Genomic DNA, 109566 nt, shown 5'->3' with positions numbered 1-109566 from the left:
TCTGAGCAAGCCAGTAAGGAGCACTCCTCCATGGCCTCTGCGTCAGCTCCTGCATTTGTTTCTTCCCTGCTTGAGTTCGTACACTGATTTTCTTTGATGATGAACTGTGATGTGAAAGCATAAGCCAAATAAATCCTTTCCTTCCCAAGTTGCTTTTGGTCATGGTGTCTCATCACAGCAATAGTAACCTTAACTAAGGCAGAAATTGGTACCAGGAGTAGGGTACCGCTGTGACAGACCTCACATTTTTGGGAGAATTGTGGAAGAACTTTAGGATTCTAGGGGCAGAAAATGTTCAGTGTTGGTGAACTGTTCTGTGTGAGCTTCGAAGATAAGATTATTGAGAGAAATGCAGATGATGGAGCCTGGCTTTCGAAGTTCCAGAGGGAAGTTCTAGAGTTACTTAAACTATGTGTCGTTGCATTTCTTTTCCTCCTGAGACCTTTGCATATTTGAAATTACTCTGTGGTTCTGGCTAACTGGGGCTTAAGAATGTTTTTGATTACGAGATACAAGAATCAATAAAGCAAAACCTTTGCTGGGATACTTGATGCTGGTTAGCTGGAATAGATAAATTAGCAGTGATTAAGAAGAGATCAGTATCACTGAAGTGAAATCTGGGAAGTGTTTCATCAGTCAGCACACAAAATCTTCATTCCAGAGGTGGCCAAGATTGTACTTCTCAGCCAGGTGGCACATGCCTTTAAAATCAGCACTTGGGGAGGCAGAGGCAGGTTAATCTCTGAGTTGAAAGTCAACCTTGTCTACAGAGTCCTGGCACAGCCAAGGATGTTACACAAAGAAACCCTGTCTTGAAAAAAAAAAAAAAAGCAAAAACATGCAGCTCAGTTGCAAGGGCATTTTGGAGATCCAGTGCCATGGGACCACCATCAGCAGATAGATGGACAAGAACAGCGAACAGCGGCAGCAGTGGAGATAAGAGATGTGACCCAGGCCTTTTGGAGGAGCCCAGAAGTTTGTGAGTGGATCCTAGGCAATGGACATGGAGTTATTTACAAAGTTGGGGTTTGGGTTTACTTTGTTCATCCTTTGTGACCATGCCCTGGTTCTTCCTTCTTGAGTTGCCATTTTGATTTTATAGGAGCCCACAGTTGTAGGCTTTAAATTTCTTTCGTTCTTTTTTTTTTTTTTCATTTTTTAAGGAGACTGAACTTTGTAAGTAAATTTTTAAGACGACTGTTGGACTTATAAGTTTGTAAAACGCTTTATATTTCTAGTTCTCAACCTGTGGATCATGACTCTTTTGAGATCACATGCCAGATATTCTGCATATCAGATACTTATATTATGATTTATTGTAGTTATGAAGTAAAAATGATTTTATGGTTGGGATTCACCACATTATAAGGAACTGTATTAAAGGGTCACAGCATTAGGAAGGTTGAGACCACTGTTGTGATATCAAAATTAATATGTGACCTTGGCAATGAACAAGAAAGGAAAAGATATAGCTTAATAGTGATGTTTGTGTGTCAAATTGACAAGAGATTAATTGTACTGGCTAGGGGTACATAGGGAAATCCTACCTTCAAAAGCCAAACAACACACACAAGAAAAAATGACGGTAGTTTCATGAAAATGTTTTAAGAGGGAAAAATACAGTGTATACTTACTATAGGGATTAGTAAATATCTGCATTTATAAGAACATTTATGCTTATGCTCCAACTCAGCAATACCATTCTTACAAATTAAGAAAGTAACGATATGAAAAGTATATAGGAGGGTTTTAACCAGCTGATTAAGCATTTATTGGTGGCACTTGATTAGAAAGTACAAAGAAATTCTGCATAGGAGGGAAGGAGAGGGAAATGGGATCGATATGTAAAATAAGAGTGTGTGTGTATATATATATATATATATATATATATATATATATATAAATATAAATTCTGTGCAGCTGAGAAGGGCTGGAGAAATGGCTTATGGTGTACCTTAGTTTTTTCTATTGTGACACAACACTATGACCAAAGCAACTCATGAAAGCATTTAATTGATATTATGCTTTCAGAAGGTTCGAGTCTGTGATGGTGGCAGGTGGCTGGAGCAGCAGTTGAGTGCTCATAGATCACAAGCAGGAGGCAGAAAGAGAGAACTCTATGCTTTTGAAACTTCAAAGCCTGCCCTCAGCCAATGACACTTCTCCAACAAGGCCACACCTCCTAACCCTTTCCAAACAGTTCCATTAACTTGGGACCTCTGAGGGTCATTCTCATTCAAACCACAAGTTAAGGTACATCACCAAGCCTTATGATCTAATCCCTGGGACCTACATGGTGTAAGGAGAGACTCAACTTCCGTAAATTGTCCTTTGACCTCTATACATATGCTGTAGCCCAGGTACACACATGTACAAACACACCAACACACACACACACACACACACACACACAGCATAACAAAAAAATTGCAGTATATAAACACACATTTGAGTAGTTAGTGTCAATGAACACCAATGCTCCAGGCATGAAAATTACAAATACATTGTGAAGTAGTTCTCTAAAGCTTTTGACATTTAGCCTTCCTTTATATTTTGTGGGTGTCTAAGTCAGTGTTCTACTGCTGTGAAGACACCATGATTATAGCAACTCTTAGAAAAGAAAGAATTCAACTGGGGCTTGCTAGCAGTCAGAGTATAGTCCATTATCATCAAGGTGGGAAGCTTGGCGGCAGGCAGAGATGGTGCTGTAGAAAGCACCCAGAGTAATGGGCAGGCAGCAGGAAGAGATACTGGGACTGGCTTGGGCCTTTGAAACCCCAAAGCCAACCCCCAGTGACATACCTCCTCTAAGGCCACATCTCTTAATGCTACTCCCTAAACATTAAAGTATGTAAGCCGATGGGAGCCATTTATATTCAAACCACCACAGTGGGTTATTAATGACCTCCAAAACAAAACCATTTCTGTTGTGAGAAGCTAGGAGCTGGATGAGGTTGGGGACAATTCTAGAGTCCCGAAGAAATGCATGGGGTTATTGTGCAAAGGTCTTATGGTTTAAAATGTTCATTTCTAAAGGGAAGTCTCCAGCACCCAAAATATCCTTATGCTAAATTAAATCAATTTTGTTCACTTAATTAAATCACTTAATCTCACTTTTGTTCACAATCCTCTAGTAAACCAGGTCTGGTGGCTCATGACTGTAACTACAATATTTAGGAAACTGAGGCACAGATTCACACAAGTTTGAGGCCATCTTGGGCTACATAGTGACTTCTAGGTCAGGCTGGATTATGGAATAACATCCTGTCTTAGCAACAATACCAATCCTGTAGTTTGTTAGTAGAAAGGAACTGTATTAAGGTAATAGTTTATACCTCTTATCCATTGCATAAGCAAAACTGCTTTGTAAACATTACCCCACTCAGGAATTTTACTGTGAGTAGTACATATAACTTTATGCTACTAGCTATGGAAATTAAACTGTAACTGACACTTCATCTTGTACCATATCAGCATCTACCTATCCAAAACAAATAAAAACAATGTGAAGCTTTAAATCCAGCCATGGTACATGTTCCTGTTTTTAGACTTTATACAGATTTATTTATTTTTAATGTATAGAAGTGTTTTACCTCTATGTATACTAGTGTGCATGCCTGGCATCTGGATGGTGGAGAGGTATAAGGCATACTTTACACCTGGATGGTATAAGATCTTATGTATCTGTGCTGGAGAGATGGCTCAGTGGTTAGGAGCACTGGCTGCTCTTTCAGAGGTTCTGAGTTCAATTCCTAGCACCCACACGGTGGTTCGCAAACATCCGTAATGAGATCTGGTGTCCTCTTCTGGCCTGTAGGCATACATGTGGGTAGAATACTGTACATATAATAAATAAGTAAATCTTAAAGAAAAAAAGATCCTATGGAACTGATGTCACAGATGGTTGACAGCTGCTATGTAGGTTCTAAAATGAACCCAAGTCCTCTGCAAGAGCAGCAAGTTCTCTTAACCACTGATCCATCTCCAGTTCTCCCCAACTCCCTTTTTGAGGTAGTAACTTATTATGGAGCCCAAATTGGCTTAGAACCTCCAAATGCTGGGATTACAAGCTGTACCATGCATAGCTTACTAGGACATTACTGAAAATGCTTTGCTAGAAAAAGATTTGGTGGTACAATTAAATGATTGGGTTTAAACCTGGACATTGGTTAGTTTTGTTGACTATGATCACATTCACCATTTCATCTATATGAACTGTAACTCCAAGGACATCATCAATTGTCTTTTATTTTGTTCAAGAGTCAAATGAAATTTGAGTAGTCAAAACACATTTCAACATAAATATGTATGTATACTTGTAAACAAACAATGAAACAGCACCAGGGACTTGTATAAAATTTCCTGTTTTTATGCAAGCTGCTTAAGTAATAAGTCACACTTGGTCTATTTTCAGTGCACATGACTAAAGAAACCATTGCACCTGTTCATCAGATACCCCGTGGGCTTTTCCTTAGCTATTTCAGATACTCAAACCAATACTGTCTATATTCTGAATATCAACTTGAGCTGCAGATTAAGAAGAAACACTTCACATAGTGTTGAAGAAGCGATGAACTCTGTCCTCAAATTGGCATTATGCTTCCTCAGACTTAGGCTGCCTTCCAAGAACTACTTTCCATCCCCAGGAGATAGGCTCTATCAAGATGGCTCATCAGCTAAATCACGCTGGTCAAAATACCTATTAAGAAAAAAGAATTCAGTGTGTGCATTCATATCAAGTACAGTACTACCTATAACAGTAAAAGCTCAAAACTCAATAAAGAGACTAAAGTACAGCCTTTCTACCAGATGTGAAAAATACCCATACACATTTAAAAAATGGGAGGAGGGGATGTTGCCTTCTTCAGGAAAGCTGCCTGGGTTTGGATCCTATCTCTACCATATACTACCCCTGTGATGTTCAGGAAGTAGGGATGTTACTTCCCATCTTTCTGCCATCTCTAAGCCTATCTATTATGACACACTAAGAAAATGCTCCCTATAAAGTAGCCAGTATAATTAAATATATTAAATATCATAATTATTAATAGATCAAGAAACAAGATGAGCCGGGCAGTGGTGGCACATGTCTTTAACCCTAGCATTTGGGAGGCAGAAGCAGGTGGATTTCAGTTTGAGGCCAGCATGGACAGAGAAACCCTGTCTCAAAAAACCAACAAAAACCCCCTAGATGTGTGTGTTTTCAAAACATATCTTGTTTTGGGGGGGAGGGATGACTCCTGGGTATTTAATTAAATGTATTACAAAGTTTTAGAAAGGTGCTAGCAAAAACAAGACAAAGCAAACAATAACAACAAACCACTGATCAATGAGTAAAAACCCTTCCAGGAAAGGACCTAAAATAAATGTGTGCCTTTCGTTTAGATTTAGACTATATTTTCAAATAAATTCAGAGGACACTCTGATACAAGGTATTAAATCAAACAAAGAATGCAGCTGCAGCTTAGTTGGTAGACCTTTGCCTTACACACACAAGGCACCAGGTTCTATCCCCAGTACTGATAAAAAAAGAAAAGGAAATGAAATTAAACATACTAGACAAAAATACACAGCAACTGAAAACGAATGAAGCATTGGCACCTTCTGCCTGCTACTGATAATGAACAGGGTATCGGATTTCTTAATTTACCTGCTAACTAAGCAGATCAGCAGATTCAAAGCAGGAACTCTTTCATCATCTTTACTGCCCTGAAAAACAGAAAAAGTACAGTTTTCCTTCCCTCAAATATTTTCATAATAAACTTTTTAAGGTGAAAACCTGGAAGTCTTATTAGATGTTAGTCATCACCACATGGAATAAGCTGTCCAGATGGACTGACCTGATATTCAGAGACCTGCCTGCTTTGCTTCTTGAGTGTTGGGGTTAAAGGCATGTGATGACACTATGCCTGGCCCATCTTTTATTTATAAAATTAAAATATAAACACATTATTTTCCCTGTTCCCAAATTTCCTCCCTCCAATCATTTCCATGTACCCCCATCTTGCTCTTTCTCAAATTCATGACCTCTTTTTCTTGTTTTACAGCCCCCCCCCCAAATCTGCTTAGACCACATACTGTTACTTATGAACACAACTCACAATTTCAGGGCTGACCAGTTGGATGTTGGATAACCAATCTGGGGGTCTCCAACTATCAGCATTCTTTACTTACAAGAGGCCCCTTATTTTATTCTGAGGCTTAGGTTTCATATAGCCCAGTGGGACCTAAAATTCCTATGTAGTATCCAGGCTCCCCTTAATCCTCCTGCCTCTGCCTCCCCAGTGCTGACAGGCTTGGACTATCACATTTGAAATAAGCAGTGCTGTGGCTAGAACCCTGTGCACGCTAAAAGAGCATTGTAATAAACAGGTTTTTAGCTCCAGCTATAATCTCTTATTTTACTATTTAGTGCATGTTTCCCAGGATATCAAGCTCAGGTCACCAGCCCAAGATCATTTGAAGCAAAATGCTATTCAGGAGGATTAATAATTAATGCTGGGCAGTGCTGGTGCACACTTTTAATTCCCAGCACTTAGGAAGGCAGGTGGATCTTTTGAGTTTCGCCACCCTTGTCTACAGAATGAGTTCTAGGACAGCCAGGGCTACACAGGGAGACCCTGTCACAGGGTGAAAAAAAAAATTGATGCTGTTTGCAAGGCTTCCAGTTTTACAGGCACTACAACAGGGGTCGTTACAAGTGCACATGGCACGGGGATTGCTGTGGACACAGTCCTGTTAGGTGATCTTCCCCACCATACCATGATGTAGTTGGGAGGTATAACAACAAGTGGGGCCTTTGGGCTTCCAAGACCAAACCAATATGGCGGGGGGGGGGGGGGAGCGCTTGCCCAGCATACTCAAGGACCTGGATTCAGTTCCTCCATACTTAATAAACACCAGCCTCGGGTATTTTGCTACAGTAACACAAAACTGACGAAGGGAAGGGTGGAAGTCATGAGCTCAGAACCAAAGTTCTGGGGTCTAGTCATTTTAGATCTTATCTGTACCTTCAGACTTTCTTTACCCGAGGGAGAAAAAAAACTCTTTTACCATATTCATTTTTCTTTTCTTTTCTTTTTTTTTTTTTTTTTTTTTTTTTTGAGGAAGGTCTTACTATGTTGTTGTGGCTCGCCTGAAGCTCACTATGTAGACCAAGTTGGCCTTACAGAAATCTACCCACCTCTGCCTTCTAAATGGTGGGATTAAAGGTGCACAGTGCTATGTTTGCCCCCCACCCCCTTTGTATAGATCAGGCTGGACTTAAACTGCAGTCCTCTCCACGCTATCTGGTTTTATGTTATTTAATCTACTATATTTTTTGGTTTTGTGCTTCTTTAGTCTCAACTAATAACATATCCCACATTTTTCTATGTTACATAACATAGCACTGGAATCTTCTTTTCCACCATATACATGAGTTGACAATTAGTATCTAAAATATACGTTATAACTCACCACCAGGAGCCTAACTTCAGAGCATCTTCTTGCAAGCTGTCGAATTAATGAATGAGCCTCAGGTAGTAAAGGCTTTTCAAGACAAGCCAACAAAGCATAAAACCATCTTCCCTAAGTAAAAATTTAAGGAACAATAAATAGACAAATAATGAAGCACCCATTTAACTTGCTTTTCAAAATGGCCAATGATGTTTCCTGCTTACACGCTATGAATAAATCAAATGATAGCTCCTCCATCTCCTAACCACAGACCTACGCTACTAGATACTTCAAAATAGCTCCTGATTCCCAGCAAACTGATTTCTGATATTTGTACTGCAGTTTAGGTCCCCCCCACCCCCACTCCCAGGGCCTTTGAGACAGGGTCTCATTATGTATCCCTGACTGCTGTCTATTTTAGATTTCTGCTTGGCTCTGTGTCTATAATGCTGTGAATAAAGGTATGCATTACCACACTGGAGTACAAGAAAAACTCTTCAATTTCTGTTTGGTGGGGTTGTAGTGTAATCACTTCACAGAGTGAAACAGAGATTTTGAGTTCAAGGCCAACCTGACCAACTTAATGAGACTGTGTCTCAAAATGAAATAGTAAAATGAGGGCTAAGGGCACAGCTCATTGTAAAGCACTTGTCTAGCATGCATAAAGCTGAGGTTCAATCCTTAGTACTACTAAAGGGGAAATCTTCATTAAAGATGTATATAAAAGTTTGCTCTTTATCCAGTAGTGCAAACCATTTCAGTATTAAAACCTGTCTCCTGGATCCACACAAAGGAATGGGACTGCAAACAAAACAGTCTGGGTTCCCTTAGCTGAGTGGTCCCATCAGCAGCTGTGTGTGCCTCACTATTCCCTAGCATCATGGCGTTCTGCCTTACAGAAGCCAGGGACAATGGGAAGGCAGCACAGGAGTGAGGACTCTGAAGCCGTGAGCCCAGATGAATCCCTAAAGAAGCACAAAGTTCTGGGGCTTCATGGAGCTAGATTCTTGAAATGGTATTTCATTCATAAAATACAAAAGTAGGACGATGGAGACATGGCTTGGTGATTAAGAGCACTAGCTGCTCTTCTGGAGGTCCTGGGTTCAATTCCCAGCAGAACACTAGCTACATAATAAATAAATAAATCTAAAAAAAAAAAAAAAAAAAAGCAACAGTTTACACAGAAAAATGTTAAGAATATTAAGGGAACAGAAGAAAATATATCTTCAGTCTTATTCAGATAGAATTTCTGACTTTTGAATTGTTTAGAATTCAGACTTCTTACAGTGTATAGGATGGTTAAAATTATGTGGAAGTCAGATATGATCCTAGGGTGGGGGAAATCAGTACATGTGATTTTAATATGTATTATCTCATGAAAATACATGCTGACACAGAGCCTACTTTGTAGCCCTTGCTGGTCTCAGACTTACTATGTAGTCCAGGCAGGCCTTTTCCCCTGCCTACCCTGTGTTAGCATTTCAGGTATATACCTGACTGATAGGAATGACTGTCAGAGAAGACCACATCCATGTTCCTGGTTTGCCCTTTATTTACAAAGTTTTCTTTCCCCTCTTAACTCCCATCCTTTAAAATCTGTATTAAAAATGTCTTCAATAAACTCTTACTTCATTGAAAAACATGGCTTAACCATTTTGGAGATCAGTTCCTCAGGAAAATGGGAATTAGTTTACCACAGGACTGGGCAATCCCCCTCTTAGGCATATACCCAAATGATCCACATCCATGCAACAAAGACATCTGCTCAACTATGTTCATAGCAGCATTATTTGTAATAGCAAGAACCTGGAAGCAACCTAGATGCCCCTCAACTGAAGAATGGATAAAGAAGATGTGGCACATCTACACAATGGAATACTACTCTGCAGAAAAAAATAATGGTATCTTGAAATTTGCAGGCAAGTGGATGGTACTTGAAGAAACCATCCTGAATGGTAACCAGTCACAAAAAGAGGAACATGGTATGTACTCGCTCATATATGGATTTTAAACCTAGAGCAAAGGAACACCAGCCTATAATTCACACCACCAGAGGAACTAGGATACAAGGGGTATTCTAAGAGATTCATATAAAGTCCTTCACAGAAGGGGGAAGGGACAAGTCCCCCCAGAGCACAGGGGAAGTGGGAGGGGGCAGTGACTGGAGAGAGAAGTAGGAGAAAGAGAGGGGGAGGAGAGGAAAGCATGTGTGACTAGGAAGATTGAGTCAGGGTAGGGATAGAAGACAGAAGAGAGAGAGAGAGAGAGAGAGAGAGAGAGAGAGAGAGAGAGAGAGAGAGAGAGAGAGAACATAAAAGAGGGAGCCATTATTGGTTTGAAGAGAAAATTGAACCTAAAGAAAGGTCTAGAGACCTACAAGACTGCTGCCAACTAACAATTTGAGCCACTGTGGAAAGGCTACCATAAATGCCCTTCCCGGATAGTGAGATCAACAACTAACTTATCCATGGAACCCTCATCTCATACCTGTTGGAAACAGAAGGAAACACCCATACCTAAACACTGAGTCGAACTAGAATCCAGATGCAGAGAGAGAGGACAAGACTGGGTTGTGGAAACACATAGAGACAGCTGACCTGAACAAGGAGGAGCTGATGGGCCCCCCTGAATATGGGTCTCAGCCAGAAGGACTGACCAGTCTAAGGGACCTCAGACAGTGGAACCAGGATGTATCCCTGGTGCACAAAAGGACCTTGCGGACACATCCCCCATGGAGGGATACTCCCTTAACCTAGAGGCATAAGTCCTAGTCCCTACTTCAAATGACCTGACAGATCTACATGACTCCACCTGGATGGCATTGACCTACATGTGGAATTGGGGTGGGGGATGGGAGGGGAGGGTGGTCAGGGTGCATGTGAGAGGCCAGAGAGGGTAAAAGGGAGGGAGGGGGAACTGGGATCGACATGTAAAATAATAAATAAAAAAAGAATTAAAAAAAAAAGAAAGAAAAACATGGCTTAAAAGAACAAAAAGGCCCCAAGTGAAGAAGTACTGTTAAAAGTGTGCGCTCCACCTCTGATTTTTTTCTTTTTGGTTTTTCAAGACAGGTTTTCTCTGTGCCCAGGATGTCCTGGCATTCCCTGTGTAGACCAGACTGGTCTCAACCCCATAGAGATCCGCTTGCCTCTGTCTCCCTTGTGCTAGGATTAAAGGCATGAGCCACTACCACCTGCCTCCTTTTTTGTATTTTTGAGACAAAGTCTTATTCTGTAGCCTAGGCTGACCTACCATTCGCTATGTAGCTGAGACTGTCCTCAAACTCTTGTACCTGCCTCCTAAGTACTACAATTCACTGTATTCCTAGTCCCGGTGACTTTTTTCATGAGGAAAATATATTCATTTTTCTTATAAGATCCTTATTTATAAACAAGATTTGGACTTTAAGTTGCAGGACACATAAATACATATATATGCATACACATATGTAAGTATAAATACTGCAGCCACATCTCACATAAGTAAACATAATTTTGTCTGCATAATGAAAAGAAAAAGATGCGATATTACCAATTCTGGAGTAAAATCTCTTTCTCCAAACCAATTAATCAGATATTCCAAGACACTAGTAACTGTTGCCTAAAAAAACAAAACAAAAAGAGGTGGGGTGGGGACAGGAAACAGTGACATTAGAGATAAACTCTGTCAAGTTCAACATGAGTACCATTAACTGAAGTTAAAAAGCGGCTGTAAGGGTTAAAATGGCTTTGTTCTTTAGGCTTCCAGAGAAAACTGCAAGGAGTGTGGCTCACACCTAGCAATTGGTTTTTTCTTTTGTTTCTTGAGACAGAGTCTCACTATGAGGCCCTGACTGGCCTGGATTCACAATGCAGAGCAGACTGGTCTCAAACTTGTGGCCATCCTCCTGCCTCTGTCTGACTGAAAAGGAGTCCTTTAAGAGAAATAGTTTTATACTCTCAAGTACCAACATAGGTTTTAAATTTAGTTTGTAACTAATGAAAAATTTCAAACATTCCTACAAAAAGAGCCTTTAATTTACTTACCAATTCAAATCAAGTTGAAAACCAAATCTAAAGAGAAACAAACTTAGCTAGAGAAGGCTGTTTTAAAACTATACAGAAGAAATTATCAATGCTTGAGAATATTCTCTTACTTAAACGTAAGTGGGTACTTAAAAAAAACAAAAACAAAGAACCCAAATAATAGTCTTTAGCTATGACTACTTAAATTCTTTCCTTTCTGAGTCAGGGTGTCTCTACAGAGCCCTAGCTGTCCTGATCTTGAACTCAGAGATCCACCTGCTTCTGCCTCCTGAGTTCTGGGATTAAATGCATGTGCTGACTGGCTTCATTTGTTTTTAAATTGACAATAAAAATCTCTACTAAAGAATGAAATCCCATCTGTTTTCCTCCTTAGATTCAATAAGTTATCTATTTCAATCTTCACGAACTATGCTGAGACAGTCCCTTTACAACTAGAACTGTGTCTTGGCCTCAAGTACTGAATTCCAGATATAGACTTTAACATTCATAATTAAAGGTACACAAATAAATGTGCCACCTGTCACAGATCCTTTTACTTGATGAAATTTTGTTTTCTCAGCTAAAAACAGCCATTAACATTATTTTCCCACACTGAAATGTAATCAGAATCACTGCAGGGCCTAGACAAAACCCTGCCTACTGGAAATACTAAGTAAATAGATCCAAACCCTTTCACATACACTGCAAGCAAAGAACCTTATGCATTGTTTGATGGACAGTGCTTACCTGATTCATTCTGCTCACGATACTAAGCAAGGGGGGGAAACCAATCTGAAAGAAAAAGGAGAGACTGAGGTCTGCTAAATGACAGCACAAGTGGGGCTTCATCTACTTCTGTTCAGACTCAAAGTTTCTGGCCAGACAAAGGACAGGAAATTCCAAGGGCTGGGGATGTAGTTCTGTGATAGAGCACTTGGTTAGTGTGTGTTACATGCTGGGCTTAGGTCTCAGTTATGTGAGGGAAAGGAAAATGAACAGAGAGAGAGAGAGGGAAGGAGAGAGAGAAGATGAAGAGGAGAAGGTAGAGGAGGAAGATGAGGAGGAGGGACAAAGTGGCTGAAGAAATGGCTCAGTGGTGGAGGGTATTTCCTGCCCTTGCTGAGGACCCATATGTTGGCTCATAGCTGTCTGTAACTCTAGTTCCAGGAGATCCTTTCCCCTCTTCTGGCTTCCTGGGACACCAGGCACACATATACAGGCAGGCAAACACTCATATACATGAAATTAAAAGAATCTTAAAAATCAAACCAAACCAAACTTCCTTCTAAAAAAGAAAGAAGTCTTTGAGGCTGGGGAGATGGCTCAATTGGTAGAGTGCTTGCCATGTAAGAATGAGGACCTGAGTTTGAGTCCAGAACCTATGTGGCACACAGGTTGTGGTGGTGCATGCCCGTACTCCTAGTGCTGAGGAAATAAATGGATCCCTGAACTCACTAGCCCACCAGCCTAGAGGAAGCGGTAAGCTAGGCTAGTGAATTTGGATGGACAGCACCTGAGGAATAAGAGCTGAGGCCGGCCTTTGGCTCCCATATGCACCTTCACATACATGTGCACCCACACATACACAAACAGAAGAAAATTTCTTCACTGTGAGACATTCTGAGCAAATGGCCTCTAAAAATATATTTATTTTTGAGCCAGGGTCTGTCTCACTACACAGCACCAGACGTCACAGAGATCTGATGGCCTCTGACTTCTGAATACTGGGATTAAAGGCATGCACCCCCACTGCCTGGTGGCTTAATTGTTTTTAAGTCAGTGTCTCATTATGCAGACCAAGCTGGCCTCAAATGCCAGAGATCTGCCTGCTTCTGTCTTCTGAATGCTAGGATTAAAGACACACATCACCATACTTGGCTTTTATTTTAATTTTTGGTTTATTTTGAAACAGGACCTTGCCACATAGCCCGAGCTATCTTGAACTGACCATATAACCCAACTGAACTCAGTGATCCTCTTGATCCGTCTCAGAAATACTGAGTGCTAACATTACAAATACGCCCCACAATGTGTGGCTAAGAATAGCATTTTAATAGGTGAAATATTAAAGTAAGCAATCTAAAAAACAATGCTATTTGAACAGATTAACTTTTTTTGTTTGAGACAGTCTTATACATCTCTTACATACCTTATAGTTATAAGCCAAATCAGTAACAGTTCCGTGAGAAGTGTGGTTGGGCACATTCTATAAAAAGTTAGTATTTCCTTTTTGTGAGATGTCTATTTGTAACTTTTGTTTTTTCTAGGTGTGTGTGTGTGTGTGTGTGTGTGTGTGTGTGTGTGAGTTTTGGAGTGCTTTACATTCTGAGAACAAGGTTTTTATTGTTTATGTTGTAATCGAGACTGAACATACACCACTAGGCCTGGCTTGGGAAGTAGTTTTAAACAGGATAAACAAAAATATGGTACTGCATACCAAAAATGTATCTGTTAAATAGAAATATAACATGGAGAGTCTAGGGGTGGGGGCACACATATTTGATCCCCTCAGTCATAAAGTAGATGTAGACATCTTAGAATACAGGCTAGAGAAGTTAAGAGAATTGGCCACTCTTTCAGAGAATCCGGGTTCAATTCCCAGCAACCACATGGTAGCTCACAACTATCTGTAACTCCAGTTCCAGGGGATCTGACACCTGCACACAGACATACATGCAAACAAAACACCAATACACATAAAAACAAAAGGAATCCTCAAAACAAAACAATCTAACAAGCAAACTATTTTATATTTTATATATATGCAGTAATGCAGATGTACACAGTGGGTCTTAAGAAATGAAAAGTGTGCATGTGTTTTCCTTGAGTGTATGTGGGTGGGTAAACATGTACCATGGGGTGTGTCAATGGGAAAACAGGAGTTGATGTTCCCCCTCCACCATGTGGGTTCTGGGGATTGAGCTCAAGCTGTCAGACTTGGTTGCAAATGACTTTACCCACAGAGCCATCTGCTGGCCCTCACAATGGGTTTCATGGGAATATCTACAAACTTAAGAAGCAGGTCAATTACGAAGAGCAAGGAGTTAAGACACAAAATTTATGATTGTAGCCAAATACTAGTTTGGGTGTTGTGTCATGATGATTATAAGATCAAGGCTGTCACAGGCTACACAGTGACTTCCAGGACAGCCCTGGGAAAGACTCTGTCTTCAATATTCTCCACAAACTCGTGAAAAATTTAAACATACTCTCAACACTTCTTCTGCAGAATAAGTTTATTAATAACTTGAAAGAATTTCTAATTAAGCTGGGTGGTGGTAGCACAAGCCTTTAATCCCAGCACTTGGGAGGCAGAGACAGGCAGATCTCTGTGAGTTCCAGGCCAGACTGGTCTACAAATTGAGTTCCAGAACAGCCAAGGCTACATAGTGAGTTCCTATCTGAAAAAACAAAAAGCCATCCAAAGCAAGTGTTTTCTAATTATCATGTTTTCTGGTGTTTCTTACTACTTATAACTTAATGTTTAATCCATGCCCAATCATTAAAAGCTTGTCTTAGTCATATCCAGCTTTGTTTTTAACAACCTGTGAAAAAAGAGCAAGAAGCTCTTAGGTCATGAGGTGTACACAAACAGTTTGTGTTTTGAATGTGGCAGAAGCTGTGAACTGATACCTATATACTAATATATTAATCGATGTCTGTATTTCTTTCTTTCATTTCTTGTGTTTATCTAGATCATCACCTACTTGTACATAGTCAATCCCAGGACTTTCATTTGTAGACGGCCCAATAGCCCCTTCAGCACATAACCTTTCACCCAGACAAAACTTTTTCCAGCCTTCTTCATCTTCAGATTTTGGCTGGAAAAAAAAAAAATTTACTTATTTCTATTTATTTTTAAACTGAACAGAAAAAAAAAAAAAAAAAAAAAAAAAAAAAGGCCAAATATGTCTCTGATGGGAACTTCAAATGCAAGAAATGACAAATGAAAAATTTTGGCTCATTTTCTTCTGCTTTTCCTTTTTTTGAGATAGGGTTTCTTTGTGTACCTTTGGAGGCTGTCCTGCCTGGCACTTGTTCTGTAGACCAGGCTGGCCTTGAACTCACAGAGACCAGCCTACCTCTGCCTCCTAAGTGCTATGATTAAAGGTGTGTGCCACCATTGCTCAAACTGGCTCATTTTCTTCAACAAACAAAACAAACAAACTAAAAAAGGTGAGGATTACCTATATCTTGATCACTCCAATTTGAAGACATAGTGCTAGTTAAGGACATAATTATCTTCGCTCTCTAAATTCCTCTTTTGAAGTATAACTGCCAGAAGTGTAGACTATGACTGCTGTTGGAACCTTGACCTTTAAAACTGCAAGAGTGAACGCTAATTCAACTTGACAGTCTCTTTTCCAGAAACCCAAACCAGTTCCTTTATTCATTTGTGTGTGTACATATGAGAATGAAGAAGTGAGTTCTTTCCTTCCACTATGTGGGTCCTGAAGATCAAACTCATGTCATTAATTGCCTTCAAAGGCTGAGTCATCTTACTGCCCCCTGACTGGTCTAGTTATAAGGGGGAATTTGGATCATAAAGATACATTTTCCTCTCTTTCAGAAGATAGAGAGCTTTCGTCACTTTCTTAGATGTGTGATTCCCTAGAAAGTTTAAGAAAATTGCCAGCTGGGTAATGGTAGCGCAGGTTTTTAATCTCAGCACTGGGAGGCAGAGGCAGGTGGATCTCTGAGCTCGAGGCCAGCCTGGTCTACAGAATGAGTTCCAGGACATACAGGACTGTTACACAGAGAAACCCTGTCTCAAAAAAAAAAAAAAAAAAAAAAAAAAAAAAAAAAAACCCAAAAAAACCAAAAAACAACAACAAAAAAACCCCCAGAAAATTTCTCTTTCCCAATTCCAATCTTTAACTGCTAATATTTGAGGGGTTTAATTGATTATACCTAAGCTGCTATGATATAGAGAGCAGTATCTCCCAGGACAGATTACAGGCTTCACTATGCATGTTACTGTCAAGCAGTATAAATGTGTTCACTGCATGACAACAATATCTCACTAAGAAAATCTAGTAATTCCCTTTCAGTGTTTTTAGATCCTGAAAATATTTTTATATTCTAAAAAAGCAACAGTTGAGAAGAATCCTTAAAAGCCTGGATAGGTCACAGTCACCATTTGTCAACCTAAATGAGAGAGATGCCTACATGGCAGCACATGCCTGTCCCAGTACTCAGGAGGTAGAGGCTTGAGGATTCCAAGTTTAAGGCTAGGCAGAACTACACAGTAGACCTTGTTTAAGATACCAAGGCCAGGGGTAAGAACTACATAGCATATGCAAAGCCCTAAGTTCAATACCCAGCACTTCCAGGGAAAATACACACCACAGGAAACTCTTGGATACTTATAGAGGGTGAGGTAAGGACCACAGCAAACATTCTGGAAAATCAGTCTGAGGGTGAGACAGCGGCCAGGCAGATGTTCTTGTATGAGTATTTTGTTTACTTGACTTTTGAGATAAGATTATCCCATAGCCTAGGCTGACCTTTAAATCACTCTTATTGACCTCAAATTTATGATCCTCCAGCTTCAGCCTACAGAGTGCTGGGATTACAGGAGAGAGCCACCACTCCTGACTTGGAAGAACTTTTGTGTAAGGTGTGGTCTTGGGCAAGATTGTAGTTTGACAGTCTGTTATGGCTATAATTAGGCAATAATCCACAAGAACATGTCCTAACTTCTCAGCCTTACTTATTATTTTGTTAGAACTGACAGAACATTTATATTCTATTTTGATCTTGACAACTTTCACATATTATAAGTCTCTCAAGAGTCATGGGCCAGCCTTGGTGGTACATGCCTTTAGTTCCAGCACTCCAGAGGGAAAAGCAGGCAAATGTCGTGTGTTTAAGTTTAGCCTGGTTTACATAATGAGTTCCATACCAGCTAGGGCAATACAGTGAGACTCTGTCTCAAAAACAAACAAAAGACCCCCACAGAAACAAAACAGGCTACTAATATAACAAACTGATATACATACATATTACCATATGAAGGAAAACAGAAATAATATAGACTAAGCAAATTAACTTTTTAAAGACTAGAATATGGATTATTTCATGCAGGCACACACTGGACAACTTAAGCCAAGAAATTTACATACCATTGTCACATTACTATCCAACTGCTGAGATTTCCAGTGACTTCTATGCTTGTTCACACTCTAAAGGGAGAAAAGTTAATAGTCTTCAGAGAGTGAAAAACTAAAAAGAAACAAGTTTTTGTACAAAATTCCAATGACCCTAAAATTTAGAAAGCACATACATACCAAATATATCTAATGATTAGAATAATTTGGTAACTGATCCATAAATGCTTGTATGTTGATAATTTTCCCAATTACAGACTAAGAACTATAACAGCTGAAGGAGGTTTAATGTGATGGAAAGGGACACTTGCCTGCCGAACAGCTGAAAAGTGTGCCACTTGTTGCTGCTGCCACTGAAGCGTTGGAGAATAACCTTCAGGGGCAGGCTGGCATCCTGAAAGCTGGAGATCAGAGCACAAATGTTAGAATCAATTTTCATGCTGCAACTAGAGTTTATGCTTACGCAGAGTAAGAGGAAAACCAAGATGGAGAGTAAATGTTTTTTAGTACATGACAAGACTATTTAAGAATATAAAGGTAGTTCACTTTACAATCCTTGGACAAGTTAATAAAAGATATCTTTGGAGCTAGAGAGATGGCTAAGTGGTTAAGAGCACTGACTGCTCTACCAAAGGATCCGGGTTCAATTCCCAGCAACCCCATGGCAGCTGACAACTGTCCGCAGCTCCAGTTCCAGGGGATCTGAGGCCCTCATACAGACATACACACAGGCAAAACACCAACGCACAGAAATAAAAATAAATAAATCATTAAAAATAAAGAGATCCTTCATCATTTTACTTGGAGAAATGTGGACTGAATTGTGGGTGAAGTTTCTATGAAATATGAATGATATGAACCTGTAGGATATAATTTAACTCTATTTTTCTATAATAGTGACAAGAAACAAAAAAGAGATAAACCCCAAATAAAGAATTTTAGGATGGTCAAAATATAGCTATAACTCAAAGAACTTGACATGAAAAGATCTACTTTTTTTTTTTAAACTTTTTGGGGGATGGGGTGGGCATGGTGATGGCACTGCAACCCCAGGGGTTCTCATACAGGGCGGACAGATACTACCCTTACTATTGTTTTCCAAAACAGCATACAGTTAATAAATGATCAGGTATTGCCTTCTAATAAAACTCAGTGGGGTAAATTTGAAAAAAACTATGTTTACATGAAATGTGACATCAAGTAAAAACTTGTGAAGTTATATAAAACCTTATAGTATCTAAATTAAAATATCTTAATTGTAAACATTAAAGGCATTACTTGAAACATAAAAAAAATTATCAAAAACCTTCCAAAACAAGACAAAAACCTCTCCCTCCTTTATCCCCCCCCCCCCAAGATAGGTTTCCCTATATGACCTTGGCTGTCTGGAAATCACTATGTAGACTGAGCTAGCCTTGAACTTAACAGACATCTGCCAGCCCCTGCTTCCCAACTGCTGGCATTAAAGCCATGTGCCACCATAATTGACTGATTTCTGACTAAAAAAGTTTCATTTATTTTTTGGTGTGTATTTTGTTTGCATACATGTCTGTGTACTACATGCATGCCTGGTACCTAAAGAGGTGAAAAGAGAGCACTGGATCCCCTTAAACTAGAACTAGAGATGGTTGTGAGCATGGTTGTAGGTGCTAGGAATTGAACCTGCATCCTCTGGAAGAACATCCAGTGCTTTTAACTACTGAGACATTCCCCCGCCAACCAGTCCTGTAGTTATTTTATTTATTGAGTGCTGTTTATTTTTTTTCATGCAACAACAAAAAACAACAAGATGATATAATTATTTGGTTATTTTTGTGTTACTTAGGAGACTGTTACTTGTACAAGCACAGGAAACTTTCCTCTTTTTTTTTTTTTTCTTTCTGAGATGAGGCTCTCATATATTCCAGGCTAGCCTAGAATTCTCAATGAAGAAGAGAATGACCTGGACCTCCCAACCTTCTTGTCTCTACCTCCAAGTGTTAGGATTACAAAGAGTGCTTACCAACATGCCTGGCCTGTAGGGACCTTTTCTCTATTATCTTCTACAGTGTTCCTAGTGCCCAGTGCAGTCTAATTGCTAACTAAAGAGTGTGCTGGTTAAGCAAATGAATAAAGACCAGCATATGCATGGAAAGAATAGAAAGATGGTAAACATTTGTGTTTCCATTCTGAGAAAATACCAGGTAAAATGCAGAATGTGCACCCCACACCATTTGATAGTAACTAAAAAGACATAGAAAAAAATTCCTTCATAATTTATTTATAAAGGTCAGCATTAGTAAGCAATTGAAGTACATTTTTGGGGTGTGTGTGTAATTTTTTAAATAATGCAGGCTGGCCTCCAAGTGGTGCCTAACTTTGTAGGGAGCAATCTAATCTTACCCTATACATCATAACTGATACCCCCCCCCCCATGGTTTCTGTGTGTAACAGTTCTGGTTGTCTTGGAACTCGCTTTGTAGATCAGGCAGTCCTGGAATTCACAGAGATCAGCCTGCCACTGCCTCCTGAGTGCTGGGATTAAAGGCATGAGCCACCACCACCGCCCAACTCAGCTCATATTATTGATAAAACAGGAAAAGCTTTAGTCATTTGTGTGTGGTTAGAATATTCCCAGTTGGCTAGTAAAACTCACAGAAATATTCACACTCTGCTTCCTCTTCAACTTCTTCGGATCAATTTGGGCTACCACAACGTCTGGACACTGAGCCGCTTCGATTCTACAAGTAATACGTATGCGAAATTTATTATTGTGCTTTGTTCGTGTCTCGTGTGTAGTACAATAGCTGCATCTTCACTATGAAATCGCGAATAAAATTCAGACTGCCAATTAAACAACAAAACGCCTGACACTATCTAGATTAAAAGCCGAGAGATTTAAGAGCGCACCTTTTAACGTGCAATCAAGTTCAAAGGATATTTGCCAACCGTAGGTTGTAATCCAGGGATCTTAAATTGCCCAGACCTCCCGAGAGATAGGAACCCAAACAGAGCAGGGACTGTCGCATACGGAGGGTCAAGCGCGGCACCCGGTCTATGCCCAGTCCACTCGCACAGAGTAAAATCACTCACTGCACCCTCCTCAGGTATTCCTGAGGCGTCCTGGGGGGCACCGAGGGATCGAAGCCTTCCGTCAAGTCACAGGGCTCCACAGGTAACAACCGTGGCATCAACTCTTCCACCGCAGACTCTGCAGGGACCCACGCCATGGTATTCAAACCCGCCAATCCCTATTGCGCCTGCGCCCAGTGAAAGTACGGCGCAGGAGCCTAAGCGACCTCCGGTGGTGCCGACCGCCTTAAGGGGGCGGAGCCGCGCAAACTTGCGGATTGCATCAAGTTTACGGCTCCGGTGGCGGAATGAATAGTGCGTGTTTAATTCCTCATGGCATTGGTTCCTAAGGAATTTCTAGGTCTTCTTACCTAATTCCATTTTCTCTTCTGAAGCTTGGGTAGGGAGCAGGGACTGAGGATGACCTTTATAGTCTTGAATATTTTCTAAATTAATGAGCAATATTGCTGTAATGATCATTTTTAGAGTTCTAAAGAATTCAACCTCTGCTAAGTCTTACAACCCCTTCAAGAGGGTGGTGTCTTTCTGGGATTCGCAGGGAACAAAACTGACACAAGGTGGACGGATGGAGAGCTTATTACCCTCCCTCCCCCCCCCCCCCGCCTTTTCGAATAGCATCTTAGTGGCGTGTAGCTCAGGCTATCCTGGAACCCATTTAATAGCTCAGTTTGTCCTCAAACCTGCAGTGATCCTCTGGCCTCAACTTCCTTAGTCCTGGGATTACAGTTGAACCAAGTATCATACATAGATAATTTTTAGGGGTTTGAGACTGTCTCTTCTGTGGCCCAGAAGGATCTACAGTTTGCAATGTCATTTAAGCTGGACTCCCTCCCCCCCACTATTAGGATTACAGGAATGAGCAGCCATCACCAGCCTAGAAGAAAATTACGGTTCTTTTGTGTTTGTATGTGTGTGGATGCCTGCATGTCATATCAGGTGTGGAGGTCAGAGGACAAGTACAGTTTTGGGAAACAGGCTCTCTCCTTCCACCCTGTGATTTCTGCGGCAAGTGGGTTTACTGGCTGAGCCATTTCATTGGTTCTTAACGCACTTGCAAAAATTCAAAAGTAGAAGAACTTGGGCACCTTTTTCGAGTAAATACTTCAAGTATTGTTAGCTAGTCCCTTGTTCTTTCTCCATTTGAACACACGGATAACATCTATCAAAAAACAAAACCCAAAAAAACTTCTGCAAGAGCTTTTTCTATATACTAGAAAGCCGAAAAACATTCAAACAAACAGTAGACACGAAAGCTCCATCTGGTGGTTGACAGAAAGATTTTCTTCCCGTAACTAGCAGTGTCCCAGTCGGATATTTTAACGTGAATATCAAGCCGAGGCTCCCGACCCCCGTAACTTGGTCGCAGCACCTTTCTGCCCAGTCCCACCTTTTATCACCCGGGTTACATCTTTTCTGCCGCCCGCCCCGCCTATTGCCTTCTGATCGCCCCGCCCCTTCCTGAATTATCCCCGCCCTCTGCCTGCTCTAGTAGGACTTCTTCGCTCGCCCCACCCTCTTTATTACTCCTCTTCCATCTCTTCCGCCACTCATCCCGCCCATTACCACTTTAGGGCCACGCCCCTTCCGGGACTGTCCCCGCCCCTTGGCTTTCTCTCGCCCCGCCCCTCCCTTGCTCGCCCCTCCTCGCCTCCTCCCTTTGACGTGGCAGAGGCCGCACCTGCCATGTTGTCCAGGCCGAGGCCCTCCTGGAGGTCGGGGGCGGGGCGGTGCCGCCCCTGATTGCGGTGCCACGGCTGCTTGGGGCGGCGGAGGGGACTGTGCAAGGCGGAGGCTGCGACCGGCGCGGAGCTCGTAGGAAGATCCTGTGGTAAGGACTGGCGTCGCTGCCACCTCTTCAGCTTCACCCGGGCTGGGAGGCGGGCAGCGAGCGGGCCGGGGTCTCAGGACGAACCGGGTTGTCTCTGTCCTCGCTGTGCCCTAGCCTAAGCGGCGAGGCGCGCCGGACGGAGGCTGTGGCCCAGCGCTTGATCCGAGAGCGCTGAGCACTGAGCCTGTCACGGCGATCAAGCGCCCTCATCTCCAGTCCTCCTACTTTAGGTGGAAGCATGGGAGCCGGGTGGGGAAGGGCGGTCTGAGCAGCTGGCCCCGCACCTCTGGATGACAGGCTTTCCCATCCCTGCCCAGGGCTCCTGGGCCCTGGGGCCTCTAGGTTCGTTTCTTGACTTGATCAGCAGTGCCCTAGACTTTGAACCCAGGTGACTACATCACCCGTAATTCGGCCCTGGGCCTTATAAAGGTTAAGGAGAAAAGTACCTGGTAAAGCTAATGCCTTGGGCCCATTGCTAATGATCTCAGAACTGAGCGATACCGCCCGCATTCGGGCATCCATTCTGCCGGTACAGCTTTACCGTTTGTGGAAAAGGAAGAGTAAGAGCTGCATGGGTAGACTAAAGAAGGGGTTTTTAATTCACCTTCTCACTTACACTTCTGTCATGTTATGTCTTAACATACTCCCATCATAAGCCTCAGATAATTAGGCATATTCGCTTAAGGACACTTAAATATAAATACATATAAAACCTTCCTTTCAGTATCTTCAAAAGTTCACAGGTTTTTTTGTTCCCTAGACCTGTAGTATTATTGCCCAAATTTCTCATCTAACCGATGTGAAAATTGAAGGCCAGAGTACTTTATTGCCCAAGAGCATAACATTTGTTACTCAGTTTATTTCATTGAAAATTTTACAACTGGGGCTGGGAAGATGGCTCAGAAGTTAAGAGCAAGCAGTGGGTTGCTCTCTTCCAGAGGACCTGTGTTCAATCCTTGCTCAGTACTCATGTGCGCGTGCGCACACCCTCACATAGCACCACCCCCTCCCCCCCATGTCTCACAACCATCTGTAAATCCATTCCTAGCGCATCCACTGCCCTCTTCTGGCCTCCACATGCCAGATATACAAACACACATGCAGGCAAAAAAATGAAAAAAAGAAAATAATGTATATAATCTTACAACTGAAATGTAGAGGGGTACAATGATAGCAGATAACTAAGGGACTTAAATTTATTTACAAGTTGTTATGTTTTTCAATTAGGAATGAATAAGGAGGCTAAAATTGGACTAGAGAAAAACAAACCAGGGAAAGACTTTCAAGGTGCTATAGGAAAATATTTGCTGTGCTGCATTAAAGTGACATGATGCTTTTGTTCTACCAGGAGAAATTATTAAAATAGCTTTCACTGCTATAAATTACTGAAAAAAACGTGACATTTCTTTAGAATGGCCTTTTGTGTCTTATATCATCTTTTTATAAAAAGATGAGTTTGTTAGATCTGCATTCTGTGTGTGTGTGTGTGTGTGTGTGTGTGTGTGTGCACTGTAGTGTGTGCTTTAAACAGGGTCTCCCTATAGCAGCCCGGAACAGACAAGAGATCCACCTTCTGCCTCCCAAGTGTTAGATTAAAGTTGTGTGCCAACATTTTATATTTTTAGGTTAATGTTAATACTAAGTAATAAAGTGCTTGCCTAGTAATATCACCACATTAAAGAAGTTTGTGACAGGACTTTTATGCTGGGATTTGTGATTTTAAGCTTGAGCAGTTACTACTTTTGAAAGTTAGGAAGAGTTGTATGTGACCATGTAACTGGTCCAAGTGAGGACAGATACAACTTGCTTCAGAAGATTGCTGGAAAGTGAAAAAATCTTAAGAAATACAGTGGATATCAGTGAGTGAATATGATTTTAGAGCTGAGAGGTTGAGAGAATAAAACGAGGAAAAGGGAAATTGGACTTAAATATCACTCAGGTGACATTTCATATGTCCTAATAAAATACAAGCATGTGGAGTTAAGACTCCAGTCCATAGGCTGGAGAGATGGCTCAGCCATTAAGAGCATTGGCTGCTCTTCCAGAGGACCAGGCTTTGATCCCCAGCACCCATGTGGCAGCTCACAACTGTTTATAACTCAGTTCTAAGGTATCTGACACCTTCACACAGACATATATTTAGGCAAAACAATGCACAGAAAATAAAAACAAGTAAATATTTTTTTTTTTAAAAGTCTCTAGATAGAACATGCTTAAAAAAATCCAGTCCTCAACCTCTTGTGTAGAAACTTAAACCCGGCTCTTTCCTAAGTGTGAATGCCTTTGAATCTTTTAATCTTTCTCCTTGAGAAGGAGCTAAGTCAGTTGTTCTCAGAACCTCCTTATACTTTTAAACATTATTGAGGATCCAAAGAAAAAGGTGTTTACTTTTATAGCCCTTAAACAAACAAAAAGACTACTATGTGTAGTCTCCATTCTAATCGAGGGGAGGGGGAAGGGGAAGCAATTGAAGATTTTTATTTATGTAACCATTGTCTTATGGTCTCTGCTCAGTTTCTTTCCTTCCATTACTTTTAGTTTAGTTAGTTTGTTTGTTTTTGAGATGGGGTCTCACTCTGTCAAACTGTAGACCAGGTTACAGCAATCCTTCTGTCTCAGCCTCCCCTAGTTCTGGGGTTGCATGCATGTACCATCATGCCTCTCTTTGCTAGTTATACCAGATGGGTTTGTTGCTTCTCTTTCCAAGGAGACAACACATAGGACAGCAACAGATGGAAAGACCTTCAAACTTGGTGGTTTCCAGCAACTTCATCCATCAGTGAGGGATAGTTCACAGAATTAATCTGAGGTATGGCAGCATCTAAAACCTTTCTCAACTTGGTCTTATCAACATTTTTTATTGACTAGAAACTGATTTCTCAGTTCAGTTTTAGAAGAAACTGCAAATGAAGATGCTATATTGGGTGGGTGCCTGGTGAAGGCCTGCTTTCTGGTGCATATGTGGTACTTTGTAGTGTGTTCTCACATAGCAGAAAAGGCAGTATAATTTTCGTGAGTCTTAAAAACGAGGCTAACAATCTCATTCATGTAAAAATCAGTTTCTTTTCCCACCATCCTTTTCAGTACTTTAACATCCATATTCTCTTTTCTGACAGTGTAGGTCCATAATTTTCAATTCTGTTTTTAAACTTAATTGAAAACCATTTTGTTTTATGTGTATGGGGGTGTTACCTGTGTGAATTTCTGTGCACCACTTGTGTGCCTGCTGTCCTCACATGCCAGAAGTGGGTGTTAGATCCTCAGAGATGGGAGGTACAGACTCTGGTTATAACTGCCATGTGGGCACTAGGAATTGGACCCAACAGCCAGCGCTCTTAACCACTGAACCACCCCCTGCCCCTTTACGTTTTTTCTTTTTTTTAAACGTATGTGGGTACTTTGCCTGCTTGTATGTTTATGAGTTTTTACTTGTGTGCCTGGTATCTTTGGGAGCCAGAAGAAAGAATCAGAGTCCCTGGAACTGGAGTTATAGATGTTTGTGAACTGCCATGTGGGTGCTGAAAACTAAACCAAGGTCCTCTGCAAAGGGCAGTGAATGTTCTTAATTATTGCCATCTCTCCAGCCTCAGTTCTTTCAGCCTGATTTCCTTCATTATTGTTGAATTAATAATTGGAATTCTATATTTTTGTGCATTTAAATTCTTTGGCTTCCATTCATGACTAACCAGTCTTTGCAGTTTAAGAGTCTGAGGCAGTACTCTTTATGGGGAAGCCAGCATCTAAGCCAGCCAGTGAAAAAGTGATAAGATACCTGGTTGTGGTGACACACGCTTATGATCCCAGCACTTGGGAGACTGCAACTGGAAGATGGATGTTTTCTGGATAACCTGGATTATATAGTGAGACTCTTTCAAAACAATGCCAGTGACAGACAATAGCCAGGAAGTCTAAACCTAGCTGTGATCTTAAAATATTACATTAAAATGCTTTCACAAGTTGGGATTCAGTTTCTATGAGGGGCTCTGTGATATGTAAATCTTGAGGCATTTTGTTAGTCATGCCACTAGTATTCTCTACCTAGTTTCAGGACAAGCTTTCTTTAGCAGAAATACTATTAAATCCCCTCCTCTAGAAAGTCAGATGAGAGCTTGTCATTTTTGAATTAAAAAGTATGTATGTTTTAGAGTTTTGTATGTTTATGAGTGTTATATAGTTTATAAAGATGATGGCAGGAATCAGGGTCTGGGTACCTACTCCCTTTTTGTCCTTTTCCTTCTATACACATTTAAATAAATAATAAGGTTGATTACTATGTATTTGTTATAGTTTTTTTTAAAATTTATTTCTTTTGTGTGTGACTAAGAGCATGTGGTTCATTGTGTGCACAGTGCATGCATGTGCATAACACATATTTGGAGGTCAGAGGACAACTTGGTTCTCTTGTACCATGTGGGTCCATCCCAAGGATCAAACTTTGGTCGTCAGACTTGGCACCAAGTGCAGATACCCCACTGAACCATCTTACCTTGTCAATAGTTTTAAGAGCGAAAGTTCCTCTTACTAAACCTCACGAGCATTGGGCTCTGTAGAGCCTGATGACTATGAGTGGTGTTACTCTATTTTCATTTGGTCATACTTTTTAATGTGTCAGTATTGCTGAAGGTAGGAAAACATATTACTTTGAGTTTCTTATGAGGCTTCTGGATTTTTAAATGTCTTTTAATTTATGTTTCAGACAGAAATAAGAATCAAGCGCTACAATGACCACCTATTTGGAATTTATCCAACAAAACGAAGAACGAGATGGGGTCCGGTTCAGTTGGAATGTTTGGCCATCTAGTCGGCTGGAAGCTACACGAATGGTTGTTCCAGTGGCAGCCCTGTTTACACCTCTAAAGGAGAGACCCGACTTACCACCCATTCAATATGAGCCTGTCCTGTGCAGTAGGACGACTTGCCGAGCAGTTTTGAATCCTTTATGGTAATTAAAATCATGGAAAGAAATACTTTAATTTCTGCTAGGGGATTTAGCTCAGTTGATAGAGTACTTATCTAGAACACACAAAATTCTGTATTCAGTCCCCTGTTTCACATTAAACAGCATACATTTGTGGTCTTAGTGCTCAGAGAGTGGAGGCAGGAGAATCAGAAGTTCAAGATTATTTTCAGCTACATAGCTACATGAGATCATCTCAACAAAAAGGAAAGGATAATAGATTGTTTCTTATTCATCTATGTAAAGAATTCCGTTTTTTCCTGTTTAGAGTCATAGTCAAAGAAGTCCCAAGAGCTTAAATTTTAGTATTCTAGTTATAATGAATTAATACTGTGAAGAGATGAAACATAAACATCATTATAAAAACTATTGTATCCTGTTAGTGGTACTGGTGGCTATGTATGAACTCATAACTTGGAAAAGTCATAAATGAGTTAGTGTAATATTCAGAAGGTGCTATTATTATTTTTTTTTTTTTCCTTCCTTTTTTTTTTCCCCAGACAGGGTTTCTCTGTGTTACAGTCCTGGCTGTCCTGGATTTGCTTTGTAGACCAGGCTGGCCTCGAACTCCTGAGTGGTGGGATTACAGGTGTGACCCACCACTGCCTGGCTGGTGCTATTATTTCTAAGGCAAAATCTCAGGGAACATTTTTAAAATTCTCTTCTGTCTTTTCTCCCATCTAGTTTGCTAGTGAGTGTAGTCAGTTCTACCTCCAGAACACTGTGGATTCTTGGTTTTTTCACTTGGTGTTTGCTAGTGCTGGGATTATAGGCTTACCCAGGCTGTCTGATTGATGTAACATCTTATCGTCTTTTCTCTTTCTGAGCCTCGAGTATACCAGCTTTACTTATAGCTTGGAACTTGCAAGCATTTGATAATTCTTTATATATCATTCTGCCTCCAGCTTTCCTGTCACTGGCTACTTTTCCTTCAGGCTGCTCTTCAAGTTTTGAAGGATCTCCTTTGCTCTGATTTGTTATTATCTTTGTTGTTGTTGATTTGTATTTTGTTAGACAATCTCACTATGTAGCCTCAGCTGGCCTGGAACTTGTTTTGTGGCCAGACTAGTCTGGAACTTGCTGCATGCAGTTCTCCTGCATCTGTGCTCCTAAGTGCTGGGTTTGCAAGTATGCACTACCATGCTTATCAAGAAAGCTCTGCTTTAAAGTCACTGCTCCAAACACATTCTCTAGAAATCTCAACTTGTGTATGTGCACGTGTATGGTGCTGTTGTGTGGTGGTCAGAGGACAACTTTTGGGAGTTGCTTCTCTCCTACCATGGCTTTGGGTATTGAACTGAGGTTGTTAGGCTTTCTTGGCAAGCACTTTGACCCATGAGCCATCTCGATGGCCCTTTAATCTCTATTATTGCTATTTAAGTAGTGTTTTCAGCTGGGTGTGGTAGTAGAGGCCTTTAATTCTAAAGACTTGAGGGCTGTGAGTTTTTAGGTCAGCCTGGATGGTTTAGCAAAAATAAAACCCAAAAATCTGTTCTTAGGGTACAGTTTGATTTAGTGGCAAATGTTTGCCTAATGTATGAGACCCTGGGTTCAACCCCTCATATCCCCAATAAAAAGCAATTCACTTTGATCATCAATTTTAATCCTACTCATATCTTTGAATGAAATTAATTTTATTACTTAAATAAAAGGTCCTTGTAAATTTGAACTGGAACATTGACTAACTAATCTATCTTTTTTTAAAATAGTCAAGTGGATTATCGAGCAAAACTCTGGGCTTGCAACTTTTGTTACCAAAGGAATCAGGTAAGGACATCTCTTACAGTTGCTAATGTTATAGTACTTAACTGGTCACATAGGGGATGCTTATGTCAAAATGGATAAAATTGTTATAACAAAAAAACCAAACTGGTCACATAAGGGAATGCTGATGTAAAAAGGATAAAATAGTTATACCAAAAAAAAAAATATTTCTTTTCATTACATTTATTGGTTGTGTGTGGGTGGGTATGTATGTACAAATGTAAGGGCAGAGGGCAACTTGAGGAATTTGGTTCTTTCCTTATACTGTGTGGGCTCCAATGATCAAACTCAGGTAGTTAGGGTTAGAAGCAAGAGCCCTTAGCCACTAAGTCATCTCACCAGCCTGAAGTACCTTTTTAAAGAAAGGTGTCAGGTACCTGTAACTGGAGTTATGAAGGAGGTTAATCATCATGTGGGTTCTGGAAATTGAACCAAGGTCCTCTGGAAGAGCAGCCAGTGCTCTTAACCAATGAGCCATCTCTCAATACCTTTTTAATAATTAAATTTAAATTTAATACCTTTTTAATAATTAAATGAGACCAACCTGGTCTATGTGGTGAGTTCCAGGACATCTAGGGCCTTATAAAACTAAAACAAACAATGACAACAAAAGCCCAGACAAAAATTTAAATGATGTGGAAATAATTTCAAGTTTAAAACAAACAACAGTAATAACAATAACAAAAACCCAGACAAAAATTTAAATAATGGGGAAATAAGTTTACAACCTTATTTCTGGCAATAATTTAGTAACATTTTGTTTGTTTTTCTGTTTGCAGTTTCCACCTACATATGCTGGGATATCTGAACTGAATCAGCCTGCTGAGCTTTTACCCCAGTTTTCAAGCATTGAATATGTAGTTCTGGTAAGAACATAAGAGTGGGTATTGAAGAAGACAGTTTTCAGAAGTCACTACTCCTCCACTGTGGGTTCTAGGGATGGACTGAGGTTGTCATGCTTGTGCCACAAGTGCTTTTACCTGCCAAGTCACCTTGTCAGCCCTTTCAACTTAATTTTTCACTCAGTGCTGTGTCTTAAATCTCTCTCCAAGGCCACATGTATAATGTGTTTCATTTCTATAATGACTTTATTAAAATTGCATTGTAGTACATATTAATATTTCACTATTTGCATTTTAATTAGTTCTTGATTGATAGATGGGGGATGTCCTTCTGTAAGCTGTGAATATATGTTTCTCTTATTTGTTGATGGATAAAGCTGTTTCAGCCAATGGACATGCAGGATCTGTCCAGGCAGGAAATCAAATAGGGATAAAGAAAGGTAGTAGGTAGGAGGATCTTTGTTAGTTTGAGCCCAGCCTGGTCTAGAGAGCTAGTTCCGGGACACCCAGGGCTATACAAGAAACCCTGTTTCAAAACACACACACACACACACACACACACACACACACACACACACAAAACCAAAAACAACAACAAAAAAGGTAGTAAGTAGGTAGAGTCAGGGAGATGCCATGTAGCTGCCAAGGAAGTAAGCCATCCAGGCATCACTGGTAATCCAAGACCATGTGGAGATATACAGATGAATAGAAATGGGTTAATAATTAGGAGAGAGATAGCCAATAAGAAGCCTGAGCTATCAGCCAAACAATTTATAATTAATATAAGCCTCAATGTGTTTATTTGGGACTAAATGGCTGTGGGACTGGGTGGGACAGAAACTTCTGTCTGCAATTGACTGTTTTGAATATTGTGCTAACATGTTAATACCTTTACAAATCTTTTTTTTTTTTTTTTTTAAGCGTGGCCCCCAGATGCCTTTGATATTTCTTTATGTGGTTGATACTTGCATAGAAGATGAAGATTTACAAGCTCTGAAGGAATCCATGCAGATGTCATTGAGTCTTTTGCCACCTACAGCTTTGGTTGGACTTATTACCTTTGGGAGAATGGTCCAGGTTCATGAACTTGGATGTGAAGGCATTTCAAAAAGTTATGTCTTCAGGGGAACAAAGGATTTATCTGCCAAACAACTGCAGGTGAGTGAGAACAGGAGTGCTCAACCTATCTTTTGTGTACTATATATGTTAATAAATACTTTCTAGATGCATGTATTTTTAAAAAACATCATGAATTCATCTTAGTATAATTGCATTATGACAAGGTTTTAACTTTAGTGTTGACGTTATTTTGTTTCTTGAGTAATTTAGCTGTCATACAAATTGAAGACTTTCTACTTTTCATAGTGTGTCTTTGATATCTCTTCATGACACATATTTAACCTGGTTTATTTCTGTAATGGTTTTATTAGAATTTCATTGTATAGTCTTATTAGGATTTCACCATGTGTATTGTTTAGTGACTGTGTAGATGCAGGCCTTCATGTGTGTATATGCCTTACCACAACCTAAGGCATTGTTATTCATCAGGCACCCTCTTGTTATTGTCTTTTGTTTATTTTTGAGCCAGGCTCTCTTGTTGGCCTGGAGCTTGATGATTAGGGGAAGCTACCTGGCTATTAAACCTCAGATACCCATCCACCAGTCTCTATTACTTAAGTAGTAGATTACAGGTTTGCACCACTATACCCAGTTTTTGTTTGTTTGTTTGTTTGTTTGTTTGTTTTTTCGAGACAGGGTTCTCTGTGGCTTTGGAGGCTGGCCTTGTAGACCAGGATGGTCTTGAACTCACAGAGATCTGCCTGCCTCTGCCTCCTGAGGGCTGGGATTAAAGGGGTGTGTCACCACTGCTTGGCGAAAAAAGTTAATTTAAAAAAAGAGAAAAAAATTGTAAGAGTTAACTAGCAAAAAAACAAAAACAAAAAAGTGTGTGTGTGTGTGTTTATGTATGCATGTACACATGTATGCACATGAGTATATGTGCTTGCAGAGGTAGAAGAGGGCATTGGATTCCCTAGAGCTGAGGTTACTTGACAGGTACTGGATCAAACCCTGGTCTTCTGCAAGAGCTGCAAGGCTCCTAACTGCTGAGCCATGTCTCCAGTTCTTTGTTTCTTACTCATAATGCTGCAGTTGTGATTTTACACTACTTGATTAGATAATTCCATTCCCCTTTTCTCCTTATGATTCTACACTACTTTAGTAGATAATTTCATTTCTTCTAGGTTTTAATTGCCACGAGAGCAGAGAGTAGTTTTTTTTTTTTTTTTAAACCACTGTATTCCTGCCACAGACTAGGTGTTTAAGATAATGGTTGCTGAAAAGGATGAGTGCATATAAGAAGAAAGATACTTAAGTTAATCATTAATGTATTTTGACTGCATTAGATTAGAAATACTTCTAAATTAACATCCTTTTCACTCCATCATACCTTGTGTTTACTCTGTCCTGGTGAGTTGCTACTGAGAGAGCTTAGTCTCCACAGCTAGATGGTTTACCTTTTGGCGAAAGAGAACTTATGCTTACTTTGTGTTTCTAATTTGTAGCATAGCACCTTGAACATCTTAAGAAGTTGACAAATATTGTGGAAGTAAATAAACAGATCTCACTGAAATCATCTCTTTACAGGAAATGCTGGGGCTCTCTAAAGTACCTGTTACTCAAGCCACACGTGGTCCTCAGGTCCAGCAGCCACCTCCTTCTAATAGGTAATTAATATGGCAAACAGAATTCTTTTATTCAAGCAGGTACTTAAATATATCATGCACTCAACTTGGTAAAGGCACTAGGTAATACTATAATTTTAGTATTGTTAGGGATATAGATAGATTGTGGTAGTATATAGTTTTAAAAAACAAACTACTTTTTTGAGGCACTTTCTTTTTTACTGAAATAGTTCATTTTTTAATCATTATGATGTTATAACTTTAGTTTTGATGTTTCTTTTTATTTTTAAGTTCATAAAATCTTTATGTGGTTTGAGGGCAGCTATGCAAAAATAGGATCTTAAAAGCTTCTAAGTTTATCTTTACAGGTAGCTTTTTCTTTAACTTTCCAATCAGAGGTGCTGTTACAAAAGTTGATTGATATATTGCTGTATCTTCTAACTATGTTGGTAACCTTAAAGCTTTAAACAAAATTGGTAGCAATTGTATTGATTCCTTGGTTGCTAGTAACAATATGATTGGGAGTGATAAACATACTGTAATATGGGGCCTAGTAATAGCCCCCCCCTTTTATTTTTCTGGAGGCACAGTCTCCTATAGCCAGGTTGGACCTTGACTGGGTATGCAGTTGATGACCTTGATCTCTTGATCCCCCTGCCTCCACCTTCTTAGTGCTGGGATTACAGGCATGCACCAGCATGCCTGATTGATTTCTTTCCCCCTCCTCCTCTTGCCTCCTTCTCTTGCCCAGTCCCCTCTCTTTTCCCCATCCCTTGGAGTGTGTATTTGTGTGTGTGTTTCTGGGGATCTAGCCTAGGGTGTCACACCTGCTAGATAAGCTCTCTCCTGACTGAACTATATCTCCTGTACTTTCTGCTGCACACCGAAAATTGTGAATTGTTGGTATGCTGTGTATCACATATTTCCTCTGCTTTTAAGAAAAGCTCTTAAAATATCACATTTATAAATGGTGTTTGGTTTACTGTTGTTTTGCAGATTCTTACAGCCAGTACAGAAAATAGATATGAATCTCACAGATCTTCTGGGAGAGCTTCAGCGAGACCCTTGGCCTGTACCACAAGGAAAGAGACCTTTGCGTTCCTCAGGAGTGGCACTTTCTATAGCTGTAGGACTACTTGAGGTAGTAATGATGAAAATTTAGTTTTGAAATGTAGGAGTCTCTCTCTGTGTGTATGTGTGTGAGTGCACGTAGGAATAGTAAAGATGTGGTTGGTGTAAGTGTCCCTTCAGTTCTCTTCTGTCCTCCTTTTCATCTTTTTCTTTCTTGCTCAGCCTTCATCTTTGTTATCTGTTTATTCTGTCTTACTATGTAGTTTAGTTAGTAATGAATGTGAACTAATGGCAGTCTCCTTTCTTAGACTTCTGCATGTAGGACTAAAGCTATGCATCACCATGCATGGCTCTTATCTCATTCAGTAATCAGTGAATACACAGGCAATTCTGTGGCAGAAACTAGCTGCATGTTCTATCAATTCAATTTTGACACTATTTACTAGAAGTAGCATTTAGTTCTCACAGATTAAGGGTTCAGTTCCATGGATTGGCTGTTTACTTCAGCAAGTAGTAGGTTGTTAACTTGTACTCCTATCTATAAGTTGGTTATTTCTTCAGGTTTGATTAATTTGCTATCGTGGCTGGCTCAGAGAACTCAGGGGGGCCCTTTACTTATGTATCACTTGTAAAGACTGTTATAAAAACCACACCCTGATAGAAGAAATGCATACTGTTGAGATATGAGAGAAAGGGCATGTCCCCTCTACACACCACACACTAGAAAGCAGCATGGGTTCAGCTATCCAGAAACTCCCCAAATCCAGTTCATATGACTTTAAAAAAGTGATTTATTTTTATTATTTTAACCATCTGTGTGAGTCTGTGTGCATTTGAGTACAAGTGCCCTTAACTCAGAGGCAGAGCTGGAGTTATGGGTGTTTTTGAGCCATCTGACATAGATGCTGGGAACTGAACTTGGTTCTTTTAGTAAATCATCTCGCCAACCCAATTTTTTTTTTTTAAGATTTATTTCTTTTCATTTGATAAAACAAAAATAGATGAGTGTTTTGCCTGCATATATGTTTGTACACCATGTGCGTGCCTGGTTGCCCATGGAGGCCAGAAGAAAGCATTGGTTCCCATGGAACTGGAGTTACAGATGATTGTGAACTGCTGTGTGGGTGCTGGGAACCAAGTGTGGGTCTTCTGCAAGAACACCAAGTGCTTTTATCACTGAGCCATCTCTCCAGTGCCCCCACACCTATGATTGGTTATGGAAGCTTCACTACAGAGGGGTGTTTGTATCACTGGTGATGTGCAACTTGTAATCTTTATTTATTCTTGAAATCTGTTAGTAGGATGATTGATGTAGCTGATTTATTCTAGTACCTGGTGTTCCCATGTGATTTCTTCCTGTAGCACTTTCTTGGATTATATTTATTAGTTTTCTTTCATTTCTTCCTTTTTTTCTTGAGACAAGGTTTCACTGTGTAGTGCTGTTTGGAATTGAAAAATAAGTCACAGAGGTATTCCTGCCTCTGTCTCCTGAATTCTGGTATTAAAGATGTGCACTACTATCCTAGTTAGGGTTACTTACTATTGCTGTAATGAAATACCATGACCAAAAGCAACTTGGGGAGGAAAGGGCTTATTTCACTCACAATTCCATATAACAGTTCACCATGAAAAGCAGTGAGGGCAGGAACTCAAACAGGGTGAGAACCTGGCAGCAGGAGCCAATGCAAAGGCCCAGGAGGGGTGCCTATTACTGGCTTGCTCCTCATGGCTTGCTCAACCCATTTTCTGATAGAACCCAGAACCACCAGCCCCGGGATGTCCCTACCCTCAGTGGGCTGGGTCCTGTCACATTAGTCACTCATTAAGAAAATTCTCTACAGGTTTGCCTACAGCCGGATCTTTTTCTTCCTTCTTTCCTTCTTTCCTTCTTTCCTTCCTTCCTGCCTTCCTGCCTTCCTTCCCTCCCTCTCCTCTCCCCTTCCCTCCTTCCTTTCTTCCTTCCTTTCTTTTTATTTTTTCAAGACAGGGTTTCTTTAACAGCTTTGGTTGTCCTGGAACTCATTTTTTTAGACCAGGCTGGCCTCGAGCTCACGAAGATCAGCCTGTCTCTGCCTCCTGAGTGCTAGGATTAAAGGCGTGAGCCACCACCACGCAGCCTACAGCCAGATTTTATGGAGGCACTTCTCAAAGGAGTCATCAAGAGGAGCTCTGCTGACTGTAGCTTGTGTAAAGTTGACATAAAATCTAGCCAGCACAACTACCATGTCTGGCTCTTTCTCTCTTTTTAATAGAAGAGTTTGTTTTGTTTTATTTTGAGAGAGAAAGAGAGAGAGAGAGGGAGAGTCAGAGTCCATAATGATCAGCAGCAGGCAGTCCTGGAACTCACTTTGTAAACCAGGCTGGCCTCAAATTCACAGAGATATGCCTGCTTCCGCCTCCCAAGTGCTGGGACTAAAGGAGTGTCCCACCCTCTCCTCCCTCCAAACCCTCCCAGTACCCCCTAGTTTTCTTCCAAATTGAAGCCTATCTTTTTTTCATATGTATATGTTTTCAGAACTGACCATTCATTATTGGATAACCAATTGGTGCCTAGGGAAGACTATTTTTTCTTACTCTCAGCATTCCTTGGCTGTTTGTAGTTCTTTGTTTGTGGCTGAGGCCATATGGGCTTTCCCCCTTCTATGTTAGCATGACTATTGGTGTCATCCTTGTTCAGAACATGTTTAGGTAGCCATGTTGATGAGAGACTTCATTGAATGTAGCTTCTCTGACATTTCTAGGAGACACAATCTTACAGCAAACTTCCTGTTCCTCTGGCTCATTAAATCTTTCTTCTCCCACCTCCACAATGATCCCTGAGTCTCAGGTACAGGAGTTGTGTTGTAGATGTATCAGTTGGGACTGGACTTTACCACTCTGTACTTTGATTGGTTGTGGTTTTCTGTAATGGTATCTCTGATGCAAAGAGAAGTTTTCTTGATAAGTGTGTGAGGACTACGCTTACCTGGTTAGACCCTGGAGAAGGATGCCGTCCGTCCGTCTGTCTGTCTGTCTGTCTATTTTTGTCTCTGTAAAAGGGGTTCTGAGGGAGGGAGGAAAGGAAGGAGGGAAAGAGTTCTTGTGTACAATGTGTGTGCGTCAGCCCTTGGAGGACAGAAGAGGGTAGGGTGTTATCTATTCTGGAGTTGCAGGCAGTTGTGAGCTGCCGTGTGGGTGGTGGGAATTTCTTTATTTCAGACAGAAGTTTATCTACCTGCTCTTTGTTGTTATATTTTACACTTTTAAATGAATTCCTTTTCTCCAATAGTGTACTTTCCCCAACACTGGGGCTCGGATCATGATGTTCATTGGTGGTCCTGCTACCCAGGGGCCTGGAATGGTGGTTGGAGATGAGTTAAAGACACCAATAAGATCCTGGCATGACATTGAAAAGGATAATGCTAAATATGTTAAAAAGGGAACTAAGGTAATGTTTTTATTCAGTTTTTTTCTTGTGAGTTATTTTCTGTTTGTGTAGCTTTACATTTTTAGGAGTTATTTGCAAATGTATATTTCCCTAAATGGTGATTCTTGAATCTTTGGTATTGTTTCTGATTGTTGATGCCTTTGTTATTATTATTATTGTTATTTTTTTTTTTTTTAGTTCAAGCTTTTAGTTTAATTTTGCTGTACTGTTTGATATTTTTTTGGTAGTCACTGTTACTTTGATTTTTCAAGACAGGGTTTCTCTGTGTAGCTTTGTAGACAAGTCTGATCTCGAACTCAACAGATCCACCTGCCTCTGACTCCTGAGTGCAGGGATTAAAGGCATGTGCCACCACCATCTGGCTCATAGTTATATTTTTAACAATAATTGCTGTCATAATTTTTGGTACTGTGAGTGCTTTTGTTTGTTAGCGAGTTTCTCATTTGAGCTCAGAATTTTTTTTTTTTTTTTTGTTAAAGCTGCAAAAAATGCTTAGGTTTGCTTATCTTCCTCCCTACCCTTTTTGGATATATTTATTACTTGCCTGTGGATTTAGCTAGGAAAAAGAGTTTTGTTTTTTTATGTTTGTGTTGAAGAATAGAATGTATACCTTTCTTTAGTTTTGCTGAGGAACATATGTAAAAATAATGGATTTTAAGTTAAAGAATGTTAAAATATCAGATTTTATTTATTTATTAATTTGAGACAAAAATCTTTCTTTATATTGCAACCCATGATCCTCCTGTTGTAACCTCCCCAGTGCTGGGATTTCAGATGTCTGTCACATGTCTGGCTGGAAAGTCAGAGTTCTAGAAGTCACTTTTATCATTTTTATGAAACTATTGGAAATTAAAAAAGACTAGATCATATGTAAATTATGATCTTTTACTCTTAAATTGTTTTGATTTGCTAGTTGGAAAAAGATTTATAGTAAAGTTAGGTTATATATTTGATTTAATCAAAATCTTTTGTAGCATTTTGAAGCGTTGGCTAATCGGGCTGCTACGACTGGGCATGTTATTGACATCTACGCATGTGCATTAGATCAGACAGGTCTCCTGGAGATGAAGTGCTGCCCTAACCTTACTGGGTATGTATGTGCATATCTAGTAATGACTGCTTACAAATGAGAACCAACACTGACAGCTCAAGAAATGAAAAGCTCACTCTTCCTCTTGCACCTTTCTGGCAACATTTGCTGACACTTTGCTGTGTCTTCTTTAGATCTCATGTTACATTTTCTTTTTCTGAACAAACTGGTTGTTTTAGTAGTGTTTTTGAGATAGCATGTTGTAGGCTTTTATTTTGTGCCACCAACCGTCTCCCAAGTTATGGCATGGAGACTTTTAGTTTATGAATGTTCAGCCTAATTTAGGCTCATTTCTGGCTAGCTCTTTTAACTTAAGTTTTTTGTTTTTGTTTTTTTTAAATTTACTTTTGGCCTCAGGGATTTCTACCTTTTCTTTCTGTATGTCTTACTTTCCCTACTTCTTCTGTGTCTGTCTTGGTTGGTGGCTGCCTGGCTGGCTGGCCCCAGGCATGCTCCTCTTTTTCTTCCTTGTTCTCTCCTTGTTCTCTTTTCTTCTTCTGAGTCTAAATTTCTCCTCTTATTTATTCTTTCTGTCCACTGGCTCTGCTTATCCTTTCTTTGCCTAGTTATTGGCTGTTCAGCTTTTTATGAGACCAATCAGGTGCCTTAGGTAGGCAAGATGAAACAACAGCGCATATCTTTTCATAAGTAAACAAATGCAGCATAAACAATTGTAACATGTCTTTGCCTAGTTAAAATAATATTCCACAACAGCACATCATGAAATTATCTGTTTACAATTTTTGGATGAGGTTTAGTATGCTCACTAAAGTTATATCCATTACTGTGATTGAATTTAGAACATTTATCTGACCCTGGAGAGACTGCCTGTCACCTGTCACTCTCCATTCCTCTTTCCTTTCTCACCCCATCCTCCTGCCCTAGGCAATGCTACTTACCTCTTCTGGATGTTTCATATGTGGGGAATAATAAGTGGTGTTTGGCCATTGGCTTCTTTTAAAAAAAATATGTGTATTGTGTATATGCCTGGTGCCCAAGGAGTTTAGAACAGGGAGTTGGATCCTCTGGAATTGGAGTTAAAGGTGGTTTTGAGCCACCTTGTAGGTGCTGGGAACTGAACTGGGATCCTCTGCAGGAGACATCAGTGCCTGCTGGGTGGTGGTGGTGCACACCTTTAATCCCAGCACTTGGGAGGCATAGGTAAACAGATGCCTGTGAGTTTGAGGTCAGCCTGGCTTACAAAGAGAGTTCCAGAACAGACACCAAAGCTACTGACAAACCCTGTCTTGAACCCCCCCCCCCAAAAAAAAAATAAGAGAGAGAAATCAGTGCTCTTGACCTCTGAACTATTTCTCCAGCTCACCATGAACTTCTTTTATTTGGCATGCTTTTTTAAGTTTATTCACATCTAGGATGTGCCAGTATTTCTTTTTATTGCTGAAAAAAAAAAGTGAAGTAGGGGTCCATCTTCATTCAGTATTCTCTTAGATATATTCCTAGGGAAATGCAAACAACTAGGAACTCAGTAGGGAAAGTACTAGAAGGTAAAGGCCATGATCATCTGTGGGAAACTTTACAGATGCAAAATAATGCTGGAGGTTAAGTAATTCAACATTGTAAAGGTCATTGAAAATCTTACTAAAAACAGTGAAAGTTGACCTAGAGTGAATTAGAAAGACAACAAAAGGAGAGACTTGGAAGCAGCTGATGTGGGCAAGAGATTCTCAGATATTTACTTGTAAAAAATAACTTGAGCTTCTTGTTAAAAACCAATGCTCTTTAGTATGTGAGTTGGGGCTTGAAATTCCCTTTTGAGGGTTGCTGGTGGTGTTAATGTTGCTGGACCAAGGACCACACTTCAAGAAGTAGAAGTATAGACAACTTTTATAGATACTCAATATGAAAAGGAACAGCCATTAATGCATGATCAAGTATTTTATAACATGGGTAATCTTTTATGATGCACATGAAAGGAGAAAATGTGGGCCAGTTAGATGGCTTTGTGGGTAAAGACTCTGATGGCAAGCCTGATGTCCTGAGCTGGATTCTTGGGACCCTCATAGTGGAAGGAGAGAACTGATACCTGAAAGTAGTTCTCAGACCTTCACATGCACACTGTGTACCCATATACACAATGTAAATAAATGTAATTAAGAATTATTAATAGAAATGGTGTTAATTACATTTGTTTTTGGGGAATGTCTTTGCTGTTTGTTCATAGTCTAAGTAATTATTTTTTTCTGGTAACACATGAACCCAGTTAATTATGTTGTGATGTTGTGTTTGCCTTTTTCTGTGCAGAGGATACATGGTAATGGGTGACTCTTTCAACACTTCATTATTCAAGCAAACTTTTCAAAGAGTCTTTACCAAAGATATACACGGACAGTTTAAAATGGGCTTTGGTGGCACATTAGAAATAAAGGTAAGAACCCAAACTTGGCATGTGTGATATGTTTATCAAATAAGAACCCTGTAGGCTTAATGGTAACTTTAAAATGTTAGTCAACTTCAGATGTAATAATGTATACTTTAGAACCTTGAATTAGGGATTTTGTTTTCCAGAAAAAGCTGCTGTCATTAAAAGTATATGAGACTGTGAGACTGGGGTCATTCCTAATAATGATTAGAAAAGTAAAGTTTCTTACTTTGGTTTTTTTAGAGATAAGGTCACATCCAGTTTGTCTTCTATCTCCCGATCCTACTGCCCCAGCTTTCCACATGCTGTGATATAGATGTGTTTTACTGTGCGGGGCACTAGACATTATATATTTATATACTAAATTTATATGATTTTATTTATTTATTTATTTATTTATTTGAGACAGGGCTTCTCTGTAAAGCCCTGGCTGTCCTGGAACTTAACTATGTAAACCTGACTGGCCTTGAACTCAAAGATTTGATCCACCTGCCCCTGCCTCCCAAGTTCTGGGATTAAAGGCATGCACCATCACTACCTAGCCATGTTAGTTTTTATAATGGCAGAAATGATCTAACTTGAGAGGAACTTATTCTTTAGTTTTGAGGTTAGTGCTGGTTGTACATGAAATTCCATCATGAATTTCAAATTTTGATTTAAAACACTTGGAAGGCTTTGTGTTAATTACATGGATATTACAGAAACACTGATTTTGAATCTTCATTTTAAATATTTCTTATTGATATTATTTTATTGAATGCTTACCATGTAATCAGCATGATGGTAGGAAATTGTAGCAATGTGACTGGATTTTTAAGGTGGAGGTCTTGTTATTAGGGAAACTTCATCTTGAGAGAGAGAGATTAAGCTAATGTATATGATCAAATGAAGTAACAGTAGAAAGCAAAGTGGTGTAAAACTTTAAGAAGAACAGAGGCAGGTGGATATCAGAGTTTGAGGCCAGACTGGTCTACAAAGGACAGCCAAGATTACACAGAGAAACCCTGTGTCTCGAAACACAAAACAAAACACCAGGAGAGTGTGGTTTATATTATTTTCTGTAAGATGATAGGAAAATGAATTTTATTTAGTAGCCCATTGTGAGGAGAGTCATGGAGGGAAGCATCAACATGAGATTTTTTTTTTTTTATTTGATCCCAGTTCCCTCTCCCTCCCTCCTTCCCTTCCTCCAGCGTTTCCTCTCTCCCCTCTCACATGCACCCCAACCACCCTCCCCTCCCATCCCCCCCACTCCACATGTAGGAATAACTGATCAGAGTGGATGGTTTGTGTTGAAATATAAGAACCATAGTATTAATTATGTGAGCTACTTGTAGATTGGAGATGTATGTTTCTGTCATTGGAGTGTTAATGAAGAACCACTTTTTACTGTATAACCTGGCTGACCTGGAACTCTCTTTGTTTGCCAGGTTGGCCTGAAAGTCCTAGAGATCCACCAGATTCTATGCCCCCAAGTTAGAATTCATAGCATGTGCCACCTTGGCCAGCAAAGTAGAATATTTTCCAGTGCTGGGAATTGAATCTAAGGGCCTTTTCAATTCTAAGCTAGTGCTCTATCACTGAGCCACAGTCCCAGCCTTTCCTAATTTTTTAGTGTAAGACAGTGTAATAGTTTAAATTTGATAGTAGGAAAAATGGAAAGAGACCAGTCTTGGGGCTGGGGAGATAGTTTGATGGTTAAGACTACTAGCTGCTTTTTCTGAGGACTCAGATTTGATTCTCAGCATAGCTCATGTCTGCCTGTAACTCTAGTTTCCAGCCATCCAGAGCTTCTTCTTGTCTCTGTGACACTAAGCATATACATGGTGCATAGACATACATTCAGGTCAACGATTCCCACACAGAACTTTTGTGGAAAAACATAGTTAAAGGGTTTTTGATGTATGTAATTTAGGGCATGGTGTGACTTTGAAATCAGGGTCAGATTCCCATATGGAGTCCTCCTACAGCTGGTGGACATTGAAGACTAGAATTAAATTAGAGCTTAATGGTTAATTATTTTTAATTTTTAGCATATTTTCATTATCTTCTTTTTCTATGTAGCCCTGGCTGTCCTGGAACTTGCTACATAGATCAGGCTTGCCTCAACCTTACATAGATTCATCTGTCTTTGCCTCCAGATGCTAGAATTAAAGGGGTGTACCACCATGCCTGGCTCTTCAATGACTTTTGAGCTTTAAATATGGAAAAATTTCTATATTCTTTGTTTGTTTGTTTTTGTTTTTCAAGACAGGGTTTCTTTGTGTACCTTTGGCTGTCTGGGAACTCACTCTGTAGACCAGGATGGCTTCGAACTCACAGAGATCCATCTGCCTCTGCCTCCCCGAGTGCTGGGATTAAAGGCATGCACCACCACTGCCTGGGTGAAGAATGTCAACACTTATAAAATCTGAACTTATTAAAAATTTCTATTATATTTATTAATGATATGATGCTTGTATGGAGGTCTGAGAGTAGCTTAGAGCAGTTGATTCTTCTTCCTACCATGTAGTTCCTAGGATTCAAATTCCGGTGGTCAGGGTTGGTGGCGAGTATCTTTATCCGCTCAGCCATCTTTGCGGCTCTGACTTTGTCTTTGAGGGAACCAAATGTACCGTATTCTTATTTACAGACCTCCAGGGAAATAAAGATTTCAGGAGCTATTGGACCCTGTGTGTCTCTTAACTCGAAAGGACCTTGCGTGTCTGAAAATGTAAGTAATGTTGTTCTAAAAAATACAGCCAATTTCCATGCTAGCACAAAGACAGACCCATCACAGAAGCCTTTGAAATTGTTGTATGTAGTTGAGCTTCCATTGTACATTTCCATGTGTAGTTCTTTTCATATACATGGCCACCAATGTTCTATTTGATATAGCTAAGCTATTCCTTGTCTTAGTGTGGTCTTAAATAAATTGTTATGATTTGGAAAGTTTTAAGTTTCTGAAAGCCAAAATTAATTTCAAGTGATTTTTGTCACCAGACTTAGCAACAAAACACCAAATCAGAGAGATTTAAGTTTCTTTACCTGTAGTCAGGCTGTACTGCATTCCAAAATTACAGTCATGTAGTTGTAGATAGGATGATGAGACAACACTAAATAGTAATTAGCTTTCAAAAAATGACAAAACTACAAAATTAGTTTATATGCAGTTTTTATGATAAAGATCCGCGTCTAAATTTTCTTGGCATTAGAATGCTTATAATTCTGTGCAGGGAACTTAATCATATGTGCATATACATAGGATTCCTATGTACAGATAGGAAAGTTGGGTGGAAAGGTAATGTTACTGGTTAATCCTTTGTTAAGTAGTGCATATTTTAAAATACCTTGTATCATTTTAATTTACTTAACAAACCTTTTAATAATCTTAATGTTTTGTCTTGTAAAAATTGATTGTATTTAATTATGTGTTTGTGATATGGTGTTAAAATTTTTAAAGCTTTTAACCTTTATTGAATAAATCTGAAAGCTGAGTGTTTTTTTCTTACTAGAGGCTTACTCCTGCTTCTCTTCTTCTTATAAATTAATAAATTATGTTTTTTAGCTTTCAAGCACCCTGTCCTTTATTTTTATAGGAGATTGGAACAGGTGGTACTTGTCAATGGAAGATATGCGGACTAAGTCCCACTACAACCTTAGCCATGTATTTTGAAGTTGTTAATCAGGTATGACTGCCTACATTAAGAAAAATATCTTTTTGGTATTTGAGACAGAATACTGGTCACTATGTAGAGCAGGCCAGCCTTAATTCACAGAGATCTGCCTGTCTCTGCCTCCCAAGTGCTAGGATTAAAGGCATGTGCTACCACATCTGTCTGACTGCCTGCTTTTTAATACCGGAAGGTAAACAAATACTAAACTTAGACATTGACTCTTTCATATGAATTGAAGGATTTATTTTCTAGTTCTGTAGATTGAATTAGATAGTGTGGATGTTTCAACAATACTGATTTTTCCTGTCTGTGAACAAAAATAGCTTTCCATTTGTTTATGCCTTACTTTAATTTCTTTCATCTTTGTTTGGATTTATTTATAAGTATTTTTTCACTATTGTAAATGGGATTATTTCTTTCCCACCCCCTCCCTCCTCTCTCCCTCTTCCCATCCTTCTTCCCTCACTCCCTCAGCAGTGCTGGGGATTGAAACAAGTCTTTACTCTTGCTAGGTAGATGTTTCACCATTGAACATTATGTCTAGCCCTTGATTTCCATTTTAGAGAATTTGGTTTAGGTGTATGACAGTGTTAGTGATTTTTATTTTAGAGAGAGTCTTATGTAGGCAGGCTGCCCTGAATTCCCTGCGTAGGTGATGATGGCCTTGAACTTCTGATTTTGTGCCTCTCAAGTGTTAGGATTACAGGCATGTACCAACATGCCTGTTTTTAAAAAATACTTGTTTAAAAATTATGTGTATTTGTAGGGGTTATGTGCCTATTTGTGCAAGTGCCCACAGAAGCCAGAGACATCAGATTCCCTGGAGCGAAGTTACAGGTGGTTGTAAGCCATCTAGTGTGGGTTCCGAAGTAAAACTTGAGTCCTCTGCAAGAGCAGTATTCCCTCCATTGTTTTGTTTTTCCAGACAGTGTTTCACTGTGTAACATTCTTGGCTGTTCTGGAACTCTCTTTGTAGACCAACCTGACCTTGAACTCACAGAGATATGTCTGCTTGGCTAGTAGTCACTCATTTTTCCCCCCCATCAAAGTAAAATTTATTAACTCCTCATGCTAGCCTCCTGTAACAAGGTGATCCTTTTTTAAAATTAAATTAATTTATTTTACATCCTGACCAAAGCCTCCCCTCCCTCCTCTCTTACTCCCTCTTCCCTCCCCTCTCCGTACCCACCCCTCCTCCATATTTGCTCAGAAAGGGCCAGGACTCCCATGGGTATGAGCAAAGAGTGGCATATTGAGCTGTGATTAAAGGCATGTGCCACCACCCATCGATTTTTTTTTTTTTTTTTTTTTTTTTTTAGTGCTAGAGAATATGTAGTCTTTGATACTGTGACATCGACATAGTAGATTTTGCTTTGTTCTTTCTTCTTTATTTTTATACAGCATAATGCTCCAATTCCTCAGGGAGGTCGAGGTGCAGTCCAATTTGTGACCCAGTATCAGCACTCAAGTGGGCAGAGACGTATCCGAGTGACCACAATTGCTAGGAAGTAAGTTTTTTATTTTATTTTTTTATTAGAGGTTTAAATACATAAAACACTTAATAATCCTAGCTTGGGAGGTAGAGGCTGGAGGATCAGGAGAGTTTGAGGCCAGCCTGGCAAACATGAAACTGTCTCAAAAAACAAAGGTCCTTTAGGAATGGCTCAGTAGGTAAGAACACTTGGTGCTGTTGGAGAAGACCCAAATTCAGTTTCCAGTACCCAGTCTGGTAGCTAACAAGTGCCTGTAACTCTGGTTTCAGGGGATCTAGTGCCCTCTTCTGACCTCTGTAGGCACTTGCCCACACATACAGACACATTTACATATATACACTCCTGAATGAAAATTAATAGCAACAACAAAAAAATAAATAAACAAATTTTGTTTACCTTATCCTCATGGGGAGAATCAAACACTGTATTTAGTAGTCACACACACACACACATATATATATATATATACACACATACATACATATATACTTTTATACCTGCATACACACATACACACACACACACACATATTAATATAGTGCTATGCTTAAGATATTTCTTTTCAGATGATGATTTGGTTCATAGCTATACTTTTTCCATGTGTTATTAATGCTCTAATTCATTTATTATGCTGTCATGCAGCTTCTGCCTTGTGGACCAGGTACTGTAGATGCTTGATCCACTATGATATGGTATAGACTGCTCTTCAGCTGTCTACATTGAAGGGTTAGTTGTGGTTTTTCTTCCCATACTTTGGAATGAATGCTTTTACTAAGTACAATAAAAGTGAGTTACTATGAAAAAAAAATTTAAAGATCACTCAAAACACATGTTCTTATTTTTATTATTTGGCTGTGATGAGACAATATGAGCATGGCAACTCTTGTAATGGAAAACATTTCATTGGAGCTGGCTTACAGTTTCAGAGGTGTAGGCCATTATCAGCATGGCAGAGAACATGGGAGCACACAGGCAGACATGGTGCTAGAAAAGTAGCTGAGAGTTCTGTATCCAGATCCATAGGCTATATGAGCAAAAGCCACTGGGACTGTCTTTGGCCTTTGAAATCTCAATGCCCATCCCCAGTGACTCATCCTCCAACAAAGTCACACCTACTTCAACAAGGCCACACGTCCTACTCCCTGATACCAGTCCCTGATGAACAAACTTTCAAATATATGAACCTATGCGGGCCATTCTTATTCAAACCACCACAGGGCTGAAGTCATGACTCAGCTTAAGAGTGCTTGCTGCCCTTCCAGAGGACTGTCATTTGGTTCCCAGTGGGACAAGTCACAACCATTTATAACTCAAGCTCCAGGGGACCTGACACTCCATCTGGCCACTATAGACATCTGCACTCAATGTGTACATACATACCTACAGATACACACTCATACACATAAATAAAAGGCAGAAAAAAAATGTCACTATAAAACAAATTACATGTGAAATAAATGTAATGTATGGACTAGGGAATAGGTCAGTGGTTATAATTCTTGTCCATACATGAATTTTATCACCAGAGCCCATATAAAAATGCTAGACATGGTCCTGTGTGGGAGCAGAGACAGGAATATCCTTAAAGCTTGGAGCTAGACAGTCTAGTCTAATTGGTGAGCTTCAGGCCAAAGAAATACTGTCTCAAAAGAGATGACTGGTGTCCTTGAACATGGAGTCTGGAGTTATCCTCTGGTCTCCACAGGCATCTGGACACTGTGCGTGTACTCTACTGCACATGATCATGTACAAGTATGATAACTTGCACACATAAGTACACAAAGGATGGCCAGTCTTGTTTAAAGTAAGATACTTTACAACTAGGATCAGTAGAAGTATTTAACAAAAACAACAAAAACCAACAATAATTTTGAAATAATGCAAATAAAGACTAATACTGGTTCTACCCAGAGAAAGTCTGACTGGATTATGTTTCTTGAACATGTGACCTGGGAAGCAGAGGTCTATTTCTGTGTCTTTGAGGCCACCTTGGGCTATGTGGTGGCTTGAAAGAATATGACCCCAAAGGGAGTGGCACTATTAGGAGGTGTGGCCTTGTTGGAGGAAGTGTGTCACTGAGGGGGTGGGTTTTGTGGTCTCTTTTGCTCAAGCTTCCCTCAGTGTGACAGTTGACTCCTGTTGCCTGCAAGATGTGGCACTCTCAGCTCCAGCACCACATCTGCCTGAAAGCCACCATACTCCCCATCATGATGATAATGGACTGACCCTCTGATACTGTAAGCAAGCCCCCTCAATGAAAGTTTTCCTTATAAGAGTTGTTGTGGTCATTTGTCTCATCACAGCAGTGAAAACATTAACTAAGACAGGCTACATAGCAAGCTCCAGGCTAGCCAGGCCTACACAGAAATATATTATTTATAATATCAACCCCTCAGATGGAAATTCTCACTATTTTTTTTAAATCTTTTTTCCCTGTATATATGTATATATGTGTTTGTGTGTGCATGTGTGCACTCACCTACATGTGATCTTTGGAAACCATAGGTCAAAGACCATCGATTGTCATTTTCTGTCACTTTCCATCTTAGTGTTTGATACAAGACATCCCTTACTGCACCCTGAGCTTGCTGTTTGCTCTAGACTGATGACCAGCAGGTCTCTGGGATCTGATGTCTGTGCTTTCCTAGCATTAGGTTACAGGCATGCCTCCACATCAAGCTTTTTACATGGGTGCTAGAGATTGGTACTCAGATCCTTATGATTACGTAGCAAACACGTTATCTGCTGAACCATTTCCCAGCTCACTGCATCACTTCATCAGCATATGTTATTTGTGCAGTGTACTGGGTTTCTTTATGACCAATGTACTTTGGTCATGTCCTTCTTGTTTCTCTTTCTTGTTCTCCCTTCCCCCAGTCCTTTCCATATCTGTGGCAGTCCTGCTTTTACTGTCATGTGTTGTTCCTTACCCCTCTAAATTCCATGTATGGAAGGAAATGCAATGCTTGGCTCTATCAGATTGACTTATTTTGATTAACATGATGGTTCTCTAGTTACCCATTTTCCTGGTGTATTTTCATTCTCCTTTATAGAGGGATAAATCTTTGTAGTGTATCTAAGGCCACATTTTCTACCCCTTCCTTCCTTTTCCCTTTTCCTATGTAGCTCAGGCTGGTCTGGAATTTACAGTGGTTTCTCCCTCACCCCCACCCCCCACCATGTAGCTCTGACTGTCCTGGAATTCACTATGTAGATCAGGCTAGGATTAAAGGCATGTACCACTAAGCCCAGCCTATCTTAGCTGCTTGTGTCCTGGGATCATAGGTATTCACCACTGTGCTCAGTGTGATGTTTTTTTGTCCATCTATTCATTAATGGGTGCCTAAGTTGGTTGTGTAATGTGAGTATTAAGAATACATAGTAGATATAGGTGGGTGGATTTCTTTTCTAGGAGCTGACTGTGATTCTTAGAGAGTAGTTTACCTAGATCATATAGAAGTTTTTTAAAAAATATTTTTATTTTTGAATTATGTGTGTACTTGTGTGTCTGGGGTGGGTATATGCCTTTGAGTGTATGTACCTGCAGAGGTAAGAAGAGGTGGGTACTGGGTATTGGGAACTAAGCTCAAGTTCTCTGAAAGGGAAGCAAGCTCTTTTAACTGCTAAGTCATCTCTCTAGCCCCAGAAATTCTAGTTTTAATTTTTTGAGGAACCTTACTACTGCTTTTTTTTAATTGGGCTATTTTTAAAATTAGAAATAGTCTTATTTTACATATCAATCTCAGTTCTGTCTCCCTTATCTTTCTGTCTCTAACTCCCAGGTATAAGGATCATAGGCTTGAACTCTCATGTTGGACTCCTTTACTTAACTTTTGACCTGTCTTGGCCAGTGTATTAATAGGGAAGGAAAGAGTACAAAGCAGTTTTAGTTATGTGATTTTTATCACTGATGATTGAACATTCACCTGTGCTATTTCTTGTTGATTTGTGTATGTATGTGCGCACATGTGCAAGTCACTGCATGCAGGTAGAGGTCAGAGGATAGCTCTTAGGAGTCAGTTTTCTCCTGCCACATTGTGGGATCTGGTACTTGAACTCAGGCTGTAGGTCTTTGTGCTAGTGTGTCTGAACCATCCTCCTGACCCATATTCTATTATCTTTGCTTATAAAAATCTTGATGTCTTAAGAATATGTTTGGAGATATACCTTTTGAGTTATTTTACAAAATATTTCAGGGTTTGGTTTTGCTTTTAGGAAAATCAATGTAATGAATAGCTATTTGTAATGTTTTAATAATGCTAACTAATCTATGTACTATCAGAATTTTGAAATGTCGAGGAGGGATTCTATATTCTCTAAGTGTAGCTCTGTGTGGTAGCCAACTGTGGTATTATGATACAATTCAATTATATTTCTGTGCTTTTATTTTTTTTTTAGCTGGGCAGATGCTCAAACTCAAATCCAAAACATTGCTGCATCTTTTGACCAAGAAGCAGCTGCCATTCTCATGGCCCGGCTGGCAATTTACAGAGCAGAAACAGAGGAAGGACCAGATGTGCTTCGATGGCTGGACAGACAGCTCATTCGACTGGTAAGACGTGGGCTTTGTGCTTTTCTCAGCTTGTCAGCTTTCATTTGTAGTACATGTCCTTTAAAGTGCTTCAAATGGGGGGGGGGGGGGAAGGAGACCTGTAAGAAGAACTGTTCAAAGTACTGAACTAGTAATAAAGAGCAGTGTTTACTCCCTTCCTTAAAAATGGATGGCAAGTATGCTACCTCTTTATTATTTTGGCTGGTGTGAAGTTAGGTTGGAAATTAATCTTATATTGTTCTATGAATTTTGTTTTTGTTTTGAGACAGGGTCTCTGTGTAGCCTTGGCTGATCTGGGGCTTGCTGTCACTGTGATTAGTCTTTACTCTGACTTTTATTTTCTGTTTTAATTTCAGTGGAATATCACTATGCAGGCTGGCCTTAAATATACTCTTGCATCCTGGGATTATAGGCATAAGCAGTTCTTAATATTTAATTTTTACTTTGTAAACTTTGTCCTGCACTTTTTCATTCTCTCTTCAACTTAAGCACATGGTTGAGAATTGTCTGTTAGCTACTGAGAGAGGTGTCTTTAACTTGTCTGTCAAGGTCACTGGTGAGCTTGTTCAGAGTTAGCTACTTTTGCAGTATTGTCTAGATTTCTCCAACCTCTTTGTGGAGAAGACAGTCTTGCGCTATTAAAAATGAGTGTTAACTTTGTATAGCCCACCATTGATGGAACACTTAAGAGCACTTTCCTGCCAGCCTGGTCCCACAGTTGTGTCAGCCCCAAAATACACAGGGATGCTGTATTAGATATAAAGCTGTTTGTTGCCCCATTACTAGTGTTTCTTATTGGTTAGCTCTGTCTTAAATATTAACCCATAATCACTAATATATGTATTTCTAATGGTCTTATCTGACCAGAGAGAGGGTCTAGACCTTGTCTCTTACATCCTACATCTTGACTCCTCCTTTCTACAGCTCCCAGAATCCTCCTTGTCTCCTAGCCCACCTATTTTGCCTTCCTATTTGCCAACAGTGCTTTATTCATTAACCAATAAGAAAAACATATTTACAGGATGACATTTACATCAGGACACTGTCAATACTAATGTTGGCACAGGTTCTCCATGGGCCTTTTATTCTAGATGGGGATAAATTGTTAAGAATCTCACTTGTGCTTCTTTAAAACGTCAGAATATATTTGCCTTCAACTGGGTTAAAAAAAAAACAAAAACAAAAACAAAAAACTATTTCCAGTTTATTGCATAGACCTCCTGTGCATTGTGTGGTATGGAGCCAGTGCTTTGACTCCATGTGCTGTTTTAAATGGAACTTATTTTAAAACCTTTTTTGTGTTGGTGATGATACTCAAGGCCTTGTCTAGCATGCTGACTCCATAGATCTAGCACTGTGTTCTAAAATAGAAATGTTTCTATTTCCTGGGTTGCATTTTGCCCTAGTATTTTACTGACTGTAATTTTACATGTTGGTGTGAACTTTCCATTTGTGAATAATAAGTTGTGCTCTGGAATAGTTTGATTTATATATATATATATATATATATATATATCAAACCATATATATATATATATATATATATATATATATATATATATATATGTATGGGGTTTTCCTGTGTAACAGCCTTGGCTGTTCTGGAACTAGCTCTGTAGACCAGGCTGCCTCTACCTCTAGGCGTGCACCACCACCCTCTGCCCTTGACTTTGTCTTAATAAATGCGCTATTGTTTTGAGAACAGCTGAAGTATCTGGTGTGTGCATGTGGTGACTGATTTGTGTAGTAAAGTGTTTTTTCCATCTTGCTGGACTTATTGTATTCATAGGCTCTCACATATGACACTAAAAATTTTATTGTATGCTCTGTGTTATCAACAAAACCCATTAAGCACTTTCTTTCTTTTCTTTTTTTGTGGAAAAAATGACTTTTTCCTTTGTCCTTTGCTGCACAAAAGACCCAGGATTGTAGTTTTTTTTGAAGAGTTTTTAGCAGGTTTAGGCTTCTTTTATAGCTCACCTCTCACCTTCATAAACTGCTACAATTGTCTGATGTATTTTAAAATGAGAAACACTAATAAAAAGCAAAAGGTCCTAGTGAATACCAAATGGGACAGTTGCACAGTTGCACTAGGCACAGCAGCAAGGCATCTTTTTTTTTTTTTACATATTGATCCCAGTTCCCTCCCTCCCTTTCTCCCTCCCTCCCTCTCCCATTCTCCTTCCATCTCTCCCTCCCTACAGGAGGGAGGGTGATGCCTTCCATACCACCCTGAATGCACCTGATCTTATCTGATCTTGGAAGCTAAATAGGGTCTGGCCTGGTTAGTACTTGGATGGGAGCAGCAAGGTATCTTAACCAGAGGACAGGTTATACTGTATTGGGGACCTCTGGGTTCAGGCAGGACACTGAATAGCAAGTGTGGGGGCTGGATAATACATACTCTTTTCATGTCTCTTTATTCTTCAAAAGTTGTTGTTCCCCAACCCCACAAGGGTTCCAGTTTATATACCTATACAGACAAAATTAGCAATTCTGGCAATAGCGAAGGATAACAGGCATGTGTTTCTGAGGGCCAAGAAAATAGATAAGGCTGACAAAGTGGGTACCTGTTATCTTCTGTCTCAGAGGGGGTGTGGCTGTGAAGTGCCTGGGCATACCTGAAAAGGGTAAATTGAGGAAGGGACTATGATTTCTAAGAGGGGAAATGGAATTTGTGTGTTAATTACGTTTGTGTGGTTAGTTAAGCTACAAGTTTGAGATTGATAAATGTAGAAAAAGGGAAAAAATGTGGGAGTGCTGTGCACTCTCTGAGCACTTTCTTCTGCTTCCATCCAAGGTGGCTGGGAACATAGCATTGGAGTAACCATGGCAACCAGCATAAGCCAAGGCATTTGATCTGCATTAGCATTTTCAGCATTTAGCTGATTAACAGGAACTTCTCAGGGCTAGATCAAAGGAAAAAACTATGGCTATGTAGTGTAAGATGTGGAAGTTGCTGCCTCTGGGTGCTTTTATTTGTGATGCTCTGTGAGAAGGAATTCAAGTATTCTATATATCAAGATTACACAGCCAAAAGAAAAGTTATCCTCCTAACTTCCCACAGATATATGTGCCCAGGAGATGGAATATTTTCATGAGATAAACACACACAAGCAATGGGAAACACCCAAAGCTATTCTTAGGGAAGAGATAAAATGACTTATGACAGAAGGTACAGACAGTAACAACTGATTTCCACAGCCAATGACTCCACAGACTTGCCTGGTGAGCTCCCTATCACTCATGTGGTAGGGCCTGTTGAATATTAGTTATCCTGCTGTATTTCTCATGGCCATTGACAATATAGATGGAGAGTCACATCAAGAGGAGACTAGTGGAGGTAATTTCGGAAAAAGGCTGATACAATTGTGAAGCATCTGTTTTTGTGCCTTATGCTTTTGTGCCTTCATGCTTTTGTGCCTTAGCTGTATGGTGTTCAAAACTGAGAATGGCATTCTCCAACTATTAGTCACATTTCCTTTACCACAACACAGAAAGGGTTTATTTTGGCTCATTGTTTTAGAGTTTTTAGTTTATGATCCTTGGCTCTGTTGCTTTAGGCCTGTAATGATGCTGCAGTGAGAAAGGGAGACTGATTATATAGTTCCCTTCAAAGTATGCCCCAAGGGATCAAAATACCTCCCATTAGGCTCTTCCTCCCACTGGTGCTATGAACTGGTAACCAAGTCTCCAACTTAGGGGCCTGTAGGTCAGAGACTTTCTGCTTGACAAAGTGAGGCTGGTGGTTAAGGTTCATTGCCTATTGTAGTAATAGCTTATCATTGTGCAAGGCAGCTGGATGCCCCTTGCCATATTCTCATATGTGGCTGGCTTCCTGTTGCCTGTGCAAGTGACCTTATTGCATTCTAGTTTTTGCTTCTGTAAATCATTTTCTTTACTAGACTTCTTCTTCTTCTTTTTTTTTTTTTTTTTCTTTTGGGCACTTTTTGTATGGCAAACTTGGTACCAGCAGTTTACTTTTATAGCTGCTGTGGTGTGTTGATTGTGTATCTTTCTGTCCTTGGCTAGTGTTGAAAAAGATACTCTGATAATCTTAGGAAGCTTCTGTTGCCCATACCCCCCACTGGCATGTATTACATATTTTTTATTTGCTACAAAAGACTCTTGATTAAAACAAATCTATACATTTTAGAATGTATTGTTGCATTTCTGAAATTTAATTTTTTTTTTTTTGGTTGTGATTAGTCAATTGCTGAGCCATTACATAATATTCCAACTTTACCCTATGTTAAATATATGTCTGCTAAAAAGTAGTAACTTTGTAAATAAAATATTTATGGGCAGAATTTTAGTTGTTATATCAGGAACAAATTACTACTATTTTATTTTATTTAGTGTCAGAAATTTGGAGAATATCACAAGGATGACCCCAGTTCCTTCCGGTTTTCAGAAACATTTTCCCTTTATCCACAGGTAAGGAGGTCAAAGAACATGCTCTTTTCTCTTGTTGCCGATAGCACTGAGTTTCATCTTTTTTTGTTGTTGATCTTTTAAGAATCATCTATGAATGCATTTTGTTTGGGTTATTCTTTTAGATTGGTAAATTTCGGGATAACTCAGAAATTAATTTGAGGTTCTGTGGTTAATGAAAAAAGAATATAGTATCCCCATATGGGCCTTACAGGTAGTCACTGTTTGTGGTTCCTGAAGACTTAACTGAAGCTTACTGTGGGTGCAAGCAGTACTAAAGCCCATTAGTGTACCATCTGAGGTACAAGGTTCTGACTATACCAATGCTAAAAGAACGTATGTGCAGAAATTTTACCAATGAGGTATAGTGGTAGCACATATTCACCACCTGAGAACAATTTATAGTGCCATACATACCAGGTAAGAGACATGAGCTTAACTTGCCTTACTGTACCTTTACCATCTGTTTTGTTTTTTTTCCTCCTGTTTTTGAGGCAGGGTCTTGTTTTATAGCTAGGGTTCATTTTGAACTTGTCACATTCTCACCTTAGTTTTATAAGTGCTGGGATTATACACTCTTACCTTTAGTGCTTCAGTGAAATTCATTTTTGCCTATAAAAGCTTTGTCCTGAAATTTCAACTTTTAGTGTTTTCCTTTTTTTTTTTTTTTTTTTTTTTTTTTGAAGCAGGGTTTCTCTGTGTAGCTCTGGCTGTCTTGGAACTCACTGTATAGATTAGTCTGGCCTCAAACTCAGAGATCCACCTGCCTCTGTCTCCTAAATTCTGGGATTAAAAGCATGCATCATTACCGCCCAGCCTTTTTTTTTTTTTTTTTTTTTCCTCTTGAGGCAAGGTCCTCAGCCTAGGCATGTCTTGACCTTCCTGTACATCTTGTTATTTGGGTGCCGGAGTAGAACTCTAACCCCATGCTTGCCTAACAAGCTCTCTTAACTTTGGAGCTATTTCACCAGCCCAGACATAGCTCATGAATACCAGGGCAAGCTTTCTTGGGATATACTTAAAATATTTTTTTTTATAAAAAACATTTTATATGTCTGTGTATGTGCCTGTTTGGGTGTATATGCACCATGTATATGCAAGTGCTTGCAGAGGCCAGGGCTTCTGATACTCTGAAATGAAGTTGCAGGGAGTGGTGAACCACTCAGTGTGGGTTCTGATAACTGAAACCCCTTTACCCTTGAGCCCCTTAGGAAATGCTCTTAACTGCCAACCCATTTCTCCAGGCCTACTTTTGTGTTGCTAATGTGACACAATAATGTAAGCAAATGTTTTATTAGAGAATTGCTATTGCCATATTGAAAACAGTAAAAGCTGTCTCATCTGTTTTATCTTGTAGTTTATGTTTCATTTAAGAAGATCTCCATTCTTGCAAGTTTTTAACAATAGTCCCGATGAAAGTTCGTATTATCGTCACCATTTCATGCGACAAGATCTGACACAGTCTCTAATCATGATTCAGCCCATTCTGTATGCCTATTCCTTTAGTGGCCCACCAGAGGTAAGAGGGAAAAGAAAGAATTGATTGGTCTTGTTACTGTGATGTAAAGCATTAAGAAAATGAAAACAAATGGTTGTTTTGAAATGAAGTAGAATTTGTTAAATTTTTATATGATATTAATTTAAAAATATTTATGAGTATTCCCTATATAGTAGCTGGTGTGGTAGGTTTTATCATTAAATAATACAAAAGTATTACAGAAGATACTCTTGGTTGACTGTGTTTAGTATTTGGTTGACAAAGCTCCCTAGAGTTTATGATTAGTCTTTGAAGGCTCAGAAATGATCATGGCTCTGGAGGAGATGTCCAACTTCATAGCTTAATGTCTGGCAGGGCAGTCTGTCACAGTCAAGTCTCTTGTTTTCACATATCTTATTTTCCTTTGGTCCTTTGAGAATATAAGACACAATTGATCTTAAAGATATGGATTTGGAAGAGTGATAAAGTTACCCTCTGAGTTAGTTTGGGAAACTGTTCCACAAACATTTATCTGTTATGAAATGAGTAGCTTTTCCTTATGAAAATTATTTTTTGTTTGCTTTTTGAGACAGGATTGCTCTATAGCATTGGAGCCTGTCCTGGAACTCGTAGACAAGGCTGGTTTTGAACTCAGAGATCTGCCTGTCTCTGCCTCCCAATTGCTGGGATTAAAGACATGCACCACTACCACCTGGCCCCTTATAATAATTTTAAAAGTTCATTTTATCATTTAAAACTACATAACTGCCTTTAATCCCATTCAGATGGGATTAATGCCACTTCAGAGGCAGAGTCAGGCAGATCTTTGTGAGCTTGAGGCCATTCTGGTCTACAAAGTGAGTTCCAGGATAGCCAGAGCTGTTATACAGGGAAACCCTGTCTCCAAAAGCCAAAAGCCAAAACCAAACCAAACAAACAAAACCTAAAAAAAAATCTATGTAATGGGTATATTTGGAAATAGTACTTTAGGAAAGGTCAGTATAACTGGGTGTTTATTATATCTATTGATTAGTTATATCTCAAGTCTCATAAAATAATGAGTAAAATGATGCCCCCTTTTGTTACCTTTTTTTTTTTTTTTTGGTCTTTTTGAGACAATATTTTTTTTTTTCTGTAGTTCTGGCTGTCTTGGAATTCACTGTGTAGAACAGGCTGGCCTTGAACTCACAGAGATCCTCTTGCTTCTGCCTCCCAAGTGCTGGGATTAAAAGTGCCACCATGCCTGGCTTGTTACTACTTGTTACTCCTGAGAATTGAAGATTAGCTTAGAAGAAAACTGGAGTCCTTCATCTTGAGCACCTGTCCTTGTTCAATTCTAGCTATTGTGAAACTGCATTTGCCCAATGTCTTGCTTTTAGTTAGTTCTCTTTCCCATTTTTTTTTTCTTCTTTTATCTGGGCCATTTTTATTAATGTAACTTTAATAGCACTCAATCATCAAAAACTCACTTTGTCTCCTTTATTTTCTCTATCACTTAATTTCTCTGTTCCCTGATAGAGTTAAACTCAAAGTTATTTGTTGCCCATACTAAAAAAATATTTTCTTTTGAATTTGATTTTTTTTTCTTTCTACCATATGTATGCTTGGTGTCTGAGGGGGCTAGAAGAGGGTGTCAGAGCCCCTGGAAGTAGAGTTACAGTCACTGTGCCATTTTTCTAGCCCCCATACTTTAAACTTATTTTTTTATACAGTGTATGTGTGTGTGCCAGTATGTGCACATGTATTCTGGTAGCCATGGAGGACAGGGGAGGCTGTTGTGACCCCTGCAGCCATAGTTGCCTAGAGTTGTGAGCTCTCAGTTGTGAGTTCTGGGAACTGAACTCAGGAGCTCTGAAAGAGTAGCAAGTACTGTTAACTTCTGTGTTCTCTCTCAAATCCTGTTGTCTATACTTTCTGACTTCATATTCTCTTCTCAACTTTAATGCAGCATACTTGTTGGTATCCTTCAACAAATTCTCAACAACATTTCTCTGGAGAGGGCTCTTTCCTTCAAACCTTTTGTTACCTACTATTCCTTCCAAGTTTTCTTTCTGCCCACAAAGAGCTTTTTAGTCTCATTTTGCTGGTTCCACAGTTTTAGACTTCTAAGTCCTTAAAAAGAGATTAAGAGGTTAATCTTTTTTGTTATTGTTTTGAGATAGCATCATACTCTGTAACCCAGGCTGGCCTTGAACTCACTGATGCTCCTGCCTCAGCCTCCCAAGTGCTGAGATTACAGGCATAGGCCTCTCTAGTTGACAGGGGTTCAGACTTTTTATTTTCTTTATCTTCAGCTCCTCTAAAGATGTTGTCTAAATCCATAGCTTTGGTTGCTCTTTGTGTATGTGTTACTCAAAATCAATTCAGGGTGCTTCATTTTCATATTCAGAGCTATTTTCTCATGCACCCTAGATTTCTTATATCCCAAGCCTTTCATCTTTCCCTTAATGTTACATTCATCAGGCTTAGGAGCTGTCTTTGATTTCTCCTTAATTTTTCTTTTCTTTTTGAGACAGAGTCTCTGTATATAGCCTTCACTGATCTGGAACTTGCTGCATAGACTAGAATGGCTTGGAACTCAGAGATTCCTGCCCTGGTATCCCAAGTGGTGGGATTAAAGTTGTGCACCATTATGCCTGGCACATTGACTTTTAAAATTGTGACTTTAGTGTTAGAGAGAGTCCTTAGAAAATTAAAATACATTGAGATTTTACAATGTCAGATAATGTTTGATAAATTTAAAGTTTAAGAAATAAGATGAGTGGGGGGGCAGTGAATGGAGAGAAGTAGGAGAAAGAGAAGGGGAGGAGAGGAAAGCACGTGCGACTAGGGAGATTGAGCCAGGGTAGGGGAGAGAGAGAGAGAGAGAGAGAGAGAGAGAGAGAGAGAGAGAGAGAGAGAGAGAGAGAACATAAAAGAGGGAGACAATATTGGTTTGAAGAGAAAACTGAACCTAAAGAAAGGTCTAGAGACCTACAAGACTGCCGCCAACTAACAATTTGAGCAACCGTGGAAAGGCTACCATAAATGCCCTTCCCGGATAGTGAGATCAACAACTAACTTATCCACCATCATGGAGCCCTCATCTAGTACCTGTTGGAAACAGAAGCAAACACCCATACCTAAACACTGAGTCGAACTAGAATCCAGATGCAGAGGGAGAGGACAAGACCAGGTTGCAGAAACACATAGAGACAGCTGACACATAGAGGAGCTAATGGGCCTTCAGACTGATAGCTGGGAATCCAGCATGGGGCTGACTCAGACCCCCTGAATATGGGTCTCAACTAGAAGGACTGACCAGTCTAAGGGACCTCAGACAGTGGAACCAGGATATATTCCTGGTACACAAAAGGACCTTGTGGACACATCCCCCATGGAGGAATACTGCCTTATCCTAGAGACAGGAGAGAAGTCCTAGTCCCTACTTCAAATGACTTGACAGATTTACATGACCCCACCTGGATGACATTGCCCTACATGTGGAATTGGGGTGGGGGGATGGGAGGGGAGGGTGGTCAGGGTGCATGTGAGGGGGCAGAGAGGGTAAGAGGCAGGGAGGGAGGGAGGGAGGGAGGGAGAGAGAGGGAACTGGGATCGACATGTAAAATAAAAAAAAAAAAAGAAATAAGATGAAGGGGAGAAGGAGCTATTGTGCTATAATATCTAATACCTCGTATGCAAATTTGAAATAAGACTTAACCTCTGTCATTGTTCTTTCAGCCAGTTCTTCTGGATAGCAGCAGCATTCTTGCGGATCGCATTCTTCTCATGGACACCTTTTTCCAGATTTTGATTTATCATGGTGAGGTAAGACTCAGCATTTAAAGCTCAGTATAGAAAATCATTTTACTTTACATAAAAAGCTTTCCCTGACTAATATTTGGTTCATATTTAGTCTGTGATAAGTCTTGATTTATAGTAAGATTCAGGTTGACTGTCTAATTCAAATATTAAAAATTCAATGTACTCCAAAAAGGCAGACATTTTGAGTTCCAAAATGTACAGATGGAAAATCCTGTTATTTCCTGTTCATACTTATTATTTAAATTTTAAAATAAAATTAGTTTTGTTTGTTTATTTTATGTGTATTTGCTTTATCACCTTCGTGTGAGCTCTGTTTCTCTTGTGTAGCCCAGGGTGTTCTTGAACTCACAGAAATCTGTCTGCCTCTGTCTCCCAAGTGCTGGGATTAAGGGTGTGTGCCACCACTGCCTGCCCTCTGTGGCTAACTAGTATGGCTAGCTTTGCTCTCTAATCCTCAGGCAAGCGTTACTTTTTAGGTCTTAGACAAAATATCACCACAGTGATTCTTCATGGTATAGGATTTTAGGTGTCAATCATACTTAGCCTACTTGTGCTATTTTGTTGTTTTGTTCAAACACTGGTGGGCACAAAGCATAGTATTATGAAAGTATAAACATGGACATATCACACTCTTGGGTTTCACCTAAAGAAATGGAGGGAAAAATTCAGCTCTTGTCAATGGGCAAACTTGCCTTTTCATTACTATATGCAATCTAAAGGTTTTTCTACATGTTCTATAACCTGAAAACTTATTTAAGGCATAAATGGAAATTTATAACCTTTTGAAGTGATGAGTAGTTGGAGGAACAGAGTGGATAGCTGTTGAGCTTTGATTTGGTTATTTAGCAATCATTCCTGCATTTATTCATTTAGTTAATAGTTTAATATACCCACCACGTATGAAAATACTGCTATGGGCAGTTTGGAAGGCACATCCATTTTTCCTAGATCTGTGCTTAAGCTTGTAGTGTAGTGTATTATAATTTATTAGGGATTTATTTTCTAGTTCCCTTATTTGTAAATTATTTTAGATTTTATTTATTGGCTAGGATGGCTGAGTTTTGAAACAGTCTGTTATGATTGTCTAGCCTTTCCTTGGACTTATAATTCTCCTGCTCAACCTTCTATGCTGGCATTACTAGTGTTAGCTACCACACCTGACCTTCTACTGTTCTTTTAAATAATACTGTCCAGTGTCTTAAAATGGATTTATTCACTGGGCTTGGTGACATATATCTTTGATCCAGCACTAGGAAGTCAACTCTGTGAGTTTGAGGCCAGTCTGGTTACATAGCAAGTTCCAGGTCACACAGGGTACATGGTAAGACATTGTCTCAAAAGTTTTTAAACTTATTTTTTTGTTTGTTATTTTTTAAGATTTATTTTTAAATGTGTGTGTTTATTCGTGGGCACCCATGCACACATGAATGCATGTGCTAACAAGTTAGAAGAGTTGGAGTTCCAGGCAATTGTGAACTGCCTGATGTGGGTGCTAGGAACTGAATTTGCACCCTCTGGAAAGTTCTTAACCACTGAACCCCTTCTCCAGCCACTACTTTTTGTTTTCTGTTTATTTTTAATTGATACCAGCTTCTAATGCACCTTATATTTGAAGAATAATAATAGACACAGGGCTTTTCTTTTTCTTTTCCTTTAATGGTAATTTTTGCTTTAACTTTGTTAATATGAAAAGTCCAAAGTACTTTAGTTTTTGATATACAGAATATAAACTTATATAGATTATACGTTGACTGACTGAGATAACTTGGATTCCAAAGCAGCTTTAAAATTCTGAATTAATATGGCTCTAGACTCATTTATTTAATATAAAAGTGGATACAGTTGCCTTTTTACAATGCATTGTCTATAACATTATTGCTATCATTAGTAAAGTTTGTAGTTTATGTCTCTTATCAGAATGTAACTCTGATCATGGTGGCATATGCTTTTCATCCCAGCACTCAAGAGGCAGAGGCAGGTGGATCTCTGTGACTTAGAGGCCAGCCTGGTCTCAAAGTCCAATTCCAGGACTATATAGAGAGAAAAAAAAAAAAAAAAAAAAAAAAAACAGAATGAAACTAAGAAAAGAATATAATTCCACTGGTAAAGACTTCTTGAAAGTCATTATTTTGATGTCTCTGGGACACCTCAATAGAAACCCCCTCACAGAAAAGAAAAGATTTATTTTAGTAAATACTAATTTGGCATTATTACAGTGTTTTAATTTTTTCTGGCATTTCTATTTCTTTTGTTTTAAGTTTTAAAAACAGTATAGTTTTACTTTATATTTCTGTTTGTTCCTTTTGTTTTCTGTTTTTGAAACATAGTCATACTTTGTAGCCCTGGTTGGTCTGGGACTTGGTAGGTTGGCTAGCCTGGCTTCAAGCATGTGTCGATCCTCCTGCCTCTGTCTCTTCAGGGCTATCATGGCTGTTCTGTCTTTACTTTCTTTAAGCTTGTTTTTATATTAGACTCTTTCCTCCTTCCCTCCCTTCCTTTCTTCCTTCCTATCTCCCTCCCTCCCTCTTGCCCTCCCTTCCTCCCTCTCTCCTTCCCTCTCCACCCTCCCTTGCTCCTTTTTTCCTTTCTTTGGGGGCTTACCTGTAGTCTACATTGGTTTTAATCTCTGAGCTTAAGTAACTCCACCTCAGCTTTCTGAGCAGCTGACACTACAAGGTGAGTTTATTGTACCTGCTTTTGTTTTACTCTTAAATTGGGCAAGAAATATGCTAATTTTATATTTAGTAATATATTCTTTTACTTATTTTTTTCTCTACTGAAAAAGTACTTGTACATTAGAAATTGAGGTAGTGGGAATGTTTTCGCTTATCCTCTTGTTTTCTGAAGATAGTTTCCTTTGAAGAAAATTCTACTCAAGAATTTTAGGTCACTAAAAATTTAAAATAATTCCTAATACTGTTTTAGACTATAGCACAGTGGCGGAAGTCAGGATACCAGGACATGCCAGAATATGAAAACTTCCGGCACCTTCTGCAAGCCCCCGTAGATGATGCACAAGAGATTCTTCACTCCAGATTTCCAATGCCAAGATACATTGACACTGAGCATGGTGGCAGCCAGGTGAGGAGGTGTTGTGTGCAGGCTGCAGTGAGTGCTCCTGCTTGTGTTCTGATTGTAATGTGAACAGCCTGGCATACAAGGCCAAGGGCAAGGGAAGGAGGCAGGAAGGGAAGGCAGCTTTGTTTAGTGTTCTGAGGACAAAACGTTACAGATATTGCCTAGAATAGCCAGCATTCTCTCGTTCCGTTTCCACCTTAGCTCTTATAGCAGCCATGATACACTATCCTGATAGTGTACCACCTGTAGTTTAGCAAGCATAAGAACAGCTTGGAAAATAATTTAGTGTACTTTTCTTAAAGCTGTTTACTGGCAAGGCCTATGAATATGAAATTTTGATAATTTGTTCAGTTTTGTAGAAAGTAACTTGTCAGCTTAAAGGAAAGTATTGTGGTATTAAAAAGGGCTTTATAAGCTGGCATGGTAGAGCACACCCTTAATCCCAGTACTCAAGGAGGCAGAGTCAGGTGGATCTCTGTGAGTTAGAGGCTAGTCTGGACTACAAAGTGAATTCTAGGACAGCAAAAACACAGAGAAACCCTGTCTGGAAACAACAATAATGACAACAAACCAAAGTGGGCTTTATGGGTGTTAGAGTTCAGCACGATTGGGTTAAGGCTGCTTAGCATGTATTCATGAAACTTTCCAGTGATGTTCTGGCCAGAGGTATAACAGTACTTTAAGTTGTTATACATTTTACTTGCTCCATAAATAAGGCAGAGACATAGTTTGCTTATTGTTGTGTCCCTAGTATCTAGCACAGTGATATTCAACAACTTTAGATAGAATTTATTTATTTTTAAAGTTTTTTTTATGTGCATTTGTGTTTTACTTGCATGTGTATCTGTGTGAGTGAGTCAGATCCCCTGGAACTGTAGTTATAGACAGTTGTGAGCTGGCATGTAGATGCTGGGAATTGAACTCAGGTCCTCTGGAAGAGTAGCCAGTGCTCTTAACTATTGAGCCATCTCTCCAGCCCCAGTTTTACTGTATTTATAATATGATCTATCATGAATTGAGACTTTGCAAACGTTTTTTCCTGCCTCCTTCATTTGAGCCTCATGCCTATTCTGTTCCCATTTCTACTTTATATGTAATAGAGCTAAGGCATCATTTGTAGTCAAGGAAGTACATTAAATGATGGAGCTAAGATTTTTTTTTTTTTCTTTTAAAGAAACAGTATCTTACTGTGTAGCTCAGTGTGACCTTGAACATTCTTTTTGCCTCAGCCTCCTGGATTCATTTGTAAGCTAGCCAACCCAACTAGTAGTTAGTAATTGAATCCTATGTTTCTTATCCTAGGACTAGTGCTACTTAAGAACAGGAAAAGATTTTGTATGATTCTAAATTTCCAAAGATTACTTTCGTTCTTCTAAAATGAATTAAAATTTTTGATGAATTCACTCATCAATATCTTAATATTCTTATTTTCCTTATTTACTTATTGACTGCTTGATTTCATGGTGATTAGCTGTAGTAGAGGATAGACAAGATTTTGCCTAAGTTATGGCTTAAAAAGTTTGAGGTTCATTAAAGTAAAAGGATGTAGATTTTCATGTCTTTTTTTGTTTGCATCATTTTATGAGGTTTCAGACTTCTGTTGTTTCAGACTAGTTGGTAAAAACTGTATTTCCAGACTTACTTTAAAATACTTTTTATATTTACAATTAAAACATTTTTTAAAACTTATTTTTATTTCATATATTTGGGTATTTGTGCACCACATTCAGGCAGTGCCAAAGGAAGTGACTAGAGGGATTTGGATCTCCTAGGATTGTATTACTGATGGTTGTCAATCACATGTGGGTGCTGGGAATCCAACCCAAGTCCTCTGGAAGAGAAGCCAGTACTCTTAACTGCTCAGTCATCTCTCCAGTCCCATCCTACAATTTTTATATGCTGTTTGTGATTCAGTGGTTTATTATTTTATGACTGTTACAAATATGTAATGTTGAAAGAGTACATTATTTATATTGTAGCCTGTGCATTTTAAAATGGAGTTTTTTAAATCTTAAATTTTAATAAGGTTAATTTTGTCAGTATATTCAGTTAAGTTGGTGTTAGATGGTATGTAGTATGTGGCTTATCTTACTAAGTCTGTTTCTGATTGATACTATTATTTATTATTTCTTTATGTTTGCTTTTAAGGCACGTTTTCTCCTTTCCAAAGTCAACCCTTCACAGACTCATAATAACATGTATGCCTGGGGGCAGGTAAGTGTGAATAATTTCTTTTTTGCATTCTTAGTTATTTTAGTAAAAGCTACATTTTCCCTGTGTATCTAATGATGATTTCTGTGGGAAGACGTAAGAAAAGAATAGAAAACATAATTAGTATTTGGTTCTACCTTAGATAATAAAAAATCAGTCTTGTCATATAGAACCTCTTCAGATTCCAATATACTGGAGACAAAAAGCAATAAAGTCTATAAGACAGGCGTATGATAATTCAAGTGTAATGTGAAGCAATGAACTACAGAAGATCACAGTAAGCCAAGAGAGCTCAAGGATTGTGGTTAAGCAGGAGAAGCAAGAAGCCTGGAAATTATTGTCTCCGTGTTTTAGATTGGTTAAGTGCTACCGCTTGATGCAGCATGCCAACATTTAAGGACTACCAGTCTGCATGGGTTCCAGCCTCTGCTGGAACTTCAGGGTGTATGAGATAGCTTCCCCCACCTTTGGATAGCTTGTGGTGTAGTACTAGAGATAAGCTACATCAGTGAAGTACAAGACAGAATATGCAAAGTATGGCTACAGAGAACTAGACTGAATCGGTCCTGTGGTGGTACGAGGTGGAAAGAGATCAGTGAAAGGACTGTTCAGTTTAAGGAAGGCTTTCATCTCCATAGGTGAGATTTCATGAGCAGGGAATTCATGTAGAAGAAAGTAAGGGCTAAGGTGTTAGGCTGTATGTAGAGAAGAGTTGTAGAACTTAAAACTGTGGAGTGAATTGAGGAGGACCTTGAATGCCCCAGTGAAGAGTGAGTTGTCTTTACTTGGCAGTTATGGAAAGCTATTAGACATGTGCAGGTTGAAACTGTATTACTTGAAGTAATGCAAGCTAGGTGGAATGAAGGCAAGGTGGCAAAGAGAATAGATTCAGGAGGTCTTTCCAAAGTAGGCCAAATGTACGTCAGTGGAAGTTGCAGGAAATTACGTTACTCCAAGGTAGGACAGCTTCATACATAGTCTTGATCCTGACTGCGTCCTGGATTAGATGGAGGGGATGGCTATAATGAAGGTGAATGGGGTGTTTTGTGAAATTTGAACATACATTGTCAGATAACTAATGCAGTACCTTGAGTTTGATTATAGTGTTGGGGTTATATTCAATTTGTCATTAATTTTAGAAGATGCATCTGGATACATTTGGTGGCAAAATGTCTTGACATCTTCATACTTATAGAAATGATTCAGCAGAAAAAAAAAAAAAAAGAGAAATTTAAAAAACATAAAGCCAGCATGGCTCAGTGTTGGAGTTAACTATCTAAATATTTTGCTCAAGATTAATGGAATCTGATTTCTTAGGTTTTTCTTTTTGCTAAAAATCAAGAACCCAGTAAGAGCTGCACATGGTAACATATACCTGTAACCCCAGTCTCAACAGTTGAGACAGGAGGATTAGGAATTCAAGGTCAGCTTTAGGCACAATGAGTTTGGGGATAGCCTTGGGTACATGTCCTTGTCCCTCCTGAGTCCACCCTCCCCAAAAGGGAAACAAAAATCTGAAAATCTTTTCTGCCTTTTGTGCTATGAGGCCTTTCTCAGCACTCAGATGTCAGCATTCTAGAAAACGTCAACACTACTGTGAAGGGGCACATAGTTATTGTGGGCTCCCGAGGAAGTCTCTGGAGGAACTTTAGTCACATCTGTGTTGAATTCAGTTTCCTTGGGAAGAATAAGATGTGGTTGTGGACTGATGGATGGTAGGTATTGAAAGGAACGGCTGCTGTGTATATTGTTTGTAGTCAGTGCACACCATGATGGAGGTGTCACACTGGGCTTAAAGTACAGGATGAGATCTCTTGTGCTCCCTTTTTCATCAGTGTAATATATCCAGAGTTCATAGGAGACACATGTTGTCTGTTTAGTATCTCAATCCCAGAAAGTTGAGTTAATCCTGGAGGGGAATGATAGTGAACTTGTTTCAAATTCAGCTGCTTTGATTCAGCCAGTACCAAGTTAGAAGTAAGGATATCAGAAATATTTTGAATGTTATCTATGCTTCGAAAAAAAGAAACAGGTTGATGAATAATAAAATATAGAAACAAGATCCTGGCTTGTAAGACAGACTTGCGGGGAAAAAGACTTTTAATGATGACTTTTAATAATAATAAAAAGAACACACACACTAAAAACCCAAAATACCTCCAATGGTAAGTCTTATTTCTACATGGCCTGAAGAGGGCATCACTGTAGCACTGTTAGGCAGTACTTCATATCCTGGGTGATGTAAAGCTTGAACCTCAATGTCTGATCTTGGATGTATTTAATTTGTTTTAGATTTTAAACTTTATTACTGGGATGTGCATGTGTGCACATATGCACACATGCCACAGTGCATGTGAAGGTCAGAGGACAACCCTGAAGTTGGCTGTCAGCTTCTTTCTACCTTTATGTGGGTGTAGGGATTGAATACAGGTTGGGTCTTCAGGCTGCATGGCATGCACCTTTACCTGCTGAGCCCTGGATATATTTTGTTTTTTCCCTTTTATTGAAAATAGACTTTTTGAGGAGCTGGAGAGAGAGCTCAGCAGTTAAGAGCACAGGCTGTTCTTTCAGAGGACCTCGGTTCAACTCTCAGCGCCTACATGGCAGCTCACAACTGTCTGTAACTCTAGTTCCAGGGAATCCAACACCCTCTTCATGTCTATGAGCTCTCTATGTAGACCAAGCTACCCTTAAATTTACAGAGATTAATCTACCTTTGCCTCTCAAGTGCTGGAATTAAAGATGTTTGCCACTACTCCTGGCAAGATTTTATATTATTTTTTTTTGTTTTTTGAGACAGCGTTTCCTCTGTGTAACTGCCCTAGCTATCAGGGACTTGCTCTGTAGATCAGTCTGGCCTTGAATTCTCAGAGATCTGCCTGCCTCAACCTTCTGAGTGCTAGGAGTAAAGTTGTGCGCCACCACTGCCTGGCTTTATTGTTGCTTTTTTTTTTTTTTTTTTTTTTTTTTTTAAAAAGATTTTATTTTTAATTATATGTGTAAGTCTCTATGTGTATGTGTGCATCTGAAGGCAGTGCTTGTGAAGGCCAGAAAATGGTAACAGATTCACCAGGGCTGAAGTTAGAGGCAATTGTGTACCAGCTGATATGGGTCCCTCCTTGCTATGTAACTTTGGTCCTTTGCAAAAGTAGCAAGCTCCCATAACAGTTGGTGCCATCCCACCAGCCCTCACATTTTATTCTAATTTGTCTCCTCTGCCTTTTTCAGTCTCCCATGTCTTTTCTTGCCCTAAGTACCTCTTTCTTCTTTCATGTCAATGTATCGTACTGTAACACCCTCTTTTCCATTAAAATTACTTCTTCTTCTCTCACTGTCTCTTTCCTATTATTCTCTCTCTCTCTCTCTCTCTCTCTCTCTCTCTCTCTCTCTCTCTCTCACACACACACACACACACACACACACACACAGACTCTATCTCCCTCTCAAGACTGGGTTCTGTATGTGAGAGAAAATATGTTTGTTTGTTTGTTTTTTAAGTCTGGTTTACTTTTCTTAATAGTTTCAAGTTCATCAATTTTTTTGTGCAAATGTCTTGATTTCTTTGCATCTAAATAATGTTCATTGTGCATGTGTACCACATTTTTTTTGGTAACTGTTCAACTGTTCATAGGAATCTTGGCTGGTTCCATAGCCTAGCTATTGTGAATAGCTCAGTAATAAATATAAGTGTGCATGCCCAGAGGTGGTACAGTGGGGTTATATGGCAGCTCTGGTTTTGCTGTATTGTTTGAATGAATTGCTAACATTTTCATTGGGTCACACATAAGTGAAAATACTAAGCAGTGTTTTTGAAGAACATCTTTCATGTTCTGTGGTGGCTGCATGTTTCCACCAGCAGTGGTGGTCTAACCAGGTCAGGCCATCTTTAAGCCCCTCTCCTCCACTCTTACACTATTGGTCCTTTAATAACTAGCCTCATCCTGAGATAGTTCATTTCCTAGCTTAAGTTCCGGGAGCAGCTCTGTTCCACGATTACAGCTCTGCTGCTCAGGACTGCCTGAGACTTTAGATGAGTTCCCCTTAGGAACCAGGCCCTCTACTATCCATTTCTCTATTTAAAACAAGTTCCTTGTCTGTTTCAGAGATTTACATGTATATTCTTTGGTACCACCCTGTGTTTTAATCACAAACCCTTCTCTTTTCCCCCAGGAGTCTGGAGCACCTATTCTCACAGATGACGTTAGTTTGCAAGTGTTTATGGATCATTTGAAGAAACTTGCTGTATCAAGTGCTGCTTGATATGCCAGACGTGTTAGACACTTAAGATGAAATACTACTCCAGTTTCCTTGCTTTTTCCATTTATCTGTGGAAACAACAGAGATCTCTCTCTCTCTCTCTAAATCTGTTTTGTGTCAGTATGATTTGAGGCAACATATGAAAAAATGTTGATGATTGTAGATTAAGCTGAAATATAAGAGCAATGAGAACAAGTTTGTTTGCTTGGTACAGTATTATAACTGGTTTTATAAATTTGAGGTCTTTATGATTTAATTATGTTTAAAGAGTTAGAATGGTCTGCTATGTATTGCAGATACCATTTATTTGCATACTGCAGACAGATCCAAAGTGGCACTGGTATCCTCAATGACCTGTTAGGGAGTATTTAATAGCAGCCAGAAAGGAACAGATTTGTAGTAATGATATATGAACAATTTGCTTCTTTGTTAAATAATTTTTTTTTGCACACACATATACCCTAGTCTGTATTTTGTTAAAGTGAATTTATTTTTATGATTTATTTAGGAATTATTTGACTCTATTATAGTAATTCTTATGAAGGGAATTTAATGTTTTTGGTTATTTGCAAAAAATTATTTAGAGCTAAAAAAATTGAGTGAGGTAACAACTTCATAGCTAACATTAAATGTGAAATTCCCACAAAGTACCCAAGTCATGTGACTAGAGTAATTTTTTTAAGGGAGCTAGAAAAATAAAACACATTGTCAGGGTGATTAAAGAAAACTTTGCAGTAAAGACATTATTGTAACTATTATCATTTTGTTGTTTTCCATTCTTAGATAAAGTTTCATTGTATTCTTCAGTATTTTAACACTATTTTAGGAGTTTCACTTCACTTTTTGTTTCTGTTTTCTTGTGAGATTTATTAATTTGTGGTTCTTATTGAGACAGTATTATATAATGTTTAATTATGTCATGTGGAGATAGTTCTGTTTGATTTATTGATTAGTATCATTCACTTTTTCCTTTAAAGTTTACTTGTAGCAAATGTTTACATTGCTAAAGCAGATAAGTTTGACAATGAACTTTATGTATCAAGTGCTGCAAATGCAAGGTGGTGCTCTGATAGTTGCTAAGGACAGTGTGACTGTGATTGTACTTGCATGAACACAATCAGACGATGGCAAAACACAAACATCTAATTGTTATACTCAACTGTTTAAATAAATTGCTTTGTTCTGTTTTATTTGAATTGAACTGTGCTAGCCAAAATGGCAATAAAGTCTTCTTTTCTCTGTTTTCTTGGTTATTTTAAGATCTTGCAAAGCCTGGGAAGCTTAATGTAAAATTAGACTTTACTTTTTTTTTTTTTTTTTTGGGAGACAGGGTTTCACTATGTATCTCTGGCTGTTCTGAAACACATTATGTAGAGCAGGCTGGCCTTAAACACATACAGATCTGCCTCCCTCTGCTTGGATTAAAGGCTTGTGCTACCATACAAGGCCTAAATTTTTTGATTGATTGACACACAATTGTACAAATTTATGGGTACAGGGTGATAATTCAATACCTATGTATAGTCATGATCAGATTATCTTAAAAAGTATTTTCATTTCTTCTAAATAACATTTCTTTGTGTTGAGAACCTTCAGACTTTTCTTTCCTAATCCTTATAAAATATGCAATAAATTGTTGTAAACTGTTGTTACTCAACTGGAACTCAATACTGGAACTTTGTTCAACTATATTTTGGTACCTGTTTTATGATCTTCCTCTCTATTTCTTCTTCCTAGTCTCCAGTGACTACTATGCTACTTGAGTACGAGTGTGTGTGTGATACATATATGTGAATTCTGGTGCATAAGAGCCACAGTGCACCTGTAGAAAGTCTGAGGATGACCCCCCACTTTTCTTTTTCTTGAGACAAGGTTTCTCTGTATAGCCTTTGCTGTCCTGGAACTTACTCTGTACTCCAGGCTTCCCTGTGCGTTACCATGCCCTGCCTGAGGACAACTCTTTTACTTTTTATGTTTTTAAAAATGTTTATTATTATTATTATTATTATCATTTCTTATTTTACATATTGATCCCAGTTCCCTCTCTCCCTCCCTCCCATTCCCACCCCCCCCCCAACTCCTCAGGGAGGGTGATGCCTTCCAGGAGGGATCATCAAAACCTGTCAAGTCTTTTGGAGTAGGGTCTAGGCCCTCTCTCCTGCTTCTAGGCTAAGGGAGTATCCCTCCATGGGGAGTGCTCCCAAAGTCCTTTAGGGATACATCCTTATTTCACTGTCAGAGGTCCCTTAGACTGCCAAGGCCTTCTGACTGAGCCCTCTCCTGGAATCCAGTTGCAGAGAGGGAGGAGTGATAAGAAAATGGGGTCAAGACCAGGCTACAAAACTCCACAGAGACAGCTGACTTAAACAAGGGGTCGCTCATGGACCCCAGATTGATAGCTGGGAAACCAGCACTGGACCAACTGAGGACAACTTCTAAGAGTGGGTTTTCACCTTTGTACCTTGAGGCACAGTCTAGTTTCTGCCATGCTGCTACTCTAGGGTAGTTGACCTTTGAGCCTCCAGGGGATTGTCCTGTCTCTACCTTTCTACCTTGGATCTCTCTGTAGAAGTGCTGGGGTAAAGACATGTGCTACTGTATCCAGCTTTGTCCCTGGGTGTGGGGATTGCATCAGATGCTTTTATCCACTGACATTTTCATGGCCAAGAGTGCTGTTTCTGAAACTCAATCTGAACTATTTCCCTTGGCCCTTAAAACAAAGTCCAAACATTTCAACCTAGTCACCTCATATAACACACACCAGCACCTAGCCCTTCCTCTAGAAAGACTGTACAAAAGACACAGCTGAAAAGTAGTATGGAGGGCTGGAGCCCTCAGCAGTTAAGAACACTGGATGCTCTTCCAGAGGACCTGAATTCAATTCCCAGCAACCATCTGTAATGAGATCTGGTGCCTTCTTCTGGTCTGCAGGCATACATGCAGACAGAATGCTGTATATGTAATAATTAATTTGACCCGAGTATGTTATTTTAGGGATGTTATTTGGGATCTGTATAGTAACAAAACCAAATATATATGTTCTTTTGTTTACTTTTCCTTTTAAAAGCAAATTATACACACTTAGGCTCACAATGTAATCCAGAACATGCAGGTAACATGCAATGGTCAGGGTTATCAGCCTTTGTTTGCTCATTTCCTTTTGAGCTCCTGTCTTCTGGTTGTTATAAAATGCATGGATGATTATTTTAAACCATAGTTGCTCCAGAATCTAGAACTTCCATCTGTATATTGGTCCCTGCAACCACTGACCTCCAGCAATTACTGTTCTCTTCCATTCTGAAATTAACTTTTGTTTTGAGATGGTTTCTCCATGTAGTTCTGGCTGTTCTGGAACTTGCCCTGTGTACCAGGCTGCCTTGAACTCATATCTATGTGCCTCAGCCCCCCGAGTACTGAGATTAAAGGTGTGCTTTACCACGCCTGGCTAACTTAAAAAAGTTTTCACATAAGAGAGCACGTATTTGTTTTTCTAAGTTTTGTTTACTTAATGACTTCCCGTTCTATGCATTTTGCCATAAATAGCAAGATTTAAAACTTCCTATGGTTCAATAGTACTCCAGTGTGTGTGTGTATACATTAAAAGTTTATTATCAAGTCAGTATACAAAATAATGTGTTTCATTATGGCATTGTCACACATATATGCCTTTACACTTTATTTCTATTCTCCTTTCCTATTGCCCTCTCCCACTCCCCTGCTCCTCTCTTGCTTATACCTGATTTTCTCTATACCTTTATCTGAGTCCTTATCTTGACTATTATGAGTTAGTGCTGTAATTAACAGTTCAGGTAAATCTTTGATATAGTGATTTCATACCCAGAAGTGATAGCCAAATCCTGTGGTGGGTCCATTTTTAGTTTTTTTGAGAGCCCCATAACTATCTTCATTAAGAGGTATATGAATTTGCCTTCCCACTAAACCCTAGACGCTAGTGTTGCAGAATATTTGTTTATACTGTGTGAAGATGTGTCACTGTGATTTGTTTAGTAAAGAGCTGATGGCCAATAGCTAGGCAGGAGAGGCTAGGTGGGACTTCTGGGGAGAGAGGAAGAACTCTGGGAAGAAGAGTGGTGGGAGACACCAGTGAGAACTCTGAGGAAGTCAGACATGCGGTACAGATTAGAGGTAAACGAGCCATGTGGCAGAATGTAGGTTAATAGAGACAGGTTAATTTGAGTTATAAGAGCTAGTTAGGAAAGAGCCTAAGCTAAGGCCAAGCTTTCATAATTAGTAATAAGTCTCTGTGTCATTATTTGTGGGCTAGCAGTCCCAATGAGAAAGTACTACTACATGCTAGTGACTAGAGGTTTGCAAAAGTTCCATGTTCTCTGTGTCCTCACTAGCATGAGTGAGCTTTCACTTCTTTGATAATGGCTGCTTTGCCCGGGGTGAGGTATCTTGGTGTGATTTTATGTTCTCCGATGACTAGTGATACGGAGTAAGCAATTTTCATCTACTTGGCCGCTAACCATATTCTTTGTTGACTGCATTAAATTAAATGCTGTGGTGTATTAGACTTGGTTTTATTTATTTATTTATTGCTCTTTTTGAGACAGGGTTTCTCTCTGTAGTCTTGGCTGTCCTAGAATTCACTCTTTAGACCATGCTGGCCTTCAATTCAGAATTTTCTGCCTGCCTCTGCCCCCTGAGTGCTGGGATTAAAGGTGTGTACCACCATCACCAGGCTCTTATTTGGAGACAGGGTCTTGCTATGTATTTCAAACTGGCCTTGAACTCCTGATCCTCCTGCCTCAACCTTCTGAGGCAGGGATTACAGGCATTGGATACAACATCTGTAGTTTTTCAGTTATTTTAAAAATACTATTGAAAATAAAGATGTATTCATCTTTCTAATGTTCTTGGAACTAAAAAATTATTACTTAGGTTTTCTATGTGTATGAGTGTTGTCTGCATGCATGTCTATGCAGCACATTTGTGTCTGGATCAGAAGAGGGTGTTGGATTCCTAGAAACTGGAGTTATGGATGCTTGTGGGTGCTGGGAATTGAACCTGGTCCTCTGAAAGAGCAACCAGTGCCTTTAACCTGTAAGCCACCTTCCCAGCCCATTTTTGGAATTATTTTCATCTTCCATGTGTGCAGTTCACCTGTGTGTGTTCTTGTACTCGGTTGTGTTCTGGATCACTAATATGTCCTTTTTATATTATGTCTTGCCATGCTTTTTTTTTTTTGATTTTACCGTTTTTCCCTAACAGCATATATTAGCAGTTGGGTAGTGATGGCTCTGCCCTCTATAATGCTCTATGTCACTTTGTATCATTAATACAACCATACCAGCCTGTTTTCTGTTGAACACATGTTGTCTTTTATTTGTTTACTTCCAAACATTTTATATCATTCTGCCTTGGTCATGACACTTTTAGAGGTAGCAAATAACAGTTTAAAAGCAGCCCATTTTGATCATATTGACTTAAATTGTTTTCTTTTGTACTTGTTTTAGCCATCTAATTTTAAAAATTCAACTTATTCTCCATCTTTACATTTTTATTTCTATATAATTTCTCTAACAACTTGTAATAATTTTAGTATTGTGATCGTTAATATTAACTGTTAATCTGCCTGAGCTTAGAATCACACAAGAGACACCCTTGGGTATGTCTACAGGTTGTTTCCAGGGAGGACTGACTAGGAGGAAAAATCCCTCTGAATGTGGGAAACCAGAAAGATTGCCATCCCCCCTTCTCTGCTTTCTGATCTGCCCAGATGGGGGCAGCCTCGTTCCTGTAGGCAAAGGGATGTAAGGGCAACTCCCACAAAACCTACGGCATCCTTAAGGAATGTGTCACCAAACAGAGAACCAGAGTCCGGTCCTTCCATGCTTAAACTGCTCTTTGTCAGGTTGTTGTCACAAAAGTGAGCAAAGAGCTACTGTAAACATACAATACATTAAAAGGAAAGATGCCAGAGATATACCCAAACCCAGACATGCAACTTCCAAACCAGAAGAGGAAAGTGTGATTTTATCAAAATGAAGAAAACAGCAACCAAAGAGTGTGGTCAATAAATAACAAAATGACAGGCTAATACTTTTTTTTGGTCTGTCACAGTGATGAGTTAATAGCATTATAGATGCTTGTTACTCAGTTTTTTTGCAAATGTCACAAGCATATTGATGGCAACACAGCCATCTTCTACAGAACTTACCAAGTTTGTTACTCTGGCCTTGTTCACACTTTTTCTTTATTTTTTCTTCAGTTTAATACAAATAAATCCAAGTTGCTGAGCTCTTTTAGACCCATAAACAATGTATTGGGTAGAAGTTAAATACTGCGTACTCAAGTGCTTTGAGCAGGATTTTTACTGGACAATATTTAAATCTCTTACAAAACCAGCACATTTTTAAGGGTGATGACTGTCGACCTATGAAGCTGTCTGGCCCCTTCTGATACTGTCATCTAAGGAATTTAGGGCATCCAGTTCAGTTGTTGACTAGTTGGAAAAGTGTTTTGAGTCAGTCCATCAGACTGTCTAACCCTTTCCTAACTGCAGTAACCTGGGTGTTTTGGCAGAGAAGGGAACTTTGTTAAGCCTGGTGTTATGGATCTGTTCCTTTGGGAACATGGCCTGGTGTGCTGGGGAAGCTGCTGTTTTCTTCTGTGGCTTTTTTGAGATCAGGTCTCTCCATGTAGCCCTGGCTGTCCTGGAACTCCCTATATATAGACTAGAGATCCATTGCCTGTCTTCAGAGTGCTGGGATTAAATGCTGCATGGCCTTAAAAAAGAAAGAAAGATTTATGTATATGAATCCACATCGAATGAGTGCCTTGGAGTTATGGATGGTTGCGAGCCCACTGTGTGTGGATGCTGGGAATTGAACCCAGATCCTCTGCAAGAGCCACAAGTATTTTTAACCACTGAGCCAACTCCCCAGCCCCATTCAGGACACACATTCACACACTGCTCCTTACCTGTTCTGGGGACCACACTGTTTGTTTCAGATAAATTGAGAAATCCATAAAATCAATTGTCATAGGTATTAGAACCATTTCTTAAGAATAACAAATTTAGAGATTAATTATGGATAAAGATCTCTCTGAAGTGGCACATCAACTAAAAGCCTCCAAAAAGGAGGGATCACATTTCACATTTTCAGTGGCTTAGAGCCCTTTCTTCAAGGTGGTTTAAAAATAACTTAATCTCTAGAGATTTAAAAATTAATCTTCGTGAAATCTTCATGGGATGCTGATAGGTTAAATGTTTGGAAACATTTGTGAGGAGATAAAATTCAACAGAAACAAGAGCATTCAACTCAGCGCTGCTTTAGCCTGAATGTGCACAGAAACACTGTGTGTGTGTGTTGTGTGTGTGTGTGTGTGTGGTGATAAAATACCAACATCCATTCTGTTGGAGAGTTTTTGCTTTTAACAGCTCCGAGGAGATGTCAGCACTGCCATTGTGGGAGTCTAATGTGTCTTTGATGTTTCAGGACTTTCATGGGAGGACAGACAGTGGATAATGTGCATTTTGAAATTTTGGGGACCATGGACATGGATCTGATAGCTTACTTTATGGAACTAAATGAGATGGCCCTTCCTTAATTATTTATTAGGAACTAACAAGGTATGTAGGGAGCAAAGTGTCAGACACAGTTTTCCTCCCTTGGGCATGGATTATGCTGTCATGCATGGGCTCTTACGATTTTTAATTCTAAAACTCTATTTTTAATGAGAACATTAAGCCTACTGATATATCAAATATATATTTTCAGCAAGGAAGTATTTCTATTAAAAAAGCTATCAAGTTGCTGAAATATTAATGATGGTACAATATCATTTAACTGAAGAGAATATTTTTATTAAATCCTGGGTTATAATACCCAGAACTATGTTCTGTATTTTAATAGGGATGTTAAGAAAATAAGGTCCCGAGTAATAAATTGTGAAATGGCTCAATTAATAGTTGTCCTTAATTATGAAAGATCTCCTTTTTTAGGGATTTGTAGAAGAATGCCAAAGCATATTATGAAATACTCCTACTCAGGTATGCTTAGTAATTGGTTAGCTAACTACTACAGCGTGCATAGACATGGCTCTACCTGAAACTACAAAAATAAATTTCACTGCAATCTGACTTTGGACCAGAGACTTCTGCTTTATGTTTGCTGTACAGTACTTTTCTCATTTAAAAGGGAATTTCAATTACATTTGTTTGTTGAGTGCCATGTACACTCCTCATATGCTTACAGTAAATGACTGATGATTAGTTCCCGTTTGGAGGCAACAGTTCAGCTTGGTTTCAGGGAGCTATTGTTTTATTATTTCAGGCTCTTTGGCAAGCAAGGCGAGCACAATTGGTGTGCTTACTCAGCTTGCATAGTGACAGCTACACCTGTGTCTCCTTGTGGATCTAAGTCTATATCATTAGCTGTCTGTAACACTGAAGAATCTTCCTGAATCTGGTGAAGGAAACTGACTCTCTTCTGCAAGCTCTTCCACAAAACAGTAACGTTGTGGAGTGATTCCTTCCTTCCTTCCTTCCTTCCTTCTTTCCTTCCTTCCTTCTCCTGTCCTTCCTTCCTGTCTCATTCTGTAGCCTTGGCTGTCCTGGAACTCACCATGTAGAACCAGCTGGCCTCAAACTCATTAAGATTCTGCCTTCCTAGTGCTGGGACTAAATGGATGTGCCACCATACTCAGGTTGATGCATTTCTTATGGTTAAATTATTTAAGTGGAGACTGTCAAATGGGGGACATGTTAAATTTGCAAAGCTAATCATCAAAATAGATTTGATAATGATGTAGCCAGTGTTGTATGTTATGTTCTGATCTGTCCCTATACTAAATAAAACCTGTTAATAATTACCCATCCAGAGTAAAATATACAAATCCTCAACACAGGGAATTAGACCTGTCCTTGATAACATTCACATCCTCTCATTTGCTGCTCTGCAGAACTAAGCAACCAGTGCCAGTCTCTTCCTTAAGCAAAGGGATGTGACCCAGTTTTCTCTACAGCCGAGTCTGAAGACTGGCTGCTGCTCTATGGAATAGTTTGGTATTGAAAAGTTACCATTTGCATAATGGTGGTTAATGAGCAGTTATATTCTAGAAAGATAGAATAGGAACATTCAGAAGACACCATGCATTCCATGACGAGAGGAAAGAAGGTAGCCAGAGGAGCAACACTATTTAGATGCAGTAATGTTGAGTGAAGATTTGCCAATGGCTTCTGCTGCAAAATGGTTCCCAGATTGTTCAAAAGCTTGATGCATGGCGGTGAGTTCCTTTGACCATTGCTCCTAAGTGCATTCAGCTGTTGAAATAAATCCTCATTACTTGAGACAAATTAAACTTACCTGTGGAACAAAGGTCCTGGTGACTAATGATTTACCTTTGGCCTTACTTGGTTATAATGAATAGGGACCAGTTATTTCCCAACCAATTCACAAGTGAAATCAGTGGTACACTGAGACAGAGTTCCAGGAGATGCCTTCTTATACTTTATTTTCTTTGCTCTCTCTTTGAGACAGGATTTCTCTGTATAACTACTCTGATAGCCCTGGAACTTGGTTTGTAGAACAGGCTGGCCTCGAACTCAGAGATCTGCCTACCTCTGCCTCCTGAGTGGTGGTATTAGAGATGTGCACCCCACCGCCTAGCATCTATTTTCTTAGATAAGATAAATTTCACCCAGTTGAGGTGTCTTGTTTAACAATATCCAGCAGAATTAATATTTACAACTTTCTGAGTAGACTAGGACTTTAAACATTTTAAAGTTACTTTTATTTCTTTATTTGGATGCACAGCTGTGTGTGGAGATGAGAGGACAACTTGTGGGAGTCAACTCTTTCCTTCTACCATGCGGGTTCCAAGACTGAGCTCAGGTCATCAGGCTTGGCGGCCAGCACCTTTCATCAAAAGTGGGAAATACCGGTGATTCAGCACAGACCTTTGTAACTAGCTACTGAATAAGCAGGGGTCAAATAATCATGGAAGGTGGACTTTTTTTTTTTAGACAGGGTCTCACTATTTAGCCATGGCTGGCTGGAACTCACTGTACAATAAACTTGACTTGAATTCAAAGGCTTGCCTCTGCCTGCCTAGTGCTGGGATTAAAAGCATGTGATCCACCATACCTGGCCTTGAAAGGCTGGAAGGTGTGTGTGTGTGTGTGTGTGTGTGTGTGTGTGTGTGTGTGTGTGTGTAATGTTGGGGCTTGAACCCAGATCTTTATGCATCTAAACACAGAATAGTGCTGAACTATACTATCAGGCCCTATTTAAAAAAAAAAAACTTACTGTATTTTTGTGTCCAACTGTCCCTTTAAGCTTGTTTAGTGTGTGAGGCATCGCACCTCTAATCACTCAATGAACACGGTCAGCCTGATGATTTTTGTGTCACTTAACAGCCTCTCAATTACAGGCAGCCCCACTGGACAATGGTTTCACTTTGTCCTGTACTGGGTTAAGAAATCATTTCATCTATGTTTCCATGTGATGGTTTAGCTCATAGCTCACATGGAATCTATTGTATTATCTTAACATTAGCCCAAACTCTTTGTTACGCATTTATGTACCGGAAGAATATAAAAGACACATAGAAAATTCTCATGTTCTGATTCCTAAGGATGATTCTTAATCAGCTTGTCTTGGGAATGGCTCTGTTTTATGTATTCTTCATTTAGTTCATGGAGATTTCTATTGAGATTCTGTTGAGATTCCCACTCAACTCTTGCCCCATAATGATTCCTCTAGCACAAAATGCTTCTGAAAATGTTTTCGTTCTTAGTCACAGATTTTTCTTATACACTGACCCCCAAAATCTTAGGAGCTGATTTATCGTCTTCCAAAACACAGACACATTATAATTGCATATATTTGTGGAGTATAATATGATTTCTCATTCCTGTATACAATGGCAAGAATTGAATGTCAGCCAATTCTAATGACAGTCTGTACTTTGGCTGTGGAGAGAGCAACTATCACACAAGTGTGAGGACCCATGGAAATGTTGGTTTCCAGCACTGGGGAGGCCAAGATAGGGAATCCTGGGAAGAAGCTAGTTAGCTAGACTAGGAGGACTGGCCATTTCAGGTTCATCAGGAGACTCTGTCTCAGTGTATAAGATAGTGACCAACAAAGAAGCCCACTTCAGCCTTGAGTCTCCACACACTTGTGGCTCTGCACACAGAAGAGCATGCCTACATATGCAAAAAATGCATGCACGTGTCTATGGTATTGTAAGAATGGAAAAATACAACCTAACTCTCCACTGACCACAGGAAGCTAGAAGTTTAAACCTTAAAATTCCAGACCCTACCCTTAGCCAGTAAATAGGCAAAAGGTTATTCTTTGCTGTACTCACAAGACCTGTAAGTACATGAGCTTTGTTGTCCCACCCAGAAGCCGGTGAGAATGCAAACCTCCAGGGCTATAGAAAACTGATTGGTCTATGGGATGAGGGCTTGGATGATTTGAATTGATTGGTCTGCACCATGGGCTTGGGATGCTATGAAATGATTGGTTTACAATGCTTGGGCTTTGTTTTAATTCTTTCTTCTGCCCTCTTGGTCCCAAGCCCTCTGCCCCTGCGTGATGCATGACTGTGGACCCCAGTGCACTTGGAATATAAAAGACCTCATGTTTTTACATCAAGACCGTTTCTCATGAGTGATTTGGGGGAGAGGCGCTTTTCCTGAGTTGGGGTGTGAGGGTCCACACTCCACGCTCTGCAGGTCTTTCAGTATCACACAATGAACATGTAATAATAGAAAATCTATGTTTGCCTCCAAGCTGCTGGGCAAGGGTCCCTTCCTGCTCCTAATGAAAATGGTTACTTGAGGTTACGACATTGTGTGGCCTGTCATATATTGAGGGTTTCTGCCCATTGACTTTGTTCTAGGTGGGGGCAAGGGTTGGGAAGGTATATCCTTTGTAGACTGTAGTCATGGGAATGAAAGGTATTTAGTGAGGAAAGTCTCATAGCTTGGAGTCAGCCCAGGGATGCTATCATTCAGTCATCTTCTATATAATGCATGTAGGTGACACAAATGCTCAGAAACTAGAGGTGAACTGGTTTATAGAGCAGAGCCCTGAGCTAAAAATATCAGTTGCTGATGATTCGAGAAAGTTAGAAATAGAAATAACCTAACGACCATATATCTTCAGGGAGAAAGGCATGAGATATTTAATCATTTGTCCTCCCCAAACTCTCTGAGGAGAAAACTATGATCTCATTTCAAATAATCAGTGGGAGATTTTTCCATGCTAGATGACTCAGGCATTTGTGTTTTGTCCTTTACTTCTGAATCTTGTGATTTTACAAAATTAGCGATGGAGTTTTATCTCTAGCCAAGTATCCTTTATTGCTAAATTTTAGAGGGGTTGGGAAGCAAAACTCATCAAGAAAGGCAGACTATTCTGTGCTTTTGGTCCTGTTGGGAGATGTTTCATTATGTTTGTCTCTGTTGTGTTGTCTGCTAACTTGAAGAATTGCTCCCATAGCTCTTGAGTGAACGTTAAATTCACCCTTGTTCCCTATGAATCTTTCAGTGAACAAAAGATGCAATTACTAGGGAAATGAAATAAGGAAAGATAACACTGAAGGTAAACAGGAAAATACTTCATGTCTATCAAGCGTCAAATGCAGTTTGGAGGCACTAGTACCATTACTCCACCAGGCGGCAGTAGTTACCATGTAACAGGAAACTCGGGACTTAAAAATTCTGAATTTTTTTTTTTTTTTTCTTATACTTTCAGTGATTTTTCCCTGCACCAACATTCATGCTTGGCTAATCGATGGTTTTCGAAAGCTAATATCTGTTTCTGTCTGAAATAATTGGACTTTAAAGGTAAAATAGTTTGCTGAAAGGGTACATAATGGTAAAACACTTCGACTCTATTGTAAGAGAAAAGCTTTCAAAGTTCCCAAAGGAAAACGGTTAAGTACACGAAGCCTTTAATTTTCTTTGTGACTCAATTCACTTAAAAGTGGCAATTTGATCCCGCAGCGCATGGAGGCCTGAGTGGTGATGGAAGGTACATCAATCATCCTTGCATCTCTAGATGCAACGAAGTTTGACCTACATCTTCATGTACAATGTTTATTATATTGGCTAAGTTTCCATTTCATTTGCAACCTGAATCTAGACGTAAGGGATGAGGCTATTCTTAATTCTGCAAAAGTCAGCCACACCTGGGAATTCATGTCAGAAAGTTACATTTAGAGGATGATTTTACAGTTCGGAGCAGCCTCCTGTCCATTCCCCGTGCTTACACTGGTCCCTCACCATGTGAGTGGAGAGGTCTTTGGTAAGTGTTGGGGAGAGTGAAAATCTCAGCTATTTCTTAGCAGTCATTTCTGAGTATTGTCTGGATCCAGTTTGGGTAACTCAACAGTTTATATAAAGAATTTAAAAAAGGATTTATTTTACTATTAATGGTGTGTATTTGTGTGTATAATGTGCCTGTGTCCACAGAGGTTAGCAGCATCAGATCCACCAGAGCTGCAGTCATGGGCAACTGTGAGACATCCTGTGTGGGTTTCTGGGAACTAAACACAGGTCCTCAGCACAAGCAGCCAGTGCTCTAAACAGGCAAGCCATTCTTTAGGTCCCAGAATTGTTTCCTAAAGACCAAGTCTGAAGTGGTCTGGTTTGGCTTTCTGATCAACCTGCCTCTACCTCTGAAGTGATTACAGGCTTGTGTGACTGACCCCAGCACTTTGTACATGATAGGCATGTTTTTTAAATATTGCTAGAGGCTTGAAGAGATGACTCAGCACTTAAGAATGCTTGCTGCTCTCACAGAAGACCTGGGTTCAGTTCCCAGAACCCACACAGCAGCTAAAAAATGTCTGTGATTCCAGTTCAAGGGGATCCAGTGCCCTCTTCTAGCATCTGCAGGCACCAGGCATACATGTGGTGGACAAACATGCCAATAGGCAGACTATTTATGTACGTGAAATAAAAGACTGCGTATTTTAAAAAGTATTATCAGGATTGGAGGGTAATAGTAGCTTTTTAGCCATCTTTATAATTGTTAAATGAAATGTTGAAACCAGAATTGTCCAGAAAAGTGTTTGTCTGCATTTTGAAAACTAATGTTTTTGTTTGTTTCCAGTAAGGAAGATTTGATACCTCTGTTTGAGGTCCACTTTGTCATCAAGAAAAGAATAAATGACTGACTTGTGGGAAGTCATTTCAACTTTCCAAGCATCTGAACACCATTTAAGAAATGACCTTTACTAAGACAAGTGTGCTCAGTAGAGCTCTGCTCCTGAAACAAAAAGAAAACAGGCCCTCCCTTTATCTGGGGTTACTTGTTGGAGGAACCTAGTGCTTTACCATGAAGCTCCTCTACTCTCCTGTCCTCTCCTCTCCTGTCCTCTCCTGTCCTTTCCTGTCCTCTCCTGTCCCTTCTCATCCCCTTTCCTCTCCCCTCCCCTCTCTCTTCATCCCCTCCCTTATCCTCTCCTCTCCTCCCCTCTCCCTTCTCCTCTCCCCTCCCCTCCCTCCTCATCCCCTCCCTTATCCTCTCCTGTTCTCTCCTCTCCTGCCCTCTCCTCTCCCTTCTCATCCCCTCCCTCCTCATCCCCTCCCTTATTTCTCCTCTCCTCTCTTCTCCTTTCCTCTCTTCCCATCTCATCTCCCTTCCCCTCCTCTTTCTCTCTCTTCCTCTTTCTCTCTCTCCATCTGTCTCTGTCTCTCTCATCAAGTTATGAGAACCACTCATGTTATTAATGATTATTTCAAAAGCAATAATAAATGTAACAACTGCTTTGGAATGACAATGGCCATGCATCACAATGTATATATAGGGTATTTAAAAGATGAAGAGCTAATTCCAACAGGAATAGACTACATCTTTATGATTAGGCTTGATTGAGTACATCTGGGATCAGGAATTTCTCTTCTGCTCCAGTAGCTACATTCATTTACCACATTCAATCAAATTTATAGGTTGTTCACAATTCTTGTATGTATCATCTACTTAATGTTTTATAATAAAATACATTGCAGAATTTAAATAAGGAAAAAGTATTATCAAATGTATCTCTGGGTGAAGACCCAGAGAGGAGGGAAAACAGGCCATTTCTTTCTTTCTTTTTTTTTGATATAATACAAACACTTATAAACAATATATAGGAATCTGGGTGTCGTTCTTTCCAAACTGCTTCCTGCTGGTAGGTCACGCTGTCTTGGGGATCCTAAGAAGATGTAAAAATCTTGGCTGTAGTGCTCTGCAAGGCTGCCTTGTCCCAGCTGTTTTGAATGTTGGATCACCTGGGACACTGCTTATATTGATATTTTACTATGTTAAAGTTAAAACTCTTCTTTTTTATTTTAAACAGAAAAGAGGAGATGATGGGAGATGTCATTCTGAAAATATGCTTCTCATATTGATTAATGAATAAAGCCCTGTTGGCCAATAGGAAAGCAAGATAGATGGGACTAGGAGACAAGGAAAATTTGGGGAGTGGTAGGAGGAGAGTCAACATGTAGGACCAAGAGAGCAGAGGTCTGGACCCTCTCTCCAGTAAGATAAAACCATGTGGAAACACTTAGATTAATAGAAATAGGTTAATATTTAAGACAGAGCTAGCCAATAAGAGATGCTAGTAACAGTCCAACAGCTTTATATCTAATACAGTGTCTCAGTGTGTTATTTGGGGCTGGCACAGCTACAGGACCAGGCTGGCGGGCAAACTACCCATATCAAAAAGAAACTAACAGCTTCTGTTCAATACTCTTCAGACCCTGGCCTAACAACTCCTCCCCTGGTGTTTTCATTGATCTTAAAATAGTAGGATAACATATCTATCTTCCCTTCTAAAATCTCAATAAGATCAGGCCTTGCTCTTGCTCCTGTGTGATTCTGACTCAACTCTCTTAAGTCGGTAGGTCTCCCACAGGAGTGTGCATAAACAGGGCTTTCTCCTGTTGGTGATATTTGGGGATTTTACTTCCACAAGTGCATTGAATTTATTAGACACGATGTCTGTGAAGGAGACTGAAAAGGCAAAATGAGGAATGAACCAGCAGACTTCAAAACAGGGCTGAGCCTAGCTAAAGGGAGAGATGAAAGGGAGAAGACAGACCATAGGCAGCAGTGCAGTTAGTTCTCAGAGAGCTCAGAGATGCCATTTCACTATGGGGCTGTGGGGCAAGGTATGTAGCTCAGTTGGTAGAGTGCTTGCTCGGCATACAAGAAGCCCTGGGTTCGATTTCTAGCACCTCATAAATACTGTGTGTATCCTGTACTCAGGAGGGGAAGGATGTTCTATGTCAACTTCAGCTACAAAACAAACTCTAGGCCAACTTGGGATACTTGTGAACCTATCAAAAAAAGGAAAATCCACTAGGGAGTTCTCTGGTCTACTTTACTTTTCAGAGGAGTCTTATCCGAAAAGAACGGCCTAACTTATGTCCATGTCCCTGCTATGCTCAGCCATGAGTTGGAAATAGATTGAAGGAAGCATGGCTCAGGGCTCACATGATAAATGACTTAGGAGATCTTGTTACAATCAGCTTAGCTGACAAATCTTGAAAAGAAACCTAGAAACACGTGGGGGGGGGGGATGGAGAATGCAGAAACTAAAAGATTTAGATGTTGCTTCACTTATTTTTGTTGTTCTTGTTTTTTTTTTTTTTTTTTTTTTTTTTTTTTGAGACAGGGTTTCTCTGTATAGCCCTGGCTGTCCTGGAATTCATGCTGTAGATCAGGGCCGGCCATTTCTTTCAAGGAGAAATCCCATTCATGTTAACTTTTATATGAATATGAAGTGACAGAGCACAGCAGAAACCCTAGGACACCAAGTGGGTCCAAGGCTCAGCTTTGCCATCTGCTGCTGAGTAACTCTGGGCAGGTTCCCTTACTTCTCTGGGCCTGGTTCCTTACCTTCATGAGGGGAACATCACAGACCCTGAGTTGAGGGTCTGAGTGCTCTAATGTGTTTAAAACAGTGTCTGTTGTATGATAAGTTCTCTGTAAGTGCTGTCTGTCCTCATGGTCACAGGAGGCCTTGTTCTGAGTCTCTTGTGTATGAGTTATACCATATTGTCACCTGCCCTTGCAGAGATGGAAAAAAGGTTTAAGGATTTTAAGAAGGGTTTCATGCCCAGAAAACAGTGGTGTCCACAGATTACACTGGGGACAAGAGATGGCATACAGATGCACCACAAAGGGCAAACTGACAATGTCCTTGCCATGGACTGAGCACTCACAGCACATAGAGAGCCTGTGGTCTGTGTCTTTGTGCTAAGGAGTACCATGAGACAGGAACCATCACAACATTGCACTCTTTGTGAATGTCCTGAGCTGCCAGCAGGGTGCTTGTCCCTGAACACGTGCCCTTGCCCTTCCCTTTCCCATGACAGTGACCAAAATTCCTGTACCTTGTGTTGATCTTCACTGACTTGGGGTCCTCTGTGGCTTCTGCCTAGGAGGCCATCCCATTTAGTCCTCGGCTGGTTGCCTTTACCCACTGGTCACCCTATACTGTAGGTTTTTTTTTCCCCTCTCAATGACATCCCAGGAGACGTCAGCACAGATTTCCTGATGATCAGGACCCGCATGTCCTTTTGCTAGCTGTAGACCATTGTAACTTCCATGATCTGTTCCTGTGTCCCAGCCTGTAACTGCTCACTGCCACCCACCCAAGTCCTCACTGCCACCCATATCCGGCGTGCTGACTTTAGATATTCTGGCAGCTTCTGTATTTTCTCTGTCATGTCTAGAGGGTGCTATCAATCCACTGGCATCTTGAGCTTCGGGCTCTTACCAACCTTTCCCCCCCCCCATTTCTGTGATTTTCCTTGAGCTTTAGATGTAGGGGCCGTATCACAGAGTATCAGATGGGACTGGGCACCCCACGGTCATGTGTTCTCTGTGTTTTAACCAGCTGTGGACCTCTGCAACTATCTCCATATGTTACAAAAAGAAGCTTCTTCTTTATTCTGTCTTCTATTCCTACCCTGACTCAATCTTCCTAGTTGCACGTGCTTTCCTCTCCTCCCCTTCTCTTTCTCCTACTTCTTTCTCCATTTACTGCCTCCCCTCTTCCCCTGTTCTCTGAGGGGACTTGTCCCTTCCCCATTCTGTGAGGTACTTTATATGAATCTCTTAGAATATACCTTGTATCCTAGTTCCTCTGGTGGTTTGAATTATAGGCTGGTGATCCTTTGCTCTAGGTCTAAAATCAATATATGAGCAAGTACATGTTCCTCTTTTTGTGATTGGGTTATCTCATTCAGGATGGTTTCTTCAAGTTCCATCCACTTGCTTGCAAATTTCAAGATTCCTTTATTTTTTTATGCAGAGTAGTATTCCATTGGAGCCACACTTTTTTATTAATTAAAAATTTTCATTTATTTTCCATCCTAACCCTTGTTTCTCCTTCCACTTCTCCTGTTCCCTCTCTCCTCCCATTCTCTCATGTACTCCTCTGTCTCCATTCAGATGGGGTAAAGCCTCCCATTGGCTTGAACAAAGCATGGCACTTTAAGTTGGGGCAGGACCAAGCTCCTCCTCCTGCATCAAGCCTGTGTGAGGCAACCCAGCATGGGGTATGGGTTCCAAAAAGTCAGCCCAAGAGCCAGAGGCAGGTTCTGATCTCATTGCTAGGAGCCCCGCAGACAGATCAAATAACTGTCACACCCATGCAGAGGGCCTAGGTTGGTTCCATGCAGGCTCCCTAGCTGTAGGTCCAGAGTTGGTGAGCTCCCACGAGCTCAGGTCAGCTGGTGAGAGCTACACTTATGTAGGTGTGAAGATAAGTGTTTATAAAACAGAAATTATATTAGTTTATGACATTGTACATGCTCTTCTTGAGTCTATAACTTCTCCAGCTATGGGTAACTGGCTAGGTCTACAGTATCAGGCATGAATTCCTTCTTGTTGAGTGGGCTTTAAATCTAACTAGACAGCAGTTGGTTAACCTCATGATAAAAGTGCCACAATTTCACCATTGACACACTAATTCTTAAAAATGTTTGTTGTCTCTATGTTTGTTTGTGTGTCTCTCTATATAGGTGAGTACACATGTAGAGATCAGATGACAACTTTTTGGAGCTGGTTCTTTCCTTGTGTCATCCAGGTTTCTGGGTTCAAAGTCAGGTCACTAGGTTTGGTGGCAAATGTCTTTACCTTCTGAGCTATCATGCTGGCCCCTCACACTTATTCTTAGCGATACCCCCTCAGTGAAGCTTCCCTGACCTTCATGGCCTGCTTTCATAACTCCCCACATATATAATCAATATTATGACCTATTTGTTTTCCCATTGTGTTTGTCTTTCCCATGAAAACACACATGTTCCATGGGAGTTCCATTAAGAGCAAGCATTCTTACACCTAATCCTTGAAAATTTAAGGTTTATTACAATGTTTATCTGTGGTGATATATTATTTATGATTTAATAAATATTACCTGAAGTATCAGAAAGCAAAGGCAGCCACACTAGTTAGCTGTAAAAGCCAGGCAGTGATGGCACATACCTTTAAATCCAGGACTCAGGAGACAGGCAGATGGATCTATCTGAGTTCAAGTCCACCATGACCTACATAAGAGTGAAGGGTAACAGAGCTCACGTTTTTAATTCCAGCACTAGGGAGGTGGAGACAGGAGTGATATGGCTGATCAGAGAAAGAAAGGAGGAGGAGACAGGATCTGAGAGCTTTGGACTATGAGAATTCCTGGAGACAGACTTGTCGTTTCAGCAAGGTAGAGGTAAGATCTGGCTTGGCAGCTTTGAACCCCAATATCTGTCTCTGGGTTTTTATTTATTTATTTTTTGTGTGTGTTACATTTAGCATCTAAAAGTCTGACAATTCTTTTTTTTTTAATGACTGGAATGAATTGATTAAAAATGAACAGTGCTGTAGGAATTGCTCTGTGAAAGATGATGGCCATGTCTTTTCATGGAGCCCCCTGAGTGGTCACAAATGAGAACTCCTAAAGCCTGTAGTGTGCATGAATTCACAGCCCTAGAGTTAGCTCCAGTGATCCATGTCAGCTTGTGGAGTGTGAACTGTTTTCAGCTTTCAATGGGTTTGGGGATAAAATGCCAGGAAGCTCTTTCTTCATGGTCAGAGATTGCAGTGTGCCACAATAAAATATGAGAAATCGTAGAGAACAACCTTCTCCCACCCATCTCCTAGGCACACACCATTTGCACTTCCTGTTTGCTGCTTTTGGAGAACAACTTTGACTTTCTTAATATCTTGTCTTACCTTTCCTCAAATCCAAAGCAGTTTCCTGGGAACAAACACTGCATTTAACTATATCCAGGCAGTAGTAGCTAGAATTTTGCAGAGTAATTGGGGTGTGTATGTGGGGGTATTATGTTTTTTTTGTAAAGATGTTTCAAATATTTTAATCCTTTTTTTATTTTGAGAGAGCTTGGGGAGGGGGAGAGCATGTCTCTTATTGTCCTGGAATATGCTATGTAGTCTAGATTAGTTGGCCAATGAATGCCAATGATACATTGGTCTCCATTCCCCTAGTCTTGAATTGCAAGCACAATTCATCCTGCCCAGTTTTTTTCCTTCCCCCATTGTGTGTGTGTGTGTGTGTGTTTCTGTGTGTGTATCTCTCTCTCTCTCTCTCTCTCTCTCTCTCTCTCTCTCTCTCTCTGTGTGTGCGTGCGTGTGTGTATGAGTGTGTGGGTGTGTGTGTGCATTCTGGGGATTGAGATCAAGTTCTTGTGCTTGCAAAACCACCACTTTATATTTCCCCAGTCCCATGTTTCAATCTTTTGTTTAAGAATTTTTTCACTACCTGAATGTATAGTCCTCTGTGTTTATCTTTCTGTTCTTGTTCCTCTTATTTTTAAGTTATAGTGTTTTTATTTCACTTTTATTTGACAGAACAATATTTTAAGCGAAAATGAAGGTGATACCTTAAGACAAGTGATTTTTTTTAACCAGGAAAATTAGTTGCTACCAAAAGCTTATCTCAAGGAAGATAATTATATGAAGTCATTAGAAGGAGAGGTGGCTGGTTAGGACTAGAGGAATGGCCAAGATGGTTGGAGTCAGACCACAGCCACTAATTTCTCTCCCCACCCACTTTCTCCTGGTGGAATTCACCTTTTTGAGGCTTTGTAGTATTTGTCTCTACTTGGCATGTATAATTCTGCCAGTTGTTTAGGCTTTTACTATTCAGTTCCTTTCTTTACTCCACTTTCATTGTGCTGACAGGCGCTATTCAAGCTGCTGAGGGAGAAAAGTTATCATTAGTTCTTAATCAGTAGTAGCTACTAGCCACTGCTGCAATGTTATGGGCACAACCAACAGCATTCTAATTAGATTAAAGCCCACTCTACAAGAGGGAACTCATGCTTGGCACTGAAACCTGGCCAAGAATCTGTGGCTATGGAGGTTTCAGGGGAGAATCTGTTGCTACCATGTTGCTAAGTGGATGTAGCATCAAATCGCCTTCTAAGTATTTACCCTTGCACCTATAGATAATGTGGTTCTCATGAATCATCCAAGAAGCATCTTTTTATAGTTGAATATAGTTAACACAGAGACTCATAATTGTTCAAAGCACAGAAATATAGTAACTGTGGAGTTTTAAGGTCCTAAGTGGAACAATAGTATTACCTCTGCTCCCTCCTCCACTCTAAAGGCTCCAGGGAATATCCTGGAGGAGAGGCAGCCAAGATTGTAAGAGCCAGTGGTCAGAGGGGGTGTGGTCAGAGAGGGCTGCTGCATAGTAGTGTCTTCTGGACATGACAGGGCATGTCACACATGATCTCACAGCAGCTGTGATGGCCTGTACAAGACCTGCACAAAGTCAAGCTAGTCATTGTCTCGGCATGGATCACAGAGATGTTCATGAGGTTCCACCCCTGCCTGAAGAACTTCTGGGTGGGGGAAAGACTGTTTTCTTTTAAAGTCAGCTTTATTTGGCCCATGTTTGGTTGCCTAAACTCTAGTGGATGGCCCTAAACCCATGGCACATAGGCAGCATTAATTCAGTGGATTATTTAAAAAACAAAAAAGGACATGAAGTTGCAGTTGAGAGGGAATGCATGTGTGGCAGATGGAGGAAGTAGTGTGTGTGTGTGTGTGTGTGTGTGTGTGTGTGTGTGTGTGTGTGTGCTGATGTGTTATAAAGCACTGTATACATGTATGTGATTATTAAAGAACATTTGCAGTGTTATTGGCATCTTTTGGGGTTTATTTGTCAACTTGAACCTCTTCATCTTTCTCACTGTCTTCTCATTAGTTTCTTTCTCATTCTTATCCTTAACTTGCTTTATTGCTTGTTTTTGCAAGTACTCAGCTAATTCACTTTGATACCTTAACATTTAAAGACATTATTGATCCTTTCTTTCAGTGTCTCATTGAAACCATATTCTTTTATTAGTCATGTTTTCATTTTTGTTCTTCTAAATAGAGTCTAAGGATAGTTTTGCTTTTTCTAAAATAAAAGATTAGAAGATTTTGAGAGCTAACTTTTTGTTTGTGGGGTGCATAATGTGATTTGCATCAGGTAATTACCATTAATTGGTCTTATTAGGCTTTTTTTTTTTTTGGAGACATGGTTTCTCTGTATGCTGGGATTAAAGGTGTGCACCACCACTGCCAGGCTTTGTTAGGCAGTTTTCACAGCCTTGTCCTGACTTATATTTTGCCTATTTGATTCAACAAATTGGAAGTTGTGGCAGTCTCTTCCTACAGCTGACTGAAAATGTATCCTGACATTTAAAATCACTTCTAGCATTCATTTCAGAGTGTCTGGCCAGCATTTACATTTATGACAATTAATGTGGCCCCATGGAACTTGTTTATTAATACTGTACAGTGCTGCTGTTTGCATTACATGATGTCTTGGCATTAAATGTCTTTCGTGTGACACTGCTTCTTCATCCCTGCCCTTCCTATATTCCCCTTTTTAGTTTCCTTTGATCTCATCCATGTCACTTTACATTCTGTGGATTTCTTTAAAACAGCAGCTTTGCATTCGGTGTGAAGCCCTTTGGCTTCTGCACGCTTAGTCTCTCTTATCTTGTTTCATGTTTTGTTTTCATATTTCTTTGCATTTCCATTATTTTGAAATACAGATCTTATTCTGCTTTCATCTTTCTTTGGACTCACTCTCTCTCTGTGGTTCTCTTCTAAAAGGTCTCAGTTTCAAAGTTTTGTTGCTGGTGTTTTCCTGTTTTTTTTTTTTTTTTTGACTAGTCTTATGTCATTCAAACTGACTTCCTTCTTACTGTGATCCAGAGAATGACCCTGAATTCCTTGTCCCTGTAGAGTGCTGGGGTTATAGGCCTGTCCCTCCTAGCTCAAAGTTCATGTTTTTAAAATAAAAATTTAAAGTAAGCATGCAAAACAATGGGTTTCATTATTGCAGTCTCCCCCCCAACTCCACATAGATGTCATTATGCTTTGTTCTAATATGTCTCCTTCTCTCTAAGCTTTTGTTTTCCAAAGTAAGTCTTCACTTACATTTCTCTAATTGTTGAGGAGCAAAGCCATGCCCTTTGGTTACCTTACTTGAGAGGACTGGTTTACTTTCCAATTTTTAATTTCTCACTGTTGTTCACCCATCCAGTTTTTGTTAGCATCATCTGGGTTTTAAGATGCAGATCACTGTAAAAACTGAAAAGAAACATGTCAGTAGTATTTTGATATTGCTTTGTTAAACTGCTTTTCCAATATTCAAGCTTGTCTTTATCTTATTAATTTGTGGAGCTCTGGCAGGAAGTTATTCATCACTCAGTTGTGTGGTCAGTTTGGTCTCTCTATCTCACACACATATGTTATTTATTTATTTATTTGTGTGTGTTCACACACAAGCTGCCGTGAATAAGTAAGTGGTGGTCAGGTAGCAGGACTTAATTATAATCTTTTACCATGTGAGTTTTGGGGATCAAGGGGTTGAATTCAGGCCATCAGGCTTGGTGTCAAGGGCCTTTAGTCAGTAAGTCATCTCAGTGGTCCCTTGTCACACATTTTTCATAGAGGTATCTCTTTTGAAGGATTTTAACCAGAGTAAGTTTGATTTTGATGTTATAATATTTAGTTAGTAAAGAGAGAAACACGAAGGCAAGCATATATTTTAAAATATATTTAAAGCGTATTTAATGAGCTACAGTGATATATTGCCTAGTGATGGAGCTGTGTTGTGTAAAATGCATTGTTATGTGACTCTGTAGTTGCAGAAACATCAAAGTATGCTTGTACAAACCTAGATGGTATAGCTTTCTGTGTACCTAGCTAAATAGCATATACTACTGTTTATGTGGTATGATGTGGACTTAAATATCCTTATACACATACATATACACATACATATACATGTACATATGTATATGACTTACAATAGCTGAAAATATTATAGCAAAGATTCATTAGCATCTGTCCAATGACCCAAACCTAAATCCCCCTTGTCATTTTGTAGAGTAGTGGTTCCAAGTTTAGGATGATTACTGTGATTTTTAAGAACTCATGCTTTTAGATATGACATTATTAAACAAGTGAGCATTAGAGGGTATGGTTGATGACATCTAGTGAATCAAAGATGTCAAGATAGACAACCCATATAATAATTAAAAGCCACATCTTTGTTCACATGCCATCAGTATAATAATGCTCCAAGAAGTTAATATCAACTGTTTACTTGAATTAGGTATACTTTTAAATGGACAAGCATAGTGGTTTTCTTGGGTGTGCATTAGAATTAATTGAGGATCTAATAAAAATGCATACTTATTTGTAGTCACACCCAAAATTATTGAGCCTGTTAGGTATGCCAGGAGGTGATTATGCATTCAATCAACCAGTCTATCTTTCTTCTAAAAGAACAATATCTCCTGTAGCCCAAGCTAGCATCCACCGTGTAGCTAAAGATGATCTGGAACTAAATCTCCAATTCCTTTCTCTACCTTCCAAGTTTGGAATTTGAGGCATGTATAACCATTGCCTGGCTTGGACATGCATTTATAAAAGCAGTGCCATTGGACTGAAGGTGATGTGTGGTGAAGCTAGAGATTGTGGTTACACCCAACTGCTACAAGTGTCCATGAAGACATGGGAATTAAGATTTTTTTGAAGACAATTTTTTATACTTTAACACTGACCCTCATCTTCTATTGTGAACTAAACCCAAAATTTAGGGGTTTATTTAAGGAAAATTATTTAAGGAAAAATAAAAGCTTTGTTTTCTTAGAGTTTCTCAATATTTCACAGCTAGATAGCTGTATAGGTTCTCCAGTGGCCACTGCTGTCACTTATTTGAGTTTGGAGTTATCTAGAGACTAGACAAAATGTGGATACTGGGTGGCTGAGACTCCTACAGTACTTCCGAGTCCCCATGGACTCAAATGCAGAAGTTCCAGATTTTCCTAAGACCTGGAACTGGCACAGTATCATCTCTACTGCATTCTGTGACTGAAGCTTATCCCATAGTGAATTGTCAAGTACATGGGATGAAAGAGTGTGCTGATGCTGGGAGTTATGGTTCCCTGGGGCTAGTGATAGACTGTCACAGCAGTTTCTGCTGAGGAAGACATTGATATAGGGAGAAAGTACAAGGGAGTGAAATTGATGTCTAATTGTTACATCCTCATTGGAGATAATGAGCATGTACAGGTGTGGTTAAGAAAAAGTTCAGGCTGTGGACTTTATTCAAATGCCAAAGCAGAGCTGAGAGGATACTGCTGGAGGTCTGTATTGCTTAAGGAAGACCAGGGATGTTAGTGAATGTTGTGTGACATTGTTTCTCAGAGGATGTGTGTGAACAAGCATCTACTCACCCTAGATAGGGAACCAATGACAAACCAAAGTAAGGTGTCACTTACTTCCAAAGTCCAACTTGGTGAATCAGTGAGTTCTATTGGGCTACTTACAGGACTGGAAATGATTAAAGACAGCTTTATGACTAAAAGCATGGAAAGCTGGAAGGTGGAGCTCATGGCACAACTTGTAGCCAGGATGAATAGCTAGCTCCTCTTATAGTTTGGATAGTCTCAGTCTCATCAAAGCAGCTCATCTGAGTCTCTTCAAAGCCTCTCAGTTTGTCCGAGGGTGTCTCTTAGAAGTCCTTACTGCTCATATATGCTTGGGGAAGGAGAGGCTTATTGAATCTCTTCAGTTTCAGGAACTTCCTAAAGTGATCGAGTTGTTTAGTTCCCCAGTTTCAGCAAACTTCCCTGCAAGATGGAATGTTTCACTCTTGTTTAGAGCATCAGGTGTCTTAAGGAGCCTTCCCCTAAGATGGAATGTCTTATCTCAGAGGAAAACTAGGACACAGCAGTGAATGAGCTCAATCCCTGTGAGACTGGTAGATGATGCTAAGAGGGAGGCAGTGAACTGTGTGCCTCCAAAGTCACCCAGACTGCAGTAGCCCCATAACCCAGATGATTGATGTTCTTTCCATATAGCTATGTTTTAGAGTTTTTCTAGTCTACCCAGATGGCTTCTTATTAGGCAGAGGTTGGGGTAGCAGGGAAAAAAATGTCCATGGCAAAGGGAAAGAGGGTAAGTGTTTGGTAAAGTCGAGGCAAGGATGAGGCTGTCTGATATTCCAGGCTTGCCTACTTTAGGGGAAAATGTCTTCATATCTTCTGCTGAAATGGTGCCCCCCTTTTCTTGGAGCCTTTAAGTGCTGGTTATAAGCACTCTGAAGGAGCTTAAATGAGAAAGAAACTACAGCAGGGAGAACAGAGTCAAGAAATAGAGGAGAAGCCAGGCAGTAGTGGTACATGCCTTTAATCCCAGAGGCAGTTGTATCCCTGTGAATTTGAGGCTAGCCTGCTCTATAGAGTGAGTTCCAGGATAGTCAAGGCTACACATAGAAACCCTGTCCTGAAAATAAATAAAAATAAATAAGTAAATGAGGAAGAGAGTCTGAGGATAGCACACTGCTCCTTCACACCTTTATATTCTGTTTTATGAACAAATGCAGCCCACTTGCTAATTTTCTTTTCAATATTAAGATGAAACTAAATGAGCTTAAGTGCTAACATGAACAGTGTGCACATTTCTGTGCAGGACAATAAGATATGGAGCTGGTGAGGTTGCTTCTGAAGAGGTCATTTTGACTGACATCCAAGGATGGAGGGAGAAGATAAGGTGAGGACAGAGGGCTGAAAAGGAGGTGTGAGAAGAAAATTCTCTTTCTTTACTGACATGAAAATTTAATGACCCGTGAGCAGGGGAAGAGTAGTTTTAAACCTTTAAATTTTCATCTATTTATTTACTTACTTATGTACTCATGCATTCACATGCACATGTTAAACCCCATGTGTTACGAGAAGTTTTCCCACCAGCCTGGTCCCACTGCTGCATCAGTCCCAAACAACAGACAGAGACTCCATATTAGATATAATGCTGTTGGCCTGTTACTAGCATTTCTTATTGGCTAGCTATGTCTTAAAAATTAACCCATTTCTATTAATCTAAGTGTTTCCACATAATCTTGGTTTACTGGAGAGAGGGTCTGGACCTTTTCTCTCAAGTCCCTACATCTTGGCTCTCTTCCCTACTACATCTCCCAGAATCCCCCTTGTCTCCCAGTCCCTCCTATCTTACCTTCCTATTTGCCAACAGTACTTTATTCATTAACCAATAAGAGAAACATATTTACAGAATGACATCTCCCATCACTCACGTATGGAGGTTGGATGGCAACTTGTGAGAGTTTGTTCTCTTCATCTACTCAGGTCTTCAGATTGGGTGTCAAGTGCCTTTACCTGCAGAGCTATCTTCCTAGTCCACAAAGGGCAGTTTAAATAAATCTGTAAGCAAAGTGAAGTCTCGAAAAAGCAAAAGTTAGCTTAGAAAAGGTGGACTGTTTCTTTTAAACAGTGTTTTGTTTTATTTACTTATTTAACTATTATTATTTCTTTTTTCTGTATTAGGGGTTGAACCCAGAACTTCACACATGCGAAGTAAACACTCTTCCACATCTCTCCCACATTGCCAACCCTTGAATTTGAAAAGAGAAATGAGATGCAGAAAAAAAAAAAAAAAAAGAGCAGTTGTTTATTATTCCAAATGGCACTTTGGATGATAACCAAAAGGAAACAATAACAACAACAACAAAACAAATTTATGGCTAAATGGGCACTTCTGGTTTTAGTCAAACAAATCATCACAGACAATAAATATCAGATCTGGCCCTTAGCATTTGCAAGGGGAAATTTGACCTTTACATTTTCAAGGAAATGAGAAACAAAGAGATTACATAATTAAAAAATCTGTTTCTGTCTCTTAAAAGCAATTCAATTTAGGTCAGGAGCCAACCATCTCCCTTTCCCTCTAATTGTTTTACCTTGGCTCCTGGTACCCTGCCCTTGTTTCTCCTGAGAATAGCTCATTAGTGTTGGGCCAATGTTCCCATTGGGTGCACCATGTTAATGGTGGAAACAATAAAGGAAGCATTATGATCCAAGACATGTTAATATTGAATCCAAAATAGAATAATGAACAAGACCATGTGCCTCCTACATGCCTGTTAACAACAAGCTCTCCACACTGACCCCTTTTTATTTGACCTTGGCTAACCACCATACAGAAGGAGAAGATCAAAATGCTTACCATTCAGCAGCTAAGGCTCTGAACCTGTCTCTTTCTGTCTGACCTACGTTACCTTTATTGTTTGCAGAAAGCCCAAATAGAAAGGTTATATAAAAATATGCATCTGGACACTTGAATATCACCAATAAAAACAAGACAAAATCAAGAAATTAGTCACAAGTACAGGGAATTCTGGGGGTGGGGATACGATAAAAATAAATTAGTAAGACGTGCAAAAGAGTAAACTTTTCATTTTAGGCTAGGAAATACACTTATAAATTTCAATTATGAAAAAATATAGAGGTTATTACAAGGGTATATTTTGAGGCTGTTATGGATTTGTTTTTCTGACTTTGGACAGACAAATGGAATTGTGTCATATCAAAAGCTTCCATACAGTGCAACAAATAATTTCCAGCATGAAGAGTCAGCCAACAGAATTGGTAAATGTCCTTGTCAGCTTTTCATCAGACATGGGATTAATAGCCACATATATAAAGAACTAAAAAATTAAATGCCCAAAGAAAAAATAATCCAATTAACAAATGGGCAATTGAACTTTTCAAATGTCTCTGAAATATATTAAAAAATGTTCAACGTCTTTAGCACTTCAAAATGACTTTGAGATTGCATCACACCTTGGTTAGAATGGCTGTCATCAAGAAAACAAAGCCTATGTTGACTAGGGAAAAAAATAATTTTACCCTGTTGGTGGAATTGTGAGCTACATGAAAATCAGCATGGAGGTTTCTCAAACTAAAGGTAGACCTAAAGATTCAGCTTTACTAATTCTGAGTATTTGCCAGAAGGAATCTTAATGCAGCATATTGAAGAGGCAGCTGCACTCCATGTTGACTACAGAGGCAGGTGCATGTCCATGTTGACTGCAGAGGCAGCTACATTCCATGTTGACTACAGAGGCAGGTGCATGCTGTTGACTGAAGAGGTAGCTGCAGGTCCCTGTTGACTGACTGCAACACTTACTCATGACAGCCAATTATGGAATGACCTTGAATGTCTATCAGCAGACAGATGGTTAAAGAAAATGTGTGTACAGCTGATCCTACATTCAAAACAGCTGGACAAAACAGCCCTACAGACTACAGCTAGGATATCTGAATCTTCTTGGAATCCCCCAAGACAGCGCCCCTTACCAGCAGGAAGTAGTTTGGAAAGAACGATGCCCAAATTCCCAAATATTGTGTATAAATGTTTGTTTTCATTTAATTGGACTTTGTTATATAAAATTAAATTAAAAAAGAAAATGTGTGTACACAAAATAGTTTTGTTCAGCTATAAAGAACAGTTAACAATTAATAAATTGTGTTAACAATTAATAAATTGTGGGAAAGTATGTGGAGCTGGAGGTCATCGTGTTAAGAAAGATAAGCAGACCCAGAAAGTCACATCTCATGCTTTCTTTCATATGCAGAATAGAGAGTAAAAAAAAAAAAAAGAAAAAGATATGAGAGGCTAGAGATCTGGCTGAGTGGTTAGGAGTACTTGTTGCTCTTGAAGAGATCCCAGGTTCAATTCCCAGCATCCACAAGGTATCTCACGACCATCAGTAACTCCAGTTCCAGGGGATCAATGCCCTCTTCTGATCTCCAGTACTAGGCATGGTGCACATATATACATACAGGCAAAACACTAGAACAAATAAAATAATAAATCTAAAAAACCCTCAAAAATCATGAAATCAGAAGGGGGTTGCTAAGGGTGTAGAAGAAGGTAAGAGTGGTTTCATATCCAGAGTGGTTTCATACTGGATATATTTTCACCTTTTCCCCCAGTCAAAAATACATGTTAGAAATACAAGGTCTGTGCTTTGTTATTCCATTATTGTTACTGTATATGTATAAAGTACATGTGAGTGGTGTATGAGTATACATGTGTACAGGTGTGCACACCCATGCATACACATAGGGAGCAAAGAAGGACATCGGGGTCTCTACCTTATTCCCTTGAGACAAGGACATTCACTGAACTTGGAGCTAGGCTGGCAGCTAGTAAACTCCAATCATTGGGTCCCTCTGTATTTGGCCCTACAACTCTGGGTTTCTAAACATGTGTAGCCACTCATTGATTTTCATGTGAGTTCCGGGGGATTTGAAATCAGATCCTCATGCTTGTACAAGTGCTCTTACCCAGTGAACACCACCCCTCAAGCCAGAGTTGAATGATTTTTAGCACTCTAGATGTGGCATCCAGAAAGTTTGTACTATCTTCATCACAGTATCTGTGGTATGGTATAATATTGCCTACTGCTAAAAGAACACAGAACATGGTGAGTAGTTACTTGATAATAAGCTTTAGACACAGCTACTTAGTTTTCTTTCTGATCACCCTTTTAACTCTTTACTGGCCTGGAACTCACGGAGATCCACCTGCCTCTGCTTCCCAAGTGTTGGGATTAAAGTCATGCACCACCACTGCCTGACATCAGCTCTTGATGTTTAATGACAATTTTTCCTTTGTTGTCCCGGATTCATTGTTGCTTTCTCTCTTTCTCTGTCTATATACACACACATTTCTATATCTATATCTATATCTATATCTATATCTATATCTATATCTATATCTATATCTACTAGAAATAAGATTGTGGTATATCTATAGTTCAAAAACCTGCCTTTCTTGCTTAACACATTTTTATGTCAATAACTTTAGGTTTCTAGCATAAATGCCTTCCTCTTCTCCCTCCCTTTGCTCTTTCCCCCTTCTCCATCCTTTCGCCATTCTCCTAATCTCAATCACCCTCCCCTTTCCACCTCCTTAGATAACAGATGATGGGCATGGGCCAGATGTAAGGAAGCTTTAAGATATCAGCAAAGAGGAACAAAGGTGTCTGGCTATTTGTGTCCTTCATGAGGCTATGAGGGCAGAGTGAAGCCCCGTCTTTGCACAAGTCTCAATCTGATGTATGTCATTCTTCCTTGATGACTCATTTTTTCCCCCTCAGGATTTGACTTTTTATAGTGCTTTAATGAAAATTCACTGATAGACAAATGCAGTCATAGATTAATGATTTGGCCTCTTAAGAGTTTTCTTTTCTCTTCTCAGGATCTCATGTATTAGTAGGTAAGCATACTACCACTGAGTTATATCCCAGCCCTTTTACCATTTGTTTATTTTGAGACAAGGTCTCATTCAGCTACCCAGGCTAGCTTGAACTCATTCTGTATCTCTGGAAGGCCCTGAATGTGTTATCCTCCTGCCTCAGCCCCTTGAGTAGCTGTGATTACAGGCTTGTACCATCAAGCCTGAATATGAGGTGATTATTTAGAAAGATGCATCTTAGAGAAAAGCCATTGATGTTCTTCCATAGTGCTGGACCTCACATATTGCAATATCAGCCTGCCACTCATGTGTCCACTGGTGCAATAATGGCCTGACTACTGTCATGGGGGAAACCAACAACTTTCTCATTGGAGAGGGGAACCTCTCCACAAAGGGAATTCATGCCTGGCACTGTAAACCTAATCAAAAGTTCATTACTGAATATGTCATAGATTCTATAGGAAATCCTACTGCAGTTGATTTGTTAAGTGGACATGGCAAACTGCCTTCTGAATATTTTTATACCTATATATTAATGTGGCTCTCAGTCTTCATTGGGAGTTTGTTTCATGGTGTTGTTACTCATAACTGGCCAAGGAACTGAGAATAAGTGATTGCAGATACTCAGCCTTCCATAGAACATTTGTATCACCTCCTTCCTCCAAAAGCCCAGATAACAGAATGTGAGAGCAGGAGGGTGGGGAGGAGAACTGTGAAACAGCTTCTTCTGGACATGGCATGGCCATTGCACACCTGAAGCTCTGCAGTTTTGATTAGGTTTTATACTTTCACTATGAATTACATTTTTATGCACTTATCTGCTATAGAAAAAGAAAAAAAGAATGGGCAGAGTTGAAATTAGAAAAGCAATTAGCTTTATATACCCTTTCATGATTCATGTTGTTTTGGAATATTTGTTTATTCTGTAAAAATATGTCTCTGTCTAAGGCACCTTCTGACTGGTTTTAATAAAGAGCTAAATGGTCAATAGCAAGGCAGGAGAGAATGGATGGGATTTCCAGGTGAGAGAGAGACTCTGGGGAGAAGAGAGGTGGGGAGACACCAGCAGGGCATGAAGCAAGTTAGACATGTGGTAAAGAGGAGAGGTAATCGAGCCATGTAGCAGAATGTAGATTAAAAAATGGGTTGGGACAAGCCTATGCTAAAGGCCCAAGCTTTTGCAATTAACAACAAGTCTCCATGTCATTATTTGTTGGCTGGCAGTCCAAGAAAGTCCAAGAAGAAAGCTTGCTCCACTCATGTATCCTCTGCCTGCATTCCATCACTGGTCATCTTGGTCTCCTTTCTAAATGTTATTCTATACCCACACTTAGAGCTGTGTAACACATATACATGTTTATATTATAAACCACAATCTGCATATGAGGGAGAATATATGTTTTTTTCTTTGAGTTTGAATGAACTTGCTTAATAATATATATATTCTAACTCCATCAATTTTCCTGCAAAATTGATTTCAGTTTTCTTTAGAGCTGAATATATTCCATTTCACGTACCAAAGTTTCATTATTCATTCACCTATTGATGGATATCTAGTTGATTTTATTCCTTGCTGTAGTGAAGAGAGCAGCAGTCAACACACATGTACAAATGTCTCTACAGTGAGGGATGGAACGCTCTAGATATGTGGCCAGGAGTAGAATTGCTGGGTCTTAGGTAGTTTTAATTTTTTGGCAAGCCACTAAACTGATTTGCATAATGGCTGTATTGATTAAATTGCACTCCTACCAGCGCTGAATAATGTTTCCGCTTTCTCCACATCTTTTCCAACATTTGTTGTCAGATTTCTTTATGATAGTCATTTTAACTGGAGTAAAGTGGTGTCTCAAAGTAGTTTTAATTTGTGATTACCTGATGATTAGGGATGTTGAGCACAGTTAAAAAGTAGTTATTGGCCATTTGTGTTTCTTCTTTTGAAAAATTGTCTGTTCAATTAATTAGCCAACTTGTTGATTGGCAGTTTCATTCCCTTTGCATTGAATTTCTGAGGGCTTTTTTATTTGTAAGTTCTGAATTGTCTGAAATGTAGTTGGCAAGATTTTCTCTCATTCTGAGGGCTGTCTGTGTGCTCTCCTGATATTTTTCTTTGCTGTGCAGAAACTTTAATTTCATGTTGTCCAATCTGTTGATTCTTGGGGCTGGTTCCTGTGTTATTGAAGTTCTTTCTATTCAGAAAGCTTTTGCTGACCCCAGTGTCATGAAGTCTATTTCAGATGCTTTTGTCTAGGAGTTTCAGCATTTCATGTTTTAAATTAAGGGCTTTGATGTATTTTGAATTCATTTTTTTGCACAAAGTGAAAGATATGAATCTAATTTTATTCTTCTGTTGGTGGATATCCAGTTTTACCAGTACCATTTGTTGAATAGTCTGCCTCCCCCTGTCACCCCCTGCCCTGGTACTTTTGTTAAAAAATTAGATGGGTGCCTTAGTTACATTTCTATTGTGCTAAAACATCATGACCAAAACCAACTTGGGTAGGAGGAGACTTATTTCAGCTTGTAGTTTCTCTTTGAGTCTATTCATTGCAGGAAGTCAGAGCAGTTACTCATGAAAGTCAGGATCCTGGCCGCAGGAGCTGATGTAGAGGCCACGGAGGGGTGCTGCTTACTGGCTTGCTTCCCATGACTTGCTCGAACTGCTTTATGATAGCTTCAAAGAGCACCAGCCCATGGGTGATACTGCCCACAGTGAGCTGGCCCTACCTCATCAATCATCAATTAAGATCAATCATCAATAAAGAAAATGCACCACAGACTTGCTCAGAGGCCAGGATCAACTCAAATTACCTCTTCCCAAATGTCTCTGATTTGTGTAAGGTTGACACAAAACTAGCGAGCACAATGGCCATAGCTTTTCTGATTCATTTCCAGGTCTACTGTTCTGCTCCATCTGTCTGGTTGTCTGTTTTTATGAAAACACCAGGCCCTTCCTTCCTTCCTTCCTTCCTTCCTTCCTTCCTTCCTTCCTTCCTTCCTTCCTTCCTTTCTTTTTTAAAATCTCTATATCTTCAAAGTTCAACTTAAATTTGGGTATGTGATACCTCCAGCTACAGTCTTACTTCCTGGGATTGCTTTGGTTATTCATGGTCTTTCCAGGTTCCAGGACTAGAATAGGATGTTGTAAATTAAACCAAATCAGGGTCACTTACCTGAGTCTGTTGGAAAAGAATACTTTTAAATAGGGTGAGTGTAGCTATAATTATATCATGCGTTAATTTGCATCTCATCTTCCAGGCAGTTCGTGCAGGATAGGAAAAAACAATTAGAGTTTTGTAAAGTGGTAATTATATATTTCAGAAGAATAACTCACATGAGGCAGTCAAATGAAATCCACAGGCTGATGGCATTAAACCAAAGTACCTTCCCTGCTTCAGTCTGTGCACATTTTGCACGCTCTTATTCAAGGTGGACACAAGGTTTAAGTGATAGGGTCCTCCCTGAATGAAGGACTAACCCAGCCTCTTTATTAAGATCAGATTGCTGCCCTGGATGCCCTGTCCCTAGTGGGACTTGATTTTTCTTTGTGAGAGACTGATTCTGATGTTTTGGGGTAAGGATAGGGAACACCTCAGGGACTCTTTAAGACCAAAGGGTTTGGGAGGGGGTGCTCTGCCAGAGAGGTAGCTTTGAGTCAAACTGATCTGAATGCAGGGAATAATTTGTAGTTTCCAGCTGGGTAAGTTTGAGCATCCTTCCTTCGTTCCTCCCTCCTTCCCTCCTTTCCTTTGTTCCTTTCTTTCTTTCTCCTCATACTCCACCAAACAGTGCCAGGAAAGAACCCAGGATTGCATTCATAGGAGACAATTACCAACCACTGAGCTAGGCCCATGAATCTATTTCTTAACTTCTCTGCATTTTGGTCTCCTCACTTGGAAGATGTCTAACACCAAGTTTATGCCCTGCTCCCTTTGCTTGTTATGAACTGGCAACTCTTGTTGCTGACCTTCAGGTAATTTCTTTAGTGAAGCCACAGGCACTTAGGAGCTACCTCAGCTCTTTTTCCTTCCCATATTGCTTTTTTTCCATTAATGCTGATTGTTGCTACCATTGTAACTCTTTCTACTTTTCCTTAGTCACTTCCCAGTAGTTCCTCACAAGCTCCCTGTAGCTGCCTTCTGAATGGAGAGAAATTCATGCAGAAATCCCTGTAATAACTTCATTTTATACATCTCACACAGCCACACGTGGATGTCCAGTACTTCCTCAAATTAGCCCCAATCCATAATCGCTCTTGTCTGTGTCACTTACTTTCCCTCAGATTATCATTGTTTCAGGAGGCTGTATGAATAACTCACCAAATCCTCTAATACCCCTCTTCCCTTTGAGTACAACTTTGCTGCCTAATGGAGATTTACAGAACAAAGCTGACCTTGAGGTACCACTGGCAGAACCAGAAAAGATGGTCAGAGCTGACCCCTTTGCTTTGACTGTCTTTATGACCAATAGCATGAGTCCCTGCTGAACAGGCTTCATGGAGCTGAAACTGGTGGTTAAAAGACCCTTCATATCTTCATAGTTTTCCACACTGGGTGAATAGAGGCTTTTTTTTTTTTTGTGGGAACAGCTAAACTCAGTACATTTTTCCCCCCATTGGGAATAAGGTGGAATTCCTTATTTAGTCTACAATAATTGCAGTCTTACTTAATATCTCCCTAATTGACCTCCCCTTCCTCCTCTCCCTTCTTCCCCTTGAGTCAGGGTCTCATGTCACCCAAATTGGCCATGAACTTTCAATGTGGGAAGGATGGCGTTTAACTTTGGGTCTTCCAGCCATTGTCTCCCAAGTGTGAGGGTTAAGGGCATGTGTCACTAGTGGACACCACTCCTGGTCCTGGAGGTGTGTGTGTGTGTGTGTGTGTGTGTGTGTGTGTGTGTGTTTGCAGGTTCTCCTGGAGCTCACTCGGGCTATCTTCAAACTCACTATGTAGTTAAGGATGACCTTGCACTTCTGATCTTCCTGTCTCTTCCTTGAAGAGGCTAAGCTCACAATGTGCACTGTAGTGCCTAGTTTTATGTGGTGTTGGGGGTTCAAACTAGGGTTTTGTGTGCGCTGTCCAGGCATTCTACCAATCGAGCTGCATATCGTACATCCCAGTGCCCAGCACTGAAGTTTTATTACGTTTACCTGGGAAATCTTTTTCCCCCAGTGCTGAGAATTGAACCCAAGTCCTTGTACATGTTAGTAAACTCTATCCCTGATGTACATCACCAACCCTTTGCCTTTTAATTTTACTTTAAGGAGATGATTTTGAAGTAGTTTCTGTTTTCAGCTTTAACACTAGATATTGCACTTAATGCTATTTTGGGAGTTAATACAAGACTCATTTTTGTAAAAGGTGGTGGTGGTGATGATGAAATTTGTTTAAAGTTAAGACATTGTGTATTAATATCAAACAAGTATATTTATACGTATTAGTGTCATGAGGAAGATTCACATTTATGAAGTGAGACCCTCAGGGTTATTCCCCCCCAACCCCCCTGCTTTTTGTGACAGGATTTCTGTGTAGTCTTGGCTGGAACTCACTCTGTCATCCAGGCTGGCCTCAAACTCACAGAGATCTGACTGTCTCTACCTCCTGAGTGCTGGGATCAAAGGCATGCACCACTACCCATCGGCTGGTCAAATACCCTGTTTTTAAAAACTATAATTTCAGGCTCTTTCTTCTTTCTGATGATGTGATGGGAATGGCTACCTTCGAGCTCCTGCTCCCATGACTTCCCCAACACAAAGGACTGAACCTTGGAACTCTTCTGTTTCTTCTCTCCAGGCATGGTTTGCAACTCCAGCCAGACCCAGACTTGCATGTGTTCATTTACTTATTGTTGCCCCAAGAGACCACACAGTCCCAGAAAGCCCTGCTGCTATTTCACAAACAGCCACTGGAGGGCCTCAGACACCATTTTGCATCTCTACTGCTGACCATGAACCACACAGCCCATTGTAGGTGCTATCACTTCAGGATTATCACATCACTCATCACTGAGACCAGGAAAGACCTTTACCTAGGAAATCTCCCTGCAGGTTTTCATGGTTAATCCTTGAGAATACAGAGTCTTCCAGGTTAGTGACACTGGAGAGATCCTGAAAAAGAGAGACACCCCTGACCCCCATTCCCGTCACTCAGAATAGGTCCTTCCCCAGAAGGCTTTAGTTACTGCTCAGTCCCCAGAGCTATGGTGAGCTGTCAGGGCATGCATTTCAAAGCTCATCTCATGCATTCACGGCTCCTGATATCTAGTCCCCAGGGACATCTTTGAGAGAAGACCCCGTTGTTAATCCCACCGGTTGAGAGTAAGAGCACTGTCACTGTTTAAAGCCAAAACTTTAATTAAATACTGGCCAGGTGCATCTCTGGTTTCCCAGAGGGGCGGGGGGGGGGGGATGACCCCGAATCAAGTTTTGCAGAGGCTTAAGGATTTCCTCCTATCAGATCCAGTCAGGAGTAAGCATATGTCCTGATGTACCTTTAGCCAACATCCAATCAGGGGCAAGCATACATATTGATGTATTTGCTGCCTGTGAACCTCTGGCCCACATGTAGTCAAGCACATCCGGTGCAGATGAGTCAAGGAAGCTTGTTTAGGGGAGTGAAAACATGCTGCTTGCTATCTGCCATAAACAACGGCCTCCGTTATTTCAGGAACTAGCTGTCCTTGGGCAAGGGGCTTACAGATCAGAGGCATTTTATTTATTTATTTATTTTTTTGTGTCATGGAGCTCTTAGGCATAGTAATTAAAACTTAAGATTTAACTTTAGCTTTCACACGTCTACAGATCAGAGGAAAAACAGTCTTTTAAGGCTGCATCTAGGCCCTAGAACTCCCAACAGCTCAGAGCCTGGACCTGTTCCGGTTAAGGGCATTGCTGAGGAGAAGATTGAGATGAAGGTCAGGTGGAGATGAAGACCGCATCTGTTCACCTTCCTTATCGGGCTAGAGAAGCTGGCAGGAGCCAGTCCCTTGTGAAAATCTGGATTTTCATAGACATCAACTTTGTCTCAAAAACTGCAGATTGTCTGAGAGTTTGTAAAGTCATTTTTCTGGCTAAGATGCATATATTGAAAGAATAAATTAAGAATGAACACAAATAGGAAAAAGACTTATCCAGACGCCAGATGTTATAAGGGAATTCATTTTAGATTTGCTTTATAAGATACCTTGTATCACACACAGTTGGATTTAATGTTAAGAACTGTCTTCTCATGTTAACTGGTTAACTGTTTAAACCTCTAAAGTACCTTGTGTTTATAATGTTTGTAAATAAATGGTTGCCTCCCCCAACATATAATTTCAGTAATATATAATTACTGTAAGTGTAATTGTTCCAGTCAAGCCAAATCTACTGCTTAGTTACATTTTCATTTTGTCTCAAGATGGATTAGTTCTGTAAACATTCCAAAGAATTATAATACATAGAAAACATGTTTCTGTTTCATTGCAAAAGCATCAAAATGCCAGAACATGTATCCTAGTGAAGAAAATGCATTAACTCAGGCATGTTAGCCAGAAGATATTAGAGATTTTAGAGAGAACTTTCAAAATGAAATAGTCTAATTTATTCTAAAGGTCATAACAATACCACTGTTCTTTTAAAAAGTTTAGATTGTGTGTGTGTGTGTGTGTGTGTGTGTGTGTGTGTGTGTCCTAGGACATCAGATCTTCTGGAGTTACAGACAGTCGTGAACCACCATGGGGGTGCTGGGAACCAAACCCAGGGGTTCTCTGCAAAAGCAGCAATTGCTCTTAGCCATGAAGCCCTCTGTCCAGCTCAATATGACTGTTCTTAACTGCCACTTACACTTTCTTTATCTGAAATTTATACTATCAGCCACTAATACAGGTATGTAAAATGTATTTTCCATGTGAAAATCTGTTTTTATTTATTTATTTTTTTTATTTAATTTTATATAACAAAGTCCAATTAAATGAAAACAAACATTTATACACAATATTTGGGAATTTGGGCGTCGTTCTTTCCAAACTACTTCCTGCTGGTAAGGGGCGCTGTCTTGGGGGATTCGAAGAAGATTCAGATATCCTAGCTGTAGTCTGTAGGGCTGTTTTGTCCAGCTGTTTGGAATGTAGGATCAGCTTGTACTCTGTTTCAGGCGGTCTGGTGTGATCAAACCACATTAGTCTGGAAGGAATCCACATCTTTTCATTTTCTGTGGAAACAAAAATAGAAATACTTTTCCCCAGTAACTTGTTCTTCAACTTAAATTTTGGAGTCAAAGCGTTTTTTTTTTTTTTTTTTTTTTTTTTTTTTATTTTACATGTCGATCCCAGTTCCCTCTCCCTCCCTCCCTCCCTCCCCCCAAGCCCTCCCTCCCTCATTCCCTCCCTTTT

The 109566-nt window shown here is 39.8% G+C and overlaps 2 protein-coding genes across 2 annotated transcripts; one reads left to right on the top strand and one right to left on the bottom strand.

The window, feature by feature from the left end:
* Positions 1-4291: 4291 nt before the first annotated feature.
* Positions 4292-20779, bottom strand: Gemin2 (gem nuclear organelle associated protein 2). The gene is made up of 10 exons (XM_051195887.1): positions 20624-20779; positions 20187-20271; positions 17863-17952; positions 17567-17626; positions 15149-15262; positions 12189-12233; positions 10969-11037; positions 7459-7569; positions 5651-5709; positions 4292-4699 (listed from the first exon to the last, which is right to left on the bottom strand). Exons 1-10 carry the CDS (start codon positions 20758-20760, stop codon positions 4660-4662), a joined length of 810 nt encoding a protein of 269 aa, XP_051051844.1. The 5' UTR covers positions 20761-20779; the 3' UTR covers positions 4292-4659.
* A 1489-nt stretch (positions 20780-22268) lies between these two features.
* Positions 22269-70874, top strand: Sec23a (SEC23 homolog A, COPII coat complex component). Its single transcript, XM_051195886.1, has 20 exons — positions 22269-22451; positions 27148-27393; positions 29118-29175; positions 29952-30038; positions 30936-31172; positions 32661-32740; positions 33695-33839; positions 37038-37196; positions 38171-38286; positions 40549-40672; positions 43299-43379; positions 44245-44334; positions 45724-45830; positions 50214-50367; positions 54727-54804; positions 56159-56320; positions 60002-60088; positions 63011-63166; positions 65312-65377; positions 69545-70874. The coding sequence occupies exons 2-20, from the start codon at positions 27173-27175 to the stop codon at positions 69632-69634; spliced, it is 2298 nt and encodes a 765-aa protein (XP_051051843.1). The 5' UTR covers positions 22269-22451; positions 27148-27172; the 3' UTR covers positions 69635-70874.
* Positions 70875-109566: the final 38692 nt, after the last annotated feature.

The sequence above is a fragment of the Phodopus roborovskii genome, unplaced genomic scaffold, assembly GCF_943737965.1.
Source record: "Phodopus roborovskii unplaced genomic scaffold, PHOROB, whole genome shotgun sequence".
In the NCBI taxonomy this organism is placed as follows: Eukaryota; Metazoa; Chordata; class Mammalia; order Rodentia; family Cricetidae; genus Phodopus; species Phodopus roborovskii.
Note: the sequence above shows the minus strand (reverse complement) of the source record. Positions and strands in the feature narration are given on the sequence as shown.

What these genes read in the sequence shown, in the direction of transcription:
- Gemin2 (XM_051195887.1), bottom strand. Translation starts at nt 20,760, where the DNA reads ATGGCGTGGGTCCCTGCAGAGTCTGCGGTGGAAGAGTTGATGCCACGG. An exon ending in CTGGGATTGACTATGTACAA is followed by an intron (nt 12,234 to 15,148) that starts GTAGGTGATGAT and finishes TTTTTCTTTCAG; the next exon opens with ATTGGTTTCCCCCCCTTGCT. An exon ending in CTGATCTGCTTAGTTAGCAG is followed by an intron (nt 4,700 to 5,650) that starts GTAAATTAAGAA and finishes TTTTCTTAATAG; the next exon opens with GTATTTTGACCAGCGTGATT.
- Sec23a (XM_051195886.1), top strand. Translation starts at nt 27,173, where the DNA reads ATGACCACCTATTTGGAATTTATCCAACAAAACGAAGAACGAGATGGG. An exon ending in ATTTTGAAGTTGTTAATCAG is followed by an intron (nt 44,335 to 45,723) that starts GTATGACTGCCT and finishes ATTTTTATACAG; the next exon opens with CATAATGCTCCAATTCCTCA. An exon ending in GTGACCACAATTGCTAGGAA is followed by an intron (nt 45,831 to 50,213) that starts GTAAGTTTTTTA and finishes TTTTTTTTTTAG; the next exon opens with CTGGGCAGATGCTCAAACTC.